At 49.5% G+C, this 108,518-nt stretch overlaps 4 protein-coding genes across 11 annotated transcripts; 1 reads left to right on the plus strand and 3 right to left on the minus strand.

Annotated features, from left to right (window-relative positions):
- Nucleotides 1-28,569: 28,569 nt before the first annotated feature.
- LYPD3 (LY6/PLAUR domain containing 3) lies at nucleotides 28,570-33,394 on the minus strand. Its single transcript, XM_004060870.5, has 5 exons — nucleotides 33,248-33,394; nucleotides 32,118-32,249; nucleotides 31,392-31,562; nucleotides 30,924-31,085; nucleotides 28,570-29,643 (listed from the first exon to the last, which is right to left on the minus strand). Exons 1-5 carry the CDS (start codon nucleotides 33,324-33,326, stop codon nucleotides 29,129-29,131), a joined length of 1,059 nt encoding a protein of 352 aa, XP_004060918.4. The 5' UTR covers nucleotides 33,327-33,394; the 3' UTR covers nucleotides 28,570-29,128.
- Nucleotides 33,395-42,870: 9,476 nt separating this feature from the next.
- Nucleotides 42,871-71,350, minus strand: PHLDB3 (pleckstrin homology like domain family B member 3). 4 transcript variants are annotated; one of them, XR_010131975.1, is made up of 17 exons: nucleotides 71,059-71,350; nucleotides 70,356-70,585; nucleotides 68,554-68,736; nucleotides 68,187-68,324; nucleotides 65,872-66,000; nucleotides 65,234-65,395; nucleotides 63,605-63,715; nucleotides 63,366-63,449; nucleotides 62,775-62,888; nucleotides 54,787-54,886; nucleotides 54,543-54,633; nucleotides 54,372-54,459; nucleotides 54,032-54,088; nucleotides 53,827-53,926; nucleotides 47,151-47,367; nucleotides 45,818-45,903; nucleotides 43,260-43,312 (listed from the first exon to the last, which is right to left on the minus strand). XR_010131975.1 is itself a non-coding variant. In XM_055369597.2 (16 exons), exons 2-16 carry the CDS (start codon nucleotides 70,569-70,571, stop codon nucleotides 43,178-43,180), a joined length of 1,911 nt encoding a protein of 636 aa, XP_055225572.1. In that variant the 5' UTR covers nucleotides 70,572-70,585; nucleotides 71,059-71,346; the 3' UTR covers nucleotides 42,871-43,177. The 4 variants fall into 4 exon arrangements, 3 of the variants coding, with proteins under 3 accessions (XP_055225572.1, XP_055225577.1, XP_063557479.1); XM_055369597.2 differs by lacking the exon at nucleotides 53,827-53,926 and having other exon boundaries at nucleotides 42,871-43,312; nucleotides 71,059-71,346; XM_055369602.2 differs by lacking the exon at nucleotides 53,827-53,926 and having other exon boundaries at nucleotides 42,871-43,312; nucleotides 70,356-70,708; nucleotides 71,059-71,346.
- A 1,847-nt stretch (nucleotides 71,351-73,197) lies between these two features.
- Nucleotides 73,198-94,490, minus strand: ETHE1 (ETHE1 persulfide dioxygenase). Of its 3 annotated transcripts, none has more exons than XM_031004541.2 (7): nucleotides 94,323-94,490; nucleotides 93,741-93,885; nucleotides 93,427-93,575; nucleotides 77,564-77,693; nucleotides 74,893-74,982; nucleotides 74,053-74,169; nucleotides 73,198-73,381 (listed from the first exon to the last, which is right to left on the minus strand). In XM_031004541.2, the coding sequence occupies exons 1-7, from the start codon at nucleotides 94,401-94,403 to the stop codon at nucleotides 73,329-73,331; spliced, it is 765 nt and encodes a 254-aa protein (XP_030860401.1). In that variant the 5' UTR covers nucleotides 94,404-94,490; the 3' UTR covers nucleotides 73,198-73,328. The 3 variants fall into 3 exon arrangements, with proteins under 3 accessions (XP_030860401.1, XP_030860402.1, XP_055225578.1); XM_031004542.2 differs by having other exon boundaries at nucleotides 94,163-94,438; XM_055369603.1 differs by lacking the exons at nucleotides 93,427-93,575; nucleotides 94,323-94,490 and having other exon boundaries at nucleotides 93,741-93,879.
- A 5,698-nt stretch (nucleotides 94,491-100,188) lies between these two features.
- On the plus strand, nucleotides 100,189-103,310 carry ZNF575 (zinc finger protein 575). 3 transcript variants are annotated; one of them, XM_063701410.1, is made up of 4 exons: nucleotides 100,189-100,743; nucleotides 101,017-101,134; nucleotides 101,557-101,721; nucleotides 102,249-103,310. In XM_063701410.1, exons 3-4 carry the CDS (start codon nucleotides 101,643-101,645, stop codon nucleotides 102,905-102,907), a joined length of 738 nt encoding a protein of 245 aa, XP_063557480.1. In that variant the 5' UTR covers nucleotides 100,189-100,743; nucleotides 101,017-101,134; nucleotides 101,557-101,642; the 3' UTR covers nucleotides 102,908-103,310. The 3 variants fall into 3 exon arrangements, with proteins under 3 accessions (XP_063557480.1, XP_030860404.2, XP_030860405.2); XM_031004544.3 differs by having other exon boundaries at nucleotides 101,017-101,124; XM_031004545.3 differs by having other exon boundaries at nucleotides 101,017-101,124; nucleotides 101,626-101,721.
- Nucleotides 103,311-108,518: the final 5,208 nt, after the last annotated feature.

The following is a 108,518-nucleotide window of genomic DNA, read 5'->3' on the forward strand; positions in this document are numbered from 1 at the left end:
TCAAGACCACCCTGGCCAACATGGTGAAACCCCGTCTCTACTAAAAATACAAAAATTAGCTGGGCGTGGCAGCGCGTGCCTGTAGTCCCAGCTACTCGGGAGGGTGAGGCAGGAGAATCTCATGAACCCGGGAGGCAGAGGTTGCAGTGAGCCGAGATCACGCTACTGCACTCCAGCCTGGCAGCAGAGTGAGATTCTGTCAAAAAAAAAAAAAATTGCCGGGCGTGGTAGTGCATGCCTGTAGTCCCAGTTACTCGGAAGGCTGAGGCAGGAGAATCACTTGAACCCAGGAGGCGGAGGTTGCATTGAGCTGAGATCGCGCCACTGCACTCCAACCTGGGTGACAGAGTGAAACTCCGTCTCAAAAAAATAAACAATGAAAAGAAACAAAAAGAAAAGCAGAGAAGCTAAGCCAGGCGTGGTGGCTCACATCTGTAATCCCAGCATTTTGGGAGGCCAAGGCAGGTGGATCACCTGAGGTCAGAAGTTCTAGACTAGCCTGACCGATATGGTGAAACCCCCTTTCTACTAAAAGTACAAAAAAAATTGCTGGGCATGGTGGTGTGCACCTGTAGTCCCAGCTACTTGGAAGGCTGAGGCAGGAAAATTGCTTGAACCCAGGAGGCGGAGGTTGCAGTGAGCCAAGATCGTGCCACTGCATTCCAGCCTGGGTGACAGAGTAAGGCTCCATCAAAAAAAAAAAAAAAAAAAAGGAAAGAGAAAGAGAAAGAAAGAGAGAGAGAGAGAGAGAAGGAAAGAAAGAAAGAAAGAAAAAGAAAGAAAGAAAGAAAGAAAGAAAGAAAGAAAGAAAGAAAGAAAGAAAGAGAGAGAGAGAGAGAGAAAGCTGGACACCAAAAGAAAAGAAAGAAGCTAGACATAATTGTATATGCATTTTATATAAGCATTAGGAACAGGCAAACCTAACTTGTGGTGACAGAAATGAGAAAGTGGTCACCTCTGCACGCTATTGAGTGGGAGAATGCACAAAGGAACCTTCTAATATGACGGGAATGCTCTATATCCTGACCTAGGTGGTGGTTACAAAGATATGTACATAAATTCATTGAGCTTTATACTTCAGTTTTATGCTGTAAGTTATCTCCATTTTAAACGTCAAATTTTTAAAGTTTGAAATAAAACAGAATAGAATCAACAACTAGTGTATCAGTACTTTCAAGATACGCAAAGGATCAGAATGCAGGACCAGCCTGGTGGAGAACACGCTGGGGTGGGGAGAACAGGGCCCCAGGTGCTCACATTCCCCCTCCAGCCACAAGGGGGCTCTCCCCACCTCAGCTCTCTACAGCCAAGTCCTCTCGAAAACCCAGCCGCACATGACCTCGCCTATTCAGAAACTTCACTGCTGGCTGGGCGAGGTGGCTCACCCCTGTAATCCCAGCACTTTGGGAGGTCGAGGTGGGAGACTCACTTGAGTCCAGGAGTTCAAGACCAGCCTGGGCAACATAGTAAGACCCCATCTCTACAAAAAAATAGAGAAATACAATCTCATGATTCAAATATACAACCATTGCGGAAAACTGTCAGTATTTAGCATAAACACATGCATACCTTATGACCTTGCCCTTCAGGTCCTGGCCTACATACCCAACAGAAATGCATACATATGTTCTCTAAATGATCTGTACAGGAATGTTCCTAGCAGCACTATTTGTAATTGCCAGAGATCGGCAGCAACCCAAATGCCCTCAACAGTTAGAATGAATAAATAAATCACAGTGGAATGCTATATACATCAATGAGAATGAATGCCATGCAACAACATGGATAATTCTCATAAAGCCAGGCACAGTGACTCAACGCCTATAATCCCAGCACCTTGGGAGGCCAAGGTGGGAGAATTGCTTGAGCCCAGGAGTTCAAAACCAGCCTGGGCAACAAAGTGAGACCTCGTCTCTATAAAAAATAAAATAATTAGCCAGCCGCTAATTATTGCTGCATCAATGGCACAATCATAATTGGACTACTGCAACACAGCAGAAAAGACCGCAGGCTCCCTAGACAGACTGCCTGGGTGTGAGTGCAGCCTTGGCTGGCTGTGTGGTCTTAGACAAGCTACTTAACCTCTCTGTGCCCCAGCTTCAGCTTCCCCATCTTTAAAATGAGCCAGCTGGGCACAGAGGCTGATGCCTGTAATCCCAGCACTTTGGGAGACCAAGGTGGGCAGATCATGAGGTCAGGAGTTCGAGACCAGCATGACCAACATGGTGAAACCTCATCTGTACTAAAAATACAAAAATTAGCCAGGCATGGTGATGCGCGCCCGTAATCCCACCTATTCTGGAGGCTGAGGCAGGAGAATCACTTGAACCTGGGAGGTGGAGGTTGCAGTGAGCCGAGATCGCGTCATTGCACTCCAGCCTGGGTGACAGAGCAAGACTCTATCTCAAAAAAAAAAAAAAAAAAAAAAAAGCCTAATTATAGCACCTACCTCATCCAGTTATTGTGAAAATTAAATGAATGATTATTTGTAGAGCACTGAGAACAGTGGCCATGTATTCCATGAGTGTTACATGACTGTTTTACTATACCCTGGTATTGGACACTGAGATTTTTCTAATCATTTTATATTTCAGACAATGCTGCAACATACACCCTTATAAACGTATCATTTGGCACAAGTGTGAGAAGTGGAATAGTGGGATAGTGGGATTGGTGAACCAAAGAGGGTTTGTGCTGGTTACATGAAGAGATGTCAAATTTGTCTCCATTAAAGTTGCACCAATTTACACTCCCACCACAATGAAGGAGAGAGCTGATTTCTCACCATTACCCTGGTTGTGGTGATGGTTTCACAGGTGAATACATACATCAAAGCTCATCACTGTATACCTCAAATATGTGCAGCTTTTGCATATCAATTACACCTCAATAAAGCTATTTTTTTTTTTTTGAGACAGTTTCACTCTTATCACCCAGGCTGGAGTGCAGTGTCATGATCTTGGCTCACTGCAACCTCTGCCTCCTGGGTTCACTTGACTCTCCTGCCTCAGCCTCCCGAGTAGCTGGGATTATAGGTGCCTGCCACCACACCCGGCTAATTTTTGTATTTTTAGTAGAGATGGGGTTTCGCCATGTTGGCCAGGCTGGTCTTGAACTCCTGAGCTCAGGTGATTCACCCGCCTCGGCCTCCCAAAGTGCTGGGATTACAGGCATGAGCCACCACACCCAGCCAATAAAGCTAATTTTTTTTAAATTATCATGGTCTCCCTTTTGAGAAACACGTAGTTGAGGAGGATGATAAATTATTCAACTGGGATGCAGCCAGCAAAATCCCAGATGTTGCAAACCCTATGAGAAAAAGGACCCTATTTATTCAGCAAACGTACTGTAAGAGAAGGGAGTGAGGAAGAGGGAGAATCCAAAAATTAAGACAGAATTAAGAAACTGATCCATGAAATGCAATGTGTAGATCTTTGTTTCTCTCATGAGTTGAATAAACCAACTGTGCAAGAAATGTTTTATGGCGGGGTGTGGTGGCTCACACCTGTAATCCCAGCACTTTGGGAGGCCAAGGAGGGAGCATCACTTGAGCCTGGGAGTTGGAGACAAGCCTGGGCAGCACATGAAGACCATCTCTAAAAAAAGAAAAAAATAAGTAACCCAGACATGGTGGTGTACCTGCAGTCCCAGCTACTTGGAAGGCTGAAGCAAGAGGATTGCTTGAGCCCAGGAGGTCAATAGGCTGCAGTGAACCATGATCACACCACTGCACTCCAGCCTGGATAACAGAGTGAGGCACTGTCTCAAAAAAAAAAAAAAAAAAAAAAAGAGAAGGAGTATTTATGAGACCCCAGTCAAATTTAAGGCACTGACCAGATAGTTAATTATATTAACAAGTTATTAATAACTTTTAGATATGATAATATATTATGGTCATTTTCTTTTAAGAGTTCTTATAAGATACTAAAGTTTTTGTCTCCTCATTATGTAGCAGTGAAATGATATGTTTGGGGTTGATCTCAAATTAATTGGAAAGATACAAGAAATAAGAACAGCTGGGTGGTTAGGGAGGATCACTTGAGCTCAGGAGTTCAAGGCTGCCATGAGCTATGATTGCACTACTCCAGCCTGGGCAACAGAACAAGATGAAAGAAAGAAAAGAAAAAGAAAAAGGGAAGGGAAGGGAGAAAGAGAGAAAGAGAGACAGATAAAGAAAAAGAAGGAAGGAAGGAAAAGAAAGAGAGAAAGAGAGAAAAAGAGAAAGAAATGGCTGGGTGCCATGGCTCACACCTGTAATCCCAGCACTTCGGGAGACCAAGTTGGGTGGATCACTTGAGGTCAGGAGTTCAAGATCAGCCACGCCAACATGGTGAATCCCGGTCTGTCCTAAAAATGCAAAAATTAGCCAGGTGTGGTGGCGCGTACTTACAATCCCAGCTACTCGAAGGCTGAGGCATGAGAATCGCTTGAACCCAGGACAAGGAGGTTGCAGTGAGCCAAGATCCTGCCACTGCTCTCCCGCCTGGGTGACAGAGTGAGACTCTGTCAAACAAACAAATAAACAAACAAACAAATAAATAAATCTAAAAACGAAGAAGAAGAAAAGACAAGAAAGAAACACTGCTCTGAATCTCCTCCTGCTCTTCTCCCTCCACATACATACCTGCCTCGAGGTTGGTGGAGCTCTGTGTGGTCTCCTTTTAGGGGTAAGCAGGGGGCAATTTGAGAACTGAGATGCTTCAAGTTATTCCCCAGGCAGGGTTTGGGTTCCCCCAGAAGGATGTTAGCCTGAAAATTTTAAAAGACATGGCACAGGTCGGGGATTCCCAGGGTTTTGACCCCAATGGGGACACACAACACCCTGAAAGGGGACCAACTTCCTCCTTCACAGAGCCCTGGAAACACATCTTAGCTTTCTGGAAACTTCTTAAGATTCTCTAAGTCCCTCCAGGAAATTTGGAAAAATTCGTCCTCATCAAGGCCATGCTTTTGGCGTATGTAGGTTTCAGCCACTTTGGTGGATCTGTACTGTCTCGAGTCAACTAAACGGGTGTGGGCGGAGGATTACCTAGGTGCCCAGGCAAGAGACTGAAGGCACAAACTGTTTCAGTATAATAAAAAAAAAATAGTTAGAATAAGAATAGTCATAATACAAATTAGAGATAGAGATGATCATGGACAATTATCAATCATTATTATAAACATTATTAATCATCAGCTTTTAATATTACTAATTTAACCTAGGAATTACTAATATAACCTAGGAATAACCGGCGGGTATACGGTCAGGTGCTGAAGGGACATTGTCAGAAGTGACCTAGAAGGCAAGAGGTGAGCCCTCTGTCACGCCCGCATAAGGGCCGCTTGAGGACTCCTTGGTCAAGCGGTAACGCCAGTGTCTGGGAAGGCACCCATTACTTAGCAGACAGCGAAAGGGAGTCTCCTTTCCTTGGAGGAGTCAGGGAACACTCTGCTCCACCAGCTTCTTGTGGGAGGCTGGATATTATCCAGGCCTGCGCGCAGTCACCGGAGGCCTAAACCCCTCCCTGTGGTGCTGTGCTCCAAAGGTCACGCTCCTTGTCCACTTTCACGTTCCTCCCGTACCCCCGGATCCTCTTTGAAGTTCGTAGTAGATAATGGTAGAAGAAATAGTGAAAGTCTTAAAGTCTTTGATCTTTCTTATAAGTGCAGAGAAGAAAACGCTGACGTATGTTGCCTTCCCTCTCTCTGCTTTGGCTACCCAAGAGGGAAGGGCCCCCGTCCTATGATCACGTGATTTGCTTCACCTTGTCAATCACTTAGAAGATTCACCCTCCTTACCCTGCCCCCTTGTCTTCTACGCAATAAATATCAGCGAGCCCAGCCTTTTGGGGCCGCTACCGGTGTCCACGTCTTGATGGTAGTGGTCCCCTGGGCCCAGCTGTTTTCTCTTTATCTCTTTGTCTTGTGTCTTTATTTATTACAATCTCTCGTCTCCGCACATGGGGAGAACACCCGCTAAGCCCCGTAGGGCTGGACCCTACAAGGCAGCCTTCAGAAAGGCCAATGGGGCTGAGGAACTGAAGCCTTCTACCAACAGCAGGCACAGCCTGCCAGTCATGTGAAGGAGCCATCTTAGAAGCAGATCCTCCAGCCCCAATTGAGCTGCCAGATGACTACAGCAGCCCCGGTCCACATCAATAAATAAATCAATAAATGCTTATTAGGGCTGGGCATGGTGGCCCATGCCTGTAATCCCAGCACTTTGGGAGGCAGAAGCAGCAGGATTGCTTGAACCCAGGATTTCAAGACCAACCGGGGCAGCACAGTGAGACCCCCATCTCTAGAAAAAAATTTTAAAATTAGCCAGGCATGGTGGCTCATGCCTGTAATCCCAGCACTTTGGGAGGCCAAGGCAGGAGTATTGCTTGAGCCTAGGAGTTCAAGACCAGTCTGGGTAACACAGCGAGACCCCATTTCTATTTTTTTTTAATAAATAAAATAAAAATAATTTTAAAAATTAGCTGGGCATGGTGGTGCATGCCTGTAGTCTCAGTTACTTAGGAGGCTGAGGCAGGAGGATCACTTGAGCCCAGCAGGTCAAGGCTGCGGTGAGCCATGACGGTACCAGTGCACTCCAGCCTGGGCGATTAACCAACATTCCAAATGCATCCTCAGGAACAATAAATCTCTCAAATATTGCCTCTACAGGGGAAAAAACCCAAAGGTCCTTAATGATGACTCAGAGGGAAGGTTGAAAGATGCTTATCCAAGAGTTTGAGTTATATATCCATCTGTCTATCTATGTATTGGGGTTCACCAACTGTAAAAGCATCGTTGCTATTACAGATATAAGGCACTCCAAGCCCAAGAGCCCTGAGGGTAGGGAGGTTACTCCAGAAGACCAGGAACCAGGAAACACCCACACCCACAGTAACGGTAAGAATGACAGCTGCAGACCAGACCAGCCCTCTACTGTGATGCTGGAGAGATGAGACCCAGCTGGGATCCCTGGCTCAGGTCCTCATGCCAAGACAGCTGTCTCTAATCTGCCGGTGACAGCCCAGCCAGCCCATTCTACTCAGGGAAATCATCAGTGCTGAGGGAAATCATCTGGAATCATCTGGGTCTGGTTATTTTTTACAAGCAGCCAAAATCCTGGGAAACTGGTTTGTACAAACCACTAAATTTCCCTGGCTTATAAAATGGCAATAATCACAGTCTGGCTTCATAGAGCTGTCATGACAATTAAGTGGCTTCTGCAAATCAGGTACATGGAACCAGGATGGAATCCAGGTCTATGAGGCGCACACGAGAAAAGATTTTGAAATGCGCTCCAAAGGACTTGAGATGCATGAAACCCTCATTATCTGCACCTTTGTTTACAAATCAATGCTTAACGGAGCTAAAGGCAAATCTTCATTTTAAGATTAAGAAAGATTAAGATTAAGAAAACATAGACATATAATGAAAAGATACATACATATATTTATAAAAACAAAAACAAAAACTGATAATGCAGTGACTAAGAGCAAATAATGCAACGACTAAGAGCAAATAACATCAAATCATTCACTTCTCATCAACCAGCAAATGTGAATGCCTTCAAAGCTTCCTGCCAACTTCCTCTAGACAACCACACCCAAATGACAAATGCAGACACAACAGCTTCTTTGACTACTCTCTCCTACTTCATTTCCGTTCTCCCCAGCCCCTACCCCCCGCCGCCTCCACCCCGGCCCCCGCCGCCAAAACCCTGTGCATCCTGAACCTGGGAGCGTCCTTTAAAGAAGCCATACGAGGGAGCTCCCTGAGGTCCTCCCCTAAACGGCCTCTGACTCTCCTACCTGGAAGCAGAGCCCAAGAACTTTGAGCTGATGAGAGGACTCTGGGCTTGGCCGTGTCTGGGAAAGCAGCCTGTTGCATGTCAAGAGTGACGCCATCTTGAAGCAAAACCGCCGTGATTGGTGGTCTCTGTTGCAGACCAACCTGGAATAGCTGACAGCTGAGTTCCAGACATATGAGAAGGTACAGATGAGCCCAGAAGAACCATCCAGCCAAGCCTAGCTAAATGGCCTACCCACAAACTCAGAAGCTAAAAAAACATGCTACTGAGCTTTGGGGTGGTTGTTAACACAGCATTATTGTAACTAACCAATACAAGAAACCTGCAGCTGCTCAGCCAAATCCTGAAGCTAGCCTGCTTGGATTTGAAACCCATCTCCATTACCTGTCAGCTGAGTGACTTAACTTCCCTGAGCCTTAGATCTCTCATCTATAAAATGGGATAAGAGCAGGTCTAACCCAACAAGATGGTTCCATCATTCAGGAGCCAACAGTTTATGGGGTTCCTCTTGCTCTGTGTGAGAAAGAGACAACAATGACCAAGACAGACTAGGCATGATGGCTCACACCTGTAACCCCAGCACTTTGGGAGGCCAAGGTGGGAGGATTGATTGAGCCCAGGAATTGAAAGCCAGCCTGGGTAACATAGCAAGACCCCATCTCTAAAAAAAAAAAAAAAAATTTAAGAACCTGGGAGGCCGAGGTTGCGGTGAGCCAAGGTCGCGCCAATGCACTCCAGCCTGGGCAGCAAGAGCGAAACTCCATCTCAAAAAGAAGAAAAAAAAATTAAAAATTAGCCAGGGGTGGTAGCTCATGCCCATAGTTCCAGCACTTTGGGAGGTCAAGGTGAGAGGATCACCTAAGCCCAGGAGACTGAGGCTGAAGTGAGCTATGATCACACCACTGCATTCCAGCCTGGGCAACAGAGCAAAACCCTGTCTGTAAAAAACCAAAACAGTGACCAAGAGAAAGTTCCATATGCATAAAAAGCAAACACATCTACCATATGAAGTCAGGTAGAGAGAAGTAAGTGCTCTGAAGAGAAGCACAACTGACTAAAGGATGGAGGCTGTGATGGGGAGAGGAGATACTGCTTTCGATAAGGTAGTCAGGGACGCCCACCAAAAGGAGATGACATCCCAGCCACGTGTGAATGAAGAGACCATGAGGGAGGTTTTCCCAGCAGAGGGAACGGTGGTGCCAAGGTGTAGAAGCGGGCATGAGATTGGTGTGTGTGAGCAATGGAAAGAAGGCTGGCAAGAAGAGGCAAGTGGCAGAATGGCAGGAGGCGGCATCTAAGAGGCAGGCACAGATCAGAGTATGGAGATAATGGATTTAGGAAGTTTTTTGTTTGTTTATGTTTTTGTTTAGAGACAGAGTCTTGCTCTGTCACCCAGGCTGGAGTGCAGTGGCACGATCTTGGCTCACTGCAACCTCCATCTCCTGGGTTCAAGTGATTCTCCTGCCTCAGCCTCCAGAGTAGCTGGGATTACAGGCATGCACCACCATGCCCAGCTAATTTTTTGTATTTTTAGTAGAGACAGGGTTTTGCCATATTGCCCAGGCTGGTCTCGAACTCCTGAACGCAAGTGATCCACCCACCTCAGCCTCCCAAAGTGCTGAGATTACAGGCGTGAGCCACCGTGTCCGGCCATTTTTTTTTTTTTTTTTGAGCCAGGGTCTTGCTCTATCGCCCAGGCTGGAGTATAGTGGCACAGTCATGGCTCACTGCAGCCTCAACCTCCTGGGCTCAAGCTATTCTCCTGTCTTAGCCTCCCAAGTAGCTGAGACTACAGGCACAGGCCACTCCTAGCTTGGAGTGTGGATTTTATTGTGATTGAATTAGTTGTCAACCTAGATAACAAACAGTGAAAGGCTCTCTAAAAGAAACAAAAATTGGTTGGGCGAGGTGGCTCACGTCTGTAATCCTAGCACTTTGGGAGGCCGAGGCGGGTGGATCACTTGAGGTCAGGAGTTCGAGACGAACCTGACCAACATGGCAAAGCCTCATCTCTACTAAAAATACAAAAATTAGCCAGGTATCATGGCAGGTGCATGTAATCCCAGCTGCTAGGGACGCCAAGGCAGGAGAATCAGTTGAACCCGGGGGGGTGGAGGTTGCAGTGAGCCAAGTTCAGGCCACTGCACTCCAGCATAGGCGAAAGAGTGAAACTACATCTCAAAAAAAAAAAAAAAAAAAAAAAAAGTTTATTCAAGAACAGAGAATTGCAATGGGAATAGGAGTGTTATACATATTCAAGGAGGTAAAAGAAGACAAAGGTTTTTAAAGAAAAAAAATGAGGAGAATTACATAATGGTTTTGAAATAATCATCTTTGGCTAGAAAAATGAATCACAAAGATGATGCCAGTCTGGGGTTGGACAGGCAGTTGCTGGGCAAATGTCCTTGCAGAAGTATTTTTCTGTGTAAGTTTGCAATGGTCTTTGTGTGAGATTGTGTTTTTTGCAGTTTTTTTGTGATAGTTTTTGTGATCAGGCATACAAGCATGAGAACCCTCTCTCCATGGCTTCCCTTCACTCTGTTGGTCAGAGCTTTTTTTTCTTTTTCTTTTTTTTAACATGAGTGACTCCATTTTGATTCTGATAACCTTCAAAAGTTCATATGTGCCTGGGTCATGGGGACTGCTTAGTAAATGCTAGCTTTCACTTTACTCTTGGAATTTTTTACCTCCAAAATGCAGCATCTCCCCATTCCAGGGTCCTAAGTAGAATGGAAGAGGAGACGCCAGGGAATCTTGACAAGGGAAACTTTCACGGTTGACTCTACATTTGAATTTCTATAGCAGGATTGAGTCTGTGTATTATTTACGTGATTTAAAAAGGCCGAGTGTGGTGGCTCACGCCTGTAATTCCAGGACTTTGGGAGGCTGAGGCAGGTGGATCATCTGAGGTCAGGAGTTTGAGACCAGCCTGGTCAACATATAAAGAAACCCCATCTCTACTACAAATATAAAAATTAGCCAGGCATGGTGGCGTACACCTGTAATCCCAGCTACTCAGAAGGCTGAGGCAAGAGAATTGCTTGAACCTGGGAGGCAGAGGTTGCAGTGAGCCAAGATGGCACCACTGCACTCCAGCCTGGTGACAGAGCGAGACTCTGTCTCAAAAAAAAAAAAAAAAAAAACTAAAAATTAGCTAGGCGTGGTGGTGCACACTTGTGGTCCCAGCTACTTGGAAAGCTAAGGCAGAAGGATCGCCTAAGCCTAGGAGATCAAGGCTGCCGTGAGCTGCGATCACACCACTGCACCCCAGGCTGGGTGACAGAGCAAGACCCCCTCACAAAAAAATTTTAAAAAAGACAATGTTAAATATATGTTAGTAGATAAATGTTCACAAAAATCATTAGTGTTGAAGGAAGTGAGGAAAAGATTAAAGGGTGTATTAGTCCATTCTCACACTGCTATAAAGATACTACCTGCTATAGAGATACTGGCCAGACAAGGTGGCTCATGCCTGTAATCCCTACTCTTTGGGAGGCTGAGGTGGGTAGATCACCCGATGTCAGGAGTTCAAGACCAGCCTGCCTAACATGATGAAAACCCGTCTCTACTAAAAATACAAAAAAAAAAAAAAAAAAGTCAGGCGTGGTGGCAGGCACCTGTAATCAGCTACTCGGGAGGCTGAGGCAGGAGAATCACTTGAATCCAGGAGACAGAGGTTGTGAGCCGAGATCGCACTACTGCACTCCAGCCTGGGCAACAAGAGGGAAACTCTGTCTCAAAAAAAAAGATACTACCTGAGACTGGGTAATTTATAAACAAAAGAGGTTTAATTGACCTGCAGTTCCACATTGCTGAGGAAGCCTCAGGAAACTTACACTCATGGCAGAAGGGGAAGGGGAAGCAAGCACCTTCTTCACAAGGTGGCAGGAGAGACAGTGCAGGGGAAACGGCCACTTATAAACCATCAGATCTCATGAGAACTCCCTCACAATCATGAGAACCGCATGGGGGAAACCACCCCCAAGATCGAATCACCTCCCACCAAGTCCCTCCCTCCACATGTGGGGATTACAATTTGAGATGAGGTTTTGGGGGGACACAGAGCCAAACCATATCACCGGGGTTAAGATTTATAAATTGCTCTGTGAACCCCAAAAATCTGAGACAGGTCTCAGTTAATTCAGAAAGTTACTTAGGAGACCAAGGTTGAGAATGCCCGCACATGACACAGCCTCAGGAGGTCCTGATGACACGTGCCCAAGGTGGTAGGGGCACAGCTTGGTTTTATACATTTTAGGAAGACATGAGACATCAATCAGTAGGTGTAAGATGTACATTGGTTCAGTCCAGAAAGGTGGGACAACTCGAGGAGAAGGCAGGAAACTGGAAGCAAGGAGGGGGCTTCCAGATATAGCTAGATAAGAGAGAAGTGGTTGCATTCATTTTTTTGAAATGGAGTCTCACTCTGTAACCCAGGCTGGAGTACAGTGGTGCTATCTCGGCTCACTGCAACCTCCACCTCCTGGGTTCAAGTGATTCTCCTGCTTCAGCCTCCCAAGTAGCTGGGATTCCAGGTGCCTGCCACCACACCCAGCTAATTTTTGTATGTTTTAGTAGAGCAAGGGTTTCGCCATGTCGGCCAGGCTGGTCTTGAACTCCTGACCTCAGGTGATCTGCCAGCCTCGGCCTCCCAAAGTGCTGGGATTACAGGCATGAGCCGCTGCGCCCAGCCAGTTGCATTCTTTTTGTTTTTTGTTTTTTGGGTTTTTTTTTGAGACAGAGTCTTGCTCTGTTGCCCTAGGCTGGAGCGTAGTGGTGCAATCTTGTCTGACTGCAGCCTCTGCCTGCTGGGTTCAAGTGATTCTTCTGCCTCAGCCTCCAGAGTAACTAGGATTACAGGCATGTGCCACCATGCCCAGCTAATTTGTTGTTTTTCTTGTTGTTGTTGAGACGGAGTCTCACTCTGTCATCCAGGCTGGAGTGCAATGGTGAGATCTTGGCTCACCACAACCTCCGCCTCCCGGGTTCAAGCTATTCTCATGTCTCAGCCTCCCGAATAACTGGGATTACAGGCACCCACCACCACGCCTGGCTAATTTTTGCATTTTTAGTAGAGACGGGGGTTTCGCTATGTTGGCCAGGCTGGTCTCGAACCCCTGACCTCAGGTGAACCATCCGCCTCGAACTCCCAAAGTGCTAGGATTACAAGCATAAGCCACCATGCTGGTAGTTGCATTCTTTTGAGTTTCTGATTAGCCTCTCCAAATGGGGCAATGAGATATGCATTTATCTCAGTGAGCAGAAGGGTGACTTTGAATAGAATGGGAGGCAGGTTCGCCCTAAGCTGTTCCCAGCTTGACTTTTCCCTTTAGCTTTGGTGATTTTGGGGCCCCAATATTTATTTTCCTCTCACAGCTCAGAACTGTGCTTGGTGCCATGAGTGTTTGTCGCATAGCTGTTGGTAAATGCAGGATGGTCATTGCAGGCAGAAGGAACAGCAAGTGCAAAGGTTCTGAGAAGGGAATGGGTCTCTGTGGCTAAGGCTCATCCAGGAGACCTGCGTGGCTGCAGCGGAGCAGGCAGTGGGTAGTGCAAGAAGTTGCGGCCAGCACAGCGGTCAAGGCCAGACCCTGTGGGCATGCCAAGGGCACAGTGCTTCCGCTAAATGAGAAGAGAAGCCACTGGAGTGTTTCAAAAGCTAACCATTATTGGCCAGGCATGGTGACTCATGCCTGTAATCCCAATGCTTTGGAAGGCCAAGGTGGGAGGATTGCTTGAGCCCAGGAGTTCAAGACCAACCTGGGCAACAAAGTGAGACCCCATCTCTACGAGAAATTAGACAGGTGTGGTGGCACACACCTGTAATCCCAGCTACTCTCCAGGCTGAACTGGGAAGATGGCTTGAGCCTGGGAGGTCAAGACTGCAGTGAGCTATGATCACGCCACTGCACTCCAACCTGGGTGACAGAGTGAGGCCCTGTTTCAAGAAAGAAAAAAACTAATAATAATATTGTTAAATGAAATTTACCAGAGGCCACTAGTTTGGACCAAGCTTCTGTGCAAAGCCCAACAGACCAAACCAAAATGGAGTCACTCGTGCTAACTTCCACATCACCAAGCCAAAACTCAATTGTTTTACCTGACCTTCCAAGAAATCAGGAGAGTGAAAGATAACAGCCAAGTCCCCAAGCAGGCCAGTTTTAGCCTGCATGATAAGGAAACCCCTGTCCTTTAACCTTTACAAGGAAAGTAATTTTGAAATGGCCAATCCACTTTTTCTTCTCTGTTTCTGCAATCTCTGCCCTTTCTGTCTATAAAACCAACCTCTTTTGCTCAACTCATCAGAATACTCATTCTGTCTCTTATAATTCGATGTTGCCCAATTCTAAAATCACAAATAATAACCAGTTAAGATCTTTAAGCAGGCTGGGCACAGTGGCTCACGCCTGTAATCCCAGCACTTTGGGAGGCCAAGGCAGGTGGATCACTTGAGGTCAGTAGTTCGAGACCAGCCTGGCCAACATGTATCTTTTGTAAAGATATAAAAATTAGCCAGGCATGATGGTGCATGCTTGTAATCCCAGCTATTTGGGAGGCTGAGGTGGGAGGGAATCTATGAGCAAATTTGTTGTGCTTTTGTCTTTTGACAGTTCAAGGACTGAACACTTTCTCTTTTTTTTTTTTTTTTTTTGAGACAGAGTCTTGCTCTGTCACCAGGCTGGAGTGCAGTGGGGCAATCTTGGCTTACTGCAACCTCCACCTCCCGGGTTCAAGCAATTATCTTGCCTCAGCCTCCCGAGGGGCTGGGATTACAGGCACCTGCCACCACGCCTGGCTAATTTTTGTATTTTTATTAGAGATGGGGTTTCACCATGTTGGCCAGGCTGGTCTCGAAATCCTGACCTCATGATCTGCCTGCCTCAGCCTCCCAAAGTGCTGGGATTACAGGCGTGAGCCAACACGCCTGGCCGGACTAAGCACTTTCACCTTTATTCTTTTCTGTCTCCAAACTCATCCACAATCTCACCCAGCTTGGACTCACCCCTGGCAGTTCATCTCCACCCTGACCTTGCTTTAGCAATGATCTTTCATTTCATTCATCCCTTCTTTTGGGGCCTTTCCATGACTCTAGACTCTGAGGGTACAACAGTGAGCAATGCAGACTCAGATCCTGCCCAGAACATTCCCAAACACACAGTAGGTGTTCATTAAAAGCTTTTAGAATGAATAAGAATAGTTGTTTTTTTAAGTCCCTACTAACAAAATAAAAAGTTGACATCCTTAATGCTTGACCCTCCAATTTTGTCTTTGAAGCTTGCTGGTTCACAATCTCCAAACTGGTTTACAGCACAAAGTCCCAATGCCAAGGTTCTTTCCCAAATGGGCCCGACCTAATTCCCCAGCCTCATCTCCCTGCTCCCTCCCAGGAAGCTGCACCCAGTTCCGGACACAAGGCATGTTCGCTCAGGCCTCTGCACGTGCTCCTTGTTATTTAAGATCCCGCTCCTGGTCTTATCCATCACGACCTCTGAGAAGATGTCCTGGAAACGCAGACAGAGCTTTGTCACTGTCTCTGCTGCAGATTTAGCTGAATGTTGGTGCAAGTGCATTCGCCAAATAGCAGTAGTACTTTCCGAGAGTCCAGCCAGGGCTGGATGCTGATGCTTAGCTGACATTGCTGCTCCAAGCCGCCAGAGGGCGCATGGAAAACACCAATCTGACTTCTAGGGTGAAAACCCTACAGGAGCTCCCAGTTGCTCGTATAATTAACAGTTAAGGTGCCACTGTTTTTGTTTTGTTTGTTTGTTTTGAGGCAGGGTCTCGCTGTGTCACCCGGGCTGGAGTGCAGTGGCGCAATCTCGGCTCTCTGCAGCCTCGTCATCCTGGGCTCAAGTGAACCTCCCACCTTTTGACACAGAAAAGTTGGCTTGTCGGCGGTTCATTTTGTTAACCCATGTTCACGAGTTTCTTGTGATGTGCTAATTTACTGCTGATATTTAGGATAGTCCTGTTGATCCTAATAAATTCCTAATTGTTGTTCTTGTTTCATCGGTTCACCGTGAAGCAGTGGATGTTGTCTCACTCTTATCCCTGATGCACACTGGCACTTTTATATGAAGTGCCCTTGATGACACTAGTGATGATGGTTGTCACTAGAGTGGTACTTGCATTCTGGATTATCTTACTGCACTTTAGCTTGCTAGGTGAGCACTTAACCTCCCTAGTAGCTGAGACCACAGGTGCGTACCACTCAGCTAATTTTTGTATTTTAGCAGAGATGGGGTCTCGCTATATCGCCCAAGCTGGGCAGACTCATGGGCTCAAGTGATCCTCCCACCTCAGCCTCGCATAGTGCTGGGATTACAGGCATGGGCCACCACGCCCCACCAAGATGCCACTGTTTTTTGTTTGTTTGTCTGGGGCTTGGGGGGCTTGTTTTGTTTTTTTGTTGTGGGGGAGAGTTTGAGACAGAGTATCACTCTGTTGCCCAAGCAGGAGTGCAGCGGCATGGTCTCGGCTCACTGCAACCTCCGCCTCCTGGGTTCAAGCGATTCTCCTGCCTCAGCCTCTTGAGTAGCTGGGATTACAGGCACCCGCCACCAGGCCTGACTAATTTTTTTTGTATTTTTAGTAGAGATGGGTTTTCACCATGTTGGCCAGGCTGGTCTCTATCTCCTGACTTCAAGAGATCTGCCTGCCTTGGCCTCCCAAAGTGCTGGGATTACAGGCGTGAGCCACCGCGCCTGGCCAATGCCACTGTTGTTGAGGTAGGAGGCTGGACTCACCTCCCGAGGTGGGACTTGGGTATGGGACCAAAATGAGGACTAGCTAAGCAGTTTCCCATAATACACGCCCACCAGTGTGCCACGTCAGTTTACCGTTGCCATGGCAACACCTGGGAGTTACTGCCCCTTTCCATGCCAATAACCCCACAAGCCAAAAGTCATTTCCCCTTCCCTAGAAATTTCTGCGTAAACCGCCCCTTAATCTACATGTAATTAAAAGTAAGTATCGGGCCGAGCACACTGGCTCACGCCTGTAATCCCAGCATTTTGGGAGTCCGAGGCTGGCGGATCATCTGAGTCAGGAGTTTGAGACTAGCTTGGCCGACATTGTGAAACCCCATCTCTACTAACAATACAAAAATTAGCCAGGCGTGGTGACGCCCGCCTGTAATCCCAGCTACTCAGGAGGCTGAAGTAGGAGAATTACTTGAACCCAGGAGGCGGAGGTTGCAGTGAGCCGAGATGGCGCCACTGACAGCACTCCAGCCTGGGTGATAGAGAGAGACTGTTGTCTAAAAAAAAAAAAAAAAAAGGAGTCTATTTACAAGGGTGGAGGCAGTGGGTAGAAAGATACAGGCAGCCCAAGGCAACCGCACATCAAGAAGGGAATTGGGGAAATAAATACCCACCCTCCAGTTTCTTGCCGGTGTCTCCCCATTGGGCAAACCGATGCAGAAAGCTAGAGGTTCAGAAAGCTCATTGTGGTTCATGCTGATCCCAAGGTATGGTCAGACTCCCAGGAGTATGGCGGGGAGAGGTGGAGAGTGGACCTGAAGAGGCAAACAAAAAATATCCAGCATAGTCCGGGCACAGCAGCTCACATCTGTAATTCCAGCACTTTGGGAAGCTGAGGCGTGAAGATCACTTGAGGCCAAGAGTTCGAGACCAGCCTGGACAGCATAATGAGACTCATCTCTACCAAAAAAAAAAATTTTTTTTTAATTAGCCTGGCATGGTGGCATGCACCTGTAATTCCAGTTATTTCCAAGGCTGAGGAGGGAGGATGGCTTGAGCCTAGGAGTTTGAGGCTGCAGTGAGCTATGATTGTACCACTGCACTACAGCCTGGGCAACAGAGTGAGACCCTGTCTCAAAAAAAAAGGGAAGAAAAGAAAAAAGAAAAACATCCAGCATAGTGTTCTATTTGTATTGTTATTGTATTTCTTATTGTGGCCTATGAGGCCCTTCAAGGTCTAGGCCTAACCTCTGCCTCCTCTTCCCACCCCACTCACTACACTCCTCTCTGAAACCCAGGGATTGACTGGGAAGGGATGGGAGAGAACCTTCTGGAGTGATGGTGATGTTCTGATTCAAGGTAAGGATTTTGGCGGCACGGGCCTGCACGTTTGTCCGAATTCTTCTAACAGTGTGCTTAAGTTTTGTGCATTTCAGCATATGTAAATTTTACCTGAAGAGGAAAAACTAAATAAATATGCGTTTCAACTTACTTTGAAATGCATTGAAAAGGCAAGAAGGAGTGATGGATAGATGGATGGAAAGGTGGGTAAATACTTGATAAAGCAAGTTGAGTAAGATGTTAATTAATTTAGAATCTAGGTGATGGGGCCAGGCGCGGTGGCTCATGCCTGTAATCCCAGCACTTTGGGAGGCCAAGGCAGGCAGATGGCTTGAGTACAGGAGTTCGAGACCAGCCTGGGCAACAGGGCGAAATCCTATCTCTACAAAAAAAAATTAGCCAGGCGTGGTGGTGGCACATGCCCCTAGTCCCAACTACTCAGGAGGCTGAGGTGGGAGGATCACCTGAGCCACAGAAATCGAGGCTGAAGTGAGCCAAGATTGCACCACTGCACTCCAGGCTGGGCTATGGGAGTGAGACCCTGTGTCCAAAGATAAAATAAAAATAGAGCTGGGCACGGTGGCTCACCCCTGTAATCCCAGCATTTTCAGAGGCCAAGGCGGATGAATCACTTGAGGCCAGGAGTTCAAGACCAGCCTGGCCAACATGGTGAAACCCCATCTCTACTAAAAATACAAAAATTAGCCAGGTGTGGTGGTGGGCACCTGTAATCCCAGCTACTCAGGAGGCTGAGGCAGGAGAATCGCTTGAACCTGGGAGGTGAAGGTTGCAGTGAGCCCAGATCAATACCACTGCACTCCAGCCTGGGTGACAAAGTGAGACTCTGTCTCAAAAATAATAATAATAATCATACAAATAGAATCTAGGTGATGGGTATATATGAGTGTTCACTGTAAGACTATTTTCACTTCTCTATGTTTTAAATAATTCATTTTAAACTTCTGTGCAAAAGTAAAAATAAAAATTTGGGAAAGTGTTGAGTCAGCAAAGGAATTTGGATTGGATTGATTGGTTGGAGGAACCAAGAAGAAATGAATTGCTCTGGGACTTTCCACAGAAACCACAACCGCTTCCCTGCAGCATAGAGCTGGCCTCCAGGAACAAACTGTGCCAGCTCTCAAGTCTCAGTTCTCAAGAAAGCCTGTCAGGAAAAAAGTGCAGAGAAGAGAAAGAGACAGCACCCTTGCTTCTCAGAAATCCTGTGATGAACAGATCTGCCAACATCTGAAGTCATGCACTATTCATTCGACAAACTATAATTGAAACCCTCCTCTGTGCCCAGCCCTGAGCTGTGTGTGTGGCACTGACAACATAGCCCCAGCCCTTCCCTCAGGAGACTCTAAGTCCGGGGGCAGAGACAGACACATCTTCCAGTGTTATGGTTTGGCTCCATGTCCCCACCCAAATCTCATCTCAAATTGTAATCCCCATGTGTGAGGGAATGACCTGGTGGGAGGTGATTGGATCATGGGGACGGTTTCTCACATGCTGTTTTTGTGCTAATGAGGGAGGTTTCACAAGATCTGTTGGTTTAAAAGTGGCAATTTCCTTTGCGCTCGCTCTCTCTGTCTCTCTCTCTCTTTCTCTGCTGCCGCCATGTAAGACATGCCTTACTTCCCCTTGACCTTCTGCCATAATTGTAAGTTTCCTGCGTCCTCCTCAGCCATGCAGAATTGTGAGTCAATTAAACCTCTTTTCAGTCCAGGTGCAGTGGCTCACACCTGTACTCCCAGCACTTTGGGAGGCCAAAGAAGGCAGATCATCTGAGGTCAGGAGTTCAAGACCATCCTGGCCAACATGGTGAAACCCCATCTCTCCTGAAAATGCAAAAATTAGCCAGGCATGGTGGCGGACACCTGTAACCTCAGCTACTTGGGAGGCTGAGGCAGGAGAATTGCTTGAACCCGGGAGGTGGAGGTTATACTGAGCCAACTTCTCTCCACTGCACTCTAGCCTGGACAACAGAGTAAGACCTTATATAAAAAAAAAAAATTAAAGGCCGGGCATGATGGCTCATGTCTGTAATCCCAGCATTTTGGGAGGCTGAGCCAGGCAGATCATGAGGTCAGGAGTTCAAGATCAGCCTGACCAACATGGTGAAACCCTGTCTCTACTAAAAAATACAGAAATTAGCTCTGGGCATGGTGGCACACGCCTGTAATCCCAGCTACTCAGGAGGCTGAGGCAGGAGAATCACTTGAATCCAGGAGGCGGAGGTTGCAATGAGCCGAGATTGTGCCACTGCACTCCAGCCTGGGCAACAGGGCAAGACTGTGTCTCAAAAAAAATAATAAATTAAAAAAATAAAAACCTCTTTTCTTTATCAATTACCCAGCCTCAGGTAGAATCTTTATAGCAGTGTGAGAATGGACCAATACATCCAGATAGCAACAATCCCAAGTGATCAAAACAATAATGGGGGAAGCCCCAAATGAGGCATGTGACCCAGACTGGTGGTCAGGAAAGCTACCTGATGGAGAGGACATCCAACCTGAGTCTTAAAGAAAGAGTAGGTGTCAGCCAGGTAGAGAGGGAAGGACAATGGAAAAGCATTCCAGGCAGAAGGAACAGCAACTGCAAAGGCCTGGGAGTGAGCAGAAGAGTTTGATGCTCAAACTTTTCTGAACTGAACTTTTCTGAATTGAAAAGTTCAGTGTCATTGGAACGTGAAAGGAAGCAAAGGGTAGGGAGGGGTTAAAGGCAAGCATGCAGCAGTCACCAGTTCCTGTGTGGGCTTGTAAGCCATGGTAGGGCATTGGAATCTTAGCCTGCGAGTGCTGGGGAGTCACAACAGGGTTATAGTCAGTGGGAGGACTTCACCAGTTTGTAAATGATTCCAATTGCAAAACAAGGGAAGGAGATGAGGGAATGTATCAGTCAGGATTGGCTAAGTTATGCTGCAGTGACAAACAGCTCCAGAATTCAGTGACTCAAAACAACAAAGGTTGGCTGGGTGCAGTGGCTTACGTCTGGAATCCCAGAACTTTCAGAGGCCAAGGAGGGAGAACTGCTTGAGGCCAGGAGTTCAAGACCAGCCTGAGCAAGATAGTGAGATTCCATCTCTTCAAAAAAAACTTTTAAAAATTACCTGGGCACGGTGTGCACATCTGTAGTCCCATCTACTCAGAAGCCTGAGACAGGAGGATCTCTTGAGCCCAGGAGTTCAAGGTTACAATGAGCCATGATCGCACCACTGCACTCCAGCCTGGGTGACAAAGCAAGACCCCATCTCAAAAGAAAAATAAATAAATTTTAAAAATAAATTTTCTGGCCAGGCACAGTGGTGCATGATTGTAATCCCAGCACTTTGAAAGGCCGAGGTGGGAGAATCAATTGAGCTCAGAAGCTCGAGACCAGCCTGGGTAACATAGCAAAACCCCATCTCTACAAAAAAATACAAAAATTAGCCAGGTATGGTGGAACATGCCCGTAGTCCCAGCTACTCAGGAGGCTGGGGTGGGAGGATTGCTTGAGCTCAGGAGGTGGAGGCTGCAGTGAGCTGTGATCGCACCAGTGTACTCCAGCCTGGGTGACAGAACGAGAACATGTCTCAAAAAAAAAATTTTTTTCTAGCAACCATATTTTTTTTATTTAATTATTTTTGAGACAGAGTCTCGCTCTTGTCACCCAGGCTGGAGTGCAATGGTGCAATCTTGACTCATTGCAATCTCTGCCTCCCAGGTTCAAGCGATTCTCCTGCCTCAGCCTTCCGAGTAGCTGGGATTACAGGTGCGCACCACCGCGCCTGGCTAATTTTTGTATTTTAGTAGAGACCGGGTTTCACCATGTTGGGCAGGCTGGTCTCGAACTCCTGACCTCAAGTGATCCGACTGCCTCGGCCTCCCAAAGTGCTGGGATTACAGGTGTGAGCCACCACACCCAGCCATTGCCATTTTATAGATGAGAAAACTGAGGCACAGAAAGATGATGGGGCTTGTCCAAAGTCACAAGCTAGAGCAGGAGCAGGGATTTGAACCCCAGCCATCGGGCTCCTTGCAAGGAGAGCAGAGATGGGTTCCTACATGGTCATTCATTGGGCTGGGTGAGTGTGAGCCCTTGGTGGTCCAATCCTACTCCCCCCAGAGGTCTCAGTAAAGAGAGAATGCTAGTGATTCTTGAGAATACTGAAGGGAAAACCCACAGTTGGTCCCAAGAACGACGGTGTGGATGGAAGTGAAGAGATATGGGAAAAGAAGATTTTCCTCTTTCTTGCCACAGATTGCCAGGGAGTTGGAAAAATCCCCTTGCACTATGGGCTATAGACTAGTGGCTGTCACTGCTGCCGGATTCTTCATCACTGGAAAAGCAGAAAGTTGGGGTGAGTTCCCTGTGAAGTCCCAGACCAGGAGGATGGATGTAGGAGGATGGCCTCTCTTTGTTCTTGTTTTTTGTTTGTTTGGTTTGGTTTGGTTTTTGTGGGGTTTTTTGTTTTGTTTTGTTTCTGAGACAAGGTCTTGCTCTGTCACCCAGGCTGGAGTGCAATGTCATGATCAGAGCTCACTGCAGCCTCAACCTCCCTGGGATCAAGCGATCCTCCCACCCCAGCCTCCTGAGTAGCTGGGATTACAGGCGCGTGCCACCACACGCCTGGCTAACTTTTGCACTTTTTTGTAGAGACGAGGTTTCACCATGTTGTCCAGACTGGTCTAGAACTCCTGGGCTCAAGCGATCCTCCCACCTCGGCCTCCCAAAGTGCTAGAATTACAGGTGTGAGCCACCGTGCCCGGCCAGGAGAGCCTCTCTTCAACAAGCATCTCCAGTGTGCCAGGCTCTGGAAGGAGAACTCTAGTCTCTCATTTTATGACCCTCCCTTTCCAAATGGGGAAGCTGAGGCTCAGAGGAGACATGTGACTCATCCAACATCACACAGAGGGGAAGAATGGAAAAGTTTCCTCCCACCCCCATCCCATGGCCACCGAATTCCCTTTCCAGAGGCAATGGTATTTATTGCCTTGTGGGTATTTCTTGACATGTTCTAGGCGTATACAAGCATTTACACACAGATTTTTTTTTTTACACAATAGTGGTACACTGTTCTGTATCTTATCTTTTATTTTACTTCACATTATTTTCAAGATCTTTCCACATTAATACAAATAGATGTGCCTGGTTTTATTTATTTTATTTAATTTATTTATTTATTTTTGAGACAGAGTCTCACTCTGTCACCTAGGCTAGAGTGCAGTGGCGTGATCTTGGCTCACTGCAATCTCCACCTCCTGGATTCAAGCGATTCTCCTGCCTTAGCCTCCCAAGTAGCTGGGATTACAGGCACCCATCACCACGCCCAGCTACTTTTTATATTTTTAGTAGAGAGGGGGTTTCACCATGTTGGCCAGGATGGTCTTGAACTCCTGACCTCAGGTGATCCACCCGCCTCGGCCTCCCAAAGTGCTGGGATTACAAGCGAGAACCACTGTGCCTAGCTCATTTTATTTTTATAATGCCCATAAAGCCTCAAACTGTGTGAGCACACCATCATAAGCATAACCAGTTCCCTCCTGATAAACGTTTAGGTTATTCCTAATGTTTTGTTATTCCAAACACTACTGCAATTAACATCCTTGGGCAGACCTGACATCAGCCACAGGCGTCCATGTCTACATGTGAGATAAATTCCTGAGAGAAAAACCTGCCAAGTCAGAAGCGATCTGCATTTGTCATTTAGAAAGACGTTTCCAAATTGCACCCCAGTTTCCCTCCCCTGCAACTGATTGACCAACCATTTCTCAAAAGGGCTTTTTGAGCTCTCTCTCTCTCTCTCTCTTGCTGTCTCTGTATTTTTTTAATGTTTGACAGCAAGAAGATAGTCATGTCTTGCTTATGTAATTAAAATTAAACAAGCCCTTCGTTAAAAACACACAAACCCAGGAAGAAGAGAAACCAGCAAGGCCAGTTCAGGCAGATCCACCCTGCCCCTTGTCACACCTGCCTTGTCCCCAGCAAGCCCTGAAAAAGAGGCTGAAATCAATTTCTCACACGTGGACCTCAGACATCAAACCTTGGAAAAAATACAGGAAAGAGATTTTGTAACTTTCCCCCTCTGTGGCTTTTCATACGGCTAAACCTTCTCACTCTCTCTTCCATTTCTTTCTCCTCGTCCTTTTCCTTCTTTCTCTCACTTCTGTTTTGGTGAGCCGTCATTAAAAACACTTTAAAGCCGTGTCCAGTCTAATAAGTTATACAGAATCTGGCTGTGTGTGTGTGTGTGTGTGTGTGTGTGTGTGTGTGTCTGTGTGTGTGAGAGAGAGACAGAGAGAGAGACAGAGTCTCACTCTGTCGCCCAGTCTGGAGTGCAGTGGTCCAATCACAGCTCACTGCAGCCTCCGCCTCCCGGGTTCAAGTGATTCTCCTGCCTCAGCCTCCCAAGTAGCTGGGATTATAGGCGCGCGCCACCAAGCCTGGCTGATTTTTATTTTTATTTTTATTTTTTTTTGAGACAGAGTCTCACTCTGTCACCCAGGTTGGAGTGCAATGGCACAATCTTGGCTCACTGCAAGCTCCGCCTCCCAGGTTCAAGCGATTCTTCTGCCTCAGCCTCCTGAGTAGCTGGGACTACAGGAGTCCGCCACCACGTCCAGCTAATTTTTGTATTTTTAGTAGAGACAGGGTTTTACCATATTGGCCAGACTGGTCTTGAACTCCTGGCCTAAGGTGATCCGCCCGCCTCGACCTCCCAAAGTGCTGGGATTACAGGCGTGAGCCACCATGCCCAGCCGATTTTGTTGCATTTTTAGTAGAGATGGGCTTTCGCCATATTGGCCAGACTGGTCCCAAACTCCTGACTTCAAGAGATCCACCCGCCTCGGCCTCACAAAGTGCTGGGATTATGGGTATGAGCCACCAAACCTGGCCAGAATCTGGTATTTTTAACAGAAAGCAGAGCTAGGAGCTTAGAAGTAGAAACTAGATGAGCAAAACAATTGATTATATTTGAAACACATTAAGCTCTTCTTTTCCCTTCTCCTCCTGAACACAAGCAAGTAGCTGTCTGGAAGGAGGTTGGAGGGGTTGCAGTGGGGGAGCGGGAGTCTCAGGGCCCATAATGGGTTTCAGAGGCCAAGATGGGTAACGAGGTCATCCTCCCAAGAAGATGGGAAGGGTGGACAGCGAGAGCTGCAAAAGATTGGCTACTTTCAGGGGGATGGATCCACTAAGTAAATATATTGCCAGCCCGGTCAACATAGCGAATTCCCGTCTCTACGAAAAATACAAAAATTAGCCGGGCGTGGTGGTGTGCACCTGTAGTCCCAGCTACTCAAGAGGCTGAGGCAGGAGAATTGCTTGAACCTGGGAGGCAGAAGTTGCAGTGAGCCAAGATCACGCCACTGCACTCCAGCCTGGGCAACAGAGTGAGACTCCATCTCAAACAACAACAGAAAAAACATTGGAAGCCAGATTTCTTTTTTTTTGAGACAGCGTCTTGTTTTGTCACCCAGGCTGGAGTGCAGTGGCACCATCATGGTTCACTGCAACCTCGGCCTCCAGGGTTCAAGCGATCCTCCCACCTCAGCATCCCCAAGTAGCTGGGACTACAGGCGTGTGCCACCACACCTGGCTAATTTTTAATGTATTTTTCTTAGAGACGAGGTTGCCCAGGATGGTCTTAAATTCCTGGACTCAAGGATCCGCCTGCCTCAGCCTCCCAAAATGCTGGGATTACAGGCATGAGCCACCGCGCCCAGCTGAGTGGTAGGGATTTTGAGCTGGGGTGAATGGAGATTGTGGGTCATTTGCATTTTTAATCGGCTTTACCCAGAAGAGAAGGCAACTTTCTTCTGTCTTCATGACAGGAGGTATTTTACAACTGAGAGCTGAGTCATGTACCAAAGTTAGGCTCTCACCTTCCTGGGGGAGATAGGAGTGCTATTTCCTTTTATGTTTACATTTCAAAGAGATAGTTTCCTGGGTCCTGGTCACTCACCCCTCTAATCCCAGCATTTTGAGAAGCCAAGGCAGGAAGATAGCTTGACCCCAGTTCAAGATCAGCCTGGGTAACATAGTGAGACTCCATTTCCTGGGCTATCAACTGGCAAGATACTTTTTTTTTTTTTTTTTTTTTGAGACAGAGTGTCATTTTGTCGCCCCCAGGCTGGAGTGCAATGGCGTGATCTTGGCTCGCTGCAACCTCCGCCTCCCAGGTTGAAGCGATTCTCCTGCCTCAGCCTCCTGAGTAGCTGGGATTACAGGCACTTGCCACCACACCTGGCTAATTTTTGAATTTTTAGTAGAGACGGGGTTTCACCATGTTGGTCAGGCTGGTCTTGAACTCCTGACCTCGTGATCCACCCGCCTTGGCCTCCCAAAGTACTGGGATTACAGGCGTGAGCCACTGCGCCCGGCCAAGACTTTTAAAGAGGTTTATATCCATCCCAAATGGACAAAGAAATAATTTACAATGACAAGTTTTCTTAAGTAAATGCTCTAAGAAAAGGGAGGTAAGGGGCCTCTGTGGTTAGACCCTCTGGATTCTGAGGGCCTAGAGGCAGGAGGAAGCCTGTCTAAAGTTTAGTCAAGCTGAGGGAAACATTATGGCAGTGTTGGTACACTCTGTAAAGCTGACCTGCCCGTGTTCAAATCTGAGCTCCACTGCTTAATAGCTGAGTGACCTGGGGCAAGTTTCTCAGCCTCTCTAGCCCTGATTTCCCCATCTTGTAAAATGCAGATGATTAACCCTTACTTCATAGGATGGTTTTGTAGATTAAATATATTAATCCAAGTACAGCGCTTAATACAGTACCTGGCACATAATAAATGTATTATTTGCTGTGGGTTAATTACTTCATCATTCTGAGCCTCAGTTTCCCCAATCATCCCATCTGAAAATATGTGGAAAAGTCAATGAGATGATGGCTGTAAACTGATAGCATAGACTTGGCATCTAGTAAGACGGTCTTTAATCACTAACACAGCTGGGCACGGTGCCTCACATCTGTAATCCCAGCACCTGAGAGACAGAGGCAGGAGGATCATCTGAGCCCAGGAGTTCGAGACCAGCCTGGGTAACATAGTGAGATGCCAATCTCTACAATACAAATAAAAGTTATATTAAAATTTAAAAATCTCTGCCAGGCATGGTGACTCACGCCTGTAATCCCAGCATTTTGGGAGGCCAAGGTGGGTGGATCACCTGAGGTCAGGAGTTTGAGACCAGCCTGACCAACATGGAGAAACCCCATCTCTACTAAAAATATAAAATTAGCCAGGCATGGTGGCACATGCCTGTAATCCCAGCTACTCGGGAGGCTGAGGCAGGAGAATCGCTTGAACCTGGGAGGGGAGGTTGTGGTGAGCCGAGATTGTGCCATTGCACTCCAGCCTGGGTAACAAGAGCAAAACTCCATTTCAAAAAAAAAAAAAAAGAAAAATCACTAATACTCCCAACACTACATTTACCATCACTGATGTTTCCCTCTATACATGTATTACAATATATGTGTTTCAGAATAAGAGCTCATACTCTTATTGATGTTCTATTTTGTTGCTATTCTCATTATTTGCTACTGTTTTGTTGTTACCTCCCACTACTCCCCATTATCAATAGTAATATTGGCTATCAATAGCAATATTGGCAATATACTGTTATGATCTCACTATTCCCCACATCTGATCCTCCTCCCATCAAGCAGTCGCAAAGTCTACCAGGAACTCTCTCATTTCCAAGCCAGGCTTTTCCCCTCCAGTGCCTCTAGGGCCAGGCCTTCATCTGATTGGAAGGAGATGGAGGTGGGGCTCAAGCCCCAGGTCCCCAACATCAAGCAAAGACCAACAGCAGCACCCCCGGGTCCTAAGGACAAGTGGGACACAGTAGGTAAGCCCTGTTAATGACTTTTTTTTTTTTTTTTTTTTTTGAGACGGAGTTTCACTCTTTGCCCAGGCTGGAGTGCAGTGGCGTGATCTCGGCTCACCGCAACCTCCACCTCCTGGGTTCAAGCGATTCTCCCGCCTCAGCCTCCCGAGTAGCTGGGATTACAGGCATGTGCCACCATGCCCAGCTAATTTTGTATTTTTAGTAGAGACAGGGTTTCTCCATGTTGGTCAGGCTGGTCTCGGACTCCGGACCTCAGGTGATCCAACTGCCTCTGCCTCCCAAAGTGCTGGCATTACAGGCATGAGCCACTGTGCCCAGCCTTAATGACTCTTAGTAAACCAGATGAAGCCGGGTGCAGTGGCTCCTGCCTGTAATCCCAACACTTTGGGAGGCCAAGGCAGGAGGACTGGGCATCATAGCAAGACCTCATCTCTACAAAAAATAAAATTAGCCAAGTATGATGGGATAAGCCTGTAGTCCCAGCTACTTGGGAGCCTGAGGCAGGAGTTAGAGGTTGCAGTGAGCTATGATTGGGCCACTGCAGTCCAGTTTGGGTGAACAGAGACTCCGTCTCTAAAACAATGCAGACTGCTGGCTGGATGACAAGGCGGGTGGAGCCTAGGGAGGGTACATAAACTCATTAGACAAAGCTCTCTATTCCCTGGCATTGCTAAAAGCCCCATTCGCCCCTCCATGCTGCTTAATGGTTTCGCCCGGTCTCCCCCTCACCAGTGGGACCACCCACATGCAGGCTAGACCCAGGAGATTAAAGTTCAACCGTGACTTCCCCCAGGACTGCGGCTCTAGGTCCCATATCTCTCCTGTTAAAGGCTTTATGATGTCCACCCTAGCTCAGCTAAAGAGGTTATTGCGAGAAACAAGGTGGAAGTGACTCCTTTAAAGCACTATACAAAGTAATTAAATCTTTATTGAGGCATTTATGTGCCAGAAACTGATCACACACAGACGTAAGGCACGGTCCCTGCCGTCGAGGAGCTCACAGTCTAGTAAAGAAGACATATGGGGAACCAATTCCCCAAAGATGGGGGGAGTAGGGGAGGCAGTGCTTAGAGTGGGGAGCCATTGTCCCACCCACCCCACGCTCCAAAATCCAGGCTGGCTAGGAGAAAGTGAGTAGGAAGCTTAGCATCCTCTCTCTCACCTTCCCCGTGACAGCTGACTTCTCTCACTCTGTCCTAACATCACAAGAGGACAAGCGGAGAGACAAGGATGAGAAGGATACAGGTGCTGTCCTCAAAAAGCTAGAACACCCCTGGCAGGATATATACAACGGTATTTTATTTCCTGAAGCCGCAAACCAGCGCAGCAGAAGCTGGGGATACTGGGGAATGTTTGAAAAACAGGGGCTGGGCCAGCCCAGTCCAGCGGTGGGAACAGGAAGTGATGAGAAGAGGGGTACCCAGGGCCAGAGAAGTAGGTGAGAGGGAAATTTCCAGGTGGAAAAGCTCACAGCAGGACACCAGCAGCCACGGCCAACAGAAGGGCTGCCAATCCAGCCGTGGGAGCCACACAGCCTTTATTATGGGGCTGCTGGGGCCCCCCTTTTGCAGGATACTGCCCCGAATTGCTGCGGTCCTGGTGGCCAGCGGCGCCTCCAGTCAACCTGGGCTCCTCATCCCGGGAGGCCTCGTGTTCTACTCCCTGTCTCGGAGTCTGACTGGTTGGCGCTGGCATGGGTTTGGTGGTGGATGTGGGTCTCACTGGGGCCGACGTAGAAGTGGTGACAGACGTGGTTGAGGCCACAGATATGGTTGAGGCCACAGTCGTGGGCTCTGGAGGGGGCAGCCGGACAAGTGGTGGGATTCGAGGGGAGAAGTAGGTCTTGTTGCGGAGGTCAGAGTTACAGCGGGACCCCTGGCAACAGGAGCCACTGAGCGTGAACCCTGGGCCTGTTACTCCATCCCGAGTGCAGAATTCATCCTGGACACAGCCCCGGACAGGCAAGGACATGGTCACATTAGCTGCAGGAAGGAGACACAGATAGGTCAGTGGCTGGAGGGAGAGAGGTTGACATGGCCAGAACAAAACTTAGAGGCATCAGACAAGAACAGAGAACCTGACCGGGCGTGGTGGCTCACGCCTGTAATCCCAGCACTTTGGGAAGCCGAGGCAGGTGGATCACTGGGCAACAGAGTGAGACTCTGTCTTGCAAAAAAAAAAAAAAAAAGAGAGAACCCCCAAAATGAGACAGAAAGTCTCTGCATCCATTAATCCCAAAATCTCAACTCAGGTCCTACTATGAGAAACAGACAGACTCACTGTCTTTGGCACATGGTGGATTAACATTTTCCATTGTGCTTTGAATGGAAATGTGTGTAGGCTGAACCAAAAGTAGGGTTTAAAACAAAGGCTTAGACTGAGATACAAGACCTCTCACAAGACCACAGGGCAGAACAAACTTCCTCTACAACCCTCTGGCCATTATCCCCTTAGCCTTCACCCTGGCTTTTACCTCCCCATCAGAATTTAGTCTTAGAGTCAGAGTCACATCTCCACACCAGGCTCAGTGGTTCACGGCTGTAATCCCAGCACTCTGGGAGACCTAGGCAGGGGGATCGCTTAGCCCAAGAGTTCAATACCAGCCTGGGTAACATGGCAAGACCCCACTGTTACCAAAAATAAAAGGAACCAGTTGTGGCGGTGCACCCTGTAGTCCCAGCTACTTGGGAGGCTGAGGCGGGAGGACTGCTTGAGCCCAAGAGGTAGAGGCTGCAGTGAGCTATGATTGCGCCACTACACTCCAGGCTAGGCGATAGAGCAAGATGCTGTCTTTAAAAAAAAATAGTAACAATAAAATAAAAAAGAACTACATCTTCCATAGCATAACTCGCAGGGGATGGGATTTGAAGAACTTCATTTTCCATGGTTACATTTCTCAATAGTCTGGGACAGGCGGGGGACCCCTTGAGTTTTAAGGGCTAAGAACTAGAGATTCCCCGCAGTGCCTGGGCAGAAGCTTAGAGGCTTAAATACCTCTTAAGTACCTGGCAGCCCTCTATGGAAATGTATTTCCCTCCAAAACACTCTGGGACAAAGCAACACTATCCCCACACTATTAATATGTTGGGGGAAGGGACTGCATTTTCCATGATGCCCTACGATACAAGCACTTAGGCCCCACGGTTCCCAGAATGCGTCGCAGGTGAAGGAAACGCTTTGGGTAAAGGGCTCCCTACCGCCCAGGGTGCTTCAGAAGGGCTACCACAACTCCTGTAGGTCCCGTGCTCCGGGGCTCCCTCACCTGCCGTCAAGGTGACGTTGCCGTCGAAGCAGCCCTTGTAGACATGATCGCTGGCGTTGTAGCAGCTCACGACCGGCGGCGATGTACCCTGGCACGCCTCCCGGCTCAGGCCCACACAGCTGTAGCACTCCACGCCGTTGGGCGGGTATGCACTCTCATTACCTGCGAGGGGAGCCGAGAGGAAGAAAAGGCGTCGAAAGGGTTCGGGAACCGCAGCTCGTCCTCTAGCCCCGCCCCTAAGGCCTGCCACCGCACTATCGATGACCCCGCCTACAGCGCGCCCCAGCGCGCAACCTCGCGGCGCCTACAGCCAGAAAGTCCCTCCTGCTGCCTCTTGGCCCCGCCCCAGAGTGTGACCCCACCCCCAGCCCAGGTCGAGTACTCCCGCCTCTGCCACGGCTCCGCCTCCATCTTGGCAGGCCCGAATGTGGCTCCGCCCCCGCAGCTACGGCCCCGCCCCCCACGGACCTGCCGGGTCGAGCGCCCGCGAGGTGAGGTTGAGCTTGGCGTTGCAGCGATCCTGAGCGCATTGCTGCAGCTGGATGAACGCCAGAAGCCCGTGAAGATCCAGGCCGCGGTCATTCTTGCCGGGGAGTCCCGAACCGCAACCCCGCACTGCCAGCGAGAATTGTCCGTGGACTGGGGAGAGGGACAAGGGCGGGATTAGCTGTGGGCGTGGTCTCAGATGGGGCGTGGCCCAGAGTTGGGTAGGGTCTGGGAGGGGCGGGGCCTCAAATAGGCCAACACCACAGGACCCACAGGCAGGAATTGGCGGATGGACGCCCCCAAAGAGCCGCTCAGAGCGGAAAGAACGACCGAAGCAGGGAGGAGCGGGGTCACGGAACGGGGGCGGAACCTCAAAGAGCTGAGTCGGAGGAGACAGCCCGGTTGACAGGCAGGGATGGGGAGGTCTCACTGATGGAGCAGAAAAAGTGCATAGGACGTGACCTCGTTCCAAACCCGAGCTCTCCCAGTCCGCCCCACCCAGTTCTCAACTCTCTGCTCCTCGCGCTTGTAATTGTTAATGGAGAAGGCCTGGCCTGCAAGGCTGTGTCGTAGGGTCCCGGCCAGGCTGAAAGGGAGGGGTGGGGCCGCGTTAAAGGGGCGTGGCCAGATCCAGAAAGGACTATAAGGAGGCGGGGCTGGGCCGGAGGAGCCTGCAGTGGTGTGCGTGGCCCGGGGGTCCTCACTCACTGGTCTCCACCGCCCCCACGGCCTCGGTGCAGACGTCCACGCCCGGCGCGCACTTCACTGTCTTCATCTTGTTCGGGGAGCATCCGTCATCCGCTTTCTGCACGCAGCTGTAGCACTCCAGGGCCTGCGCTCCTGGGGGAGCGGAGCCGAATAGACCTGAGCCCTCCTTACTAAAGCGTCCACCCCCAAGGAGAAATAGTCCTTCCCATGCCCTCTGTCCCGGGATTAGACAGTCTTATTGCACACACTTTTCCAGGGCAGGAGTAGGGAAAAGCTTTCCACAAATCTGGAAGCACGGGAATCACTGGACCCTTTTCCTTCACACCCACTATGCCAACCGTGGGCACATCCTTCCGACAGCCCTGTATGCCCACTGTAGGCGATCCCCGCCATGAAGCCCCTCATCCCGGGGTAGGAAAGATACCTCCTCACGGTTTTCTGCTCAGAATGAGAGAACTTTTCCCACAGTAGACTGTGCTCAGTGAGGGATCCCTTCCCACAGCCCCCTTCTGCTCAAATGAGAGAACACTGCCCACAGCTTCTCTGCCCAGGACAGGGGACACCTTTTTTTTTTTTTTTTTTTTTGAGACGGAGTCTCGCTCTGTCGCCAGGCTGGAGTGCAGTGGCGCAATCTCGGCTCGCTGCAACCTCCGCCTCCTGGATTCAAACGATTCTCCTGCCTCAGCCTCCCGAGTAGCTGGGACTACAGGCTCGCGCTACCGCGCCCAGCTAATTTTTGTATTTTTAGTAGAGACGGGGTTTCACCATGTTGGCCAGGCTGGTCTCGATCTCTTGACCTCATGATCCGCCCGCCTCGGCCTCCCAAAGTGCTGAGATTACAGGCATGAGCCACCGCGCCCGGCCTAGGAACAGGGGACTTCTTTCTACAGCTTCAGGATAGGAAAATTTTGCCCACAGCTCCCCTTGTCCGTGGTGGGGAACCCTTCCTACGGCCCATGGTGGAGGACCCTTCCCTCTGCCTCCCTTGCTCAGGATGGGGGAACTTTGCCCACAGTGCCCTCTGCTTATGTGGGGATCCTTCCCACAGCCTTCTCTGTACGGGGCCAGAGGAGCCTCCTCCCTAAGAGCCCCCACTCTACCCCCTCCACCTCTCCGGGCAGCAGACCCACCTCCGCGAAGCAGCAGCAGCAGCAGCCAGCCTGCAGTCCAGATCACGGCCTGGGCACCTGCTTTCCTGGCGGGGTCCATGGCTCTGTCCTGCTCCCTTGGCGTACCCCCTGGGTGTGCCGCCTCCCAGCTCGGGCCCTCTTACCTGAGCCCAGGATGAGTAACCTCGCCCCAGGCAACCCCAGCCTTGCCCAACCGGGCCAACTCAGCGTCGGCTGTGGGGCGGGGCCCCGCCCCTAGGCGCGTCATCCACAAGGAGAGCGGTCCCTGCCCTGTGAAGTCGCCAAGGAGGGAAAGGGTGGGAGCTGAGGTTCCCTGACAGCTCGCGGGAGAAAGTCTGTGTGTGTTTGGAGTGGGAGAGTAGTGGGGCTTAAAGACAGGCTGGGGCTACTCGACATTCAGTGTTCGCTAACTGTTAAATGAGCATCTACAGTGTGCCCGGCTTTGGTCTAGGTAATGCTGGAGATGAAGACAGAACCAGCGCCTGTCCTGGCAGAGCTCACAGTCTGATGGGGGAGACAGATGCTAATCAAATTGGTGTTTACCACAGAGACTAAGACACTGAAGGAAAAAGTGTAGTGATACAAGGAGATGTGCAGTCTAGAAGTGGGGGCTAGTCGGTGAGGGCTTCCTTGAGGTTATCTGAGATGCAACCTCAAGGGCATGCAGGATGTAGCCAGCTAGAGCAGGTCAAGAGAGGAACACAGCCCTTTACAAGCAGAGGGAACAGCACGTGGGAGCACCTGGAGGTGGGAGGTAGGATGGACCATTCAAACATGGAAAGGAGAGCAGTGCTCCTGAGCTCAGAAGTCCATGAGAGAAGGGCAGGAACTGAGATGAAAGAGTCAGGCAGAGGCCGAGACACTCAGGGCATTAGAGGCTCCGACAAGAGATTTGGATTAATTTTGAGAATAGTAGAGAACCTTTAAGAGGGTCTAAATGAGCTGGAGGACATAATAGATTTGCTTCCTAATATGATCAACCTGAGAAATAGTGCAGCTAGCCATCAAGAAGTAAACGGAGGCTGGGCGCGGTGGCTCATGCCTGTAATCCCAGCACTTTGGGAGGCCGAGCCGGGTGGATCACTTGAGATCAGGAGTTTGAGACCAGCCCGGGCAACATGGCGAAACCTCATCTCTATTAAAAAAATAATAATAAATTTAAAAAAATTAGCCAGGTGCAGTGGCGTGGACCTGCTGTCCCAGCTACTCGGAAGGGTAGGGCAGGAGAATCACTTGAGCCCGGGAGGTGGAGGTTGCAGTGAGCTGAGATCACGCCACTGCACTCCAGCCTGGGCAACAGAGTGAGACCCTATCTCAAAAAAAAATTAAAAAATTTAAAAATTAAAAAAAAGTAAATGGATCTGAGAGTAGGATATATGATTTTAAAAAAGGAAAAAGAAAAAGAAGTGAATGGCAAAAGAGAGTGGTTGGTTCGGCCAATGGAATACTACACAGCAATAGAAAAGATCCAACACCTGATATATGCAGCAACATATCTCAAAAACTTTGTGTTGGGGCCAGGCACAGTGGCTCACACCTGTAATCCCAGCACTTTGAGACACCAAGGTGGGAGGATCACTTGAACCCAGGGGTTTTGAGACCAGGCTGTGCAACATAGTGAGATCCCATCTCATTTTATTTTAAAAAAAGAAAAAACTTGGTGTTGAGTTTAGAAAGCCTTAAATAAACAAACAAAAAAAAAAACATACTGTGTAACTCAATATATATGAAGTTCCAGAACAGACAAAACTAACCAGTGGTGATACAAATCAGAACACATGTTACCTTTGGGAGGGCATGGCCCCAGAAGGAGCAACAGGGAGGAGCCCCCACGATCTTCATCTAGGTGACAGCCGCATGTGTGTACAGATACGTTGAGAATCACTGACTCAGGCCTGTCACTGGACGTATGTTATTCTTCAATAAAAACAAGGTAAAGAATGTCACTGTGGGCTCTGTGTAAAAAAGGAAAATGACTCTAGAAGGGGTGAGAGAGAAGGCCAGGAAACCAACAGGGGGCCGTGTAGTTTTCCATGGAAGAAAGAGGAAAACAGCCCCTAACAGCTGGGAGTTGGCCTGACACACACAGTGAGGCCATGGGGTTCAACTGCACATAGATAATTTCACAGAGCACCAACCTGGACAAGGCCACACTGCGACAGTAAAGGATCAAGAAAAAAATCAATAGCCTGGGCAACACAGCGAAACCTCGTCTCTACTAAAAATACAAAAAATTAGCTGGGCGTGGGGGTGTGCACCTATAATCCCAGCTACTTGAGAGGCTGAGCTGGGAGAATCACCCGAGCCTGGGAGGTTGAGGCTGCAGTGAGCTGAGATTGCGCCACTGCACTCCAGCTTGGGCAACCAGAGTGAGACCCTGTCTCAAAAAAACAAAAAACAAAGAAAAAAAAAATCAAGACCAATCCATAGCCATGTCTGAACACAGAAACAAACAAGATCATTGTGCAAACCGCGGAATGACTAAGCATCCCCATATCCTGGCTAATATAAATGACTGCTTATATTATATTATAAAGTTACAACTTTAACCTCACTTTATTTCTCCTGCCTCATAAATGAGATTTATGCAAATGCCCAACCACAGCATTACTCCTCCTCTGTTTAACAGTATCCAAACTAGAACGAGGTCCCAATTCCTTGCACCATTCTCAAGACCACCACACACAAGCCCAAATCTTAAAATCAATCCTTTCTGGCCAGGTGCTCACACCTGTAATCCCAGCACTTTGGGAGGCCAAGGGGGTGGATCACCTGAGCTCAAGAGTTCGAGACCAGACTGGCCAATGTGGTGAAACTCCGTCTCTACTAAAAATACAAAAAATTAGCTGGGTGTGGTGGCACACACCTGTAATCCCAGTTACTGGGGATTAGGGGCTGAGGCAGGAGAATCGCTGAACCTAGGAGGCAGAGGTTGCAGTGAGCCGAGATTGCGCCACTGCCCTCCAACCTGGGCGACAGAGCAAGACTTTGACTCAAAAAAAAAAAAAAATCAATCCTTTCTAACACCCTTTTACTTAGACACCTCACAGTTACCTCATGGTGTGTTTTCTCCCTCATTGCAAGAAGCAATAAACCCAACTTGTTCAACCACAGGTGTGTCCCTGGTGGAGAACATTGACACAGGCCAGAGCGGATGTACTTGGCCAAGGGTGTCCCAAAGGAAAGGTGAAGAGTGGAAAGATCTAAGATATTTTAGGAGGAAGAACAGGTAGGGATTACTGATGGATCCAATGTGAGGGAAGAGGAAGTGGGAGGTTTCCAAGCTAATTCCAGACAGTTCTTGCCATAAACCACATCATGACATTAATAACAATGGTAACAAAAGTCATAATAACAACAGTGACTGAGTATCAAGTGTTTGTTTCCCAGAAACTGTATTGAACAGGGGGCATGCATTATCTCATTTAATCCTCACCTGTAAGTATGGTTATTAGCATTTATTAACCACCTACTCTGTGCTTAGCACTTTCTGTGAATCCTCTCTGAATGTCACGACAGCTCTGCAAAGAGAGAACTAAGTCTAATTTCACAGATGGGAAAACTGAGACTGGGAAAGGCTTGGAAGTGGCAGAACTGGGATTTGAATCCAGGGCTGTCTCCAAAGGCCCCCATGCCATTTGCCAAAGTCAGAGCCTGGCTTTAGGCCTGAGATTATATTTTGCAATGACCCTTAGTTTTACAGCCAGACAGGCATGCATTGGAATACCAACTCTGCCCCTAATCTGCTGTGTGACTTGATCAAGTGACTCCAATTCTTTGATGTTCAGAGGCTTCCTGTCTAAACAAAGACTATGACAAAAGCACATGCATTCAGCGCTTCCTCTGTGCCAGGCAACTTTCCACACCCTTTACACACAATCCTATGAGAGATTTCTATGGTGGTCAATTTACAAATGGGGAAATCGAGGCAGGCATGGGGGGCTTAACAACTTGCTCAGGGTCACAAAGCTAGGAAGTGGTGGAGACGGTATTTGAACTCAGGCAGTCTGGCTTAACTAACAGTACCTATAATTAGGTACATGGGTCCATTGGATATCAGCTGTGAAACTTTGACAATTACTTGGCCCCTGTGTGCCTCAGTGCCTTCATCCTCATCCATAAAATGAGGGTCTTAGTAGTACCCATATCATACTAGGTGCTATACTGCTAGGGCATCAATGTTATATATATGTGAAATACTATACTGCTAGGGCATCAATGTTAAATATATGTGAAATGATTAAAATAGGGTCAAATTCTAGGAGCTATGAAAGCATTAGTTTTTATTACTAATAATAGGTTAAGGGCCAAGCACAATGGCTGGTGCCTGTAATCCCAGCATTTTGTGGGGGCTGAGGCGGGCAGATCACTTGAGCCCAGGAGTTTGAGACCAGCCTGGGCAACATGGTGAAACCTTATCTCTACAAAAAATACAAAAAGTAGCCAGGTGTGGTGGTGCACACCTGTAGATCCAACTACTGGGAGGCCGAGGTGGAAGGATCGCATTGAGCCTGGGAGGTCAAGGCTGCAGTAAGTTGTGATCACGTCACTGTACTCCAGCCTGAGTCACAGAGTGAGACCCTGTCTCAATAATAATAATAATAACTTAAATAGATTGTTAGTATTACTATTATTATTAACAGCCCTCACTTCTTGAGCTCCAACCATGTGCCACACAGGGTGATCAGCTCTTATACAAGCAATCTTGCCTTGAATTCCTAACGAGGGGGTAGAGACGAGGATCTCCTTCACAGAGGAAGACTCTGAGACCCAGAGAGAGGAAGGTATCTATTCAAGTTCACACAGCAAGGGAAGCGGCAGAGTCAGATGTCAGACCCGGCTGCAGGGGGCTGGCTCACTGTCTGATGACGAGACAAGCAGCGGTCATGTTTATAAAGATATTATCTGTTCTCCAGACCCTGTGAGGCACCCCCGTTCCCAACAATGACGAGCACTTCAGTCACCTGGGTGAGGTCACTTGGCATCATGCTGAAGCTGAGAGAGAGAAAGTGAATGACTTCTTGTGAAGTCATTCATTCAGCACTGGCCCCTGCCCCCTCCCCCCACCCGCCTCCCAGCCTTGGAATCTCAGCCCTGATTCTTGCTTTGCTGTGTGATGCTGCATAAATGCTTTCATCTCTCTGAGCCTCCAAGGTGTCTTTTTTTTTTTTTTTTTGGAGACGGAGTTTCACTCTTGTTTCCCAGGCTGGAGTGCAAATGGCGCAATCTCAGCTCACTGCAACCTCTGTCTCCCAGGTTCTAGCGATTCTCCTACCTCCGCCTCCCGAGTAGCTGGGATTACAGGCATTCACCACCACACTCAGCAAATTTTTTGTATTTTTAGTAGAGATGGAGTTTCGCCATGTTCGTCAGGCTGGTCTCGAACTCCTGACCTCAGGTGATCCGCCTGCCTTGGCCTCTCAAAGTGCTGGGATTACAGGCGTGAGCCATCATGCCGGGCCCAAACTGTCTTTTTTATAATAAAAGAAGGACTATCTTTCATGGTAGGGTAAGGCAGCGGGCAAAATATCAAGTCTGGAAGTGGACAGACACATTTTAATCCTATCTCTGCCACCCTCTTGCTGTGTAACCTCAAGCAACTCCATCTCCCTCTCTGAACTTCCCCTGAAAACCCCTACCTCCTGAGGGATAGAGCGGGGACCCAGTGAGTGACAGGCAGGGTGAGACTAGCATTATTATTGTGTGCTGCTCTGAAGCAGGAGGCCCTGCAGGTCCCAGCTGTGTGGGAGAGTTTCAGGGAGGAACCCCAACTGGCCAGACCAGAAGAACTAGCATCTCGGGAGGGAGTGGGACCCAGGGTGGAGAGGTACCTCTTGCTCAGGCCTGCCCAGATTCTGGGCGCTGACCCCTGCCTGGCCCATGACCAGAGAACAGAAGGAGGTTTGAATGCAGGGCACCACTTAAGCCTGCTGTGTGGTAGGTGGCTGGCTCTTCTAGGTCCTTTGCAGATTTTATGGCAGAGAATCTAGAATCTGGCTCAGGGGTCAGTGCGGAGGCAGCTGCCAGCAATACAGATCACTCCCAGGCCTCAGACAAGCCCAGGACCACATTCACTCTGGATTTCTCGTCTCCCTGTGGCAGACCAGGCTCTGACGCCAGTGAGGTTCCCAGCCTGACTCAGGCCCACTCCCTCTGGGACACACTGTTTGTGACAAGTTAGGGAAGGAGTGGAGTCAGGGATGGGGCTGACTGTATAATTTTTGGGCCCCAGTGCAAAGTGAAATTTAGAGACCTGGTTCAAAAGGCAGGAAAAGAGGCCGGGCACGGTGGCTCACGCCTGTAATCCCAGCACTTTGGGAGGCCGAGGTGGGAGGATCACCAGAAATTAAGAGTTTGAGACCAGACTGACCAACATGGTGAAACCCCATTTCTACTAAAAATACAAAAAATTAGCCAGGTGTGGTGGCGTGTGCCTGTAATCCTAGCTACTCCAGAGGCTGAGACAGGAGAATCGCTTGAACCCAGGAGGCGGAGGTTGCAGTGAGCTGAGATCGCACCATTGCACTCCAGCCTGGGCAACAAGAGCAAAACTCCATCTCACACACACACACACACACACACACACACAAAAAACAAACAAACAGGAAAGAGTGCTGTTAAAGGTACTAAAATAGAAACACTTTTTTTTCCTTTCTTCTGCCTCAATCTCTTTTTTTTTTTTTTTTTTTTTTTTGAGACAGTCTCACTCTGCCACCCAGGCTGGCATGCAGCTCACAGCTCACTGCAGCCTCTATGTCCCGGACTCAAGCAATCCTCCCACCTCAGCCTCCCAAGTAGCTGCCACTACAGGTGTGTGCCACCATGTCCAGCTAATTTTTAAATTTTTTTTGTAGAAACAGGGTCTTGCTATGTTGCCCAGGCTGGTCTCAAACTCCTGGGCTCAAGTGATCTTCCTGTCTCAGCCTCCCAAAATGCTAGGATTACGGGCATGAGGCACTGCACCTGGCCCTCAGCCTTTCTCTTGACCCCTCATGGTGTTTAATGTTATGTTCCCTTGGGCACAGAGATACTTGTGGGACCGGCATAGATCTTCAAAGGTGGCTAGGGACCCTGCCCCACAACGTGGGCAGCCTGGCTAGGTTCCCCATCCCACCAGATGCCCACCGCCATGTTCCACCCCAAGATACCATGAGGCACAGGTACCCAACCCTGATCTTCTTGTGGCGTGCCTGCAACAGGAGTGGAGAGTGCCAGTGATCACGGGGCAGAGTTAAGAAGGGAACAGGCCAGGCACAGTGGCTCACACCTGTATTCCCAGCATTTTGGGAGGCCCAGGCAGGTGGACCACTTGAGGTCAGGAGTTCAAGACTAGCCTGGCCAACATGGTGAAACCCTGTCTCTACTAAAAATACAAAAATTAGCCAGGTGTGGTGGCCAGTGCCTAAAATCCCAGATACTGGGGAGGCTGAGGCAGGAGAATCGCTTGAACCTGGGAGGCAGAGGTTGCAGTGAGCCGAGATCGCGCCACTGCACTCCAGCCTAGGTGACAGAGTAAGACTCCGTCTCAAGAAAAAAAAGAGGTGGGGACAGGAGTGGAAACTTGTCCAGAGAGGTGAGGCTGCCTCATCATGCTTTCATTATCTCATTAGTCTTAGCTTACAAAACAGAAATTCAAAGATACATTTACGAATTTCTACACAGTGACCACAGAGCATTAAACCCAAGAGCAGGGCTCTTCTGAACACGGGGAGCTGTCATCTACATTGGTCAGATGCCCATGAAGCGGGATTCACTAAGGGACCCAGTTTGCAGAGGGGCTGGGGGATGAACTGATCCAAGAATCCAGATGTCACACACCTGAAGGTAGAGGCCAAGGGACACCTACAGTCCCAGAGGACCTAGGAATTTGGGTGTCTGCACTCCCGGGACTCAGAGCACTATATCTGGGTCCTCAAGGGAACTTTTTGAGGCAGGAAAGAGCTGTCTCCAGAATGACAGCCTAGAGTGCTCAAGTGGGGGAACTTGGAGGACTGTAGAGGCCCAGAACAGGCACCTGACCCAGCCTAGGGGTCAGGGAGAGCTTCTTGAAGGAACGCGCGCCGTAGATAAGACCTGAAGGATGAAGTCAGCCAAAGAGCTCTGCCTGCCTTGTTCATGACAGTCCCCAGCCCTTAGCATCACTTTCCCATCAGTTTATTCAACCACCAGATGTTCCCTCCGTACGCAGTACGCACCAGGCCCTCTGCTGTACCAAGGGTTCAGTGGTGACAAAGACAGCACTCACTCCCAGGCCAGAGCGGGAGACAGACTCAACAGCAGTGATGATCCCGGGTAGTGAAGGCCATGATGAGAGATGCACAGGATAGAATGATCAGGGCTGGGAATGGGGAGGCACAGGTGGAGCTGTCAGGGCTATAATGAAAAGCCCAGGGCCAGGAGCAGTGGCTCACGCCTGTAATTCCAACACTTTGGGAGGACGAGACAGGCAGATCGCTTGAGCCTGGGAGTTGGAGGCTAGCCTGGACTACATGGTGAAACCCCATCTCTACTAAAAATACAAAAAAAAAAAAAAAAAAAAGCCAGGCGTGGTGTGGTGGTGGGTGCCTGTAATCCCAGCTACTCGGGAGGCTGAGGCAGGAGAATCGTTTGAACCTGAGAGGTGGAGGTTGCAGTGAGCCGAGATTGCACCACTGCACTCCAGCCTGGGCGACAGACTGAGACTCTGTCTCAAAAAAAAAGAAAAGCCCAGAGGAAGCATCTGACCTGCCAGGACAATCAGGGAGGGCTTCCTGGAGAAAGAGACTTAACATAGGAACTAAAAGCTAAATGATGAGCAGGACTTTTGTGGAATGGGGAGAGGTGCCTAAGCAAAGGGAACAGAACGTACAAAGGCCCAGAGGTGAAAGGGAAGCGAGTTTTGTTTTTTGTTTTTTTTCCACTTTCATGGAATGAGACATGCTCTATGGTGCTGGGAACAGCAGTGACCAGGACAATGCTGGCTCTGCCTCATGGAGCTCCCAGTGCATAAAGGACACAGATCCATCGCCCATGATGACCCAGGGTCCTCAGGGATGGGATGACAGAGCTCAAAAGGGGGTGCCTGACCCAGCCAGGAAAGTCAGTGAGGGCTTCCTGAAGGAGGTGCCAACTGAACTAAAGCTGGAAGAATGAGGTGCAGCTGATTAAGGGAAGGAGGGGGGCCAGGCGTGGTGGCTCACACCTGTAATCTCAGCACCTTGGGAGGCTAAGGTGGGTGGATCACTTAAGTCCAGGAGTTGGAGACCAGCCTGGGCAACACAGTGAGACCCCATCTCTATAAAAATAAATAGATAAAAGAAAAAAAGGGAAGAAAAGGGCAGAGGGAACAACGTAAGCAAAGGCCTAAAGGGGGGAAGCCTAGGAGTTCCTAGAAATTTCCAGCAGCCGGTCAGGCCAGAAAGGGTGGAAACAGAAGGGCCTACAAACTAAAAAAGCAAAACTGCCAAACACTAAGGGGGACATGCCTCTCACCCTCTTCTCCCACCTATGACCTTAGAGTTGAAGGCCTCCATTCCTAGAGAGCCGGCTGTGGGACGCGTGGCTCCCGGAGGTACCGATAACTCAGATGTCCTGCCTAGGGGCCAAGGGGCCCCGGATGCCTGGGCTGGAAACCACAGCAGCAATTCCTGTTTTTCCTCCGTATTTAATTCGGTATCACAGGAGCACCAATAAATAATTTCTTCCCGCCCCTGCAATCTTCCTCCTGCCCCGGGCAGGGCCTTAGGGGCCGGCGATCCCGTCGGGGGCAAGGCACCTGCAACCCAGAACGCAGCAGCTCAGGCCAGCTGAACTGCCGCGCCTGCGGAATTCCCGGGAGAGTTCCAAAGCGGTGCGACCAAGTTTTCCGGCAGTGGGCGGGGCCTAGGAACGCCCCCGCGTCCCGCGCCGGCGGAGCCTCGAAGGGACTTCCCCCCAAGAGGGCGTGGCCTCTCAGGGGGCGTGGTTTTCGTCAGCGGCTGTCACGATGACGTCCATCCAAATGCGCATGGCTTCGGGGCTCGGAGCCACCATGTAGAAAAGGCGTTCGTAGGTTTTGACGCAGAAGGTCAGGCGGGGGTTGGGGCTCTGGAATAAGCAGAAAGTGTGGGTAATTCAGACAAAAGACACCGGCCACAGTCTGGGTGCGAACCCAGCCTTGCAACTTATAGTCTGTGTGGCACTGGACAAGGTACTTAAGTATCTGAATGTTGGTTTCCCTGTCTTCCCAAATGATGCCACCTACCTCACTGGGTTATAAGGATTAAATGAATTAACACAGGAAAGTGCTTAAAATTATCATATGTAGAGCGCTATTGATAAATTAGGGGCAAGATAATTTTTTTTTCTTTTTTTTTTGAAACTGAGTCTGGCTCTGTCGCCAGGCTGGAGTGCAGTGGCGCAATCTTGGCTCACTGCAACCTCCACCTCTCGAGTTCAAGCGATTCTCCTGCCTCAGCCTCCCGAGTAGCTGGGACTACAGGCGTGTGCCACCACGCCCAGCTAATTTTTGTATTTTTAGTACAGACCGGGGTTTCACAGTGTTTGTCAGGATGGTCTCGATCTCTTGACCTCGTGATCCGCCCGCTTCGGCCTCCCAGAGTGCTGGGCTTACAGGCGTGAGCCACTGTGCCAGGCCGAGAAATTTAAAAGTAGGACTTATGGCGCCTTCTCTCAGCCTAACTTCTCCTATATTAGAAATACAGGCATTCAAATTCCACCTCCCCAAAATCTACGTCCCCTTGTACCTGGGAAAAGTTAGTGTCTAGAATCTGTTATTTGAGTACCCACTTGCCAATCCCAAAATGAGTAAATCCCTTATGTCCATAATCTGTTTTTAGCCCTCTCAATAACCCTGATGGAATGGGTTGATGCGTACCCATTCTACACGTGAGAAAACTCAGGCCGGCCGGGCTGGGTGGCTCACGCCTGTAATCCCAGCACTTTGGGAGGTTGAAGCGGATTGATTGCTTGAACTCAGGAGTTCAAGACCAGCCTGGGCAACATAGGGAGACCCCATCACTACAAAAAAATACCAGAAAAACAAAACAAATTAGCTGGGTGTGGTGGCACACACATATAGTCCTAGCTACTCAGGAGGCTGAGGCAGGAGGATTGCTTGAGGCCGAGAGATAGAGGCTGCAGTGAGCTATGATTGTACCACTGCACTCCAGCCTGGTCTATGGAGCAAGAAAAAAAAAAAAAAGAAAAGAAAAGAAACAAAGAAAACTAAGGCTAAAGGCTAAAGAAAGGAAGTCACTTTCCTGATGTCACATAGCTGAGATTCCAGCCTAATTGCTAAAAAGCCACAGTTTGGTTATTCTCCACAGAGCTTTCTAAATATTGTATCAGTTGCCAACATTTAAATTTTTGGCACTGTGCTTTATACAAGTTCCAATTCCTGAGTTCTCTGGGAAAAAATAAATATAAGACAACACCATGGGGCCCACTCCCACTTGGCAACTGTTGGCAGGAGCCAACTAACAACCATCTCCTTTATTTATTTTTCATTTAAAAAATTAAAAAAAAAAAAACAGAGATGGGATCTTGCTATGTTGACCATGCTGGTCTCAAACTCCTGGCCTCCTGCAGTCCTCCCATCTTGGTCTCCCAAAATGTTGGGATTACAGGCATGAGCCACCACGCCTGGCAGATCATCTCCTTTAGATGCTCCCAGGCTGCCCGACCCTTGCTGTGACCTCTCCATTCATTTATTCCCAGTTGGACATCAGAGTTTGCCATATTTTGGCTCTAAAACTTTTGCTCCAAGAAAGTTAACAGTGACAGGCCAGGTACGGTGGCTCACGCCTGTAATCCCAGGACTTTGGGGGGCCAAGGTGGGCAGATCATGAGGTCAGGAGTTTGAGACCAGCCTGGCCAACATAGTGACACCCCATCTCAACTAAAAATACAAAAGTTAGCGCTGTGGTGGCATGCCTGTAATCCCAACTACTTGGGAGGCTGAGGCAAGAGAATCGCTTGAACCCGGGAGGCAGAGGTTGCAGTGAGCCAAGATGGCGCCACCGCACTCCAGCCTGGGCGACAGAGCCAGACTCCGTCTAAAAAAAAAAAAAAGAGCCATGTGTGGTGCGGTGGTTCACGCCTGTAATCCCAGAACTTTGAGAGGCTGAGGTGGGCAGATCATGAGGTCAGGAGTTTGAGACCAACCTGGCCAACACAGTGAAACCCCGTCTCTACTAAAAATACAAAAATTAGCCGGGCACGGTGCCTGTAATCCCAGCTACTCAGGAGGCTGAGGCAGGAGAATTGCTTGAACCAGGGAGGCGGAGGTTGCAGTGAGCCGAGATGGCGCCACTGCACTCTGGCCTGGACGACAGAATGAGACTCCATCTTAAAAAAAAAAAAAAAAGAAGAAAATTAACAGTGGCTGAAAGCCAGAGTCTGGGCTCTTAATTTTTAGTCCCTGCAGTCAGGTGACCTGTTTGTTTTCTCTGTGACAAACAGGTACTCCTATGAGTACCCTGACAGGAGAAGCTGCAGGTGGCTTTCCCCAGGATGAGCCAGGGATGAGATAAGGCCTGATTCCAACTGAGTCTCCAACTGGGAGGGCAGGGTGACGTTGAGGGGCTTCACCTTGAAGGCACAGCGTAAGTGGTCATAATAGACTTCCTCAATGGCCTGGAAGTAGATGACACCTTTGAGCTTGGTCTCTTCCTTGTCTGGTAGGGGAGGTAAGAGAAAAAGAGAGCCAGTGAGAAAGGTGTGTCTGTGTGTGTCGAGGTGAGGGTCATTGGCCCTAAGTCCTGAGACTGGATTTGGGTAAGAAACATGGTGACAAGAGTCTGAAGGTCTCTAAAGGTTGGGAGGTGAGCGAATGTTAACGCTGGATGGGAGACTGGGTGCAGAAACTGGACATGATTGGGGAGTGGGGTCTGTGGAGCTGGAATCCTAGGCCCTGAATGCCTCAGCCTCCGAGAAGGGAAGGAACTCAGGGAGTGCTCAAGTACTTTTTAGGTATAATCTCTAACCCTCTCAAACTCTCCTGGAGGGGTAAGTACATTTATCTCCATCTGACAGATGTGGAAACCAAAACTCAGAGAAGTTAAGTCACCCGGCACAAGTCACACAGCCAGAGCTGACAGAACCAGGACTCACCAAGTAGAGTCAAATGGTCATACAGGTTAGGGAAGAAGGATTTAAGGCAATACAAGCGTCCAAGGAGGCTGGGTGCAGTGGCTCAAGCCTGTAATCCCAGCACTTTAGGAGGCTGAGGCAGGCAGATCACAAGGTCAGGAGATCGAGACCATCCTGGCTAACACAGTGAAACCCTGTCTCTACTAAAAATACAAAAAATTAGCCGGGTGTGGTGGCATGAGCCTGTAGTCCCGCCTATTCGGGAGGCTGAGGCAGGAGAATCGCTTGAGCCGGGGAGGTGGAGGTTGCAGAAGGCTGAGATCGTGCCACTGCACTCCAGCCTGGGCGACAGGGCAAGACTCTGTCTCCAAAAAACAAAAACAAAACAAAACCAAAAAAACAAAGTGTCCAAGGAGAGGTTTGGAATAATTGATTCTCCTACAGAAGAAGGACAAGGGCCCCAGACTCCTGGCCGTTGGGGGGTTGGGGGCAGCTGACAGTGCAGGTTCAGACTCATGGGTGTCTTAGGAACATGGGCCCTGGGAAGCTTGAATTGTACTAAACTGTTATCTATGTCCCTGAGGAGGACTGGGGGTTTGAATTCTGGGTGGCTTAAAGAGGGGCTGGGGATCTGGACTCCAGGGTCTGGAGGAGAGAGAGAGCTGGGAGCCTGGACTCCTGGGTTGTAGGGAAGTTAGGAGCTAGGGAACCAAACTTCTGGATCCTGGGGAACATGGAAAGTGGGGGCCAGGACTTCTGGTGCCTGTAGAGGAAAGGCCTCCGGAGTGGAATTCCAGCGTCCCGGGGCCGATGGTGGCCAGGCTGGACTTACCCGCATAGTAGGCCAAGCGGCGGGCTTGGCGGTCAAAGCAGAACCATCGCTTCCTCCAGGTCTTGATGCGGCCGCCCATCTTCACCAGGGGTCCACGGCAGCAGCACCCAGACACCTGCACATGTGGGCAGTTTTCCGGGTTGTGGCCCCATCCCTCCAGATGCTGCCGGAGATCCAAGATTCGCGGGCCTGGAGGGTGGGGTGGGGTGGGCGGGGCCTGGGGAGCAAAGAGACGGGGCAGCTGATGTAAGGGGCGGGGGATTCTACAGCCTGGAGCCCCTCGAGGGGAGCAAGTCATAGCAGCTTGCGTGTAAGGCCCGCTACAGCCTTTAGAGGGTAATATTAACTAGGACCATCTGACAAATGCAACGGCTACGTGGATTGACTGTGATGCTCTGCCCAGGACTTTATGGACATCAGCTCCTTGGCACTTCATGGCAACTGTGAGCCCCATTTTACAAATGAGCAAAATGAGGTACAGAGAGATGACATAATGCACCCGAGGTCACACAGAGCTTCTAGGCAGCAGAACTGGGACACGAACCCAGGTATTTCTGACCCTAGAGCTCACCCTGAAACATCAGAGGCCTATCAAAAGAAATGAAGATCGGGCCGGGCGTGGTGGCTCATGCCTGTAATCTCAGAACTTTGGGAGGCTGAGGCAGGAGGATCCCTTAGGCCTAAGAATTCAAGGGCAGCCTGGGCAACATAGTGAGCTCCTGTCTCTGAAAAAAAAAAATTTTTTTTGGAAAAAAGAAATGAAGATTGGAGCCTGTGTGGTGGCTTGAGCCTGTAATTCCAGCTACTCAGGAGGCTGCGGTGGGAGGATCCCTTGATCCCAGAAGTTGGAAACCAGCCTGGGCAACACAGAAGACCCCTTCTCTATTTTAAAAAAAAAAGAGAGAGAGAGAGAGAGAAGAGAAGAGAAGCTATGTGCAGTGGCTCATGCCTGTAATCTCAGCACTTTGGGAAGCTGAAGTGGGAGGATCACTTGAGGCTATGAGTTGGAGACCAGCCTGGACAATATAGTGAGACCCCATCTCTACTAAAAATCCAAAAATTAGCTGGGCCTAGTGGTGCACACCTGTAGTTCCAGCTACTAAGGAGGCTGAGCCCAGGAGGATCACTTGAGCCCAGGAGATCGAAATTGCATTGAGCTATGATTGCACCACTGCACTCCAGCCTGGGTGATTGAGTGAGACCCTGTCTCAAAAATAAAAAAGAAAGAGAGAGCTTGTTTACATTATTATTGTTGTGATGAAATTAATGAATATAATCCTCTGCTAAGTACTTTCTAGGTATAATCTCTGCCCCCTCAAACTCTCCTGAAGGGGTAAGTACATTTATCTCCGTTTCACAGATGTGGAAACCAAGACTCAGAGAGGTTAAGTCACTTGGCGCAAGTCACACAGCCAGAGCTGACAGAGCCAGGACTCACCAGGTAGAGTGGTCACCTCAGATGGTCATACAGGTTGGGGAGGAGGATTTAAGGCAATACAAGTGTCCACTATTTATGAGAGCCTGACCATGAGCTGGTCTGATCCAACCTATTCTTCCCAAATAATCCCTGCAAACAGTGGTATGATTCCGGAGGTCAAACTGAGGTTCAGGGTAGTACCTCTCAGATTTCTTCATGCAAGCAGATCCGCTGGGGATTTTGTTAAAATGTTAAAATACAGACTCTGATTCAGTCATTTCAGGGTGGAGTCTGGAGTAGGGGGAGAGGTTCTGCATGTCTGACAAGCTCCCAGGTGGGCCCTGATGCTGCTGTTCCACCAGCCACACTTTGAGTGTCAAGGAGTTAGAAAACTGAAGCAGGATGGGTGCGGTGGCTCACACGTGTAATCCCAGCACTTTGGGAGGCCAAGAGGGGAGGATCACTTAAACCCAGGAGTTTGAGACCAGCCTGGGGCAACATGGCGAAACCCCGTCTCTACAAAAAATATAAAAATTAGGCTGGGCGTGGTGGCTCACGCCTACAATCCCAGCACTTTGGGAAGCCAAGGTGGGGGGATCACCTGAGGTCGGAAGTTCGAGACCAGCCTGACCAACATGGAGAAACCCTGTCTCTGCTGAAAATACAAAATTAGCCAGGCGTGGTGGCGCATGCCTGTAATCCCAGCTACTCGGGAGGCTGAGGCAGGAGAATCGCTTGAACTCGGGAGGTGGAGGTTGCGGTGAATCAAGATGGCACCATTGCACTCCAGCCTTGGCAACAAGAGCGAAACTCCATCTCAAAAAAAAAATACAAAAATACAAACATTAGCCAGGCGTGGTGGTGTGTGCCTAGGATCCCGGCTAATTAGGAGGCTGAGGTGGGAGGATCGCTTGAGCCCAGGAGGTGGAGGTTGCAGTGAGCCGAGATCACACCACTGCACTCCAGCCTGGGTGACAAAGGGAGACCATGTCTCAAAAAAAAAAAAAAGAAAGAAAAGAAAGAAAACTGAAGCAAGGCCAGTGCAAGAAGGGATGAGAAACAGAGATGAGATTTACTGGTTGGAGACAGGAGAGTGAGGTGGGGAAATGAGAAGGATTAGGGAGGAGGGAAAGGAAGGGAGGGAAAGGCCAGGTTTAAAGAGCACCCGCTGGGCCTGCAATCTCCCCAAATCCACACAGGAAGACCAAGGATCACCACCGTGTGTGGAAGCTCCCGCTCTGTGTCAGGCACTATGCCAAGTGGTCACTGTGATTACCTCGTTTCTTCTCCAAAACAACCCATTAATGTTCCTGCTAGACAGATCAAGAAACTGAGGCTTTAAGAAGAGGTGACTCTCCAAGGTCACCAAACTAGGACGTAGGGGAGCTGGGCCCCAATCTAGGAGGAGACCAGGGATGGGCTTGGGACTCCACCACTGCCCGGCTGTGTCACCTCCACAGAACTCCTGCCCCTCTGGGAGCCTCAGTTCCCTATGCTAAAACACCAGGGTTATCACAGCACTCTCCTCTGGGGCTGTTTCAAGGATGAGCTGGCTGCCCTCAGGGTCTCTCACCTAGAGGTTCCTCTTCTAGGTGTGAAGCCCAGGGACACACTTGCTCACGTGCACAAAAGATAGCAGGGGTGTACGGCAGGGGACAAAGCACACAGCAGGGGACTGTTTAATAAATGATGATGCTAGAAGCCAGGCAGAACACCAGAGCAGGAGCAATTCTGTTTGTTTGTTTGTTTGTCTTGAGACAGAGTCTCACTCTGTCACCCAGGCTGGAGAGCAGTGGTGTGATCTTGGCTCATTGCAACCTCTGCTTCCCAGTTCAAGCGATTCTCCTGCCTCAGCCTCTCGGGTAGCTGTGACTATAGGCACATGCCACCATGCCCAGATAATTTTTGTATTTTCAGTAGAGACAGGGTTTCTCCATGTTGGTCAGGCTTGTCTCGAACTCCTGACCTCAGGTGATCTGCCCACCTCAGCCTCCCAAAGTGCTGGGATTACAGGCGTGAGCCACCGCGCCTGGCCTGTGCTTCGTTTTTAATGAGCACAAGCTTATGCCTTACAACGCAGAAGACCCCACTGCCGTTCCTGCCTTATTTTGCTCCCTGGCTCTTATCAGCCTCTGACATGCTATTTATTTTACATATTGATGTTGCTTTGTGTCCATCTTCCCCCTTAAAACATCAGCTTCCCCCAAAGATGGGGATTGTTATCTTGGTCACTGCTATGACCCAGGGTCTAGCACACAGTAGGCACTCAATAAATATTGGCTGAAATGAATAAGGGAAGGACAGATGGTGGTAAAAACACAAAGGCTGGGAAGGATGTGCTTATTTATGAGACAAATTCACAAAATATGGCTTGACTGGTGCATGTGGAAAAGTATAAACACAGATTTGAAGGCTTCTCAGCAGTAGAAGTGAGATCAGGAAGAAAGTGACCACTTTCTTAATACTTTATCTATCATTCTTTTTTTTTTTTTTGAGGCAGGGTCTCACTCTGTCACTGAAGCTGGAGTGCAGTGGGGCGATCATAGCTCACTGCAGCCTCCACCCACTGGGCTCAAGCAATCCTCCCACCTTAGCCTTTTCCCGAGTAGCTGGGACCAAAGGCATGCACCACCACACCTGCTAATTTTTTAAATTTCTGTAGAGATGAGGGTCTGACTATGTTGCCCAGGCTGGTCTGCAGCTCCGGGACTCAAGTGATCCTCCCACCTCGGCCTCTCAAAGTGCTGAGATTATAGGTGTGAGCTATGGTGCCTAGCTTTATCATTCTTTATAACAAAACGCATTGATTCTATGAATGTTATTAGTATAGGCAAAAATGTAATTTATGTAAGGGAGTTGTCAGCTAAATCAAGAATGTGAAAAAGTCAACAGGATAAATTATTTGATTATTTCCACAAATAAATAGCATTTTCTTTAATGGGGAGGCGGAACTGTTAGAGATTAAAAGATTTAAGAGACATTAAACCAAATGCATAGTGTGTGCTTTGCATATAGATTCAAATAAATCAACTGTGAAAAGATATTTTGGGTCAGGCATGATGGCTCAGGCCTATAATCTCAGCACTTTGGCTGGCCAGAAGGGAGGCTCGAGGCCAGGAATTCAATACCAGCCTGGCCAACATAGTGTCTCTACTGTTAAAAATGGAAAACAAGGCCAGGCACGGTAGCTCACGCCTGTAATGCCAGCACTTTGGGAGGCCAAGGCGGGTGGATCACCTGAGGTCAGGAGTTCAAAACCAGCCTGGCCAACATGGTGAAACCCCATCTCTACTATAAATACAAAATTAGCCAGGCATGGTGGTGGGCGCCTGTAATCCTAGCTACTCCAGAGGCTGAGGCAGGAGAATCACTTGAACCCTGGAGGCGGAGATTGCAGTGAGCCGAGATTGTGCTACTGCACTCCAGCTTGGGCAACAAAGTGAGACTCCATCTTGAAAAAAAAAAAAAAAAAAGGAAAAGAAAAATAATAAATAAATTTTAAAAAACATATTTTGGAGACAATGAGAGAAATGTGAATATGGACTATATATTACAATATAATGAAATTAATAATCTCATAAGATGTGACAATGGAATTTTTGTTATGTTAAAAAAAAAAAAAAACCTATTGGCCAGGCACAGTGGCTTACACTTTTAATCCCAGCACTTTTTGAGGCCAAGGCACGCAGATCACCTGAGGTCAGGAGTTCAAGACCAGCCCGGACAGCATGGCAAAACCCCATCACTACTAAAAACAAACAAAAAAAATAAATGGGTGTGGTGGTGGGCACCTGTACTCCCACCTACTCGGGAGGCTGAGGTAGAAGAATCACTTGAACCAGGGAGGCAGAGGTTCCAGTGAGCTGAGATCACATCACTGCACTCTAGCCTGGGCGACAAGAGTAAAACTCTGTCCCCCAAAAAACAAGCCTATCTATTGGAGATACACAGTGATGTTTGAGTGAAAGGATACCATATTTTGCTTTAAAATATTTCAGTGCAGAGTGGGATGTAGGTATGGGATTAGTAAAATAAAACTGGTGGCTGGGCACCAATGCCCTAGAATTATTCTTATAATTCTAGCACCTTGGAGGCTGAGATGGGAGGATTGTTTGAGGCCAGGAGTTTGAGATCAGCCTGGACAACATAGCAAGACTCTATCTCTACAAAAATAAAATACATTAAAAATATAGGAGTGCAGAAGACTTATGAGAAAAAAAGAAAAATATTAAAAATAAAAATAAAATATATATACCTAGTACATACTCACACAAATTAAAACGTTAAATAAAATAAAAAGTTGGCAAGTACAAGATTCAATATTGAAAATGATTAAAGCTGCGCAGTGGGCACCTGTGGGTCTATTAATCTACTCTCATGCATATGCTTGAATATTTCTATCATAAAAGGTTTTCTGTTTTTTTTTTTTTTTGAGACGGAATCTTGGTCTGTCGCCAAGACTGGAGTGCAGTGGTGTGATCTTGGCTCACTGCAACCTGCACCTCCCAGGTTCAAGCAATTCTCTGCCTCAGCCTCCCGAGTAGCTGGGATTACAGGTGCCCGCCACCATGCCCGGCTAATTTTTTGTATTTTTAGTAGAGACGGGGTTTCACCATCTTGGCCAGGCTGGTCTTGAACTCCTGACCTCGTGATCCACCCACCTCAGCCTCCCAAAGTGCTGGGATTACAGGCGTGAGCCACTGTGCCCGGCCTAAAAAGTTTTTTAAATAAATAAAAATAAAAAGTTTTTTGGTTTTGATTTTTTTTTTTTTTGAGACAGATTTTCGCTCTTATTGCCAAGGCTGGAGTGTAGTGGTACAATCTCGGCTCACCGCAACCTCCATCTGCAGGTTCAAGTGATTCTCATGCCTCAGTCTCCCGAGTAGCTGGGATTACAGGCATGTGCCACCATGCCCGGCTAATTTTTGTATTTTTAGTAGAGATGGGGTTTCACCATGTTGGCCAGGCTGGTCGCAAACTCAGGTGATCCACCCGCCTTGGCCTCCCAAAGTGCTGGGATTACAGGCATGAGCCACTGCATCCAGCCAAAAACAAAATTTTAAATGATTTTTAAAAGTTCCAGCATGGACTGGGCATGGTGGTTCACGCTATAATCCCAGTACTCTGGGAGGCTGAGGCAGGAGGATTGCTTGAGGCCAGGAGTAAGTCCCAGCATGGACTTGTCCTCCTTCTTTACTGACTGCTGACATTGTCACCAATGTACAGAAAAGGAAAATGAGGCAGAGTAGAGCAAGTTACCCGAGGACCTGCCACACATGGAGATGACCATCATCGGGTCATGGGAACAGGAACTGGTCCTCTGCAATTCCCTTTCCCTTGCCAAGCCCAGGACAATTTTCTGTTCAATTGGAGGAGAGGAAAGGGTCAGATGTAAGAAAGGGCATAGGTCAGGGGGAGAAACAGAGCAGGGAGAGGTGGGCGTGAGGGCGGGGGTGGGACTGACCGTGATGGCAGGAACAGCAGGGCCTGAGGAAGCTTCCGTGCCCCTTCTTGTTCCTTCCTGTGGATTCAGTATGAAGCACTCAATGAGGATGCCAGCCCATAAGACGGTAGGGTGGCTGGAGAATGTCCTAGCTTCTCTGTTCTGAGGGTACAGGGACTGGGGGCCTGGACTCCTGGGTATGAGGGAGGGGCTGGGGACCTGGACTCCTGGGTCTGAGGGTGGAGGGGCTGGGGGCCTGGACCCCTGGGTCTGAAGGAGGTGGAGTTGGGGGTCTCCCAGGTCTGAGGGAGGAGAGGCTGGGGCAGTCTTCTGTTCCTAAAAGGATGGCCTGGGCTCTCACCCGGGCCTTGAGCAGCCGCTCCCTCTCCGCCATGGCCTGCTGCAGGAGCCGCTCCATGTGGGCAATGTCTGGGTGGATGGCCCCACAGCTAGGAGGAGGGAACACAGACGGGGTGGGTTACAGTGGCTGGGCCTCTTCTTCCATCTCCCCACCTTCTCTCTGATGTCTCACCTATTCCCACGGCCACAGTTCAGCAGCTGGTAGAGGGGGTATCTGCCGGAGTCCCCCACTGCTGGCGGGAGAGCTGAGGCCTCCAGGGATTCTAGGGTAGAGCGGACCAGGTTACAGGGCTGGATACACCCTGGCCTGAGCCTGTCCACTTCTCCCCTGCAGGCATAGGTGCGGGTTTCCTCCATCCTCTGCTGCAGGATGAGTGCTGATGCGGGAAGGAAGTGGGGAACAGGGGGATCCTCACCAGTACAATGGAAGGACAGAGGTCGGGGGGATCCTCTCTGGCTCCCCCTCTCTCCCCTTTTCCGGGGCAGGCTTCCAGTCCTCTGGAGGCCAATGGAGCCCTGAAAACACAGAAGGCTCATGAGCATAGGAAAAAGGCTTGATCTCCACCCTAAGTCAGAGCACTGCCCAGTGACACCACCACCCAGTCAGCACAAATCAAAACACTACTGTCCACGTGCTGAGTGAAAGGACCTCACAGGGGTATGATCCCATTTATAAGAAATATCAAGCTGAGCGCAGTGGCTTATGCCTGTAATCCCAGCACTTTGGGAGTCCAAGGCAGGTGGATCACCTGAGGCCGGGAGCTCGACACCAGCCTGGCCAATATGGTGAAACCCCATCTCTACTAAAAATACAGAAATTAGCCGGGCATGGTGGCACGCGCCTGTAGTCCCAGCTACTCGGGAGGCTGAGGCAGAAGAATCGCTTGAACCCGGGAGGTGGAGATTGCAATGAGCTGAGATCACGCCACTGTACTCCAGCCTGGGCGACAGAGCAAGACTCTGTCTCAAAAAAAAAAAAAAAACAGAAAAGAAAAAAAGAAATGTCCGGAACAGGCAAATTAACATAGAAATGGGAAGTAGAATTGTGGTTGCCCGGACTGGGGTAGATGGGGGAACCAAGAGGCTAAGGGATGCAGGGTTTCTTTTGGGGGATAATGAAAATGTTCTAAAATTGATTGTGGTAATGTTTGCGCAACTTTGAATATACTAAAAGACACAGAACTGTACATTTTAAATGAATGAATTGTATAGGGACGTGAATTATGCCTCAAGAAAACTCTTTCTAAAAATCCCACTGTGGGCCGGGTGTGGTGGCTCACACCTGTAATCCCAATACTTTGGGAGGCCGAGGCGGGTGGATAACTTGAGGTCAGGCGTTCGAGACCAGCCAGGCCAACATGGTGAAACCCCGTCTCTACTAAAAATACAAAAATTAGCCAGGCGTGGTGGCACATGCCTGTAATCCCAGCTTCTCAGGAGGCTGAGGCAGGAGAATTGCTTGAACCTGGGAGGCAAAGGTTCCAGTGAGCCGAGATCTCGCCACTGAAATCCAGGCTGGATGACAGAGCAAGACTCTGTCTCAAAAAAAAAAAAAAAAAAATCCCACTGCGGCCAGGCGCAGTGGCTCACACCTATAATGCCAGCACTTTGAGGCCGAGGCAGGCAAATTGCTTGAGCCCAGGAGTTGGAGATGAGCCTGGGCAACATGGTGAAACTCTGTCTCTACAAAAAAATAGAAAAATTAGCTGGGCATAGTGGCACGTGCCTGCAGTCCCAGCTACTGTGGAGGCTGACGTGGAAGGATCGCTTGAACCCCGGAGGTCAAGGTTGCAGTGAGCTGAGATTGTGCCACTGCGCTCCAGTCTGGGCGACAGAGTGACAGCCTGTCTCAAAAAAAATAAATAAGTAAAACAAAAAAACAAAAAACCCACCGTGCTGGTGGCTATGTAGGAAACCCAGATGCCCTCACATGATACTGGGGGTGTTCTACTGGAACAAGCTTTATGGAGGGCAACTTGGCTTTTTAAAAAAAAATCTGAATGACAAATGCATAAACCATGGAGCCCCAATTCCAATTCTAGAAATTCAGCGGATGGATACACTCATACACATGCAAAGTGATCTGAGTTCAAGGTGATTCCCTGCAGTGCCATCTGTGCTAGCAAATGCCTGGAGACCACCTAAATGCCCATCAGAAGGGGACAAGGTAAATGAACCATGGCTTATGCACTCCATAGACCTTTTTTTTTTTTTTTGAGTTGGAGTCTTACTCTGTTGCCCAGGCTGGAGTGCAGTAGTGCAATCTCGGCTCACTGCAACCTCCGCCTCCTGGGTTCAAGCGATTCTCCTGCCTCAGCCTCACGAGTAGCTGGGATTACAGGCATGTGCCACCACGCCAGGCTAATTTTTGTATTTTTAGTAGGGATGGGGTTTCACCATATTGGCCAGGCTGGTCTCGAACTCCTGACTTCGAGTGATCCACCTGCCTCGGCCTCCCAAAGTGCTGGGATTACAGGCGTGAGCCACCGCACCCAGGTGACTCTAAGGACAATTCTGCAGTGTAGAACAAGAGGAAGATGCATCCTACATCCAGATAGAACATAATATCCAAAAAAGAAAAGAAAAAAAACAGAACATAATATCCAAGAGAAAACCAAGGCCAGGTGTGGTAGCATGCACCTGTAGTCCCAGCTGCTCAGGAGGCTGAGGTGGGAGGATCGCTTGAGCCCAGGAGGTTGACGCTGCAGTGAGCCATGATCATGCCACTGCACTCCAGCCTGGGCGACAGTGAGATCTATCTCTTAAAGTTTTGTTTTTGTTGTTGTTGTTGTTAAAGCAAGTACAGAACAGCGTAGAATAAACTAGGTATGCATAAAAGAGGGAGAAAGTACATACATGACTAGCTGTGTCAACACAGAATATCTCTGGGGAACACATGGGAAATTGGTAACCCTGGTGGCCCTCAGGAAGTGAACAGCGTAGGAGGGGGAACAAGAGCCGCAGAGTCTTTTCTGAATATCCTCCCACACCGTGTGAATTTTGAACGAGGAGAATGTTAACTTTTTAAAAGCAAATAAACATGACAACTAAATGCAACCTGTGTTCCTGAGCCAAGAAAAAAAAAGTTTGTTTTTTTTTGTGAATTTTTTGCTAGAAAAAACACTGGTGGGGCCAGGAACAGTGGCTCATGCCTGTAATCCCAGCACTCTGGAAGGCCGAGGCAGGCAGATCACCTGAGGTCAGGAGTTCGAGACCAGCCTGGCCAATGTGGTGAAACCCCGTCTCTACTAAAAATACAAAAATAAGCTGGGCGTGGTGGTGGGCACCTGTAATTCCAGCTACTCGGGAGGCTGAGGCAGGAGAATCACTTGAACCAGGGAGGCAGTGGTTGCAGTGAGCCGAGATCACACGACTGCACTCCAGCCTGGGCGACAGAGCAAGACTCTGCCAAAAAGGAAAAAAAAAAAGAAAGAGAGAGCGAGAGAGAGAAAAAGGAAGGAAGGAAGGAAGGAAGGGAGGGAGGGAGGGAGGGAAAAACATTGGTGGAACAACTGATAAAATATAAATAAGGTCTGTGGATTCTAATAGTGTTGTCTCAGTGTTATGTTTCCTGAAATCGATCACTGAACTGTGGTTGTGTAAGAGAATGGGCTTGACATTAGGTAGTAAATTTAGGAATATTTAGGGGTTAAGGGGAATCATGGGTAAGAAAATAATGGGCCAGGCATGAAGGCTCACACCTGTAATCCTAGCACTTTGGGAGGTCCAGGGAAGGCAGATCACTTGAGCTCAGGAATTTGAGACCAGCCTGGAGCAATATAGTGAGACCCCATGTCTACAAAGAATACAAAAATTAGCCTGGCGCATGTCTGTAATCCCAGCTACTTGGGGGGCTGAGGCAGGAGAATCGCTTGAGCCTGGGAGGTAGAGGCTGCAGTGAGCCAAGATCGCACCATTACACTCCACTCCAGCCTGGGCAACAGAGTGAGACTGTCTCAAAAATTGAAAACTAAAAAAAATAGAAACTCTGGGAGTTGAGAAATGTTAGCTCCACTTCACAGAGAAGAAACTGAGGCTCAAATCCCTGTGCTTTACTTGACTTTTTCCTTCCTTCCAGCCACATTCCCAGCACTTCCTAGCTGGGAGATATTAGATGCTTGGCACTGAGGAACCAAGTGGGCAGGACAGACCCCAGCTTTGTCTGCAGGGCACTTATGTTGTAGGAACTGCATAAGCCATCAGCACGCCATAGAAACAGGCCGGTTCGGGTTCAAATCCCAGCTCTGCCACTTCCTGGGTGCATGACGTAGGCAAGTCATTTCTCTTCTCAAGCGAGGTGTCCTCTCTGTAAAGTGGGTAACATCTCACTGCCCTTCCTGGGTTGTTGCAAGGATTAAATGAGTGACCTCCCGCAATGCATGTAGAAGCATGCGTGGCCCCCAGGTGAGATCCAGGAGCTAAGCAATGATCCACATTGGTGGGTACAGGGTGCACCTGGTCTTAGAGGCCTTTTGTGCACAGGGGTCAACAACTCAGGTGACAACTCCACAGGACTGGACATGGCATCCCACCAAGTATTTTCATATATGCAATTTACTAATAAGGGTAATTGCTATCCTAAGTCACGTTGCCTAGCAACACAGCTGACACCTACCTTCATCAGGTTTCCAGGGGAAGCAGCCAGAAAGTTAATTTCCCATACAGAAGAACATCTGCTAACCCTTCACCCAAATAATAACGGAACCTGCTTGTGGGGGTTCTTCCCAAGAAAAAATGAAATTTTATATATTAGGTTGAGCCAGGGGAATTGCCAGTATACGACTGTTTCTTGCCTCCAAATATTAGCAATTCCATAAGGTTCAAAGTGATAAAATGGTTTAGAACAGACCCTGACCTATATTAAGTGCTTTAAAATTAGTGTTATTAATATTGATTAATAAATAACAAGATTTTTTTTTTTTAAGATGGAGTCTCGCTCTGTCGCCCAGGCTGGCATGCAGTGGTGCGACCTTAGCTCACCGAAACCTCCATCTCCTGGGTTCAAACTATTCTCCTGCCTCAGCCTCCCGAGTAACTGGGATTATAGGCACACACCAGCACACCCAGCTAATTTTTTTTTTTTTTTTTTTGAGACAAGGTCTCGCTCTGTTGCCCAGGCTGGAGTGCAGTGGCATGATCTCAGCTCACTGCAACCTCCGCCTCCCAGGTTCAAGCAATTCTCCTGCCAAAACCTCCTGAGTAGCTGGGACTAGGCTAATTTGTTGTATTTTTAGTAGAGACAGGGTTTCACCATGTTAGCCAGGCTGGTCTTGATCTCCTGACCTTATGACCTGCCTGCCTCCGCTCCCAAAGTGCTAGGATTACCAGCGTGAGCCACTGCACCTGGCCGTTTTTTTTTGTTTTTTTTTTTTTTTGAGACGGAGTCTCGCTCTGTCACCCAGGCTGGAGAGCAGTGGCATGATCTTGGCTCACTGCAACCTCCACCTTCCGGGTTCAAGCGATTCTTCTGCCTTAGCCTCCCAAGTAGCTGTGACTACAGGCGTGCACCACACCCTGCTAATTTTTGTATTTTTAGTAGAGACAGGGTTTCACCATGTTGGCCAGGCTGGTCTCGAACTCCTGACCTCGTGCTCCGCCTGTCTCCACCTCCCAAAGTGCTGGGATTATAGGTGTGAGCCACCGGGCCCAGCCAATTTTTTTGTATTTTTAGTAGAGATGGGGTTTCACCAAGTTGGCCAGGCTGGTCTTGAACTCCTGACCTCAAGGGATCCACCCACCTCGGCCTCTCAAAGTGCTGGATTACAGGCATGAGCTGACGCACACTGTTATTATTTATTTATTTATTTATTTATTTATTTATTTTTAAGACAAAGTCTCACTCTGTCGCCCAGGTCTGGAACTCCTGACCTCAGGTGATCCATCCGCCTCAGCCTCCCAAAATGCTGGGGTTACAGGCATGAGCCACCAAGCCCAGCCCACACACTGGTATACTTAACAGTATTGCTTAAACTGGAAAAAAAAACCTCAAATCACCATCTGCAGAGGGAGAGCTGTTCCATGCCCCCAGAGTAGAATTGTGAAGCCCAGAGTGATTAAGAACCTAGGCTCTAGGAGGCTGTGTGTGGTGGCTCACACCTATAATCCCAGCACTTTAGGAGGCCGAGGCAGGAAGATCACTTGAGCTCAGGAGTTCGAGACCAGCTTAGGCAACATGGAAAAACCCTGTCTCTACAGACACACACACACACACACACACACACACTAGATGGGTGTGGTGGCTGTAGTCCCAGCTACTCTGGAGGCTGAGGTGGGAGGATGGCTTGAGCCTGGGAGGCAGATCATGTCACTGCACTCTGGCCTGGGTGACAGAGCCAGATCCTATCTCAAAAAAAAAAAAAAAAGGAAAAAAGAACCTAAGTTCTGAAAACAGAGTACCTGGGTTCAAATCCCAGCTCTGCCACATACTAGCTGGTTAAACAACTTAACCTCTCTGTCTTGGTGTTTTTGCCTATAACATGGAAACAAGAACCTAGCTCACAGATTTGTTGCAAAGACAAATCAGTAAGCCAATCAGCATGAAGCATTTGTAACCATGCCTTGCACACTATAATGACTCAATAAAACCATTGTTATTATTATTGCTATTGTTAATGTTATTACTATTATTGTAAAGTCATTAAAAATGAGGCAACTGTAAATGTATCAATATAAAACAATCTCCAAGATAAAGTTAAAAAATAAAAACCAGTGGGCCAGGCACAGTGGCTCACACCTGTAATCCCAGCACTTTGGGAGGCCAAGGTGGGCAGATCACCTGAGGTCAGGAGTTTGAGACCAGCCTGGCCAACACGGCAAAACCCCATCTCTACTAAAAATACAAAAATTAGCCAGGCATGGTGGTGCATGCCTGTAATCCCAGCTACTCAGGAGGCTGAGGCTGGAGAATCGCTTGAACCCAGGAGGCGGAGGTTGCAGTGAGTTGAGATCGCACCATTGCACTCCAGCCTGGCAATAAGAGTGAAACTCTGTCTCAAAATAAATAAATAAATAAATACAATAAAAGCCAGTGAGACCCTATCTCTACAAATTGGACCCACGCGCGGTGGCTCATGCCTGTAATCCCAGCAATTTGGGAGGCTAAAACAAGAGGACCACTTGAGCCTAAGGGTTCAAGACCAGCTTGGGCAACATAGGGAGACCCCAACTCTACAAAAATAACTTCAAAAATCAGCTGTGTATGGTGGTGTGTGGTGCGTGCCTGTGGTCCCAGCTACTCAAGGAGGATCACCTGAGCCTGGGAGGTTGCGGCTGCAGTGAGCTGTGATCCCACCATTGCACTCTAGCCTGGGCAACAGAGTGAGACTCCATCAAAAAAAAAAAGCTAGAAGAGGACTTGAAATGTTCTCAACACACAGAAATGATAAATACTTGAGGTGATAGATACCCCAATACCCTGACTTATTATGCATTCTATGCATGTAATATCATATGTACCCCATAAATATGCCCCAAATATATCATTTTTAAAAAGAAAAGCCAACTAATAGCTAATATACACATTTTTAAGAAGGACAAGTTGAATATCCCTTCTCCAAAATACTTGGGACCAGAAGGGTTTCAGATTTGAGATTTTTTTTCAGATTTTGGAATATTTGGGTTGAGCATCCCTAACCTAAAACTCTGAAACCCAAACTGCTCCAATGTGCATTTCCTTGGAGTATCATGTAGGCACTCAAAGAGTTTCAGATTTTTGAGCGTTTTGGATTAGGGATTTTTTTTGTTTGTTTTTTGAGACAAAGTCTCACTCTGTCGCCCAGGCTGGAGTACAGTGGAATAATCTCGGCTCACTGCAACCTCTGCCTTCTCAGGTTCAAGTAATTCTTGTGCCTCAGCCTTGCATCACCATGCCTGGCTAATTTTTGTATTTTTAGTAGAGATGGGGTTTCACCATATTGGCCAGGCTGGTCTCGAACTCCTGACCTCAGGTCATCCGCCTGCCTTGGCCTCCCAAAGTGCTGGGATTACAGGCATAAGCCACCATGCTGGGCGCCTGTTGTAACTATAAATGAGCTGCCCCCCACCACCCCCAAAGTTTTAAGGAAGTCTAGAAGGATTCTCAAAACACAAGTAGCTGCGTTACTTCTGAGAAGGGGAGACCTTATTAAAATATGCTGTTTGGTTGCTTTTAAAATCTACTCCTGGGTGCACATGTTCCCATTTCGCCAGGGCAGGGGTGGGTGTTACACAGAAAAAAAAAAACAATAATAAAGCTGGAGTCATAGGAATACCCCTTGGCCAACCTTCCCTATCCCCCCTCCCCGGCCCCGTACAGAAAATCAGAGTGGAAGTTCTGGAGACCCCAGTTTGGGGACTCTGCTCTTAGCCCCTCCCTCCTCACTGACCAATAAGACATATGGGGAAACAGAGGCAGTGGGGGAGGCACCTGCAGGGAGCTGTGGACAGAAAAGAGGCAGGAAGAAGTAGGGGTGGCAGCGGAGTGGGCCACAGCATCCTGGAGCACCAGCAGCTGGCGGTCTGTCTTCTGGGTGAACAGCAGCTGCAGGAGATGGGGTGAAGGTTCGTGGGAGCAGGAGAGACCCCAGAGCAACTGCCAGTTTCCACATGCTCTGGCCCATGCCTCTGGTGCCACCCATTTCTCAGAAAGAAAAACTAAGGAGAGATGGAATGTGGTCCTTCGTGTCCAGTCTCCCAGTGTAGGGCTGTGGGCAGAATCTCCTGGCTCCCTGAGGAGGGGCTGGGGGCCTGGACTCCTGGGTCTGAGGGAGGTGGGGCTGGGGCCTGGACTCCTGGGTCTGAGAGAGGAGGGGCTGGGGCCTGGACTCCTGAGTCTGAGGGAGGAGGGGCTGGGGCCTGGACTCCTGAGTCTGAGGGAGGAGGGGCTGGGGCCTGGACTCCTGAGTCTGAGGGAGGAGGGGCTGGGGCCTGGACTCCTGGGTCTGAGGGAGGAGGGGCTGGGGACTGGACTTTCAAGTCTGAGGGAGGAGGGACTGAGAGGCATACAAAATCCCCATACCTTAGTGAGGGCCGGGTTGGGCTCAGAGAAGTCCCCGCCAGGTGTTCCCTGAAGGCAATTGAGCTCGAGCAGCCGGCTCCGTTCCTACCAGAAGATATGGACAGCTACGTGTCAAAGTCAGAATGGGCTGTCCCAGCTGCTTTCCCTAATGTCAGGAGACATCTGGGGTGCAGGGAGGTGGTGGGATGCCCCAGGGGGAAGTGAGGATGGTAGGGTAGGGCAGGTGCCAGGGGGCTCACCTGTGACAGGGCCTGAAGGGCCTCCTCCTTCTTCCGGCTCAGCCCCCGGCTCTCAGCTGCCATCTGCTCCCCCAGTGACTTGAGCTGCTCTTCCAGGACCCAGATCCGGTGCTGCAGAGCACCCCTCTGTCCCGGTTACTCATCTGTCACAGCCCCAGCCAGCTCTCCAGGCCACCCTCCCACAGAACCACATCTGCCTGGAGGGCTGGGGTTTGCTCCAGCCATTCCCAGAGACCATGGGATCGGAGTGTCCAGGGCTGGGGACCCAGCGTTCAGCTCCCTGGACCCTCTTCCCTTTTGAGGGTCCAGAAGAGATCTGGGGAAGAGGAAGAGAAAGGGATGGACAGAGAGAACAGCAACCAAGACAGGCCCCAAAAGACAGAGATGTAGACAAAGATTCAGGCAAAAGAAAAGATAGAAATAGAACAGAGACAAGTAGAGACAACCCAAGACAAAGGAAAAGCCAGTGGGACAGGAAAAAGATCCAGAAGCACGTGGGGAAAGGAGACCCAAGAAAAGCTTTTTTTTTTTTCTTTTTTTTTTGAGATGGAGTTTTGCTGTTGTTGCCCAGGCTGGAGTGCAATGGCTCAATCTCGGCTCACTGCCACCTCCGCCTCCCGGATTCAAGCAATTCTCTGCCTCAGCCTCCCGAGTAGCTGGGATTACAGGCATGCGCCACCACCCTCAGCTAATTTTGTATTTTTAGTAGAGATGGGCTTTCTCCATGTTGGTCAGGCTGGTCTCAAACTCCCAAACTCAGGTCATCTACCTGCCTCGGCCTCCCAAAGTGCTGGGATTACAGGAGTGAGCCACCGAGCCCGGCCGAGCTTTCTAATCCAAAACTTTGGGAAACTCTGTGTTAAATATGGTCAAACATGTCCATTTTTTCCCAAGCGTCTGACAAGTCAGACCCTTGAATGTGAGGCTCCCAGGAAGGATCTGATGGAGCATCTTTTTGGAATAGAGGCAAAGAATGTGGTGGTGAATACCAAGTTTGTTCAAATCCTGGCTGTGACGAGGCACGGTGGCTCATGTCTGTAATCCCAGCACCTTGAGAGGCCAAGGTGGGAGGATCGCTTGAATCCAAGAGTTTGAGACCAGGTGAAACCCTGTCTCTACTAAAAATACAAAAATTATCCAGGTGTAGGGGCTTGCACCTGTGGTCCCAGCTACTCGAGAGGCTGAGGTGGGAGGATCGCTTAAGCACAGGACGTGGAGGCTGCAGTGAGCTGTGAACGTGTCACTGCACTCCAGCCTGGGTGACAGAGTGAGACCCTATCTCAAAAAATAAAAATAAAAAAATCCTGGCTCTGTCCCTTACTAAGGAAACTTGGAAAAGATTACTTAAGCACCTTGACCTTCAGCTTCTTTATTTATAACGTGAAAAAAAAAAAAAACGTAATAGAACTTGCCTCATAAGTTTGTTGTAAGGATTCAGTGAGGAAATGCTCATGAAATATTCAGGACCATATCTGGCACATAGTAAATGTTTCATTAGTATCAGCTCTTGTTGTTACTATTCAGAAGAACATGACAGGCAGGAAACAAGGACAGAGAAAAAGGCAGGCACAGAGCAGGGGAGACAGAGAGGAGCAGCAAGGTGGGCAGCACTGGTCAGGCATGACTCACTCTGTGCTGTGCCATGCTGGCCTGAAGTTCCTGGACCTTGGGGTCTGGCACCTGGGGCCCAGGGCTGTCCCGATCCTCCTCCTCCTGCCGGCTCTCCCGCTCCAGTTGCTGGAACTCCAGGTCCTCATAGGCACGTTGGGCCACATCCAGTTGTTCCCTCATCTATAGGTCGGAACACAAAAAGGGTGGAGGCCTGAATCCCTAAGACCCCAGGGAGTAGTGGGCTGGGGCTGGGACTCCTGGTCAGAGGAAGAAGGTGACTGAGGAAGGTGACCCAGGATTCCTGGGTCCTGGGGAGGAGGGGGCTAAGAATCAGAGGGCCAGCTGGGCACAGTGGCTCACGCCTGTAATCCCAGCACTTTGGGAGGCCGAGGCAGGTGGATCACCTGTCAGGAGTTCGAAACCAGCCTAGCCAAAATAGTGAAACCCCGTCTCTACTAAAATTCCAAAAATTAGCCAGGTGTGGTGGTGCGCACCTGTAGTCCCAGCTACATGGGAGGCTGAGATGGGAGAATCGCTTGAACCTGGGAGGCGGAGGTTGCAGTGAGCCAAGTTCGCACCACTGCACTCCAGCCTGGGCAACGGGGCGAGACTCTGTCTCAAAAAAAACAAAAAAGAAAGAACCAGAGGGCCATTACCTCCTGCACACCCTGCAGAAGCCGCTCGCGTTGGTCCTCTGGCTGTGAGTCGAGCTGTCCCTGGGCCTTGCGGAGTCTCTGGCGAAGACCCTCTAGGCGATCCCGTTCCTGGCTCAGCCGCCTCTGTTCCTGAAAGAACAACTAGGTTCTCAGCCTCAGCTTAAGCATAGCGGGAGAAGCAGCAGCCAGCCATATCTCAGAGCCTGCCTGGGGTGTCGGCTGTACAAAGGCAGGGACTTCATCTATGTGATTCACTCCTGTGCAAGCCTGCCTCACAGTCAGCGCCAAGATTTTAAAGAAATGAATGAGGCCAGGCGTGGTGGCTCACACCTGTAATCCTAGCACCGTGGGAGGCCAAAGTGGGAAGATCTCTTGAGCCCAGGTGTTTGAGACTAGCCTGGGCAACATAGGGGGAGCCCATCTCTACAAAAAAACAAAAAAATTAGTGGAGTGTGTTAGTGCATGCCTGTAGTTCCAGCTACTCGGGAGGCTGAGGTGGGAGGATTGCTTGAGCCAGGGAGACTGAGGCTGCACTGAGCTGTGTTTGCATCACTGTTCCAGTCTGGGTGACAGAGGGAGACACTGTCTCGAAAGGAAAGGGAAGGAAAGGAGAAAAGACAGAAAAGAAAGAGAGAAAGAGGGAAGGAAGGAAGGAGAGAGAGAAAGAAAAGAGGGAGGGAGGGAAGAGAAAGAAAAAGAAAGAAAAGGAAAGGAAAGGAGGAGAAAGAGAAACAAAAAAGAAGGAAGGATGGAAGGAAGGAAAGAAGAAAGAAAATTAATGAATGCAAAACATATTCATGTTATGTGATACGGTGGATGCAGAAGTGGATTGTGTCTGGGCCCTGTCCTCCAGGTGGGAACACAGCCAGTTGGAAAGATCAGGGCAGTAAAATCCAGAGACTGTGGGAACCCAGAATGAAGAACAATGTCAGCCAGAGGTTGAGGCTGCAGTGATTGCACTACTGCACTCCAGCCTGGGCGACAGGGTGACCCTGTCTCAAAAACAAAACAAAACAATCAGGGAGCATTTGGATCTGGGAAAATAAAAGGAGCTAGAAGAGCATTTTGGGCAGAGGAAACGGCTTGGCACAAATGCATGAAAGTTGAAAAGTACAAGAAGTCCTCCAAGCAATGAGGGTGAGACCTAAGCTGGGGCCTGGGCGGTGGGGCTGAAAAATAGATGGACTAGACAGAGAGGATCAGGAAGCAGAAAGGATAGGACATGGTGGTTGACGGGCTTGGAGGTGAGAGACAGGGAAGTGTACAGGGCAAAGTCCAGGACTCTGGCCTGGTGACCAAAGGGACAGCAAGACAAACAGTGTGGAGAAGGGAGTTGCTGAGGTCAGCCAGACTCCTGGGTCAGAGGGAGGAGGGGCTGGGGCCTGGATTCCTGGATCTGAGGAAGGAGGATCTGGGGATCTGGACTTCTGGGTTTGAGGGAGGAGGAGCTAGGGGTCTGGACTCCTGGGACAGAGGGAGAAGGGGCTGCGACCGAGATTTCTGGATCTGGGTGAGAAAGGAGTACCAAGTAGCCAGTACCCTAGGAAGAAGAGCACATTTCTGTCTCAGGAGAGAGGGCCTGGGAGAAATATGTGATCTTTGAGGATAAATGAGGGCCTAGGACCCAGCCTCATAAAATTCCAACATACACGACACTTGCAAAGAAAAAAACTGACAAAATCACAAGTCACCATTTTCCAACCTATAATGGTAACTGACCCAAGCAATGACCACTGATGGATGTTACAATCTTCAGATAAAAGATTCTTTTTTTTGAGATGGAGTTTTGCTCCCATTGCCCAGGCTGGAGTGCAGTGGTGTGATCTTGGCTCCTGGGAGCTGCAACCTCCACCTCCCGGATTCAAGCAATTCTCCTGCCTCAGCCTCCCAAGTAGCTGGGACTACAGGCGCCCGCCACCACGCCCTGCTAATTTTTGTATTTTTAAGCAGAGACGGGGTTTTCGCCATGTTGCCCAGGCTGGTCTCAAACTCCTGAGCTCAGGCAATCCGCCCGCCTCGGCCTCCCAAAGTGCTATGATTACAGGCGTGAGCCACTGCTTCCGGCCAGTTTGGAAGTTTTCACACACCCACATTTAAATAGCAAACGGACAGGGGACAAAGGAAGAGCCCCAAAAATCTCGCCCAGGGAGGGAGAAGGAAAACCAGGAGGGGCATCTGCCCCTCACTCTCTCAGAAGCCCAAATGTCTTCCTTTGGGGAATGGGGACAACCCCTGGGCGCAGGTGGCTAGGAGCACACCAACATCCATGGACCAGGAAGGACACTGCTGATGAAGACCCGGTGAGCCAAACAGACCTGTTCCCGCTGCTGGCGGCCCCGCTGCTCCGAGGCCGCCTGCTGCTCCAGCAGCTCCCGCAGCTGCTCCTCCTCCCGGCGAGCGGCCACTCGCTCCCCAGCCAGCTCACCCCGCAGCAAGGCCACCTCCACCTCCATCTGCGGAGAGAATGCCAGGGCTGGGGGCTCGGACGCCTAGGTCCAAGGAAGAGGCCCAGGGCCTGAACTACCGGATTCGAAGGGAGGATGGACTCCAGGGACCTGAATTTGGAGGGAGGAAGAGCGGAGGGCCTAAAATCTGATCCCACCCGAGGAAAAAGCTGGGAGTCCGGCTTTGCGGGTTCCGCTTGAGTTGGGGCCAGGCTTCCCAAGGGGTCCGCAGCCTCACCTCGATCCTCAGCTCCTTCCTCTGGCGCTGTAGCTCCTTCACTCGCTGCTCCATCAGGGCCACACGAGTCAATGCCTCCAGCTGCTGTCCTTGCAGGCGCCGCGCCGCCCCTCGCACCCCTTCCCGCGAAGAGGTGGATGCGGGAGGTGTGGCCGCCATAGCTATTGGAGGCGTAGCCTCGGGCTGAAGTTGAGGGGGGCGTGGTTAAGTGGAGATGCCTCGCCCCCTGCAGTCACTAAGTAGGTCTGGTCCCCACCCAACATCACCCTCTGCGGGTCTCAGTCCATCAGTCCACTTACCTAACACAACCACCACTCCCATAATCTGTCGCAGGCTCTTTTCTTTTTCTTTCTTATCTTTTTTTTTTTTTGTCCTGAGATAGGGTCTCACTGGCTGGAGTGCAGTGGCGCGATTACGGCTCACTGCAGCATGGACCTCCCTCGCTCAAGCGATTCTTCTGCCTCAGCCTCCTAGGTAGCTGTGACTACAGGCGCGCACCACCACGCCAAGCTCTTTTTTTTTTTTTTTTTTTTGGTAGAGAGGGGGTGATGCTATGTTGCCCAGGCTGGTCTCAAACTCCTAGGCTCAAGGGATTCTCCCACCTCGGCCTCCCAAAGTGCTACGATTACAGGCATGAGCCACCGCGCCCGGCCTCAGCCCCCTGTATTTAAGGTCGGAGTGGAGGAGGGTGCAAGTCCCGTGACCACCCAACCACATGGACCATAGAGGCTTGCAGTACCGTATGGAGGGTGAGCAGATGTAAAGCCGACTTATGAAAGGTGTTTCTTTTTCTCTATCAGGTCCTATTCTCTTGGCGTCACTTTCTTGTAGTGCCTGGATCTGTCTCTGTCTCTCTCTCCACCTGACCCCAGTCTCTCAGATTCGGTATCTGTCCACTGCCTCTGAATCACTAGATCTTTCTTCCTCGGAGTATGTCCCTCTCTCGAGGTTTTTCTCTATTTGTTTCTCTGAGCATCTCTGCCATTTATTTCTGGGTTTCCCTCTGTCTCGATTCCCCTCTCTCTGACTCTAGTCTCACTGTGTCTCTGTCTTTTTGGGGTCTTTGTCTCTCAGTCTCCATGTCTCTGGGTCTCTGTCTGGCTTCTTGATCTCTCTGCATCTCTTACTCATTTGGTTCTCTCTGTTCTGTAGTCTCTCCTGTCTGTCTATCTGGTCTCTCTCTCTCTCTCTCTCTCTCTCTCTCTCTCTCTCTCTCTCATTTTTAGAGATAGGTTCTGCTTTGTCCCAGGCTGGGGTGCAGTGGCGCAGTCATAGTTCACTGCAGCCTACAACTCCTGGGCTCAAGCGATCCTCCTGCCTCAGCCTCCCGAGTAGCTGGGATTACAGCACGCGGCACTGCGCTTGGACAATTTTTGTATTTTTTTTTTCTAGAGACAGGGATTTGCTATGTTGCCCAGACTTGTCTCGAACTCCTGGGCTTAAGCAATCCTCCCCTCGGCCTCCTCAAGTGCTGGGATTACAGACGTGAGCCACCTATCTGGTTCCTCTGTACCAGTCTCTCTGTCTCTGTCGCCCGTTTGGGTCTATCTCCGTTCTTGGGGCCTCCCCGTGGCTCTATCTGGTTTCTGTCCCTGTATCTGGTTTCTGTCTGTCTGTGCCTCTGCCTCTCTGGCTCCGTGTCCTGGTGTCTCTCTCTCAGTAGTCTCTGCTATCACTGGGTCTCTCTGCCTGTCTCCGTGTCTCTGTCTTTCTGGTTTCCCTCTACCTGTCTACCTGTCTGGCCACCTGTTTGGGTCCCCGTCGGTCCAAGCCCCCCGCGCTGTCGCCCTCGGGCCCCTCACCGCGTCGCGGCTGCTCTCAGTCCTGCTGCCTTCTCCCACTTCTTCTTCTTCCTCTGCCTGCTGCTCAGCTCCCCCGCGGCTCGAAGGTTCCGCCAGGACTTCGGGTGCCTCCTGTTCCCGGGACTCCTCGGGATGGCCCTGGGGCTGGACCTCCACGTCGCATTCCGGGACCGGCGGCGGCGGGGTCCCCTCCTCGGGGCTGCTTCGCGTCCCCATGGCCGCTCGGACTCCTGCGGGGTGGGCGGGACCAGAAGCTCCGGGGGCGGGGCCTGGGCGGGGGCTAGGCCTAGGACGGCTGAGCGCCGCTCGCATCTGCTCCGGGGCGCGGAGAGCCCCCCCCAAGCAGGCGGGGCCTAAGAGTTCAAAGGATGGAACTGAGCGTTACGGAGGCGTGTCCTGAAGTTTCCAGAGGCGGGGCTTGATGGCTCCAAGGCGACACGCCACCGGAGACGGGACCGGAATTTGAGTCCGGGTCGTAGCACGCCCCCTACTGACCTCTTCGACCCCGCCTCCCCTCCCTCATCTCCAGGTGTCAGGTCTTGTACCCTCCCAGCAGCCCCCTACAATCTCTTGGATTCGCTTAGAGCGACCCATCTTCTCCCTCCGAGACTCAGCAGTTCGGCTCCTGCCCCATCCTTCCCGGAGCCCCGTAGTCTTAGTCCCGACCCCACTATGCAGGGCAACAGCGCCCACGCCGCCTCACCCAGGGATCCAGGAGTCGGGGCTCCCAGGCTCTCCTTCTCTGAACAAGCCAGGAGTCGGAGTCCTTGAGATTCCGAAGTCCAACTGCCACCTCCCCACAGCCTCGGCCCCCTCACCAGCTCAGGCTTCGGCGCGCTCCGCTCTGCGCGCTGGGCACGGCCGCTTCTGCCTATGAGACAGGTGGCAGGGGAAGAGGGAGGAGAGAGGCCGCCCGGTCCCCCTCCCCAGCAGCCCGGAAGTGGAGGGGGGACAACAGGTCCAACAGCTCCCGAGGGAGGAGGGAGCGACGGGCTTGCCCCACCCGTGGCCTCGGCATCCGGCCATCCCGGCCCCACCGGCCCCGGCCCGGCCCCACCCTCGTGGAACTCAGCATCGCGACCTCCCAGTCTCCCTCGAGCCCCTCATTCCTGCCCCGCTGGAGGAGTCTTGGCCACCTCTGTATGGGAGCCTCTCTAATGTCCAGACCTTGGGAGTTCAGAAAGGAAGGCAGGAATGGAGATGGGGACGTCTCCCCTCTAATGAGCCCTTCAGAAGGGCCCTGACCGGTTTGGGGAGCTGGACAAGGGGAAGGGGTGCCCTGAACTGAGTCAGACACCTGCCCAGAGACTGAGGGAAGTGTACCGCCACCCCCCCCCCCCCACACACACAACTTTGCTATGGGGTGGAGGGCAGAGGTTAAAGGTCTCAGCCAGACCCTTTCCTCTCTGGGCGAAAACAGGAAAATAACTGGTATATGAAAAGGGATGATTAGAAGTCAAGAGCTGTGTGAAACACTTTATACCCAGTCATTTAATTTCACCCTCAAAGCTGTCCAGCGAGAAAGTGATTACTACCTCCATTTCTTTTTTTTTAGTAGAGACTGGGTTTCTCCAGGTTGCCCAGGCTGATCTTGAACTCCTGGGCTCAAACAACCTGCCTGCCTCAGCCTCCCAAAGTGTTGAGATTACAGGCGTGAGCCACCGCTCCTGGCCTACTATCTCCATTTTATACTTGGGGATACAAGCTGAGGAGGACAAATGCACCCAAGGTTGGCTGGGCACAGAGGCTCAGGCCTGTAATCCCAGCACTTTGGGAAGCCGAGGCAGGTGGATTGCTTGAGATCAGGAGTTCAAGGCCAGCCTGGGCAACATGGAGAAACCCCATCTCTACTAAAAATACAAAAATTATGCCAGGCGTGGTGGCACACACCTGTCATCTCAGCTACTCCAGAGGCTGAGGCAGGAGGATCTCTTGAGCCCAGGAGGTCGAGGCTGCAGTGAGTCTTGAATGTGCCACTGCACTCCAGCCTGGGCGACAGAGTAAGACCCCATCTCAGAAAAAAAAAAAAATGTAGCCAACATCTACACACGTTGTAAGTGGTAAAATGCAGGCTTCATTCTCTCAAAAGTCCATGTTCTTAACCATTGCATATACTGTCACTACAAGCCAGGAAGTACCCAAAAGATCATTCTAAATGATAGTAACTTTAATGGTGAACACTGATAGGCCATGTGCCAGGCACTCACACACATTGACTCATCAGAGCATCACAACACCCCATTATTATTCCTTCCATTTTAGAGATAAGAAAACTGAGGCCTAGAGAAGTGAAGTAACTTACCCCAGGGCTAAGTGGGAAGTGGCTCAAAAGCAAGCCAGTGTTCTAATCCAAGGTGACGAGAAGACCTGCCCCAGATAGCTGTGTTTGTTTTTGATCTTGTGAGTTAGAAATCTTGTAGGCTCCCGGGCTGGGCGCGGTGGCTCACGCCTGTAATCCCAGCACTTTGGGAGGCCGAGGCTGGTGGATCACGAGGTCAGGAGATCAAGATCATATTGGCTAACACGGTCAAACCCTGTCTCTACTAAAAATATGAAAAAATTAGCCGGGCATGGTGGCACGCGCCTGTAGTCCCAGCTACTTGGGAAGCTGATGCAGGAGAATCGCTTGAACCCAGGAGGCAGAGGTTGCAATGAGCCGAGATCGTGCCACTGCACTCCAGCCTGGGCAATGGAGGGAGACTCCATCTCAAAAAAAAAAAAAAAAGAAAAGAAAAAGAAAACAAATCTTGCAGGCTCCCTGGCCTCTCCATAGGACCAGAACTCCACCCCTTTTGGCCCAGAAACCCAACTGGTTCCCCCAGAAAATAGGTAGAAGTCAGACTCACGTTAAAAAAAGTTTTATTTAGGGAGCTCCAGGGAATGCGGTGGGAAAGGAGAGGTGCAGTGTCATTGCCCCCCTCTCCTCCCACCTAGTGCATTAATAGCGGATGGGAGCATCTGACAGAAGTGAGATCAGGCAGTGGGTGTCTGCACCCCACAGCGCATGTTGGCTGGAACAGCAAAGTCTGAAAGGAAGAAATCAAGGTTAAAACTAAGGGGCCTAGGTAGAGTTCCAGGCCCCACTGGAGACCCAGAAATCCTAGGAACCTTTCCTCTTCAGGAAACTAGAGTTTTGGTCCTGAGCCCACTCCTTCCCTCAGACCCAGGAGTCCAGGTCCCCAGTCCCTCCTCCCTCAGACCCAGGAGCCCAGGTCCCCAGTCCCTCCTCCCTCAGATCCAGGAGTCCAGGCCCCCAGCCCCTCCTCCCTCAGACTCAGGAGTTCAGACCCCCAGCCCCTCCTCCCTCAGACCCAGGAGCCCAGGTCCCCAGTCCCTCCTCCCTCAGACCCAGGAGTCCAGGCCCCCAGCTCCTCCTCCCCCAGTCCCTCCTCCCTCAGACCCAGGAGCCCAGGTCCCCAGTCCCTCCTCCCTCAGACCCAGGACCCCAGGCCCCCAGCCCCTCCTCCCTCAGACTCAGGAGCCCAGGCCCCCAGCCCAGCCCCTATTCCCTCAGAGCCAGGAGCCCAGGCCCCCAGCCCAGCCCCTATTCCCTCAGAGCCAGGAGTCCAGGCCCCCAGCCCCTACTGCCTCAGACCCAGGAGTCCAGTCCCCCAGCCCCTCCTCCCTTAGACCCAGGAGTCCATGCCCCCAGCCTCTCCTCTCTCAGACCCAGGAGTCCAGGCCCCCAGCTGCTCACCTATCTGCTGAGGTTTAGGCAAGTTCAGGTTGCCCATGATTTTGACAAACTCCTCACAGCTGAGGGTGAGCCGAGGGTTCAGAGTCCTCTCCTCCTCCACGGTGGACACTGTGAACCCTAGGGGTCAAGGGAGGGGCAGGAAAGTCAACGAGTCCAGTGCCTCAGGCCTCTCAGAACTACATTCCCCAGGAGGCCTTGGGTGCCTCTCTGGCAGGGGCCTCTGGCAGGGGCTCTTCCCAGAATATTCCTAAAATTGCTTTCCCTCCTCCATGGACACTATGGGAAATTTAGTTTTCCCCCAGTTCCCTAAGCTCCACAAGTAAGGCCCAGGAAAACCCATGCCCTGCAGAATTCTAGGCATCTGGCAGTCACATAGTTTCTACATCCACACACAGCAGGCTCAAGCACTTTATCTTTTTTTTTTTTTTTTTGAGACAGGGGCTTGCTATGTCACCCAGGCTGGAATATAGTGGTACAATCATAGCTCACTGCAGCCTCAACCTCCCAGGCTCAAGCAATCCTCCTACCACAGCCTCCCAAGTAGCTGGCAGCATGCCACCATGCCTGGCTAATTTCTTGTATTTTGTAGAGGCAGGGTTTTGTCATGTTACTCCAGCTGGTCTCGAACTCACTCCTGGGCTCAAATGAGCCTCCTGCCTTGGCCTCCCAAAGTGCTAGGATTACAAGTGTGAGCCCCCTTGCCCAGCCTCAAACACTTAATTTTTTTTGGCCAGAGAAATTTCTGAGACTGGTCGTCTTCATGCCCTACAAGGATTACAGAGATTTACACTCCGCTTTCAAAGTTATGTACGCCCCACACCTCTTCCAGGAAGCCCTCACCATGGTAATCATGAGCAGGGTAGATCAGACAGTCTCCTGGAAGTGTGAAGATCTTTTCATGGACCGAGTGGTACAAGGTCTTGGCACAGCCTGGGGAAGGAAAGATCAGAGGTCAGTGGATCAACAGGACAGAAGACTCTAACCCCTTCCTTCAAGAAAAGGGTAGGAGGATAAAATCACTATAGCTAAACCCTCTCCTTCATGTCCTGCCAATATCCCTTTGTCTAAGTAGAGAACAGGGAAAGGCATTCTAGGCAGATGGAACAGCATATACAAAGAATTGAGGAATGTCAAGAAATTCAGCATGGCTGTAAATAGGGTTGGAATGACACCATGAAGCACCAAAGAGTGTCATTTGTGACCTTGGCTGTCACCCAGGGGATGTCAAGTAAGGGTTCTGAACAAGGAAGGTGGACTAGAAGGTAAGAAACTGAAGACAAAGCCAGGTGCAGTGACTCATGCCTGTAATCCTAGCACTTTGGGAGGCTGAGGTGGGTGGACTACCTGAGGTCAGGAGTTCGAGACCAGCCTGGCCAACATGACAAAACCCTGTCTCTACTAAAAATACAAAAATTAGCCAGGCATGGTGACCCATGCCTGTAATCCCAGCTATTCGGGAGGCTGAGGCAGGAGAATTGCTTGAACCCAGGAGGCGGAGGTTGCAGTGAGCCAAGATCACACCACTGCCCTCCAGCCTGGGAGATAGAGCGCAGCTCTGTCTCAAGAAAAAAAAAAAAAGGCTGGGCGCGGTGGCTCACGCCTGTAATCCCAGCACTTTGGGAGGCCGAGGTGGGTGAATCACAAAGTCAGGAGATCGAGACCATCCTGGCTAACATGGTAAAACACTGTCTCTACTAAAAATACAAAAAAATTAGCCTGGCGTGATGGCGGGCGCCTGTAGTCCCAGCTATTCGGGAGGCTGAGGCAGGAGAATGGCGTGAACCCAGGAGGCAGAGCTTGCAGTGAGCCAAGATTGCACCACTGCACTCCAGCCTGGGCGACAGAGCGAGACTCCGTCTCAAAAAAAAAAAAAAAAAAAGAAGAAGAAGAAGAAAGAAACTGCAGACATGAGGACATGAGGCCCAGGAGGAGAGTGTGAAGCCATGGTCCCCACAAGCAGCTCTGAGTCCTAAGTAGGGGGCAAACCTCTATTCCACCTTGCATTTCAGCCTAAATCCTTCAGCTTCCTGACTGTACTGTGAATGGATAAATGGGAGATTGGGAGCCTTGGAGAGAAAAAGACAGAGACTGAGATGCAGAGATAAGGAGAGAGGGAAGAGGGAGGAAGAGGCCTGGGGATGTGGCTTCCACGGCCATCTCATCATGGCTTCTGTCTTTCCCTCTCATCCAGCCTCACCTCTCCCCACAAGGCAGCTAAATTCCAGGCCTAGTGTTAACCCCACATTCACACACATGCTCAAAGGATGGCCCAACCCTGAGATTCTGAAACTATACTCGCTTTCTACAGGGAAGCTCCTAAATCTAACTGCCCCTAGCAGCTAGACTCCAAATGGATCATTCATTGCTCCCTGGCAATTAAACCGCTGGCTTTAACAACTTCTTTTATCTTTTTTTTTTTTTTTTTTTTTTGAGATGAAGTCTCACTCTGTCACCCAGGCTGGAGTGCAGTGGCGCAATCTTGGCTCACTGCAACCTCCGCCTCCTGGGTTCAAGTAAATCTCTGCCTCAGCCTCCCGAGTAGCTGGGACTACAGGCACCCACCACCATGGCCAGCTAATTTTTGTATTTTTAGTAGAGACAGGGTTTCACCATCTTGGCCAGGCTGGTCTTGAACTCCTGACCTCATGATCCACCTGCCTTGGCCTCTCAAAGTGCTGGGATTATAGGCGTGAGCCACCATGCCCAGCCCTTTGTTTTTTTTTTTTTTAGCTATATTTGTTTCTTAGAGAGGGAGTCTCACTATGTTGCCCAAGCTGGGCTCAAATAGGTAACTAACACACCCCTGAATCTAACTGTCCCCCAACAGCGAAGCCCCTGAATCTAACTCTTCCCATACTCTAGCATGGGGGTCCTTAACCCTGGGTACCGGTCCGTGGTCTGTTAGGAACTGGGCTGTGCAGAAGGTGGTGAGCGGTGGGTGAGTGAGCAAAGCTTCATCTGTAGTTACAGCCACTCCCCATCACTCCCGTTACCACCTGAGCTCTGCCTCCTGTCAGATCCACAGCAGCATTAGATTCTCATAGGAGCACAAACTCTATTGCGAACTGCACATGCGAGGGATCTAGGTTGCGTTCTCCTTATGAGAATCTAATGCCTGATGATTTGTCACTATCTTCCGTCTCTCCCAGATGGGACCATCTAGTTGCAGGAAAACAAGCTCAGGGCTCCCACTGATTCTACATGATGGTGAGTTACATAATTATTTCATTATCTATTGCAATGTAATAATAAAGTGCACAATAAATGTAATGCATTTGAATCCCCAAAACTATGCCCTGCCATGGTCCATGGAAAAATTGTCTTACACGAAACCGGTCCCTGGTGCCAAAAAGGTTGGGGACCACTGTTCTAGCAGGTAAACTCCTTGAATTTAATACTGAAGCCCCCTAAAAGTCTAATGTCCATCCATTCATTCTTGTAACAGATAGTTCAACACTTGACACACACGTAACTATATGAAGATCTTGGGCTGGATAAAGGAGCTGGTCACCTTGCTGGAAGTCTGTCCGCCCACACCCACGGATCAACAGGGCATCTCCAGTGAAGGCCATGCTGTGGTCATTCAGGACGAAGGTGACACAGCCTGGGGTGTGGCCAGGGCTGGCCCTGGTCTCCAATGCCTGGCAGGGGTGGAAGAGTACAGAGATAGTCACCAAGAAGCCTTCTAGATGAAACTGGCCCCCAAAGCCCCACCCTACCCCAGGGTCTTATCTAGATAAACATTTTGGTAAAAAATGTAGATTCCCAGGCTGTAATCTTATATTATCAGAGTAAACTCCAAGTGGATTAAAGATTTAAATGCATGAAAAGTAAAACCACAAAGCTGTGACACACAACAACAAAAATACAAATAATATCTGACCTCTGGTTAGGAAGGTGATATGGTTTGGCTGTGTCCCCACCCAAATCTCATGTTGAATTGTAGCTCCCATAATCCTCATATGTCATGGGAGGGACCAGGCAGGAGGTAATTGAATAATGGGGGCAGGTTTTTCCCATGCTGTCTCGTGATGATGAATAAGTCTCACGAGATCTGATGGTTTTATAAAGGGCAGTTCCCCTGCACACTCTCTCTTGCCTGCCGCCATGTAAGACAGTTCTTTGCTCCTCCTTCGCCTTCCACCATGATTGTGAGGCCTCCCCAGCCATGTGGAACTATGAGTCCATTAAACCTCTTTTTCTTTATAAATGACCCAGTCTTAGGGATGTCTTTATTAGCAGCATGAGAAAAGACTAATACAGTAAATTGGTACCAGTAAAGTGGGGTGCTGCTATAAGGAGATGTGAAAATGTGACTTTGGAACTGGGTAACAAGCAGAGGTTTGAACAGTTTGGAAGGCTCAGAAGAAGACAGAAAAATGTGGGAAAGTTTGGAACTTCCTAGAGACTTGTTGAATGGCTTTGACCAATACGCTGAGAGTGATATGAACAATGAAGTCCAGGCTGACATGGTCTTACATGGAGATGAGGAACTTTTTGGGAACTGGGGTAAAGGTCACTTTTGTTATGTGTTAGCAAAGAGACTGGCAGCATTTTGCCCCTGCCCTAGAGATCTGTGGAACTGTGAACTTGAGAGAGATGATTTAGGGTACCTAGTAGAAGAAATTTCTCAGCAGGAAAGCATTCAAGAGGTGACTTGAGTGCTGTTAAAAGCATTCACTTCAGTTTTATGTATTCACAAGGATATGGTTTGGAATTGGAACCTATGTTTAAAAGGGAAACAGAGCATAAATGTTTGGAAAATTTGCAGGCTGACAATGTGATAGAAAAGAAAAACCCATTTTCTGAGGAAAAATTCAAGCCTGCTGCAGAAATTTGTATAAGTAACGAGGAGCCAAGTGTTAATCACCAAGACAATGGGAAAAATGTCTCCAGGGCATGTCAGAGGTTTTCACAGCAGCCTCTCCCAACACAGGTCCAAAGGACTAGGAGAAAAAATGGTTTCATGGGCAGGGCCCATGGCCTTGCTGTTTTGTGCAGTCTCAGGACTTGGTGCCCTGCATCCCAGTCGGGGCTAAAAGGGGCCAAGTACAGCTCAGGCCATTGCTTCAGAGGGTGCAAGCCCCAAGCCTTGGTGGCTTACACGTGATGCTGGGCCTGCTGGTGAACAGAAGTCAAGAACAGAGGTTTGGGAGCCTCCAGCTAGATTTGAGAGGCTGTATGGAAATGCCTGGATGTCCAGGCAGAGGTGTGCTGCAGGGGTGAAGCCTTCATAGGGAACCTCTGCTAGGACAGTGCAGAAGGGAAATGTGGAGTGGGAGCCCCCACAGAGAGTTCCCACTGGGGCACTGCCCCTAGTGGAGCTGTGAGAAGAGGGCCATCACCCTCCAGAACCCAGAGTGTTAGATCCACCGAGAGCTTGCACCATGTGCCTGGAAAAGCCACAGATACTCCACACCAGCCCGTGAAAGCAGCCAGGACGGGGGCTGTACCCTACAAAGCCAGAGGGGCAGAGCTGCCCAAGACCATGGGAACCCACCTCTTGCATCAGCATGACCTGGATTTGAGACATGGAGTAAAAGATCTTTTTGGAGCTTTAAGATTTGACTGCCCCACTGGATTTAGGACTTGCACGGAGCCTGCAGCCCCTTCATTTTGGCCAATTTCTTCCATTTGGAATGGATGTATTTACCCAATCCCTGGATCCCACTGTATCTATGAAATAACTAAACTTGCTTTTGATTTTACAGGCCCATAGGTGGGAGGGACTTGCCTTGTCTCAGATGAGACTTTATTTTGTTGTTGATTTTTTTTTTTTTTTTGGAGACAGAATCTCACTCTGTCACCCAGGCTGGGGTGGAGTGGTGCAATCTTGGCTCACTGCAACCTCTGCTTCCAAGATTCAACCAATTCTTGTGCCTCAGCCTCCCGAGTAGTTGAGACTACAGGCATGTGCCACCATGCCTGGCTAATTTTTGTATTTTTAGTATAGACAGGGTTTTACTATTTTGGCGAAGCTGGTCTTGAACTCCTGACCTCAGCTGATCTGCCTGCCTTGGCCTCCCAAAGTGCTGGGATAACAGGTGTGAGCCACCATGCCCGGCCTCAGATGATACTTTGGACTGTGGACTTTTGAGTTAATGGTGAAATGAGTTGAGACTTTGGGGGACTGTTGGGAAGGTATGATTGGTTTTGAAATGTGAGGACATGAGATTTGGGAGTGACCAAAGTGGAATGATATGGTTTGGCTGTGTCCCCATCCAAATCTCATCTTGAATTATAGCTCCCATAATCCCCATGGGTTGTGGGAGGGACCTGGTGGGAGGTAATTGAATCATGGGGGTGGGTTTTTCCCATGCTATTCTCGTGATAGTGAATAAGTCTCAACAGATCTGATGATCTTACAAACGGCAGTTCCCCTGCACATGCTTTCTTGCCTGTCGCCATGTAAGCCATGCCTTCACTCCTGTTTTGCCTTCCACCATGATTGGGAGGCCTCCCAAGCCAGGTGGAACTGTGAGCCCACTAAACCCCTTTTTCTTTATAAATGACCCAGTCTTGGGTATGTCTTTTTTCTTTCTTTTTTTTTTTTTTTTTTTTTGAGACAGAGTCTTGCTCTGTCACCCAGGTTGCAGTGCAGTGGTGCAATCTCGGCTCACTGCAACCTCTGCCTCCCCAGTTCAAGCAATTCTCCTGCCTCAGCCTCCTGAGTAGCTGGGATTACAGGCATGTACCACCACACCTGGCTAATTTTTATATTTTTAGTAGAGACGGGGATTCACCATGTTGGTCAGGCTGGTCTCAAACTCCTGACCACGTGATCTGCCTGCCTTGGCCTCCCAAAGTGCTGGGATTACAGGCGTGAGCCACCACACCCAGCCTTCAGGTATGTCTTTATTAGCAGCATGAGAACAGACTAATACAGAAGGGATATTCAAATGTGATACCTAAAGTGATAAATCATTAAGGAAAAGATCAGTCAGAAGGTTCTGAATGGCAGCAACACCATAAACAAAATCTAAAGAGAACCAATATGCTGGGAAAATATATTTGTAACATATACATACCACACAGTGGTCAATATACTTAATATACAAACAGATCTTGCAAACCAATTTTAAAAAGGTAAGCACACTAATATAAAAATGGAATACCCAACAGTCATCAAAAGCAATACCGTTGAAATAAAATTCAATGTTTTACACTTTTAAAAATAAAAAATAGGCAGTGGTGGCTGGGCGCTGTGGCTCATACCTGTAATCCCAGCACTTTGGGAGGCCGAGGCGGGCAAATCACCTGAGGTCAGGAGTTCGAGACCACCCCGGCCAATGTGGTGAAACCCCATCTCTACTAAAAATACAAAAATTAGCCAGGCATGGTGGCACGTGCTTGTAATCCCAGCTACTTGGGAGGATGAGGCAGGAGAATTGCTTTAACCCAGAAGGCAGAGGTTGCAGTGAGCCAAGATTGCACCACTGCACTCCAGCCTGGATGACAATAGCAAAACTCCGCCTTAAAAAAAAAAAAAAAAAAAGACAGTGAAAAGGTAGCCCTCAGAGTGGAAAATGATATTTACAAACATAAACAGTAGTCCTTCCTTATCTGCAGGGGATACCTCCAAGAACCCAGTGGATATCTGAAACCTCAGATAGTACAAACCCTATAAATACTGTTTTGTTTTGTTTTGTTTTGTTTTGTTTTGTTTTGTTTTGGACGGAGTCTGGCTCTGTCACCCAGGCTGGAGTGCAATGGCATGATCCTGGCTCACTGCAACCTCCCCCTCCTGGGTTCAAGTGATTCTCCTGCCTCAGCCTCTCAAGTAGCTAGGGTTACAGGTGCCCACCACCATGCCCAGATAATTTTTGTATTTTTTTAGTAGAGACAGGGTTTCACCATGTTGGTCAGGCTGGTCTCAAGCTCCTGACCTCAGGTGATTCACCTGCCTCAGGCTCCCAAAGTGCTGGGATTACAGGCGTGAGCCACCGTGACCGGCCAATACTATGTTTTTTTAAATCTGATAACCAAGAAGGCTACTAAGTGATTAACGAACAGGAAACATACTCCTATACAGCACAGATACACTGGACGTAGGGATAATTCATGTCCTGAGTGGGATGGTGTGAGATTTTATCATGCTACTCAGAATGATGTACAATTTAAAACTTACTAATTGTTTATCTCTGGAATTTTCCATTGAATATCTTCAGGCTGTGGTTGACCACAGATAACTAAAACCACAGAAAGTGAAACCACAGGTAAAGGAGTTGTACTGGATCCAACAAAGTTCTTGGATCCGGAATATATAAAGATCATCTACAAATCAAAATTACTGGGCAGTTTCTACTAAAGCTAAATCTACACATACCCTGTGGCTCAACCCTTCGTATACATGTGGTCCTTGACTTAAGATGGTCTGACTTATGATTTTTTTTTTTTTTAACCAGAGTCTCACTCTGTCACCCAGGCTGGAGTGCAGTGGTGCGATCTCGGCTCACTGCAACCTCTGCCTCCCGGGTTCAAGCGATTCTCCTGCCTCAGCCTCCTGAGTAGCTGGGATTACAGGCACCCACCATCACACCTGGCTAATTTTTGTCTTTTTAGTAGAGATGGGGTTTCACCACATTGGCCAGGCTGGTATCAAACTCCTGACCTCAAATGATCCGCCTGCCTCATCCTCCCAAAATGCTGGGATTACAGGTGTGAGTCAGCCACCATGCCTGGCTTTTTTTTCTTTCTTTCTTTTTTTTTTTTTTTCTGAGATAGAGTCTCTCTCTGTCGCCCAGGCTGCAGAGTGCAGTGGCATGATCTCGGCTCACTGCAACCTCGGCCTCCTGGGTTGAAGTGATTCTTGTGTCTCAGCCTTCTGAGTAGCTGGGATAACAGGCACGCATCACTGTGTCTAGCTAATTTTTGTACTGTTATTTAGTAGAGACGAGGTTTCATCATGTTGACCAGGCTGGTCTTGAACTCCTGGCATCAAGCAATCTGCCCACACTAGCCTCCCAAAGTGTTGGGATTACAGGTGTGATGTGCCCGATGACTAACAATTTTTTGACTTTACAATAATGTGAAAGTGATACATTTTATTTCTTTTCTTCATTTGTCTTTTTTTTTCTTCAGTAAAGATGGGCTCTCACTATGTTGACCAGCCTGGTCTTGAACTCCTGGCCTCAAGCAATCCTCCCATCTCAGCCTCTCAGTGTGCTGGGATTACAGGCATGAGCCACTGCACCAAGCCAAAAGTGATACACTTTCAATAGAAATCATATTCCATGCACCCATACAGCCATTCTGTTTTTCACTTTCAATTCAGTATTCAATAAATTACATGAGATATTCAACACTCTTGTATAAAATACAAGGCTTTGTGTTAGATGAGTTTGCCCAACTGTAGGCTAATGTAAATGTTCTGAGCACTTTAAGGTAAAGTAGGCTAACCTATAATGTTCAGTAGGTTAAATGTATTAAATGCGGCCAGGCACGGTGGCTCACGCCTGTAATCCCAGCACTTTGGGAGGCTGCGGCAGGCGGATCACAAGGTCAGGAGTTCGAGACCAGTCTGGCCAACATAGTGAAACACCGTCTCTACTAAAAACATAAAAATTAGCTGGGTGTTGTGATGTGCACCTGTAATCCCAGCTATTCAGGAGGCTGAGGCAAGAGAATCGCGTGAACCCGGGAGGCAGAAGTTGCAGTGAGCCAACATCGCACCACTGTACTACAGCCTGGGCGACACAGTGAGGCTCCATCTTGGAAAAAAACATATAAATGTATAAAATGCATTTTTTTAAAGACAGGGCCTCACAGTGTACCCAGGCTGGAGTACAGTGGCGCAATCACATCTCACTGCTGCCTGGAACTCCCAAGCTCAAGCGATCCTCCCACACCAGCCTTTCCAGTAGCCGGGACTATATGCGCACCACCACGCCTGGCTAATTTGTTTTTAATTTTTTGCAGAGACAGGGTCTTGCAGTGTTGCCCAGGCTGGTCTCAAATACCTGGGCTCAAACTATTCTCCCACCTCAGCCTCCCAAAGTCCTGGGATTACAGGCATGAACCACTGTGCCTAGCCTATTATTATTATTATTATTATTATTATTATTATTATTATTATTATTTGAGACGGAATCTCGCTCTGTCGCCCAGGTTGGAGTGCAGCGGCGTGAACTCGGCTCACTGCAAGCTCCGCCTCCTGGGTTCATGCCATTCTCCTGGCTCAGCCTCCCGAGTAGCTGGGACTACAGGCGCCCGCCATCACACCCAGCTAATTTTTTTTGTATTTTTCAGTAGAGACGGGGTTTCACCGTGTTAGTCAGGATGGTCTCCATCTCCTGACCTCATGATCCGCCCACCTCGGCCTCCTAAAGTGCTGGGATTATAGGCGTGAACCACCGCGCCTGGCCTTATTATTATTAACTAATACAAAAATATCTACAATCTACTTCAGTTCATAGGAAAGAAAAGTTTTAATAAGACAAATTAAATGACACACCATGAGGAAACAGTCAAACACGTCCAAAATGTGGAATATTTTAGAAGACAGCATGTCAGGAAGCTTCAAAAGTCAATACCCTGGAGGGCCAAGCACAGTGGCTGATGCCTGTAATCCTAGCACTTTGGGAGGCCGAGGCAGGTAGATTACTTGAGGTCAGGAATTTGAGACCAGACTGGTGAACATGGTGAAACCCCATCCATACTAAAAATACAAAAATTAGCCGAAGCCGGGCACGGTGGCTCGCCTAATCGCGACACTTTGGGAGGCCAAGGCAGGTGGATGACCTGAGGTCAGGAGTTCAAGATCAGCCTGGCCAACATGGTGAAACCCCGTCTCCACTAAAAATACAAATATTAGTCAGGCGTGGTGGTGATGTCTGTAATCCCAGCTACTCGGGAGGCTGAGGCAGGAGAATTGCTTGAACCCAGGAAGCGGAGGCCGCAGTGAGCTGAGATCACGCCACTGCACTCCAGCCTGGGTGACAGAGTGAGACTCCGCCTCAAAAAAAAAAAAAAAAAAAATTAGCCAAGCATGCCAAGCGTGGTGGCACATGCCTATAGTCCCAGCTACTGGGGAGGCTGAGGCAGTAGAATTGCTTGAACTTGGGAGGCAGAGGTTACAGTGAGCAGAGATCATGCCACTGCATTCCAGCCTGAGTGACAGAGCAACACTTCGTCTCAAAAAAAAAACAAAAAACAAAAGTCAATATCCTCAGCTTGGGTGACAGAGCGAGACTCTGTCTCAAAAAAAAAAAGTCAATATCCTGGGGCAAAAGGATATGAAACTGTTCTAGATCCAAAAAGATTTTTGATAAATAAAAAATAATAAATAAATAATAAAAAAGAAAACAAAACAAAAAGAAAAGAAGGAAAAAGAAAACACATACACACACACAAAAGAGACTAAATAGACATAATGGCCAAACAGCAAGCTCAATTGTATCCTGGTTCCTAAAAACAGCCGTAGGCTGGGCACCGTGGCTCACACCTATAATTACAGCACTTTGAGTCACCGAGAGGGGAGGATCATTTGAGCCCAGGAGACTGAGACCAGCCTGGGCAACATGGTGAGATCCTATCTTTACCAAAAAAAGAAAGAAAAAAGAAAAAAAAAAAGCTGTAAAAATTATTCCTAGGGTAATTGGAGACATCTGAACACAGCTGAATATTTAATGATGATATAAAGTTACTGCATATTGGCCGGGCGTGGTGGCTCACGCCTGTAATCCCAGTACTTTGGGAGGCCGAGTCGGGCGGATCACGAGGTCAGGAGATCGAGACCATCCTGGCTAACATGGTGAAACCCCGTCTCTACTAAAAATACAAAAAAAAAAATTAGCTGGGCGTGGTGGTGGGCATCTGTAGTCCCAGCTACTCGGGAGGCTGAGGCAGGAGAATGGCATGAACCCGGGAAGCGGAGCTTGCAGTGAGCCGAGATCGCACCACTGCACTCCAGCCTGGGCGACAGAGCGAGACTCTTGTCTCAAAAAAAAAAAAAAAAAAAAAGTTACTGCATATTTTGTTAGACGTGACAAAGGTTTTGTAAAAGAGTAAGTCTCAAAGTATAGCCTAGAGAACCCTGACAGTCTGCAAAATCAAAACTATTTTTGGACTTTTTGCCCATTTTCACTCGCATTCCCCAAAAACATTTGGGGGAGAGGGGCGCGGTTCTAAAAGTTTCATGACCTATAGTGACATAATTACTCTGATGGCTGATGAAATTTGTGCTTCTGTATTCTTTTTTTTTTTTTTTTTTTTTTTTTTTTGAGACAGTCTTGCTCTGTGGCCCAGGCTGGAGTGCAGTGGCGCGATCTCGTCTCACTGCAACCTCTACCTCCTGGGTGTTCAAGTGATTCTCATGCTTCAGCCTCCTGAGTAGCTGGGATTACAGGACCGTGCCACCATGCCCGGTTAATTTTTGTATTTTTAGTAGGGACGGGGTTTCATCATGTTGGCCAGGCTGATCTCAAACTCCTGACCTCGGGTGATCCGCACACCTCGGCTTCCCAAAGTGCCAGGATTACAGGCGTGAGCCACCGCGCCCGGCCTGTGCTTGTGTATTGTTATATTTTGTACTATTATTTCAATGTAGATTTTAAAAAATTCAAAATAAGAAATTGTGGGTGGGGAACATATAACATCTTGACCTAAAGCAGCCTTCATTGTCCCTGAAACTTGTCGAGTGATTTCCGCAACAGCCCAGCCTGCCTAACCCCAAATTCTTTCAACAAATTCATTCTTCCCTTCCATGATGCATCATGTCCGTGACACATCCCCAGAGCTTTTCTTTCATCTGTTGCCTGCAGCAGCTAAACCTGAAACTACCCCCATCAAAGAAACATAACCCAGAAGGAATCCTGTAAAGCATTCAGCTTGCTGGCCTTGGAGTTCCCACGGCCTACACTGCCCTCTGGTGGCAAGTAAGCTCTCAGCTTCTTTTCCATTTGGTTCCCAAGTTCTTTCCCTTCATTACTCAAAACTATAGTAAACCCCTCTTATCTGCCTGGGATACATTTCAAGACCCGGAGTGGATGCCTAAAACCGCAGATAGTACAAAACCCTACACACTATGCTTTTTCCTATACATACGCACCTATGATAGAGTTTAATTTATAAATTAGGCACATTAATAAATCAAATAATAACTAATAATAAAATAGAACAATTACAGCAAGTGCACGTCTGTAGGCCCAGCTACTTGGGAGGCTGAGGCGGGAGGATCGCCTTAGCCAGGGTTCAATACCAGCCTGGACAACATAGCGAGACCCCCACCCAAAAAAAGAAAAAAAAGAATAGGTCGGACACAGCAGCTCAAACCTGTAATCTTAGCACTTTGGGAGGTCAAGGCAGGTGGATCACTTGAGGTCAGGAGTTCGAGACCAGCCTGGCCAACATGGTGAAACCCCATCGCTACTAAAAATATTTTAAAAATCAATTAGCTGGGTGTGGTGGCACTCGCCTGTAAACCCAGCTACTGCTACTCGGGAGGCTGAGGCAAGAGAATCGCTTGAACCCAGGAGGCAGAGGTTGCAGTAAACCGAGATTGTGCCACTGTACGCCAGCCTGGGCAACAGAGTGAGACTCCATCTCAAAAGAAAAAAAGATGGAGTGATGGATGGTTAGAGATGTACACTGTAAAAAAAAATTTTAAGCCTGGTGCAGTGGCTCACTCTAATCCCAGCACTTTGGGAGGCCAAGGAGGGAGGATTGCCTGAGCCCAGGAGGTCGAGGCCAGCCTGGGCAATGTGGCAAAACTCTGTCTTTACAAAAAACACAAAAACTAGCCAGGAGTGGTGGTGCACACCTGTAGTTCCAGCTATTTGGAAGCCTGAGGCAGGAGGATCGCTTGAGCCAGGAGGTTGAGGCTGCGGTGAGCTATGATTGCACCACTGCACTCCAGCCTGGATGACAAAGTGAGACCCTGTCTCAAAAAAAAAAAATCTTTTTCAGCTTTTCTCTATGCTTGAAATTTTTCATAATAAAATGTTGGAAGAAAAATTACTCGTTTCACAATTTTAAAAGGAGGAAGTATTGAAACCCACACTTGAGCCACATAAGAATCAGTGGTGGAGCTTTTTAAACATGCCAATTCCTTGGGTCCACCCAGAACAATTAAATCAGACTCTGATTCTAAGGGACCTGGGGGATCAGTGTTTTCAGCAGTACTTCTCTAAGCCAGCGTATTTAACAGCAAACCTAACTTTCTGATTCGGCCACCCTGTGGCAGCTAAGATGTTCACTTCTCAATCAGTTTATTAAAAAAAGAAAACTCGGGCCAGGTGCGGTGGCTCACACCTGTAATCCCAGCATTTTGGGAGGCTGAGGCACGCAGATCACTTGAGGCCAGGAGCTCACGACCAGCCTGGCAGTATGGCGAAACCCCATCTCTAATAAAAACAAAAAATTTAGCCAGATGTGGTGGTGCGTACTTGTAATCCCAGCTACTGGAGAGGCTGAGGCAGAAGGATCACCGAAAGGCGGAGGTTGCAGTGAGCCGAGACTGAGCCACTGCACTCTAGCCTGGGCGACAGAGTGAGGCTCTGTCTCAGAAAAAAAAAAAGAATTGCTCCTGTTTTGGCGATCCACTGCCTTGTAGCGTCATCATGTATTAAACAGTCCCCTGCTGTGTACTTTGTCCCCTGCCCTACACCTCTGCTGTCTTTTGTGCACATGAGCAAGGGTGTCTCTGGGCTTCACACCTAGAAGGGGAACCTCTGGGTTGGAGACCCTGAAGGCAGCCAGCTAATCCTTGAAACAGCCTCAAGAGGAAGGTGCCGTGATAAACCCTGTGTTTTAGCGCAGGGAACTGAGGCTCCCAGAGGGAGGCAGAGGTTGCAGTGAGCCAAGATTGTGCCACTGCACTCCAACCTGGGTGACAGAGTGAGACTCTGTCTCTAAAAAAAAAAAAAAAAAAAGAAAGAAAACTCATTCTACAATGAAACCACTTAAATTTGTCCCACCTTTTGTGTAAGATGAACAACCAGTTCAAGAAACTGGGAGTTTCTATGAAAATTAAACATTTGTCGACTCAGTGACCCAGAAAGTCCAGTCCTTAGAATTCAGGACAATGTTCCCCAAGATATTAGCAGAAGAATCTTCACAGCAGCATTATTCGTGGTAGCCAAAAACTGAATAATCAGAAGGAAAATGGGGCATAGTGGCTCATGCCTGTAATTCACTTTGTACTTTGGGAGGCTGAGGCAGGAGGATTGCTTGAGCCTAGGAGCCACCACAACCTGCCCATTTGGTAGGGCAAAAATTATGGCCAGTGGACCAAATTTGGCCTGCCATCTGTTTTTGTAAGGCCTGTAAGCTAAGAATCATTTTAACTTTTTTTCACATTGAAAACTATCAAAGTAACATGTAAAAACTAGATGGGGCTCACACCTGTAATCCCAACACTTTGGGAGGCCGAGGCAGGAGGGGTGCTTGAGGCCTGGAGTTCGAGACCAATCTGAGCAACACAGCAAGACTCAGTCTCTACAAAAAATTGTTTAAAAATTAGCTGGGCATGGTGGCACACGCCCATAGTCCCAGCTACTCAGGAAGCTGCGGTAGGAGGATCACTTGAGCCCAGGAGTTGGAGGCTGCAATGAGCTATGCTCATGCCAGTGCATACCAGCTTGGGCAATAGAACAAGAGCCTATCTCAAAAAAATTTAAAAAAAACCTATATGAAATCCAAATTTTATTTTTTTATTTTTTATTTTATTTTTTGAGATGGAGTTTCGCTCTTGTCACTCATGCTGGAGTGCAATGGCACCATCTGGGCTCACTGCAACCTCCACCTCCCGGGGGAGGTTCAAGCGATTCCCCTGTCTCAGCCTCCTGAGTAGCTGGGAATACAGGCACACCCCACCACGCCCAGCTTATTTTGTATTTTTAGTAGAGATGGGGTTTCACCATGTTGGTCAGGCTGGTCTCGAACTCCTGACCTCAGGTGATCTACCCACCTCAGCTTCCCAAAGTGCTGGGATTACAGGCATGAGCCTGGCCTGAAATCCAAATGTAGAGGCCACAAATAAAGTCTTATTAGAACACAGCCATGCCTATTCATTTATGCAGTGTCTGTGGCTGCTTTCATGCCACAATAAGAGAGCTGAGTAGCTGTCACAGAGACCCTACTACCTGTAAAAACTGAAAATATTTACTATCTGGTCCTTCACAGAAAAAGGTGGCCAACTGCTGCTCTATAGCAGTAAGAAGGAAAGAACTCCAAGTATAAACCAACATCATGTAGAGTGGAAAAAAGGCCAGACACAAAAGAGTACACTGTATAAGTCCTGTTTATAATGTCAGAACAGGCAAAACTGGCCTGTGGTTAAATGCATCAGAAGAATGGTGCCTTAGGAGGGCGGTCATTGGCCAGAAAGTGAGGCAAGGAAGACTTCTGGGGTGATGGGCAAGTTCTGTATCGGGATCTGGGTAAGTACTCATACACATGTATAATATGTGGACTCACTTCATTCCATGAATGTTAACAACTCGGTTTTGTTTGTTTGTTTGTTTGTTGAGATGGAGTCTCCCTCTGTCACCCAGGCTGGAGTGCAGTGGTGCGATCTTGGCTCACTGCAACCTCTGCCTCCCGGATTCAAGCAATTCTCCTCCTGCCTCCTCAGCCTCCTGAGTAGCTGGGATTACAGGTGCCCCACCACCATACCGCTTAATTTTTGTATTTTTAGTAGAGACAGGGTTTCACCATGTTGGCCAGGCTGATCTCGAACTTCTGACCTCAAGTGATCCGCCCACCTCAGCTTCTCAAAGTACTGGAATTACAGGCATGAGCCACCACACCCAAGCTAACAATTCATTTTTTTAAAGTAGAAGGAAAAATAAAGGAGAGAAAAATGGACCCCCATCTCCAAAATCTCAGACAAGCCAGGCATGGTGGCTCACGCCTATAATCCCAGCACTTTGGGGAGGTCAAGGTGTGCAGATCACCTGAGGTCAGGAGTTTGAGACCAGCCTGGCCAACATGGTGAAACCCTATCTCTACTAAAAATACAAAAATTAGCCAGACATGGTGGCACGTGCCTGGAATCCCAGCTATTTGGGAGGCTGAGACAGCAGAATCGCTTGCACTCAGGAGGCAGAGGCTGCAGTGAACTGAGAGCTTGCCATTGCACTCCAGCCTGGGTGACAGAGCAAGACTCTGTCTCAAAAAAATAAATAAAAATGTGCCTGGGCGCAGTGGCTCATGCCTGTGATCCCAACACTTTGGGAGGCCAGGGCGCGCGGATCACCTGAGATAGGGAGTTGGAGACCAGCCTGACCAATACGGAGAAACCCCGTCTCTACTAAAAATACAAAATTAGCTAGGCATGGTGGCGCATGCCTGTAATCCCAGCTACTCGGGAGGCTGAGGTTGCGCTAAGCTGAGATAGCGCCATTGCACTCCAGCCTGGGCAACAAGAGCAAAACTCCATCTCAAATAAATAAATAAATAAATAAAACAAAAAAATTCACTGGGCTTGGTGGCTCACACCTGTAATCCCTGCTATTTGGGAGGCTGAAACAAGAGAATCACTTGAACCCGGGAGGTGGAGGTTGCAGTAAACCAAGATCGCACCACTGCACTCTAGCTTGGGCAACAAAGTGAGACCCTGTCTCAAATTCAAAAAAAAAAAAAAAAAAAGTTGCCTAAGGCTGAGGGGGGAAAAGGGAAGGATAGGGGTGATGGCTAAGGGGTGTGGTGTCTTTTTGGAGTAATGGAAACATTTTCCAATTAATGGTAGTAATGGATGTACAACTCTGAATATACTAAAAGTCATTGAATTGTGCACTCGAAATAGATAAATCATATGGTATGTGGGTTATATCAATAAAGCTATTAAGCCTGGGAAACATAGTGAGATTACAGCTCAACAAAAAATTAAAAAATTAGCCAGGTATGGTGGCAGGTGCTTGTAGTCCCAGCTACTTAGGAGGCTGAGGCATGAGGATCACCTGAGCCCAGAAGGTCAAGGCTGCAGTAAGCTATGATCCCACCATTGCATTCCAGCCTGGGTGACAGAGCAAGACCCTTTCTCAAAAACAAACAAACAAACAACAACAAAAAAAAAGGGTGGGTGCAGTGGCTCATGCCTGTAATCCCAGCACTTTCAGAGGCCCTGTAATCCTAGCACTTTAGGAGGCCAAGGTAGGAGGATCACTTGTGCCCAGTAGTTCAAGACCAGCCTGGGCAACATAACAAAACCCTGTCTCTACAAGAACATACATAAATCAGCCAGGCGTGCTGGTGCATGCTTGTGGTCCCAGCTACCAGGGAGGCTAAGGTGGGAGGATCACCTGAGCCTGGGAGGTCAAAGCTGACTGCACTCCAGCCTAGGTGACAGAGACCCAGTCTCAAATAAAAAAAAAAAAAAAGAAAGAAAGAAAGAAAAAAAAAAAACCACTGAAGCTAAATCTACCATAGCTAAACCCTTCGTTCATTTCAAGACATGTTTGTTAGCACCTATTATGTACAATGTACATACATGTACAATGCATTTTTGCCTGCTTCCAGAGAAAAGCTTGAAATAAAGCTTCTGTAACCATTGTAGCTGAACTCTCTTCCCACACACAGCCCTCATTTCCTCTAAACACTCTGACTCAAATGAACTGTCCCTATTTGGCAAAACTCTCTAACCTGGAGGCTGTCTTCTGTCACCTGACATTCTGTCCGCAAAGTCAGCCAAACTTTATTATACATCTTTAGCAATTGATCAGAAGAATGCCCTGCCAGCTGTTTCCCTCTCTCTGAGGGCAACTCCCCTGGCCCTCCCTCCTTCGGCCTGGTTGCAATTCTGGCCGGAAACCCGCTGGTGCCTGTGGCAAAGAAAGTGAGGAAGGCAGGAACCTTTAGACTTCCCAGTGTGAGGCAACGGCAGGGCTAGGACTAGGGTGAGGCTGTTGGTGCAAGATTTAAGGAGGCGCTCACTCACAGGTGCGGACCCTGCACTTACAGGACCCTGAGAGCGAGTGCCTCCTTAAATGTTGCACTCCAGGGTCCTCACCGTCCTTATCCTAGTCCTGGGCTCCGGGTTCTAAGCACCCAGATGCTCCTTCCTCAAACGGAGGTTTCCGCAAGACATGACTGGGTCTCTTTCCTTCTCAGCCCTGCCCTCAGAATTCCAGCCCCTAATCAACTTTTATGGAGATACATGCCAGGCCAAAGGGCTGCCCCTAAGCTTTAGGAAGGAAACTCCTTAAATGCTGTTGACTTAGGAGTTCCGCCAGTGCCCCACCTGCCCAGAGCCTCTTGCCCCAGTGCCCCACCTGGGTTTATGGTGCCCCCCTCCCAGAAATATGAGCTCAGGGGTCAGAAACCCAGGTCCTGAGGTCCCTCCTCCCCAAGGACTCAGGATCCCAGGCCCCCAGTCCCCTCTTCCCTTAAGAAGTCCAGGCCACCACCCTCTTGGGGACCCAGCACCCAACTCACGAAGCTCCCGAAGCGGATGGAGTCTCCATCCTCAATGTGTAAGTCAGCCTGGGCCCCACTAAGGCGGGAGATGACAGACTGGCAGCCAGGGAGGAGGGAACGGAGCAGCCCCGAGCCTGTAATGTGGTCCGCGTGGCAGTGGGTATTCACTGGGAGAGAGAGGAGGGACAGGTCCGGAGGGTACAGAAAGGACCTGGGAGTCCCAGCCCAGATCCTTCTCCCTCAGACTCAGGAGTTCTGGGCCCCAGCTTCCCATTCCACTGACGCTGCAGCCCAGCCCCGCTGGGATCCATGAGTTTGGTCCCCGGACTGACCAGCATACAGTAGCCGCAGCCCCAGCTCCTTGATCAGCTGGGCATCCCGAGGCGCTGTTTCCAGGACTGGGTCGATCAGAACGGCCTCCCGGGACTCTCTGTCACCCAGCAGGTACGTGAAGGTGCAGCTCACGGGCTCGAACATCTGGGAACGGGGGACCCAGGTGAGAGCGCAGAACCGGACTTCCACCCACTGGAGGCGAAGTAGTCCAGACTGACCCTATCCTCTTCCGAAGATCCAGAAGCAGAAACCCCAGCCCACTCTTTCCCCGGGAGTCGGGAGTCCGGAGCCCCACTACCTTCCCCTATCAGAACAAAAGAGTTCCAACTTTCTAACATCCCAAAATCAGGGTCCCCAGCACGTTCTTTCATAGAGGACCCAGGGGTCCGGCCCCAAGCCCAGAGGCCCCCAGACCACTCACCTTTAAAGGACCCAAGAGTCCAGCCCTAAACCTCCACCCCGCTTTCCGCAAGATGCAGGCGTGGGTCCCCCCGGATCTCTCCCTATTAAGAGACCCCGGAGTTCCGTCCTTGCTGCCGCCTAGTGCCCAGCAGTCCCCTCCTAGGTCCAGCCACCCGCACCTGCCGCAGGAGGATGGGGGCTCCAGACCCGCCGCGCTGGCTCAGCTGCCGCCGGGCGACCCTCAATACAGCCTCCGCCATCGCGCCCACTGCGGGGTCAGGAATGAGCGGAGGCCGAGCGCCTGCAGGAGCCGGGCGCTACGGCACTGACCCCGGGAAGGGCGGGGCGGGGGCGGAGCACGCCTTAAAGGGGCCACGGACGCCTGGGGCAGACGGCGGGGGACCGCCGAGCGGGACTGGGGCGAGGGCGAGACCGAGGAAGCCAGAGTGCAATGCCTGGACGCTCTGAGACCCAGAAAAAACAGAGAACCGGGAGACACTCAAAGTGCGAGGGACAGACGCTCAGAGACACACAGACATACTCATGTAGGAACAGAGATAGGGAGAGAAGTAGAAACCCAGGGAGAGGCCCCAGTACACTCATAGCCTCGGGGCCGTTTTTTTCCCTTTTTCTTTTGTTTTATTTTGAGACAGAGTCTCGCTCTGTCACGCAGGCTTGAGTGCAGTGACTCGATCTCAGCTTACTACAGCCTTAAACTCCCGGGTTCAAGCGATCCTCCAACCTCAGCCTCCCGAGTAGCTGGGACTATGGCACGTTGCCACCACACCCGGCATTATATATATATATATATATATATATATATATATATATACACACACACACACACACACATACATGTATATAAAATTTGTTTTTTGCAGAGACGGAGTTCTCACTATGTTGCCCAGGCTGATCTCGAACTCCTGAGCTCAAGCGTTCCTCCCAGCTTGTCCTCCCAAAGTGCTGGGATTACAGACGTGAGCCACCGCGTCCCGTGGGGCCGTTTTCTAGCAGGTGGTAGGATAGTCATGGTTAGAAAAAGATGTTCGGTTCCAGGAGGCAGAGGTTGCAGTGAGTAGAGATGACGCCACTGCACTCCAGCCTGGGCGACAGAGGGAGACTCTGTCTCAAAAAAAAAAAAAGATATTCGTTCGGTTCCAGGTCATTAATATCTTGAGGGACTTTTGAGTGGGTGCCTGGTTACCAGAACAACACTTGATCCCATTAAAGTTCATCCAGAAATTGCATAAGCATTTTATCAGGAATGTTTCTCTCTTTCCAGGAAGAAATCTTAAAAAAAAAAAAAAAAAAAAAAAAAAAAAGATAATTTTGCATTATCTCTTGAATAATCAGATTGGGGATTATTCATCTTCTGTTGGGGTGTGAACCTCTGAAAAGAGCTTTTGTTCATTTACACCAAGGACCTGGGGCTGAAAAACTGTAGTCTCAAATCATGAGCTGTCAGAAAGTCTGCTCTTTGTAATCGTAGCAGTAGTGAGAATAGGACATCCCACTCTCATCTGGAGGATCTGTCACTTTGTGACATCAGAGCAGCCTTGATTTCCAGCCTAGGGGCAGAGCTTTTTTTTTTTTTTTTTTTTTAATTTTTAGAATTTTTTTTGTAGAAACAGGGGTCTTGCTATGTTGCCTAGGCTGGTCTCCAGCTCCTGGCCTCAAATGGTCCTCCCACCTGGGCCTCCCAAAATGCTGGGATTACAGGTATGAACCACTGAGTTATCCTGTCCCACAGCTTCTGAGGAGGGGTTTCCTGCAACAACATTTATCTTAATTCTGGAGTTTCCAGGGAATGGTCCCTGGAGCTATTTTCAGAGCAGCCCCTGTGTGAATGCCTTTACACAGAGAAGACCTGCTTTTCCTTAAGCCTATCAAATTGCTTCATTAAAATTTTATGTGGCCGGCTGGGCGCAGTGGCTCACGCCTGTAATCCCAGCACTTTGGGAGGCTGAGGCGGGCGGATCACGAGGTCAGGAGTTGAAGACCAGCCTGACCAACATGGTGAAACACCATCTCTACTAAAAATATAAAAATTAGCTGGGTGTGGTGGTGCACACCTGTTATCCCAGCTACTCAGGAGGCTGAGGCAGGAGAATTGCCTGAACTCGGGAGGTGGAGGTTGCAGTGAGCTGAGATCGTGCCACTGCATTCCAGCCTAGGTGATAGAGACTCCATCTCAAAAAAAAAAAAAAAAAAAGCATATGGCTGAGCTCATGCACAGGCACTTTGAGCACTTTGGGAGGCCTAGGTGGGCAGATCACTTGAGGTCAAGAGTTTGAGACAGCCTGGCCAACATGGTAAAACCCCATCTCTACTGAAAAAAATAAAATAAAATACAAAAAATTATCTGGGCGTGGTGGGGCACGCCTGTAGACCCAGCTACTTAGGAAGCTGAGGCATGAGAATCACTTGAACCCAAGAGGCAGAGGTTGCAGAGTTTGCAGTGATCCAAGATTGCGCCTCTGCAACATAGCAAAACCCTGTCTGGGCAACAGAGCGAGAGTGTCTAAAAAAAAAAGGCCAGGTGCGGTGGCTCACGCCTGTAATCCCAGCACTTTGGGAGGCCAAGGCGGGTGGATCACGAGGTCAGGAGATTGAGACCATCCTGGCTAACACGGTGAAACCCAGTCTCTACTCAAAAAAAATACAAAAAATTAGCCGGGCATGGTGCCGGATGCCTGTAGTCCCAGCTACTCTCGAGGCTGAGGCAGGAGAATGGCGTGAACCCGGGAGGCGGAGCTTGCAGTGAGCCGGGATCGTGCCACTGCACTCCAGCCTGGACGACAGAGCGAGACTCCGTCTCAAAAAAAAAAAAAATTCCAGGCATGAGGTCTCATGCATGCCTGACTCAAGCTAGACAAAGCTGAGGACCCAGCGGTGACTCAGTCTGGCTGGTAGGGGAGAGAAGTAGGGACAGCAGGTCTGAGACACAGGGAGGTGTAGGGATTTGGGGAACTCAGGGGAGGGAGGAGCCAGGGAAAGGAAGACCCTCAGGCACTCCTTACTGAGAGGGTCCCCCAAATAAGAACTTCTCGCCCCGGCACCCTTTCCCGTTGTTTTTGCAGAATTTCTAGACCATTTATCTGTCCTTTGAAGACACACCCTAGGCAGGGTTTATAGGCTCAGCTGTGAGATGTTCTAAGAGTTAGACTTGGCTTCACCCTTCTCAGGTGTAGGACCTTGGGCTGAAAACTTATCTTCTTCTGGGTTCCAGTTTTCTTATCTACAAAATGAGGTTGAAAATAGTTCAATAGCCTGCCATAGCACAGGCTCTCAGTGGGAACTGCCCATCATTATTTTGTCACTATCCTTGACTCCTTCCTACCCTTGCCACCTCCACCCACTTCCAGGCCCTGCTGAGTTAACCTCTCTCTCTTTTTTTTTTTTTTTTTTTGAGATGGAGTCTTGCTCTGTCGCCCAGGCTAGAGTGCGGTGGTGCACTCTCAGCTCACTGCAACCTCCGCCTCCTGGGTTCCAGAGATTCTTCTGCCCCAGCCTCCCAAGTAGCTGGGATTACAGGTGCACACCACCACACCCAGCTAATTTTTGTAGTTTTAGTAAAGATGGGGTTTCACCATGTTGGCCAGGCTGGTCTGGAACTCCTGACCCCAAGTAATCCACCTGCCTCAGCCTCCCAAAGTGCTGGGATTACAGGGGCGAGCCACCGTGCCCAGCCAGATTTAACCTATCTTAACCAGGCCACTTTTCTGTTATCACACCCTCTGCCCCATTCAAGGGGCAGCAAAGCATAAATGCAAATTGCCTGGACTGCAGGGCCAGGCTGAGGGATTCAAATCCTGGCTCTGATACTTCCTGGCTGGGATGACCTTCCCCTCCACACTTCATTTTCCTCCTCTGTACAAGGATGATAGTAGCACCTCCTCTTAAAACATTGCTATGGGGATTAAATAAATTAGTGCACATAAGGACAGTTTCCAGTGTATAATAAGTGCTAGCAATTAATACTGTAATTAATATATAACAATACCCTCACTGGTCTTCTGGCTTCTACTCTGCCTTCTTAAAATCATGGTTCTTGAAAATAGCTGTGGCCCTAGAGGTTGGGCGCGGTGGCTCACACCTGAAATCCCAGCACCATGGGAGGCCGAAGTGGGCGGATCACCTGAGGTCAGGAGTTTGAGACCAGCCTGGCCAACATGGTGAAACTCCATCTTTACCAAAAATACAAAAAAAAAAAAAAAAAATTAGCCAGGTGTGGTGACGGGCGCCTGTAATCCCAGCTACTCAGGACGCTGAAGCAGGAGAATCACTTGAACCTGGGAGGTGGAGGTTGCAGTGGGCTGATATCTCGCCACTGCACACCAGCTTGGGTGACAGAGCAAGACTCTGTACAAAAAAAGAAAGGGGTGGGCACAGTGGCTCACCCCTGTAATCCCAGCACTTTGGGAGGCCAAGACGGGTGGATCACGAGGTCAGGAGATCGAGACCAGCCTGGCCAACATGGTGAAACCCTGTCTCTACTAAAAATACAAAAATTAGCTGGGTGTTGTGGTGAACACCTGTAATCCCAGCTACTTGGGAGGCTGAAGCAGAAGAATCGCTTGAACTCGGGAGGCAGAGGTTGCAGTGAGCCAAGACTGCGCCACTGCACTCCAGCCTGGGGGACACAGCGAGATTCCATCTCAAAAAAAAGAGAGAGAGAGAGACCGAAGTGTCACTTCAAACTAATACAATGTGTGGAGCTCATTTAGATCTTAAGTCAAGCAAATCAAGTGTAATAAAAAGATATTTATGAGATATGATGTTTGACATTTAGCTTCAGAATCATTTGGGAAGAGTGGATGGGGGGTAAATCAAACAATACTGGTCATGAGTGAATAATTATTTTAAAAACTTTTTTTTTAAAGATACGGGGTATCACTCTGTTGCGCAGGCTGGAATGCAGTAACACAATCATAGCTCATTGCCGACATGAACTCCTGGGTGAGTCCCCACTCCCTACCCCCGTGAAATAGCTGGGACTACAGGCTGCCATTAAGCCAGACTTTTTTGTTGTTGTTGTTGTTGTTTTTAAGATGGGGAGGTGTCTCACTATGTTGCCTAGGCTGGGATTTTTGTTTGTTTGGGTTTTTGGTTTTTTTGTTTTTTTGAGACGGAGTCTCACTCTGTTGCCCAGGCTGGAGTGCAGTGGCTTGATCTTGGCTCACTGCAACCTCTGCCTCCCAGGTTCAAGCCATCCTCCCACCTCAGCCTCCGGAGTAGCTGAGATTACAAGCGTGTGCCACCATGCCTGACTAATTTTTGTATTTTTAGTAGAGACGGGTTTTCACCATGTTGGCCAGGCTGGTCTCGAACTCCTGACCTCAGGTGATCCGTCCACCTCCGCCTCCCAAAGTGCTGGGATTACAGGCGTTAGCCACCGTGCCTAGCCCCAGTCCGGTTTGGAAATTCTGGGCTCAAGTGATTCGCCCTCCTCTGCCTCCCAGAGTGCTGGGATTACAGGCATGAGACAGGGAGCCCGGCCTAGGCACTTTCTATTCTAAACACTTTCCATTGATTATCATATTTAATCCTAAAAACGCTCCATTTTATAGATGAGGAAACAGGCCTAGAAAGAGAGCTAGAAAGGGTCGCACGGCTAGAAAGTGGCACAGCCGTATTCCAAACCAGTTACCCAGGCAATCTGGCTCCAGAGTCCAAATAACCCCGCCAAACTCCCAGGGATCGCCAGACCTTGCGGGTTATCGGACTGAGACCCACCCATGCAGAGAACTTTTATGGGCATTTCCTGGTCCTTTCTGCACCAGGCAGGAAGGTGCACCGCCACTGCTCGGGAAGAATGCCAAGCTGCATGCCACCCCAGGCCTGGCACCAAAAGCGTGGGCCAGGGCACCTCGGGACCACCCAGGCTTCCGAGGGGGAAGGTAGATGGGGGCGTGGCTGAGAATCTTGAATCACCCAATAGCGAGGTGTGCCAAGGCGCTGTGCAAATAATGTGCCTTTTATTGGGCACTGGCTCTCTATGTGCCCGGAGTCCCGCCCCCGCCCTCTCTCGAAGAACTGGCCAGACTTTTTGCAAACGCCTTGAAGGGTAGAATTAGCAGCGACTTCTTGAAACTGCCTCTGGAGGTGGAACCCAGCGGAATTCTCGAAAAGAAGAGGGACATTAAAAAGGCGGGTGCATGCACTGATTTCCAAGCGCAGTTTGTCCATGTTAGTCTTGTACGTGCTTGACTCCAGTCAGCCACCGTAGGCCCCGCCACCGGCGGTGCACTTTCTGTCGATACGGTAGCTTCGCGCTTGCTCACGAACTTGCCTGCCTGGCTGGCGCACCCAGCCCCTCCTTCCATTCCTTCTTCCCCCTCTCTGCAGCCTCTGCCAGCCCGCACTGCGCATGCTTTCTGACGCCCCCTTTGGTCCAGCGTGGGAGGAGGGGATGGAAATGAGGTTGGGCCGAGCAGCTCGCGCGCGCTCCCTTCCCTGCCCTCCCCCGACGCCGGACGCGCGCCGGGCGGGGCAGCTCCGCTGGTCCGAGGGCAGTGCAGCAGCAGCGACAGCGGCTGCGGCCGTGGCCGTGGCGGGAGGAGCCGGAAGCCCCGCCCACGGGGAGGGGCCGTCCTGCAGGTGAGGGGGCAGGGGTTCGGGCGCGGATATTGGCTTGCAGGCTGAATGCCAGAATCACCCCGAGGGAGATCGGTTGTGGTCCGGACGCCTAGATTCTGGAGATTCTGGAGGGACTGTGCATTGGTGCCAGAGCCTCGGGAGGGTGCATCGTTGCCTGAATGTCTGATTCCGAGGGGTGCATTGAATCCTTTACGCTTGGGACTCTGAGGGAAAAGTCCATTAGGGGTCTCTGGACCGCGACGCATGCCAGGTTCCTTCCGTATCTTCCTCCAGGTCCCCCCTCTATCCTCCACGGCCCCATCCAAGCCAGGGATGAAATTTAACGGCAAGAAGGACGCAGTTGACGCGGCGTCAATGAACTGAGACTAAGTCAAAAGCCGGGTAAAGCTAGGTCTTTACGTGAAGCCCCGCCCACTGTGCCCATAGGCCCCTCCCCTGGGACGGTGATGAAAGACCTGCCCACTCCGCTCGAAGGCCCCCGCCCCCTGGGTCTAGTTTCAGAACAAGACTTTTTTTGTACAGCTCCGCCCATTCCAGGACTGCAGGGTCTGGTGGGGAAGGTCCCGCCCACTCTGCGCTAGGCCCCGCCGGCTCCGCGCTTAAGACGGCCGCTGAGTTAGTTGTGGAGACCCCGCCCACTCTGCTCAAAGACTCCAACCCTGGGTTTAGATAGCGAAGGGACTGCCTCTGGCTTGAATTTGCATAGCCCCGCTCACTGTGCTCTTAGGCTCCGCCTCCCCGCTAAGCCTGCCCTCGCCTTAGCATCCCATACTTACAGACCTTGCTCCTAAACAGTGTGATCCCTCATTTTAGGCCCTCCAACCCTATCCCCATCAGCCTGGTCATCACCGGCGTCACCCCCGCCCCGCGCCCTGCCCCTAGGTTCCTGTGCCAGCAAGATGCTGGAGCGAGGCGCGGAGTCCGCGGCCGGGGCCACCGATCCTAGTCCCACTGGCAAGGAACCAGTGACCAAAGAAGGTGAGAGTGCCCCGCCTGTGAGTAGGGAGCATTCTCCAGGAATGGGGGCCAAAATAATCACATTCTGGGGGAATCTCAGGGTGAAAATTTGAGGGCCCTAGGGTGATGACTATTTGGGATCCCCAAAACTGCCACATTCTGGGAAATCCTTCCATTTGGCTCAGAGAGAGCCTCAGTGACCATTTGCTAAGGCTCAGGAAATGAGTCTTACAGAAGGGACGGGGCAGGGATGACATGCGGGATGTCGGGGTGATCACTGGGAAGATACTAGAAACGGATACCTTGGTAGCTTTGAGGAAGCCTTAGTAGCTTTGGGGATCCAGGAAAGTAACCCTTTGGAGTCCCTCAGAATGACGCCTGGGGGGAGGGGGGAGCAGAAACGTGCAATTTGGGGAGTCTCAATGTGATGCTTGAGGTGCCCACGTACACTTGGAGGAGCCCCACGAATATCAAAGTCGTGGCGGAGCCTGGCCTAGGCCCAGGGCGTTGGCTGCTTCCTGGAGCCCACCAGCCCTCCTGTCCCCCAGCTCCCCACCAGGGCCCACCGCAGAAGCCCAGCCAGTCAGCTCCAGGGCCCATCGCGTCCGCGGGCTCGCCTCCCCGGCCTCGCCGGCGGCCCCCGCCCCAGCGCCTGCACCGCTGCCCCGACTGTGACAAGGCCTTCTCGTACCCGTCCAAGCTGGCCACGCACCGCTTAGCACACGGAGGCGCCCGACCCCACCCATGCCCAGACTGCCCCAAGGCCTTCTCCTACCCCTCCAAGCTGGCAGCCCACCGCCTCACGCACAGCGGCGCCCGCCCGCACCCGTGCCCACACTGCCCGAAGTCCTTTGGCCACCGCTCCAAGCTGGCGGCTCACCTCTGGACCCACGCACCCACCCGCCCCTACCCGTGCCCCGACTGCCCCAAGTCCTTCTGCTACCCTTCCAAGCTGGCGGCCCACCGCCACACGCACCACGCCACCGACGCCCGCCCCTATCCTTGCCCGCATTGCCCCAAGGCTTTCTCATTTCCCTCCAAGCTGGCCGCCCATCGCCTATGTCACGACCCCCCAACCGCGCCCGGCAGCCAGGCGACTGCCCGGCACCGATGCTCCAGCTGCGGCCAGGCCTTTGGCCAGAGACGCTTACTGCTCCTTCATCAACGCAGCCACCACCAGGTGGAGCACAAGGGGGAGAGAGACTGAGCCCTCCCTTGGCTCACTGTCCCCTTCTGCCGCCAGCCCTAGCCAGTAAGAGGTGGAATTTCTAAGACCGACTGTATGAGCTCGCCTCTTCCAGATAGCTGGCAGAGGGCAGGGCAAGGGATTGGCCATTTATACTGGGCTCGAGATCAGAAGCCCGAGGAACTCTTTGCTCCCCTGCTTTGGGGAGATCTCAAACCATGGACGTGGAGCTGTGGTTTGACAGCGCTGGCTCTGCTTCTCCCCACACACTTACATGGCAAAGGTAAAAAGTCTGCTACTATCGTGGGTTGATGAGGATTGTGGGCAAACAGGCTCTCTTGTTGTTAAAAGTTTAAACTGGTGTCTCCACTTTGGCCATATGACGGTATCTAAGAAATTGAAAATACATACATGCTTCTCTCAACTCTTCCACTTGTAGGAATTTATTCTATAAACTCATGCATGTGAAAAAAAAAGCATAGTGTTAAGGGTGTTCACTGCAGTGCGACTGTTGTGGCCAAAGATTGGAAGCAACTCAAGTGCCCAAGAACAGGGGACCAACTATTGAATTACAGCCATGGAATGGAATAAGTAGCCATAGGAAAAAAGGAAGCACTATATGTACTGATGTGGAAAAATCTCCGATACACTAGGTGATAAGAGCAAGAACAAAGGGTATATACCACTGACCATTTAAAGACATTCAAAAGCCCAAGCTTCAGGCTGGGTGTGGTGGTTCACGTCTATAATCTCAGCACTTTGGTTAGCTTGAGGCCAGTTCAAGAGCAGTCTGGGCAACATAGCGAGACACCATCTCTACCAAAAAAAAAAAAAAGCTGGCTGTGGTGGCATGTACCTGTAGTCCCAGCTACTTGGGAGACTGAGGAAGGTGGATCACTTGAGCTGGCAGGTCAAGGCTGCCATGAGCTGTGATCATGCCACTGCCTTCCAGTCTGGGTGACAGAGCGAGACCCCATCTCAAAAAGAAAAACAAAAAAAGCCCAAGATTCAGACCCATCCCTGACCCACTTCTTACAAGTTGCCAGGCCTTGGACAAGCTTTGTCACTCCTCTGGATTCAGATGCCTTTGTTGTAAAATGGGTGGGTTATAAGGCATTTGTAAGGGGCAAGCAACACCTCAGGCAAAGTCAGTTCCCCTTATGGAGCCTGTTTCTCCCATTATAAATAAGGATGAACAAGCTAACATTGGAATGTTCTTCATTCCACAAATATTAAGCACCTCCTGTGTGCTGGTCCCTGCATGGGGTGTTGGGGACACAGCATTGAAGAGAGACCTTGTCTAGTGAGGAAAGTGAACACTAATTTTAAAAAGCAGCAGCAGACCAGGCAGAGTGGCTCAGGCCTGTAATCCCAGCACTTTGGGAGGCTGAGGCAGGCGGATAACTTGAGGTCAGGAGTTCAAAACCAGCCTGGTCAGCATGGCGAAACTCCATCTCTACTAAAAATACAAAAACTAGCTGGACGTGGTGGCATGCACCTGTAATCCCAGCTACTTGGGAGGCTGAGGTATGAGAATCGCTTGGACGCGGGAGGCGGAGGTTGCAGTGAGCCAAGGTTGCACCACTGCACTCCAGCCCGGGCGACAGAGAGCCTGCCTCAAAAAAAAAAAAAAAAAAAAAGTAGCAGCAGCCAAGTCATTCATTCATCCATGTGTGTATGTATGTAGAGACAGGGTCTATGTTGCCCAGGCTAGTCTGAACTTCTGGACTCCCACTTTGGCCTCCCAAAGTGCTAGGATTACAGGCATGAGCCACCATGCCCGGCCCCAAGTCCATTTAGAAGAACAAGTAGGAGAGCCTTGGCTCCCCACCCCCTCAACCCAGATACAAGAATTATTACAAAGCTGTGCAGTAATGAAATTAGTGGTGGTGGCTTGAAAACAGGCCAGTGGAAGACAATTGAGAGCTCAGAAACAGACCTGTGCTTATGCTGACATATGACAAACTGGACCTGTAGACCTGGGAGTGGCAACCTTTTTCTATAAAGGGCCAAAGAGTACAGATGTCCCCTGACTTAACAATGGTTTGATTTCAGGATTCTCCAACTTCATGATGGGTTCATCCGGATGTAGCATCATTGTAAGTCAAAGGGCATTGGGTTTTGTTTTGTTTTGTTTTGTTTTTGAGGCAGGGTCTTGCTCTGTTGTCCAGGCTGGAGTGCAGTGGCACAATCGCAGCTCATTGCCCTGAACTCCTGGATGCAAGCGATCCTCCTACCTCAGCCTCCCAAGTAGCTGGGACTACAGGCAAGCACCACCACACCCGGCTTATTTATTTTTGAGATGGAGTCTTGCTTTGTTGTCCAGGCTGGAATGCAGTGGCATGATCGCTGCTCACTGCAACCTCTGTCTCCCGGGCTCAAGTTTCTCCTACCTCAGCCTCCTGAGTAGCTGGGATTTCAGGTGTGCGCCACCATGCCCAGCTAATTTTTGTATTTTTAGTAGAGATGGGGTTTCACCATGTTGACCAGGCTGGTCTCAAACTCCTGACCTCAAGTGGTCCACCTGCTTTGGCCTCCCAAAGTGCTGGAATTACAGACGTGAGTCACTGCGCCCAGCCCCCAGCTAAATTTTTTTTGTAAATTTTTTTGTAGAGATGGGGTCTCACTATGTTGCCCAGGTTGGTCTCAATCTCCTAGCCTCAAGTGACCTTCCTGTCTTGGCCTCCCAATGTCCTGGGATTCCAGGCGTGAGCCGCCAAGCCCAGCTGCATCTGTTATATGTTTAAGTTTTGCAGGCCATACAGTGTCTTCCACAACTATTCCACTCTGCCACTGTAGCAGGAAAGCAGCCACACACATTACAATACATAAATGAATGAGCATGGCTATGTTCCAATAAACATTTACCAAAACACTAGGTAGGCTGGATTTTGCCTATGGGCTATAGTCTGTTGAGCCTTGACATGGAAGAGTGGAGGATGGACAGACTAATCATAAATAAGGCTAAGAGACATGGGGAAAAATTAATTGAATCCCCTGGTATGTAGAAGAATGATCCCCCAAAGATATCCACATTTGAATCCCCAGAACCTGTATGTTAGCTTGCATGTAGCAAAAGGGACATTGCAGATGTGATTGAGATGGGTAAGTTATCCTGATTATTCAGATAGGCCCAATATAATCACAAAGGTCCTTATATGGGAAAGGATGCAGAAGAGAGAGAGAGGTGATCATGAAAGCAAACATTCGAGTGATGAAAGGCCCCAAGTCAAGGAATTTTGCCTACAAAGGGCAAGGAAATAAATTCCTCCTTAGAGCCTCCAGAAGGATTGCAGCCCTGCTGACACTTGATTTTAGCCCAATAAGGCTGATTTTGGACTACTGACCTCCAGAACTATAATAAAATTAACTTGTGTAGTTTAAAACCACTAAGCTTATGGCAATTTGTTACAGCAACAATGGGAAATTACTGCAGACCCCTACCTCACACCATATGCAAAAACAAGTTTCTGGGAGTTTAAGATCTAAATCTGAAGAGAAGAACTAAAAAATATTTACATGGAAATAAGAAGAATTATCTTAGTAACTCCAGAAGTAGAGACAGTATCCTTAAGAGACAAAAGAATGTAAATCATAGATGAAAAGATGGGTAAATGTGACCATAAACGAATGTAAAGTTATGACTAGGATGGATGAGATATAGTATTTTAAGAGTGTGTACCTGGCATATCCTATTATACAGTGGAGGTTAGGAAAGGCCTTGTTGAGGATGTAATGTCTGAACTGAGATCTGAAAGTTGTGGTGGAAGGAGTGAGAGAGTAGAAAGTGTCCATAGATTGGATAAAGAAAATGTGGTACATATACACCACGGAATACTATGCAGCCATAAAATGGAATGAGATCACATCTTTTGCAGGGACATGGATGGAGCTGGAAGCCATTATCCTCAGCAAACTAACGCAGGAACAGAAAATCAAACACTGCATGTTCTTACTTATAAGTTGGAGCTGCATGATGAGAACACATGGACATGGCCGGGCATGGTGCCTCACGCCTGTAATCCCAGCACTTTGGGAGGTGGAGGTGGGCATATCACCTGAGGTCAGTTCAAAACCAGCCTGGCCAACGTGGCAAAACCCCCCTCTACTAAAAATACAAAAATTAGCTGGGCGTGGTGGCAAACGCCTGTAATCCCAGCTACTCAGGAGGCTGAGGCACAAGAATCCCTTGAACCCAGGAGGCAGAGGTTGCAGTGAGCCAAGATCATGCCACTGCACTCCAGCCTGGGCGACAGAGTGAGACTCTGCCTCAGAAAAAAAAAAAAAGAACACATCAGGGGAACAACATACACTGGGGCCTGTCAGGGGGTGGGGGTGGGGGGCTAGGAAGAGCATCAGGAAGTATACCTAATGGACGCTGGGGTTAATACTCAGGTGATGGGATGATCTGTGCAGCAAACCACCATGGCATGTATTTACCTATGAAACAAAACTGCACATCCTGCACATGTACCCCCGAACTTAAAATAAAAGTAGGAGAAAAGAAAGTGTCCAGCCTAAGGGCTAGGACTGAGCAGGCTGCTGAACTGCACTCTACTCAGTAAGGCATTTCAGGGAAGGTTTTGGGAGGGGTAAGGGTTCTACTCTGTCCTCCCAACCCAGCAGTGCTGCTTGTATCCACATTTTTGCAGAGAACTGTCCGGAAGAATTTCTCCAAAGCAACCACACCAGCAGCAAAATTTCAAAGACACATACTCATTTGAGAGGGCGTTGATCTGATCCAACCTTACTTTTACAGAAGGGGGAAATGAGGCCAGGAAAGATGAGATTTATCGGCAACCAAACCACAGGGCAGTACCTGAGTCTAGGTGGATCCTAGGTCTCTTGATAGCCTGACACCCACCCAGCTGTTCCTTGAACACATAATGCTCGCTCCTGCCTCAGGGCCTTTGCACTTGCTTTTCCTCTACCTGGAAGGGCTCTCTCAGATACTCCTTACTTCTCCCAGGTCCCTGCAGAGGGGTAAGTCCTCCAAGAGGCCATCCCCAATCATCCTATCTATAAACTACCAGGACCCTGCCATTGCTCTGTCACTCACAATGCTCTATTTTCCTTGCTCTCACAGCATTTCCCACTGTCCAAGGTTGCATTGCACGTGCACCATCTCTCTCCCCCTGTACAATGTCAGGCCAATGAGATCGGGGACTACTGTTTTTTTCATACTGTCTTCCCAGTGTCCCCGACATGGTGGCTGTGGTAGGCAGAGTAATGGCCTCCCAAAGATGTTCACATCCCAGCTGGGCACAGTGGCTCACGCCTGTAATCCAGCACTTTGAATGGCTGAGGCGGGTGGGTCACCTGAAGTCAGGAGTTCCAGACCTGCCTGGCCAACATGGCAAAACCCCGTCTCTACTAAAAATACAAAAATTAGCTGGGCATGATGGCAGGCGCCTGGAATCCCAGGTACTCGGGAGGCTAAGGCAGAGAATTGCTTGAACCTGGGAGGCAGAGGTTGCAGTGAGCCAAGAACACGCCACTGCAGTCCAGCCTGCGTGATAGAGCAAGACTCCGTCTCAAAAACAAAAAAACAGGGAGATTATCCCAAATGATCTAGGTAGGCTTAATGTAATCACAGAGATCTCTTGTTGCCCAGGCTGAAGTGCAATGGCAT

This window comes from Gorilla gorilla, chromosome 20 (genome assembly GCF_029281585.2).
Source record: "Gorilla gorilla gorilla isolate KB3781 chromosome 20, NHGRI_mGorGor1-v2.1_pri, whole genome shotgun sequence".
NCBI lineage: Eukaryota > Metazoa > Chordata > Mammalia > Primates > Hominidae > Gorilla > Gorilla gorilla.

What these genes read in the sequence shown, in the direction of transcription:
- LYPD3 (XM_004060870.5), bottom strand. Translation starts at nt 33,326, where the DNA reads ATGGACCCCGCCAGGAAAGCAGGTGCCCAGGCCGTGATCTGGACTGCA. An exon ending in CGTGGGGGCGGTGGAGACCA is followed by an intron (nt 31,563 to 32,117) that starts GTGAGTGAGGAC and finishes CCCTCTCCCCAG; the next exon opens with TCCACGGACAATTCTCGCTG. An exon ending in GCGGGCGCTCGACCCGGCAG is followed by an intron (nt 31,086 to 31,391) that starts GTCCGTGGGGGG and finishes CTCCCCTCGCAG; the next exon opens with GTAATGAGAGTGCATACCCG.
- PHLDB3 (XM_055369602.2), bottom strand. Translation starts at nt 70,667, where the DNA reads ATGCGAGCGGCGCTCAGCCGTCCTAGGCCTAGCCCCCGCCCAGGCCCC. An exon ending in GCCGCCAGCAGCGGGAACAG is followed by an intron (nt 66,001 to 68,186) that starts GTCTGTTTGGCT and finishes TTGTTCTTTCAG; the next exon opens with GAACAGAGGCGGCTGAGCCA. An exon ending in CCAACCCGGCCCTCACTAAG is followed by an intron (nt 62,889 to 63,365) that starts GTATGGGGATTT and finishes CATCTCCTGCAG; the next exon opens with CTGCTGTTCACCCAGAAGAC.
- ZNF575 (XM_063701410.1), top strand. Translation starts at nt 101,643, where the DNA reads ATGCTGGAGCGAGGCGCGGAGTCCGCGGCCGGGGCCACCGATCCTAGT. An exon ending in GGAACCAGTGACCAAAGAAG is followed by an intron (nt 101,722 to 102,248) that starts GTGAGAGTGCCC and finishes CCTGTCCCCCAG; the next exon opens with CTCCCCACCAGGGCCCACCG.
- ETHE1 (XM_031004541.2), bottom strand. Translation starts at nt 94,403, where the DNA reads ATGGCGGAGGCTGTATTGAGGGTCGCCCGGCGGCAGCTGAGCCAGCGC. An exon ending in GCGGACAGACTTCCAGCAAG is followed by an intron (nt 74,983 to 77,563) that starts GTGACCAGCTCC and finishes TTCCTTCCCCAG; the next exon opens with GCTGTGCCAAGACCTTGTAC. An exon ending in GCCTAAACCTCAGCAGATAG is followed by an intron (nt 73,382 to 74,052) that starts GTGAGCAGCTGG and finishes TCTTCCTTTCAG; the next exon opens with ACTTTGCTGTTCCAGCCAAC.